Source organism: Semicossyphus pulcher, unplaced genomic scaffold, assembly GCF_022749685.1.
Source record: "Semicossyphus pulcher isolate SPU_LCO1_2020_fin unplaced genomic scaffold, fSemPul1.0.p SCAF_15, whole genome shotgun sequence".
Lineage (NCBI taxonomy): Eukaryota > Metazoa > Chordata > Actinopteri > Labriformes > Labridae > Semicossyphus > Semicossyphus pulcher.
Window position 1 is genome coordinate 9,731,244 of NW_027211659.1, and position 124,679 is coordinate 9,855,922.

The 124,679-nt window shown below is 43.5% G+C and overlaps 2 protein-coding genes across 2 annotated transcripts in view; both read right to left on the reverse strand.

Annotated features, from left to right (window-relative positions):
* Positions 1 to 3,905: 3,905 nt before the first annotated feature.
* Positions 3,906 to 92,707, reverse strand: myo16 (myosin XVI). Its single transcript, XM_069663175.1, has 35 exons — positions 92,621 to 92,707; positions 88,473 to 88,742; positions 75,993 to 76,063; positions 74,335 to 74,478; positions 67,551 to 67,659; positions 65,355 to 65,479; positions 65,092 to 65,217; positions 61,250 to 61,325; positions 58,021 to 58,171; positions 57,702 to 57,852; positions 56,503 to 56,613; positions 53,736 to 53,801; positions 51,620 to 51,747; positions 49,728 to 49,833; positions 48,389 to 48,506; positions 47,648 to 47,795; positions 46,952 to 47,069; positions 44,696 to 44,813; positions 43,875 to 43,946; positions 42,646 to 42,787; positions 41,872 to 41,944; positions 38,383 to 38,535; positions 38,004 to 38,204; positions 36,804 to 36,879; positions 35,585 to 35,781; positions 34,532 to 34,612; positions 32,526 to 32,731; positions 24,444 to 24,546; positions 23,653 to 23,749; positions 23,293 to 23,566; positions 20,862 to 21,244; positions 19,499 to 20,755; positions 16,966 to 17,118; positions 16,527 to 16,612; positions 3,906 to 7,070 (listed from the first exon to the last, which is right to left on the reverse strand). The coding sequence occupies exons 1-35, from the start codon at positions 92,646 to 92,648 to the stop codon at positions 6,900 to 6,902; spliced, it is 5,889 nt and encodes a 1,962-aa protein (XP_069519276.1). The 5' UTR covers positions 92,649 to 92,707; the 3' UTR covers positions 3,906 to 6,899.
* A 28,531-nt stretch (positions 92,708 to 121,238) lies between these two features.
* Positions 121,239 to 124,679, reverse strand: part of tnfsf13b (TNF superfamily member 13b) — a 4,908-nt gene continuing 1,467 nt past the window's right edge. The window contains exons 4-6 of the mRNA XM_069663250.1: positions 123,177 to 123,301; positions 122,716 to 122,872; positions 121,239 to 122,521 (exon numbers count right to left, since the gene is read on the reverse strand). Of these exons, the coding sequence (XP_069519351.1) occupies positions 122,409 to 122,521; positions 122,716 to 122,872; positions 123,177 to 123,301 (395 nt within the window). The 3' untranslated portion in view covers positions 121,239 to 122,408. The remainder of the gene's footprint in view (positions 122,522 to 122,715; positions 122,873 to 123,176; positions 123,302 to 124,679) is intronic.

Here is a 124,679-nt window from a genome sequence, read left to right on the forward strand (position 1 = left end):
TAGAAAAGATTAAAAGACAAACAGGAGTAAAAACAGAACCTCATCGATAGTTGTAATGAGAATGGATCACACTGTTCGTCCCCACAGTATTTAACTGCTTCCCACTCACCCATAAATATCCATACACATTACAGACAGCAGGTGTCTACTCGAGCTGTTCATCTGTGATTCTAATTTGAGTGCAATGTACAATAAATATTTATTCTCTCATTACGTCCTTCAGCTTGTACAGAACAAATGGCACCCGGCGAATCTCCACCCATTGAACAAATGGACTAGTTTTTGCCGCTGCGGCCTCGAGCTCGTCTTCCAGTCATGTACTGATGTTATCTCCCAAATGAAGTGAAATAAGACAAACATTTATTTTTCTCACCGCAGTGACAGAGCTAGGAGCTCCATCTTTGTCACTGGCTTTTTTTTTTCCAGTCTGGAAGCAACTATGTCAATAGGTATTTGGAGAGTGACGTATTAGCGCACATGTCACTTTCATTAGTAGTATAAATATACACAGCTTCAAAGCCCTGCTAGTGCGTATGATCCATGTGCAAATAAGCTCACGTTTGTAATGTGCGTCTATCTACGTATCATAACACATCATGCGGGTTTATTTAAGGTTAGAAGCTGCTGTTTGTTTGTTCTGATCAGCAAATGTAGAACATCTGTCACATCTTAGATTAGAACGTGTTGAAAGACTAGCTGAAGCAATAATATTGTTGTTGTATGAACAGATATACTGGAAAAACTACATCTAAAAATAATTGAATAGCACTAAAATATATATATGTATATATGGCTTTATGTTTGCAAAATTAGATTTAGTACCACCATAAAAAGGGTTCCCAAAATATAATAGAACAGACCACTTGAGTTATTATAATTGGATAAACCACAACTTACATGTAAAACTAATTTAGGAATGTGCACCATTTGTCCAAGTTAAACCTTGTTGGTCTTATTTTTCCTGCTGGGTGCCCTGGCCAGTATTACACATGGTTATAATACATTATTACACGGCTGTGTTAAATACTTGATTCTGATTGGTTAATCACGATATTCCAAGGTCTGTTATTTCTCAATAACAGACCGTTGTTATGAAGAACAGACCGTTGCTAGGGACGCGGCTCTAATCACACAATCCGGAGGACTAACTGCAATCATATCAATCTGCCGAAAGAAGTGAATTTGACGTTGGTCTGTTTACAGAGGTAAAAAATGAAAGAGGCAAAACAATGGAGAGAAAGCAGTAAAGGTTAAAGATGCAAAAACTGAAGGCTCTGACAGAGAGATCTACAAAACTGAAGACGGCGCATGAAGTGAACATTAAACAAACTACTTGAGGCTTCACCCATCAGTGGAAGAGTTTCCATTTAATGTGAGTAATATTAGCTCGGTTAGCTCATTTGAAGAAGCCGACAGAGTTAACCGTTGCTATGGACGCAGCTCTCACCGTGAGTGTAAGGGACTACTTTTAAATGGACAACGGAAAGAGTCCATTCCACAATAACAACCTGTTCACGCTACATAATCCCTTGCATGGCATGATTTCCATCCAAATATAGTGCGAATTGTAACATATTAAAAAATATATATAATGCAAATATATTCATGTATCCATCCGATACATTAATGATTATTAGTTGGATGTTTATTTCATTGAAAAAAACTGCGCGTGATGCTAATTTTACAGTTATGGGTAAAAAAAATGTGTTAATAAATTAGACGCTGGACAGTCGAAGTGTTCAAAGGTCAAAGTTCACAGTTCTCATCTCTTATCTTTACTTCATTGTAAACATGTTGTTCCTGTAAACTCGATGATCCATAATTGTCTGTCAGCTTCATACCTCCTACATTCCTTTTAATCTCACTGCACGTACTGCTCACACCTGTGTGTGTGTTTGTGTGAGTCAGCAGCCTCTGAAGCCGTTCACACTGACACATAAACTTCAAACACACGCTCCCACACTCCGATTCTTCCAGTGAATTACTGCTTTAGGGGAACATTCCTGCAAAATACTACTGCAGATTATTAATGTGGAAAGAGAATGTTTGATTGTTCCTGCTACTTGTCTTGACCTGATTCTGAACAGAAACCGCCGCAGGTAAGTAAATACCTGGCAGGGCAGTTTCATCATGGGAAATGTCACTTCACATTGACATTATATCGAGCCCTGCACACATATCAAACGTCTTAAAGGGTTCGTTCTGTCACTCACTGTTGTTTTTCCCTGTTTTTCAGATGAACATCTGTGCAGCAGAACCATCGAGTCATGCCACTCAATATTCTTGCTTGTCAAAACCTGAAGCCAGTAAAACGTTAACAACAAAGCACCAGGGTGCAAATAGTGGCCAATGTAGCCGCAGGCTGCTTGAAGACGTTGAGTCAACGTTTCTGTTTAGACCAGGTTACACCTGCTGCTGTCGCAAGATTCACCACCACCAAGATCTGGGTAGATGGTAGCTCAGTCTGTAGGGCTTGGGAACTGGAGGGTGGCTGGTTCAAATCCTGGTATGGACCACTGGAATTGGGCTGGTAGCTGGAGAGGTGCCAGCTCCTTTTCTGGGCTCCGTTGAAGTGTCCTTGAGCAAGGCACTGAATCCCCCACTGCTCGGGGCGCATGTCCATGTGCAGCCCCCCTCACTCTGGCCTATGTTTGTGTGGCATGTTTGTAAAAACAGAGGGAAAACATCGGGGATGAGTAAAGTATCGCTTCTTCTTCACACAATCACACACATATTAATGGCTATTTTTCAAGTCGCATAGCGGCTAAAATGTTTGTGTAAGTGAGCAGTGCATCACCAACAAAAACATTTTTTATAGTGTAGATGGATTTGATCTCACGAGCTCTGCATTTAAGGTAAGCGATCATCTCTGCCGGCCACCGGGGTCTTCCAAAATACCTCTTTCCGTCAGCTATTATTTAACTGCGTCAGCATCCAGGGGTTGTTGTTGGGTCTTCTCTTCCATCTCCTGTGGGGAATGTTTTAAACGGCTCCCTTTACGATGTCTCTGAACCTTCTTGTAAACATCACACAGCCCATAAAGCGCCATGTTTTTGATTTTTGTCTAAAAATAAAATGTGTTGATATTACGTCTCTGTGTAAAAAGCTGTTAAATTAGTTTGGAGAAATGCCGCTACAATCATCACTTTTGTCACCCCTTTAACACTAAAAGTAAAAAAATTGACAAAGTGATAAAACAACACGTTGATGTTGTAAACGGGGTGAAATTAGGTCTTGGATGTTCAGACCAGATTTCACCCTGTTTTCAATATTCAAATCCCGGTTGGTGCTCTCTGGGTTAGGTCGCTTCTTTTCAACAACAAACTTTTTTTTTTTAAAATTTCAAACTTGAAGTCTTTAAGCCCAAACTGACAGTGACATCACATGAGACAGTCTATAAGAGCTAACTCTTGAGTGTCTTTTTACAACTCTTTCTTTTTCAGTAGTGCGCCTCAACATCGGTAATTTGATGTGTAAAATTGACGCACTTCTTCTTTAAAGTAAAACATTTTTATATTTTATAAATATGATCCATTACCATGAATTATTTTTTGGCTTATTGGCTTTATTGGATATGTTCGCTGAAGAGAGACAAGAAATGTGCGGAGGAGAGAGTGGGGGATGACATGCACCAAATGATCAGAGGACCAGGAGTAGAGCCTGCGATCAGTGTCTTGAGGACTGTAGCCTCTAAACATGGGACGCCTGCTCTACCAGCTGAGCTAAACCAGCGCACCATTAGCATAAATTCAACCGCACAATCGTGTGTTAGCTTAGCCAGCTTCTAGGTGCCACTCCGCATAATCACACACAAAGCAAACCGACTTTTTTATTACTACATCCGGGGTCGTCATGCACTACTCTCACACACACACACAGTCACAAACAGACAAGTTATTGACACAATTGTGCTTTATTGCTGTACAGGTACAGTACTTATAAAACATTGGGAACATAATAATTATGAAATATCACATACAATCTTTTTTCTTTCCACAAACACGTATGTATGCAGGTTAAAATATACTGTATGTCATGTACAAAAGAAAGACTACAATAAAAAAAACAACATATGAAAGGCAGTGAGACACACCTGTTCAGGTGCTTAAATATTGTGTCTCTCCAGACGACTATACATGGACTGGGGACGGTAAAACAGCTGCTCTGCACTGGAGGGTAGCACCAGAGAGCTGATCTGAGAGCAGAGGATTCCTGACGGGACGACGATGAGTTTGGTGTCGGACTGAGCGAGGTCGACAGGATGGAGCTGACGTGTGTGCAGGTTGGTCCAGATAAAGGTGGATGGAAATGGATGGTTCAGATGATGTGCTGTGATTCACAGTGCAGAAGAAGCAGCTCTTCACATTAGACATCCGTTTTTTTTTTAATCTTTACAGCATGAGCATGTTATAGGGGGAGGCCCTATGTGTGGTCATGCAGGGTAAAGAGTACTTAATAAAACAATAAATACTCATCTTAGTGAATGAGTTCTGTTAACGTGGTCGTAATGCAGATGATTAAACAGAAGCTAAACGTAGAGAAGGACCAAAACAGAGACTATAAATTCTGTCTTTCGTTGGCATTAGTAAGATAAACTTCTTCCTATCACGTTTGATCAAAGATACGTTCACCGTGTGTGAATGAGCTGAATCATACGACGATGACAAGTGTCTGACATAGTTTAGCAACGCAGTACAACTCATGCAACCCCAATCATAGCGATGCACGATGGATGCAAATCAACGATGCATCAGAAACGCTGCATTGCTATTAAGTTGCTTTAAAAAAATGGAGTGCATACGTAACTTCTGAAGACAATAATCACATTAAGCAGTCGGGTTCACCGTTTAGATACAGGCGTATTAACATACACAGGGTTTCTTTGATGTGCACAGGCAGTGAAAGGAAAGTTTGCATTTATACATTCAGCCAGTCAGTCAGTCAAAAATGCAGCTCACGGATTTGCCATCTCTGTTGTGATCAGCTTTTTCGCTAATTCCTCTTGAATATTTGTGCGCCTCCACGCACACACGCCGACAGCCGGGAATCGATCCTGTGATGGTGCTGCTGATTCGTACGGCTGAATCACTCAGACACATAGCGGGTGATCAGTGGGAATGAGAAATCAATTAGGACTATCGATACTTTGCGGCTCTAACAATTCAGACCGATCTTTCGGAGATCAAACAGCTTGTCGAGACACACCCAGCCCATTACAGAAGTCAACACGACGACACCACATAAATATTGTGCAATAAAACATCCATATACAATGAAAACATCTGCCTTGCATCATAGGAACAGAACAACAGGGTCGAGAGGGGGGAATATTAAATAGAGTATAAAGAATTTCATAGCCATAGACAATCATTCTGGAAAAAAGGATATTCACATTTTAAAATAAAGTTCTTCTCTTTACCTCGGTCATTGCATCGAACCCAAGACATTCTTAAATCTCACCATCATAGACAGTATTATCTCAACCCTTTCCTCGTCCTTCAGTTCAAAATCTGTGCTTTTCTGCTCGAGTAAAAGCTAGAACATACAACACTGGTCACTATTTACAGAGAGTGGTTATCATGGAGACACCCGTAGAGCCGGTTTGATCCATTAGGAATAGGGGGAGGGGAGGGGGTCTGTTTGTCGGGGTCAAGTGGGGGAGAGGAGATGAAGGGAGGAACGTGGAAGGTTGGAGGAGCGATCTGTACAATAATCGAGTTCATCTGTGCGCGACTTCCTGAGCTCGGCGCAGTCTCGACGCAGTTGATGAGACACGATGACGGTTAGGTTTGCTACTTTTCAAGTGTAGACTCGTGTTTTTTCTTCTTTTTCACACGTTCCTTTGATCTATTACAGAAACGGTCCATTGAATCATCACTGCAGCACAGACACAGCTTTGATTTGGTCTTTTATATCAGTCTGTACACGTGAGAGTATGGAACTACTGTTTACATCTGCTTTCATACCTATGTGTGTTAGTTTAGACGCGTCTCTCTCAAGTGTTTTCACTTTGGCACAGAGTTTCATGCTCACAACATGAACTATATACCTGTCAGCTAAAGCCTCGGCTCAGCTTTATACTTTAAACCAGAGCAGGTTTGTATTGGATCTCCTCTTTGTAAAGGTTAGTGCAGTAGTTTGGCCAGAGGATTTGGTGCCTCAAAGGCTGGTGGTAACAATGGGGAAGAGAAGTGCACCTTGGGATATTATTCTGAGGTTACCCTGACCCCTGGTCGCTTGTTTCCAGGGCTGCAGTAGCACTTAGAGCCCAGAAGTGAGAGGCGAAGTGAGAGCTGTGTTTCCTGAAAAGGCCCCATGACTAAGCGAGTAGAGTGATGGTAAACACCAGAGGTGTCCGAAGGCGATGGTTGACTTGTAAACTTCAGCGAGGACTGAGACTCGGGCGCACAAGCAAGCATTCATGGGAACATCACAGGACGGCACGTCAAGGATAATCAGCACCATTTGGGGTGGAACGCTAACAGGGCCTTTTAATATGACGCCAGTCTGCACTTCACTTCAGCCTCCCATTGAGCTACCACATCATGTTCTGTCTCAGAAGAGCTGAAAATAAATAACATAATAAAATCTTTGATCACAAAAAAGGCAGCTCCCATGAGCCTCCACTGTGTCTGCTTTCCAATCATTTCCCATAGGTCACACTAATCAGTGTTACCAAGTGTTTCTTTCATGTACGTCGGGGAATCCTCCACAGTGGAGGTCAAAGGCGCAGCGACAGCACCTTCAGCCCAGGGACGAGGCTCTCGCTTTGGGGCAGCTTTAACCCCGCCCCTGGGCGATGAGGTTTTTTTGTCCACATTAAAAAAAAGAAAATGTGCCGTGTGGCTCAAAGAGAAAGAGAGGGAGGAACTTCATGTAACTGAGTCACACAACGTCTGTCACGGAGAGGCCTTCCTGTTGGTCCAGAGCAGCGTGGGGGGAAGGGGTGGGGACTGAGGTGGGCGGTGCTTCCAGTCTCCCCGCCCCTCACACTGCGCTCGCCGCCATCGCAGGAGCTCCCCGAGGGCGGCGCTCTCATCCCCGTTAGATAGACGTAGCCGCTGGAACACCTGGAGGAAAGAAGAAAGAGTGAAGCATGTTTACAGTCGTGTCACCGAGCACATCGTGAGTTACTCCTGGATGGATCCACAAGTAGATGGAAGCAGAAATGACCAGGCTGTGATTGGAGGTGGTAGGGAGAGCGTCGTGTGAATGGCAAGCAGGGGGGTTTATGAGAAAAAAAATATCACTGCAAAAAACAAATCAAATCGTGTCCCCATTAGAGATTACCGCCTACAGAGCAAGAAAAACACGACACTTCTGTCTGATCCATCATCCTGAAGGAGGCAGTGGGTTTCTCTCCGCAAAGTAGGACAGTCGCTCTCATGAATCATTCTAATAAACAACACAGAGATGAATCTGGGGCTGGCACGGAGCCATCTCAGGAGACAGGAGTAACAGAGGGGGGCAGAGGGGGGGAATCCCCTCTCTGACTGACAGCTGAAACAGCGACACATTTGCATGTTCTGTCTCTGGACGTTCTGCAGCGGCTCAGAGGAGAGCTGCCGAATTACCTCGGGGATCTTTGTGCAGCCAGCACCTCGAGTGGCTTTTGTTCTTTCTCACAGACACTCACACAAACACACAACATACACACACACACACCATTCTGTAAGGAGCACATCATCAGTCATCTGCCAGTCAATACCCAGGTAAATCAATCAGACAGGAATTCCAATCATCCCCCAATCAGTAATACCAGCAACAGATGATCCACCCCAGATTACAACTGGTGGTTATAATGGCGACATTGATGAGTTCTGAAAGGGCAAAAAATGGTATCAGTATTGTACATTTTTCTAACTGTCAACAAATCAAATAAAAACACCAAAAGCTAATATATTTTATTCTGTCTTTTTCTTTCCTTCCCCGCCATAGCACTCGGCCAGAGGCCCATCGGTTCATACAGAAGATGTGAAGCTTATGGAGGACACATTCTAGCTCTGCAATCAATTTTCTATTCTTCTAATGTGTTTTTGAATCATGTTGGTAAAGTTTGTTTCCTTTTAAAAATTGTATACATATTTTAACATGCTGTTTGGCATTCAAAGGTCAGAGGTTATAGATAACATGGCGGCTCCAGGATCGGTTATTCGGCCTTATATGTACGAGCCAGAATCGCCAGTAGGTATCGGAATGGTAAGCTGAAATCTTGACAACAACTTGACTACAAGCTCGTGCAAAGAAGGCAGCCTGAGGTGAATAACGGTGAATGACGATTGGTTGATTTCAGTGAAAGCAAGGTTCCTACGTAGAAACCTGCAGCTGTTCTGAACGGCCCATTTCAGAGGCGACCTTTTTAAAAATTCTGGAAAGAATTACACAGTTTTTACTTTTCACTGTGACAATAAACTAAAGTAAAATGTAATGTTAAAGCCATGCAAAATATGAGAATATCCATGGCTCATTACTTTGCTAAAACACATGTGCACTGTGGTTTTCATAAGCATTACTCATAAAGGAGTGCAGCATCTGCTCGGGACTAGTTCCAACTGCGAATTCATTTGCATTTGGTGCTCTAGTGACAGAATAAACAACTGACTGAAAATAAACTACATTGCCCATGTTGATCATATTTTTGTGCAAGGATGGAGATCAGTGGAACGGAGGAATTGACGGTTTCAGGATTTGGCTTTATAAGTTTTTCTTGCAGGACTCCTTCATTGCTGGTTTTGGTTGTCGGTCTGCTGGAGGTGGAGCTGGGAGCTAAATCAACTCATTAATAACACTTATAACGCAACATTTTCTCTTGCCATGCATCCAGTATATGTAGTGACACATTCCACACAAGCACATGAACACATTCAGCACACACACACTCGCCAATAAATGCACACTGCACACATTACATACCGTGACATATATAGATAGCCAGCATCATGCACATATCTGAAGAACCACACACCTGTGAGTGTCCATATGGTCACGCACACACACACACAAACACACACACATTGATTGCCTGCACAAGCACAATACTCAACGACCTAATCCATAATTTACACCTCCCTGCCAGGCTATTCTCTGCTCTGGCGCCAGCCAGGAACACCAGCTACTGGAACAGTAGACAAGCAGGAACACCATGTCCTTCTGCAATGCATGACTGTACATGGGGACACACGCACACACACGCACATCAGCGTCTGATATCATTTCGACTAACCCTTAATTCTAAGAGATTTCAGACATATAGTTTGTGGCCTTGAAGGCTGAACATACACATTTTTTTAATGCTCATCTTCAAACTGTGCGAGCACAACACTGCTGCATGTAAAAACTACACTCATCTCAGGCTTCAAACTCTCTCATGGCGAGTACACGGACACTTGAACATCACACTTATGTGACTGCTGAACATCTCATTCCGAAACCTTGAGCCGTAATATGCTGCTCTAACAACATCGGAGCTTTGTGCAGGACTTTGTAATCTGGCTGCAGAGATTTGCTTACTTATTTACTTTGAATCATAAAGAGTAGCTTCTAATTCACAAAGGGTGTTCCTTTCATGTTTTAATTGATGACTTTTGTAGAGAGAGCACGGAAATGCATGAAAGGGAGCGCTGTTATCTGTCCTTTTTGTATTCCATAATGAATTTTCAGCCACACCCTCGCTCACAAGGACATGATGGAGAGAGTCAATATCCAAATCAACATGTTAATAGATTGCTAATGTTATGGTAATGGTATGGTAATGTAGGACGACCAGTGGTCAATCCAAACTCTCACAGAGCGGATATCCTGAGGCCACAGCGAGTCATAATAACCTTTGACCTTCTCTCCATGTGACACACACATTGTGCTGACAAACACGATCTAAAGCCTTTTTTACACTGCGGTTCCGCCTCAGCGTCGTAACGAAGCTCTGCCTGCATGCAGCCTTTGCCATTTTACAAAAAGGAAGCAAAACACGCAAACAGTGCGTGATGGTGCTGTTCTGCCCTGCTGGCTCCGCTGGTTACACTGACGCCCTTTCGCCTCTGTTACTACCTACGATGCCGGGTCAGAGGCGGAATGACTTCGCCCCACCATTACGCCTCTGAGCGACTCACACTAAAGGCAAAATGTAACGGAGGTGTAATAATCCCGCCTTGAACTGGCAGTGTAAAAGGGGCTTATGTTTTTCTCACTTATCCCATTTAATGCTTATTACATACCAGGACTGCACCATTTGGGAAAAAACATTTTTAAATTTTTGGTCGGCGATATTTATTGCAATTTTAAAAAATACAGGAAGTGATACCACATAAACGCAGTGTGTTTTCATGTTACAATTAACAATCATACTTTTTATTATTTAGGACTTTTAAGATTATTTTCCTTGAACAAAACACCCAACCTACTTTTATCACACTTGATTCAGACTCTGACACCCACATGAAAGAGTAGAGAGTGTTCAGGTGGAGCGACACGTATCTTTAAATAACCTCCACAACCTCACGCCGTGTGTGCTGCAGGTGTAGCCGCTAAAAATAAAGAGCACGTCCAGAGCAGAGCAGCTGCCGTCACAGATAATGTCGGCGAGATGATGGAGGCTCCGTTAAGCGAGGTGGCTTTTCTTTTAATGTGATATCAGACGGACTTTTCTGTGGATTAGTCATTAAAAACGAGAGACTAGCGAGTTTTCACTTTGCACCGAGCAACTAAAAGTAGCAGCATGAGATAATTCACTTAACTTGCCTCATTATCGCACGTCCCGCGATGTGACTATTGCACATGCACACATTGCAATTGCTAAACGATATATCGTGCAGCCCGATGACATAGACACCCTCAGCACAGAATTCAACTACAATAAAGTAGTGACTCCATAAACTTGGTGCTAAAGCTTCAATCAGTTGCACAACTCTAACACAAGCAGCAGAGAGGTCGCAAAATAGCGTCTATTTCTAGAACTGGCTGATGGGAAGCGAGAGCACAATGGGTGGAAAAAGAGAGGGACTGATTTGAGCGAGCGATATTAGTGGACACTGATGACCTATGTGTGAGGTCCTTCCTGGAAAATCTCACTGCATAGGTCAGGTGATGAGGGCATTTCAGAGAAATAAGCACGATACCTTAACTGACACGTATGCCGGCTGGAAAACAGCAGACTCACACCGAGACATCACGGCTCTATCTGTGCTCCTCAGCGTTAAAGTGTTGTTATTCTGAACAGCCCTTCTCCCACTCTAAATCTCATTATTTCTGCTTATGTGAAGGAGAAAAAGAATATTAATGTCTGAACCATCCCATCATTTATCTGACACAACAGACGCTGCGTCTATTCTTTACATGATTAGTCTAGACTGCTGTTGACTGCTAACTACAGGAACCAAAACAAGCCAGTCCATTCATTCCTAACAGAGTTATCCGTCCCCCTCTTCTTCCTTCATCCTTTCCCTTTCATTTATCCCATTAGATCTGCTAATCCTACATAAACACAGTCAGGAATGCAGCTAATTGAAAGGCATTCTGGGTCACGGAGTTGTTCCCATCTCTTGAATGAACTCATGGTAATGAACCTGTCCCAGACGACACGCCAGATAAATGAAGCGAGGAAACAAGAGGAAAGTGTCCGTTGTTAAAAGTTCAGTTCATGAGCAGAGATAACATAAGACAGCTGAGGTGAAGATCTGGAGTGACTTCATTGGTTAAACCGCTCTTGGATGATGCAACAACAGAGAGAAATGTTTTCAGATAGGTTTAAAAAGGGGGTCGTGTGATGGATTCAGCAACATAAAATCTCAGCAGATGAAAAAGCAACAATAAAAACTGCAGCTCTTTTTTCTAACAGACTTACTCGACAGCTGACACTCAATAAGCAGTTAAAGCCGAGTGTATCCATGTTGGTATGCATGCTCATTTACATGTGTATGAGCATGTGCTAAGGACATGATTTTTCTTAACATTGAGCAACACTGATCACGTCTTATCTTTCTTCAAATCAGGAATGCACAATATAGATTTTTTTTTTTGAACTAATATCCAAGAAATTTGATGATTTGCCATTTTGACCAAAAGCAATTAGACTGAAATGAAAGACATTTTTGACATTTTCAAAACTCTCATCTCTTTTTTCTCTTCATTTTTCTTTGACAAGCACGTGCAGCCTTGAAACCTTCATATAGGAAAACGACTGAACCGCTGCTGACACTGATGGAAAAATAGTTCATAAAACATGAAATCAAGTCGGAGAAACCGGCTCCCTGTAAAGAAATATCAAGAAGTGACAGGAGGGACTAACCTCATCTACTTCAAAAGAAGAGCTATCGCAATTAATTATAGATACATCTTTTTTTAGAAGAATCTAACAACAAGAAACTAACAAGAATCCACATCGCTGTACAGAGCTGATCTGACATTTTCTGAATTGAAGATATAATCTCGCAGATTTCAATTTAAATAAATGTCTGTTAAGTCTCTATCTATCGCCGAATGAGGTAACACAATGGTGATCGAGCCTATGGCCCACTGATTAGAGCTTTTGCATTTGCAGTATATAGTATTATTATGGACTTGGTGTCTATGGCGACATTTGCGGAAAAAAATCACAAGCGGCGCCCAGTTAGTGACGCATTTTCCATCACCCAGCAGTGGTTGGTCTGCCAGAGAGGGTAGGCGGAGCTAAGCGGCTGCTTCTCCGCTCTCTGCAAATGTTGTGAGTAAACAGTAATCTACTATGGCTGAACAAACAAAGAAAAGATCAACGACTACAGATACAACTTCAACAATAAGTGAAAGAGAACAAAACTTCAAGATCATCACTTTAAGCATCTTACTGATCATCTCAATGTAGAAACCACAAATGTTATATTACGATTAAAATATATTTTGTTTTATAACATTAGAATAAATTATGTGGAAGCATACAGATACATAGAGAGTCGAGATGAACCCAAAAGCTGCAGTTTCCTTTAAGCAATGAGGGATTAAAAAAAGGGGGTGTGGAAGGCAGCATCGTCACAGATGACAGGATCTGTTCAGCATGAATTCCAGAGCAGTATTCAAAGGACAAAGGAAGTGAACAAGGGCAGCAGGTAGCGCTAAATGATGTTCTTCAAAGCAGTGGTTTTCAAGATTTCATCTGAGGGCCACATTTTCAGAAAATTTGACTTCTTGACAATTTGGAGGATCTGCCAGGAATTTGGATCAAAACATCGTAATTTTTCTTCCATAACTACTGGATGACCACAGCCTCCATTCTCCATGGTGGAGCAGGCTCAAAAATTCTTTAGAATCCAAAATAGCTTTTGGATGGATTAGTATTATTCAAACTGAGACAAACCTTGTGAGGCCCTGTTTTTCCTCTTCTACTAAATAGCGATCATTACTGTCATGATCTCACACTGGGTCCATGAAAAACACTGCTATTAAGGGATGGAGAGCAGCGGAGGATGACATAAACTCACCGCATCCCCACATGTGAACAGGGCTTCAAGTGAGCCCCCCCCCCTACAACCCCCTCGCTGTATTAGAGGGCGGCCCCCGCACCGAACGGAGAAAAGTTGAGATGACCTCTCTGGAAGATAAAGGAGGGAGTGAGAGAAACAGCCATCGATTCAGAGAGAGAGGAACAGTCATTCAGATATCACAGAAGAGCCCAATAGTTCCCTTACGCAGATAAAAACCTTGAATATTTGATCAGCTGCAGGAATGAACTCCACACTTTTGATTCAGGCTGAAAGAAAGCAGCCTTACACAGGATGTGCTGGAACATCAGTATTATTCCACACGCACAGACAAACTTCAAAAAGAAGCTTCAGGTAAGTTGACATTTAGTCCACCTGAGGATTGTGAAGTGGGAACACGGTGTGCCTTCACATCTCTAGTGGCAGTGTCTTATGAATGGCATGTCCTTAGCCTCTCTGAAAGTGGGACACTGCGTGCTTTCCTCATTCTCGTGCTTTACGCACCGCTGACACTGACACTCCATCACTGACTGATGCAATGAATCAGTTTCCCTGTGCTGAAACTTTTTAAATGTGAAGCAGGAAGACACTGTGATGCACGCTGCAGTGAAAATTTATATGGTGGACGCAGTGTAAGTACCTGACCTGCATTATAATGAAATGACTTCCAGATGAAACTAATGTGCAGAACAGGCTACAAAGGCAGCATGTGTACTACAATTACACTAACCTCTTGTTCAGAGTTTGCAGGATCACTTCCCCTGCAGGGTCTTTTTGTTTGTGTGCATTTGGGTTTGTGTGTTTTGCTAGAGATACACCGATTCCGGCAGCGTCACATTTTAATATGTTCTAGTTGTTGTGCTCACATTTGTGATGTTTTTCAAGCATAAACACACATTTACATGTGAATGGAAACCTTTTCTTCTTTCTACGCGAGTGAAATTAGGGTTCTTCTACAGAAACAAGCTGTTTTTCTTTTGTTGCAAGAAAAAAACTAATTCACGCAACGTTTATGGTGATATTCTTTATATGCATGCTACCTCATCGTCACTGAAAATGCTGGACTCAGTGTACCATGCGGTGTCGTGATTTGTGTATAGTCTGGGTTTACACACTCATCTTGTCTTCACTATATAATCATAGGATCGAACATTGGTACATCTCTCTTTACAAGGCAATGCTAAATGTTGTCTACTGACTCCTAAAGCTTTCAGTGGCTGCAGCCTTCGGTCACATGGACACATTATGTTTGCCACTCCTCAAACTCAATCTGTCTTTTTGTTGAAGAGCTTTTTATGTTTTTGCTCCTTCATCTTGGTCTGAGCTGCAGGGTCAATTTAAACTGGAGCGATTTATTAGCCTGGAAGATCATAAAAGCAGAATTAAGGATTAGTGAATGCACCTCTTACTGCTGAATGCTGTCAAAGTTATTGTTGTCTGTTCTGTATGTGAAACTTTGTATGCTGCTGTCTTGGCCAGGACTCCCTTGTGAAAGAGATTTTGTATCTCAATGGGATTATTTCCTGGTAAAATAAATGGTTAAAAAAAAAGATTGTGTGAATAACACTGATGTCACAGCACACAGTAGTGACATTAACCTGTACCTTGGCTCATTCTGTGTGATGCTTTTGTGGTTATAAAATATTGACTGATGACACATCGGCTTAAATGCCACCTTCGTACATCAGCCGTTCAGGAGATGTGAGGGGTTATTTTGAACCACAATATTTATTATAATAGTTGAATACAGGATGAACTCCAATGTAATTCAGTTGTTTAAAGTGGATATTATATATAGTGTAAGTCTGATACAGAATTATTTGTCCACCAAGGTAATTCTTCATGGTGGGTATATATGACTTTGTTGCTGGATTAAAAGGACTAAGATCTGTGTTTTTAAGAGTGCTGTGGCTCTATAGTAGCGACAGGGCCTGTGTCCACATGCTTCTCACACCAGTGCTCACTGTTGCTAGGTAACAAAAGTTGTCTGGCGGCACTGGCAGTGACTGTTAAGTCTGTTGTAAATGCTTCGTGATTTTCTTCTATTGAAGGAGAAATTTTACAAAGACCTAAAAACAATGTTAAGAAACCGTGTCCTGGCGTTAGCAGCAGCTCTACACCTGGAAATTGTACCCTCGAAAAAAACGAATGGATTAGCTTCACCTCCGGCATCGTTGTTGACAAAGAAGTCCTTTCCTGATTTTGATGTGTCGTGAGGGAGAAGTAACATTGACAAGCGCAGCTGAAAAAGCTGAACTGCACTGGCTTTGGAAAGAAAATTGGCGCAAAAAAACCGCCGGTCGTGGACACAGGCCCAGAATGTGTTAAATCTGTCTGTTAATCACATGACCTTTAATGACACAGAGAATCTGGTCTCTTTTGATAGAAGACATCTCCTATTGAGTGTGGGTTTTGCCTGAGGTGAAGGTATCTGCAGAAAGTCATCATCAGAGTGTTTCTCTGTGCTGTCAGGTGAACGTGATGAAGCTGGTGAGCTTCTATAGCTTCACAAATAACATTCGTTTTTGGTCTGTATGTTTTCAATAGTTTCTTTCAATCAAGATCGCTTCCAATTGACTCTGATCAAAATCATATATCAGAAGCTGTGTGTGTGTGTGTGTGTGTGTGTGTGTGTGTTCCTGCATGCGTGCGAGCTTCTGTGCAGGACATTTAATTCAATCCTGTAACCGTACACCTGTCTGCAGAGCCAGAGAAAGCTCCCATGTCATGAGTGATACATGTTGTTCAAAGGAGGCCACTTTCCTGTCCACTCAAAATGTCAACAAACCCAAAACAAAATACAGGCCTGATAAAGTTGTGTTGTCACTGTGCGCGTTAGTGTGGTTGGATGTGCGTAAGCAGGTGTACATGCGTAAGCAGGTGTACGAGCGTGTCAGTCGCAGGTTTGAACAGGCAGGTAGATCTGCCATTTAGGATCCGGGTGTTAGAAAATAAGGTTGCAACAAAAAGAAATGTCACCTGACAGTCACACATTTAATTAACAATAGATAATAGTTAATTCATATAATGTATCTGTCTGTGTCCTCACTGTGATAGTGCCTGTCTGCGTGTGTTTACCTGAGTGTGATGGCTGTCCATGTGTCTGTGCAGAGAGGTGGAGCTGGTCGTGTTTGACTTGCTGTGACTCTCGTCCTCCAGCGACCCTGAACGCACAATATCAAAAGACACTTTTTACAAAGCACAAACATCTGAGGGAAAATTCTCCCACGCACAAGAACAGACGTTACATCACACAAGCGATTGGCAGATGGTTCAAAAGATTTCCTCATGAAAAGAGGCTGTTTGTTATTTCTGTGAGAATTTAAAGAACATAATGTTATCGCTCTGTGGCTGCAGCTGAAAAATATAAAAAGGCTTTTATGCTATCTGCAGCCTCCTGTCCTCATTGCTCAGGTCACATTATGTCATAATGTTGTTCATTTGTATTTAATTTGTGTTAAAGGAGGAAAGAGGGATCACAATAACCAATGCAGATGAACAATATTCAGATTGTTACCGTTGGAGATCTGGTTGCCGTTCTCTACGGGGGCGGGGTTCGAGGAGTGAGGAGTGTGGTTGTTGGCGTTCTTGTCCTGAAGCTGCAGAGATGGTGAGGTGGGGGCGGAGCCAGAATCTTCCCTCCCTGGCAGATTGATGTTAGAATTGAATCCTGGGAGGAAAATAAACCAAGAGGAAACACATATCAGAGCCATATACAGTACACGTCAGACATGGGACATATTCAGATTCCATTATGCAAATGTTTAAGGTTTATAAAAAAGTCCTGGTAATACAGCAGAATATCATAATTCTGCTGATAGACGAGAGTTGTATAATTCAGGTGATTCTTTCCCCACTTAGTCAGACCCCTCCTTGAGTCTCTCTCCCAGCCTTGACCTGCCTCTGACCCTGCTGCTGCTCCTCGGGGCTCACATGCTCTCACACACTGAATGAGTAAGGGACTGTGGGTTCATGTATGGTAGCTTGAATGGGAATTCGTCAGCTGCTGTCCCACATTGAGAATATGTGCCTCCTTGTCTGCCCATGGTCACAAGGTGCCTAAATATAAAACTCTACTACAGGTCCCATGGGTTAGTCGCATGTTTCTGAGTGATAAAAGCCAAGGGAGACCATGTGAGGGCTGCAGACCTGTGCAGAGATGAGTCACAGTGAGTATCTTAATTTGTAGAATGAAGACAATAATGAGGAGGAATTAGACTTTTATCCAGTTTCTGGAAGTTGCCGGTAAGGCATGAGGTGTCTTGTGACAGTGATTTCCTAAAGCCTGCCAAGACCACCTGCCCTCTTCCCCTGGCATTCCTGTGGTTGTCTCATTCCCTGAGGATGAGGAGGGGGAGGAGGAGGAGGGGAGAGGCAGCTGCTCTTCACAGAGATGTCTGGGATAGCAACTGTAACCCCTGGCCCCTCCCACAGCGTCAGGTATCACACTCTGGTCATTTAACAGCCGAGGGGGGAACGGAAGTAGGCCATCCTGTTAAGCCCATCGGCATCCCTGCGCTCTCTGATCTAAGCGGACCGCCTGGCTTTGCCCACTCAAAATAACAGAAAGGTTGTGATCCCCAGTGCCAGGTTCCTCTGTCACACACACCGTTTCCATGACGCAAGCGCTTTTCCTGCGTAGGTCCAGGTGCTGACGAAGCGCGAGGCGTCACGTGAGGCAAATGCGTCATAGTGTGCACTTGCTCTCATACCGTCTCTTATAAGGACTTCAGCTCCCTGACCCTTGAACTTATTACAATAATAGAAGTATGACACAACTGTCTGACACAAACCCCGCGGCTCCACGATAACATGAGCCGCTAGCAACTGACACAGAAAGCTAATACTTTCACTTAATTGTCATTTTCCTAACTGTTCAGGATGTCCTGTTTACTGCTGCTGGGAGGGTCACGCTGCCTTCAGTAGAACATGAGTGAGCTGTTAAATATTTGATGCCCATCCTCATCATCCTGCTGCTCATGTATTATTAAACCAGCCACAACTAATACACTTGGAAGAAAGAGAGAGTCTGATAAAAACACAGTGGGACAAGGCCGCTTGGAACTTTCTTAGGAAATAGGAAGTTCCCTTTCATAATAGCAGCACAACGTAATCTCATTATGCGTTTCAAACCTCTGACCCCAGGACCCTCCCCCTTTTCATTGACCATTTGTGACAAATATGTTTGGCCCCGTTTTGAAAAGGTCAACCTTTGCATCAGTGTCACAGCCTGTATGTGCTCTGCATGTAGCGCACTAAGCTAAAATACAAGGCAACGCAGCTACAACATACTTACAGTGCAGTCAGTGTGGTGCTAAGTGGGCTACACGAGCTAGCTCATTAGGCAACATGTTAGGAGGCAGCTGCTGCAGCCAAAGGGCATCGCACTGGAGACTGTAACAAATGGGCTTCCTCCAGTGGGCCAGAGAAGGTGTCTGGCTGCACCTGAATTGATGTAAGGAGTTTATAAATGTAGAAAAAGGGGGATTTGTGGGATACTTTCCTACCACTCAAACACGGAGCATGAGTGTAAACCCTCACACACATCGACCCCCACACAGAAAAGCAGGTGGTTATTACTTACCTACAAGCTCACTACTACTACTCCTGTTGTACAGAAGGTAATCACCCAGTACCCAATAAATCATGCGGCACAGAGCGGGCTCAGACTCTGATCATGAACTCATCACAGTAGATAGAACACATAATGGACACATGCACAGTCCTGCACAAATGTGTGCACGTACACACACACACGCACACACACAAAAGTACCAACATTCATGTTCGCTGAAAGGGACACTGAAAAATTACAACACAGCAAAGGTTAACTCCCATTCCAGCCCACATTATGGAGGTTAGGCGTATCCTGGCCTGAGCTATGTGTTAGTTAAATGTAGATGCATTATAAAAATGATCATGTTTTTCCCAGGGAATTTTAATCCCAGCTGGTTTAAATAAACTGTAAACACACTGTGATCTCTTCTCTGCTTGTGTTTTATGTGTGTGTTTCTGTGTGTGCGGGTGAGGTTGCATGTGTACTGACAGACCTCCATCCCTCATCTTGCGGCCAGATGTGGACTTCCTCAGCAGGCTCCGTCCAGAGCTAAACAGGGTGTTGAGCTCATCCAGTGGGCTGGTTAGAGGTCTGCCATTGGCTGGGTTGAACAGCAGGGGAGAAGAGGAACACGAGTGTGCTCTCCGAGGCTCAGGGCGAGACATCTTCACCGGGGAGTAGGGAGGTGGCTTCCCCAGCGGCTCCCCGACCGCCCTTTGAGAGGAGGCGGTTTTGGGCGAGTCCGAACCTCCTGTGACAGATGCTGCTCGAGTCAGAGCCAGGAAGCTGGCCTCAGGCGGGAAGGGGAAGTGTGAAGGGGGTCTGTAGGGGGGAGGTGGGTTATTAGGGGGAGGAGGTGGAGGTGGAGGGGTGAGGGGGGGAGGTGTGGGCTTCTTCTCTGGCATGAGGACAGTGAGGCTTGGGGAGGAGTCGGCCCTCTGGCGGGCGTACTGAGGGGACAAGGGGCTATCGGGCGTAGCGTAGTTCAGGTTTGTCTCGAACACTGGTAGCTTCTTGACCTCCAGCGGGGTGAGGGGGGACTCGTCTGAAGCAGGGGAGCAGGTGACAGGGGACGGGGGAAACACCAGGAGAGGAGGACGGTGGGGGAGCAGGTTGGGGAAGGGAGCGGGGATGTCACAGCTGCCATCTTTGCCGTGCGGGGTTTTAGGAGTGCTGCTATTGAACGTGCTCTGTGAGTGACTGATGTCCATGGCAGTGTTCGCGCCTGCTGACACCCGTTTGCTCTCCCCGCTCTGAGGAGGTGACGTCCCTAATCCCACCAGGCCCAAACCGAGAGCCTCCCGTTTGGCTGCCCTGGTCGCCACAGCTGCAGGAACTCCGGCATCATCATGAGGGAAATACTTCATCTCCTCATAGACGGCCTCTGAGTCAGTGAGCTCGGGGCTATCAGGGGGCTCCTGGAGGCTCCGAGCCCGTTGCTGGGAGCCCAACATTTCTATGTACACGTCCTCCTCGTCGTGGCCCTGGAACAGACTCAGTCCTACTCCATGTGGGGCATCTATAGAGGCTGCTTTCTGCAGCAAACCACCAAACCCTCCAAATCCGCCGGCACGGGACAGCAGCGCCAGCTTTACATCTGCAGGACGCAGCTGGTGGAGCTGGGGGGCTACAGCGTTGATCTCCTCATACGAGCCTGACAGTTTTGTGTTGGGACTGCGCTTAGGTTTGGGAGGTGGCACCTTCCTCATGGTTGTGTAGTCGTCACTGTGGGGACGGGGCTTAGACAAGGCTGAAGAAGCAATTAGATACAGAGAAAGTCGAAGCATTAGGAAACAGCACTGACACCAAAAAAACACCATCTGTTGTGTCTTCAAAGAGCAGTGGAGGTGATTTACCTGCTGGGTCTGTGGGGGACAGCTGGGATTTAGGAGGGCTTCCAGCTGGCGAACCATAACCCTCAGGAGTGGGGCACTCTTTAGCTGCCATCACCAACCCTGCACTAACTGCTTCATAGGATGCACTCAGGCGAGTGTTGGGGTCCCTCTTTGGTTTGGGAGGAGGCTGCTTCCGAGGGGAGGAGAGGCTTCCCCCGCCTGCCCCGTCGTCGTTGGTATGAGCTACCTGCTGCAGGGCTGGTTTGATGGATGTACCGACAGAGGAGAGGACCATGTTCTCCATGGCGAGGGGGGTTGGCACTGAGCTAGAGCGAAAGTGGCGAATAACTCGACAGCCCCCGTTAACAGGACCGTCGTAGACTTTCCCACTTTTCTCCAGAACCCTAGAATCGGGAAGAATTACAGAATAAATATTAAAATGAAAACAATAGGTTCTTTTTTTATTATCGACATCACTTGTACTTCATTTTTACTTTTCACAAAACACGCATAAAAGGCAAAACTTTTTCCCATTCAATAACTCCCTGATCCAGATCCACTTAATTGCTATAAATACTCTAATTCAATGTATGCCTGCTTCAACTGTCATGCCACAAATATGAGCTAAGGAGGCCAATTGAAGGATAAAGACCAAAGAGATTATGCTTTAAATCTAATCTCCTTGCAGTAATTTGATAACATCCAGTTTGATATTTCCTTTGCTAATCTGCGTGAGCCATCTGTTCCATGATGCAGGCTGGGGGTGGCCAAGCGAGCGACTGTGTAGGTGATGGGAGACGACATTTTAAAAACCTGCAGAGAAATTAGGTGAGTTTGGCTGAGTGGGTGCATGTGATGTGGATGTGCAGAGGTGTGTGTGTGTGTGTGTGCTTTTTAATCCCCTCTACAACACAGCAACCACGACTCTTCTCCCAGTCTGTCTGCTGACGTCCCTCCTACGGCTTGAAGCCCCCCTGTGCTTGCGTCCCAGCAGCAGATGTTACGGGCACAAGGACACACAGAGGAGACAGGAAGCATGGCCGGGTATCTTTCTTCTCATCTTTTAGGGTGTTTTTCTTTTGTAATCAAACATATAACAGTGTGGTAAAGATTTACAGGCTTATTTGTGCTTTAATGCATCGGCCACGTCCAAGGCTGGGGTTTTTCTAAGATTACAAAAGTGATTTTTCAAAATAAAGGTTGTTCATTTGGCATTTACTCTAATGAGCTTCTTATTACCTTTTTACCCGTTTCTCCCTCAGCCCTCAGGGGTAATTCCATATTCTCCAGGCATCGCATGTTATATTAGAACGAGGTGAGATGGAGATAAGGATAGCGTTCCATAGGCGCAACACTACACTAATACCATCTGATAACGCAGCTCATTATCCGACTATCCATCATGAAACTAACAATTAAAAGCCCGCTGCGTAAAGGGATACAATGACATCATTAATCACAAAACGCACACACACAAGCAGTCACGCAAAACACAGGCACACACATGCAGACACATATACACGCAAATAAAACACACACACATTTATTAAGGCACATGATTGCTTCTACAGTCATAAATCCTGTGAATGACAGCGACTGCAGCTTGTTTACTCTCTAGGTTTAATAATCCTGCAGTCACTATGAGGTATTCACCTTTTTTATTTTGAATTACACTGTAGTAAGTAATCAAAGTTCTATTTAAGTGAGAATATAGTCTTGATTTTCAGCAAGCAGCAATTCGCCCCTGGAAAAAGCCGCTGTCAGTCAAAGCTGGTGTTCTCTGTCATCCATAGAAGCAATAGTATTTGAAATTGGCGCCATAGCTGTGGAGAAAGTTGTACAAACAGCTCGTGGTTTCGCCCATTCTACATTCCTACAACACCCAGCGTGCATTGCGCCCGTCCCTCTGAAAGGAACAGCCCAGCGAGAGACGCTGGAGTGAAATACTACCGTTTCGCTGCAGACAATGGATCAGAGCTAAAGAATCTGAAATACGACGAGAATATACCGGTGGATCGTCTTAAACATCTTCAGGTCTGCAGTCTACATTTCAAACCTGATGATTTTGAACGAGACATGACATGGGAGGCGGGCGTCCTAGATTGAGGAAGTGTAGTTTAGCAAGCTCCCTGGCCTCCGACAGATGACGCTTTCTACATAGTCTGGTGGAGGTTTTCCAGGGCCCATTGGAGAAGTGGATAGCGTCCTCCAAAGGCACAGAGACAATTGCATTTTGTCCTGCCATAATGGCATTAGCCCTCTATAATAGCATGAGAGGACTCAGGTGAAAAATTGGCAAACTGGCCCTTTAAGTAGCATGGTATATCATCCAGACAATACTTTTTGATCAACTGCAACAAAACAACATCAAAGTATACATAAGAAATATGGACAGACAAAATGACCATGTACTTTTACTTTCAGATCTAACTGAAGGTGTTTTCTTATTTACCTCCTGACTGGCTGATCCTCCTCCTTGCCCACCGGTTCAGGCCTCTCACCAAGTGGCGGGCTGTTGCAAATTGTGTTAAGGATGCTGCTGCCATGGCAGCGCAGGCGGTCGCTCTCTCGCGCGATGTCGGATGCATTTTGGATGACCAACTGGTCGTAAGTTCGCAGCCCCATGTCTTCCGCCCCCTGCAGGAAACGCTGCAAACTGCACTCCTCTTTCTGCTGTAGCGAGAGCCTGCGATGAACGCGCTGTCGGGCCAGCCAGCCACGCACCACTGAGACAAGAGGAAGAGGACAGGAAGAGCAACATTAGAGGTGTTGTTGACAAAAAGACAATTTATTTTGTTGTTTTGGATGTTACCTTTTTGACAGGTGATGATCTTTTTATGGAGCTGGTAGCAGCGGTCGTTAAGCTGGTCTGCCTGCCAGTACCTCAGAAACACTTTACTGCTGCCCATCTACACACACAACAACAAATCTGATCAAACATACATATCGCAGCATTGCTGCACACTATCATGCCATCATCTTTATCTTCTGGGAGTTGCCAGCAGGCCCAGTGAAGCTGTCCTCTCTTGGAAATCTCAGAAGAGTGTGAATTGCTGGTTGAGGGATGGGAGATCTATGGTAATAAGTGGGTGTGGAGTGTGGGCAGGGTGTGGGGTTTGGTTGTTGACAATGCACTCACTTCCTGAGCTTATGGGGTGTTCGGAGGGTTGACTGAGGTCACTTTGTACCAGGTGCACTGAACTGTGGGGGCGACATACTTTCACAAACACAATTCATTCCAACACTCGCTACTTGTAGGAGTGGTTTGTGTTTGTGTGTGTTTAAAGAAGGGCCGTATGGAAAAGGTGTCTGCTGGGCATTGTGGAGGAGTGTGTGTGCGTGTGCGAGGCGGAGCTGATGTGACCTGTAGGGTCACACACTCAGACACAACAGCAGTCTGGCAGACAGGACATAGAGGGGGGCGGAGGGGTCCTTGCTCTTGTGTGTGCGTGTGTGAGGTGAATGATGATGAGGTGAGACAGCTGGAACGAGTTGTCAAAGATTCCATGGGATCTTTCAGATGGAGGGTCAGGGATTAAGTCATTTGGCAAATCTTTTGTTATTGATGGAGACACAGAAACACACACACACACACACACACACCTGCCATCCCTGGAGTTTGGACTGCTGCAGAACCGAGCGACATTTCTCCTCTGGTGACAGTTTCTTCTTGTCTCCCAAAGTTGGGACCACGAGGTCTTTATATCTGAGACACAGAAAAAGAACCAGAGGACATTAGAGCTGCAAAGACAAAACACTTTGCAGTCTGAACTTAAAAATCTAGACGAGACGTAGTGAAACCCCCTCGTTTGAGAAACAATGGGTGCAGAGGTCAGTGGGGTCATATGGCAGCCGAGCCAAACAGCATCTGTTCCTATTGGTGTTGCCCTGGGCAACCGTTTCTATGAATGGTCAGCTGGACAGTGGTTTGTTTGTGCCTGGGATGAGGGGGTGCGAAAGGGAAAGTGAGCAAGAGACATGTTGACACAGAATTGAATGACAGAAAACATATAGCTCTTTATATGGACATACCTGCAGAGTGTTATGTTGTATGTATGAAAACCTATGATTTTCAGTGTTGAACAGCTACAACAGAAAGTATGTTACGATACAAAATTTCAAATTTAAACAGTAAAAGTGGAGTCAAAAGGTATATTGAAATATAACAGGCTTTTTATCAGAGACCACAGGGAATGTGTGCTCTTCCTTTTGACACTAGTCTGTTGTTTTTTATGTTAAATTACACAGAAATAATACGACAATAAAACAACCAGCTGCAGCCCAGTGGTAGAGTGGGTCGTCTTTCAATTGGAAGGTTGGTGGTTCGATCCCCAGCTCCCTCAGTCTACATGTCGAAGTGTCCTTGGGCAAGACACTGAACCCCAAATTGCTCCTGGTGGCAGAGCCATCAGTGTGTGAATGTGTGTGTGAAAGGGTGAATGTAACATGTAGTGTAAAAGCAGCTCTGAGTGGTCGCAAGACTTGAAAGGTGCTATATAAGTACAGTCCATTAACCACTTAACAGCCAAGTTAGGCAAAAAAATGTTTAAAATTATGAATCATAAGTTGGAGTCATATTTAAATCATTTTGTCATGTTGAGTTATAGAATGGAACCTCTGCTGCTTTCATGAAGTATGTATTAATAGGCAAAATTGAGCACAAATGTCCCATTCAGTTGTTATTCTGCATGCAAGAGAACTTATCATACAGTATGTTAATTAAGATTTGAGTTTTGGCTCAGAAGATTGATCATGTATGCTTGTTTTCTGTCCAGGAGCTGCTTAGGTAACTGTGATTCGTGTGCATTAACATATATTAACTGATGGATCTCCTTCGTACCCTGAAATTACACACAAATATAGCTAAGCTTAAATGATGACATCCTGTAACTAGAGACCCTTTTCTATAATCTTTTAAATCCATGGTTCTCAACTGGTGGGTTAGGACCCAAAAGTGGGTCGCAGAGCTGTTTTCAGCGGATGTGTGCTTGAAATTAAAAAAAGGTTGTGGCAGTTTCTGTTGAAAAAAGGCTGAGAATTGAATAATTTGTAGAGGGAATATGTTAATATATGTTTGTAATATGTTTTGTGAAGTTGCCACACTGTGATATTTGTTTCTGTCTCAGGTCCAAACTGCGACATTTTTCATTGAAGAAATGTGAAATTTGGGTCGTGATTTGTCATTAAGGAGGTGGTGGTGGTGCGTCCTGAGGCTAGACCAGTTGAGAACCACTGTTTTAGATGACAGTTTACTAACTATACTTATGTGAGTATATACAGTCATACATATATAAGTCAGAATAGTGACATTTGCTGAATAAAACAAGAATATCAGTAGTGAGTCACAAAACCCCCGAACTTTAAATCCATTGGTCAGTACATTTTGTCAGTCCGTGTCTGTCTCTTCTGTCATCAATGACAGAAGAGGCCAACTGATGATGTCACAACTCTTATGAGGAAACTATAAGAAGCAGATGGCTGGAGGCATTAACCACTTGTGTTGTCAATAGAGAGTAAGTGAGGGCATGTGAATGTAGGATATGTTTGATTTGCAGGAGTGGCGTCCGTCTGAACTCTCCCTAACCCTCTCTCTGTATGGAAATAGCAGTCCTGCAGACAGCACACGCTGTCCCACTGGGCCCATAAAACACAAAGGAACTCTGTAAACCCATGACCTCCCCTATGAGGATATGAAAACCATCGATGGTCCCGGCTTTAACAAGACCCAAGGGGGCTTCATGTGGACTCAGAGAAGTGAAATAAGGCTTTTGATAAGAGTTTAAATGGAAGGCTACAGGACGCTAATGCTGCTCTCTGTGACCAGAGGGCCATCAGTGACGACTGTTATTGAGCATCACAGGGGCTGTAATGGCAACGCAGCTGGTATTTAAACCACTCACTTCCTGTCTGAAGCTGCTCATATCCATCACGCAAACTACGGTTTCCACATCCTAAAAGCATATTGGATTCTTTAGTTATGGACATTCATTGTTGTCAGTCTGTAGCTGTAGCTAACTCAATAACCGACAAATGTGTGTGTTTATCCATCACTGTGGCGTAACGAGGACCCACTTACAGAAAACTTGACGTGTGTGCCTTTGAGCTGCAATTGTGACATTCTCTATGAACACTGATGCCTCCTTCTCATCCACTTTGTAACAATGAAAACCTGATGAAAACAACACATGGAGGGCTGCGATTTACAGTATCAAGGTTCAAACGGCAGCGTTTGACCTTACACATGAGCAGAAAATAAACCCGGCCACAAAACACATAGCCTATCATAAAAGCCAAATAAAAGCAACAGTAAAATAGATTTCCTCATAAATCACTCTTGTTACCAGGACACTTATGTAATTTGCTCTGGGCGACCACTAGGACTTAGTGAAGTGGCCTGTACGGTACCAGTGTGCAACCGTGTGTTTGTGATCAGGAGAATATAGCAACCTGGAGATTAACGGCTGATTTATTGGCCTGTCATTTTGATTAGTCAAGGGCCGGGGCCGGTTTTGAAAGAATGACAAATGGAAAGAGAAAAAGGAATAAGGGACAGGACAAATTGAGATAGTCTGTTTGCACATTAGAGAAACAGGAGAGATAACAACTGAAATTAGGAAACTGAGGGCAGGAAATAAATAATGCTGGGAACAGGAGGAAAGTAGACAAAGGAAGATGAAAGAAAATGATGGTTCAGAAGCGAGAGCACGCTGCAGGGAAAGAATGAGAAATTGTGTGAAAAGAGCTCTGTGATGCAGCAGTGTTATACACCCCCACCCTGCAGCAGCTCCCTTCTTGGCCAAGGCTGTGTTCATTCATTGGGCCCGTCTGTGTTAAACCAATGGAAGCGAGAGAGATATGAATGGCACTCGCGCTGAGCTGACTGGTGTCTTTGTGAGTGGCGGCCACTTAAATGGAGCCGAGCCTTAATGTATAAACAGCAGAACAGAGACACACGACAGACAAAGACGCACTTAAAATGTCAATTTGTAAGCACAGAAAACACTAATCCACAATTCAAACAAACCAAAGCTGGGCAGTAAAACATAGGTAATGCATTACTGTGTTTAGCATATCACTACTTTCTCTGTGACTAGTTTGTAATTAATATTTGTTTCACAAAAACAAGGACTGGTCTGGTGCATGTTAGCTCGATGCAGAGACAGGAAGGATTCTGCCTTTCATTTAATCAAAATCAGGCTTATGTACATGTTGCGCACCCACATTCAGGACTCAGTCATCTGGGCTATTTGAAGATGGTCAGTCAATACTTCCAAACTGTTGCCTTGTTAATGTTAATCGGAATGTTTCTTTTAATAAACCATTGTTAAATTGGGGAGACACAACATGTTGCAAGTGCAGCAGCTGCAGAGTTGCTGGAGGGAACCTTTGATGGAGCAGGGTCCAGAGACAGAGCTTTCTCCCTCTTCCTGTCACACCCGCTGTCCAGAGTGCTGATCTGGTCATTTTCCTTGATGGGTTAGACTCTTATGGACAGTAGTTTGCCATGTTTCATCAGCCAGTTATTGTCATCAATTTATATTAGTTTACTGAAAATACCGTGTTCCCAATCTAGTTTACCGATTTAGATTTACTGGCAGAGCCAACCCATCGGCTATCGACTGATGACAATATAGCGTCTGGGAGTGACGGCCAACTTTCCAGGGCTTCCGATGTATGCAGCAGTTAATGATTAAGGACTCTTGGGCAAGGCGTTCTCGTCCGTGCACTGGTCATTGTTTACAATCCGACTAGCAACCTGGAAAAGCGTAAAGGGATTTGGAGTTTAGAGACAAAGTCTAAGAGTGGACCGTTTGCTGCATGTCTATTTATAAAGACAAATAAAAGGTAAATCGTCATCAGATGATAGCGGATGTGATTCAGGGTTACATTACTGCCGACTGCGTTCCACCTCTTTCACCCTAAACAAAGACTGTTTTACCGCATACAGCCAATGCCTGCAGAATACCAGAATCAAATTGTTTGACTTGCCTACAAATTCTCTTTTCATATGCACAATCTGTTTATGGCGATTAGATTTTTCTAGATTAAGTAGCCAAGCATTGCTGTTTTTTAAGTTTACCTCTGTCCACATGCTGTAGACTCTCTTGTTTTTCAATGTCAGTATAACCTAATTTCAGTAACACCATGGGTATAGCATAGAAGGGCCGTATTCAGGCGGCAATCGGGATGCACCAATCACAGAGCCAAACAGGACTATTAGGAGGGAAGCCTGAATCCAGTTTGACACACCAGAAAGGTTGCCTCTTGTGCTTCAGCGATTAGTGGCTGATTGACAACAACCACCACACTCCATGGAAGCTCAGCTATCCGAATGTATCAATGAGAGGATGAAAGTCTCATTCACGATCTCCTCACTCAACAGGCTTTCCCGACAACAGCTTTTTTTCTCTGGTACCACATTATGGGAGCAATGAGCATCCTTCTGCCTCCAGCATGTCTACAGTATATCACAACTCCAGTTAAAGAACAAAGGAAAGGAAGCATCAATATTCTTTACAACAATATCTGTGTCAGGGAGTGGATGGAGCGCTGCTTCTCTTTCCAATACTTCTCTGGAACACCTGGAGAATCTGGAGATGGAATATTTGCCCATGTATATGCACACAAATTGACCCCCTGACAGACAAAGAGGGAGTTAAATATGCAGCTCGACTGTCAGATACTGGGCTGTGTTTGTTTCCCAGTAATCCTCTGGATGTGGAGGAGCCTATGTAGATTGGACTGAACCTGCTTAAGCACAAACAGTGTGCTGGCCAGGAGTATGAGTCTGCCCTTCTTGCCAACTGTACAAAGCATTCAACTAAGACTAGACTAGGACTTAAAGGTTACTTTACCTGCCTTGTCAACCTGTCTAATGCTACAGCTCACTGTGGCAGCCATGAAGCAGGAAGTACTGCAAAGGGATGCAACCACCCTGCCATCACAGATTCAGTTTGACAATAGCCAACAGGCTTTCCTACTAGTCCATCACCGTTTGTTCTCCGTCAGACTGAGCTGACAGGGAGAGCGACATCAAGGAAACGCAGGTTCCTTCTGTGTTTGTAATAAATGTTGGTTCTCTGTATGATATTACTGAGCTAATGTTAGCCTCAGGTTATGAACACCTTGATACTGACAATGCCGATGATTGGCAAAAGCTCAAAGTAATGTGTCAGTGATGTGAATGAAGCTGAAGTTCAGCTTTTTGGGGTGCCTTAATAGCTTAATGTACATAGATGCATGTACACAGAAAATTTACATAGATACAAAAAGATGCAACATCCAAGCTTTTTGTTGCATGTCATACCCCTCTCTGGTTTCATATCTGCCTCTTTACTATTCTGTTAGATATAAGCAACAATGACAAAAAATCCAAAAAACCAACAACAACAACAACAACAAACTCCGGCAAACTTTCTGGTTTATGTGCAGCAACATGAATGCTGAAAAAACTCCTGTTGGTGTTGCTGAAGTGATCCAACTTGTTAAACAACAGAGCATTTCTACATGTTTCATTTGATCCTCATAATACTCTTCTCAGGCATTTATCCTGGAGGTGGACATGTCAGACGTGGGTATTGAACTGTTCGGTCTCTCTGCTCTTCCAACGACAATAAGCTCTTTCAATGCATGATTCAAATGAACGGCTTAAACTTCCATCCGTCCATCCATCCATCAATTATCTATACCGCTTATCCTGTTCAGGGTCACGGGGGCTGGAGCCTATCCCAGCTGTCATTGAGCGAGAGTTTGTGTACACCCTGATCTGGTCGCCAGTCAATCACAGGGCTGACACACAGAGACAGACAACCTTTCACGCTCACATTCAAACCTTTTTTAGAGTCACCAATGAACATGTCTTTGGACTGTGGGAGGAAGCAGGAGTACCTGGAGGAAACCCACTCATGCACGGGGAGAACATGCAAACTCAGAACACAGAAAGGCCCTCTTCACAACTAGGAACCTTGTAGCTGTGAGGCGACAGCACTAACCTAAACTTTACAATTAAAATTTAAAGCAAACTGGAAACAAGCCTGCGTCTACTTGGTGGTTATATTACAACCAAATCACCTCAGCTGACCCAACCACTGGACATTCACACATTACTTCCCTCAAACTCTTTTTTATATTTCTTTATTATATCTGCTGACCAGCAGGCCCTGATGATGCTCAGTTATCTACCCTTCACAGCCATTGCTAACACATTATCATACAGCACATGGCAGCCTATGATACTCCCTCATACACATGCACTCCCTTTCCTCACACATATGGCTTACCAAACAGCCTTCACAAAACCCTCCCTAGGAATCTTTCAATTACAGCCTGAACAAGGGGGGCTACCGGCTCTATGCGGTACATCCATCAAAAACACAAAGAAGCCGGTGGCAGCTTATGCTTCGGCAATACTCCAATCTATATTGGATTCACTTCATCATTTGACATGGGCCTCGAGTCAATTCCATGTTCACGTTCTCCTTCATGAAAACCTATTATATCAGTTTCACTTATCTATTTCTATGGCTGAATGTTTGATGAAAAAAATATGAAGTGTCAGAATGTTCAGTACTGTCTATCAGTGCAGCACACTTCAAACATTCACACAATACAGCACAGTGTGGGTGAATGCGTTCTCCTTATATTGTGTGTACCTTTCCTGGTCAAGTGTTGCTTTGAAGTATTCAAATAAGAGTGTTTCTCTTTCAAACTAAATGTCCTTTGCTTTTATTTTTCTTTAAAGGATTCAGTATGAGTGATAATAGTTAGAAACAGGATATTTATTAACTTTATATTCTCGCATTCAAAGTTTGAAAGCACAACTACAGTGTATACGTGTGTGTGTGTGTGTGGGGTGATGTTTACAGCAGGGTAGTGGAAACTTTTGGGGAGGTCATGTGACCAGCTTTGTCCTCTCTTATTATCTGGCAGGAATGTACATGTTAATCCCTTTATCCTCAAAAAAGGAGAGAGAGACAGACAGAGGGAGAGAGGGAGGCCAGGAGGCTGACTGAGGATGGGAGAGAAAGAGAGAAAGACAGACTTAGAGCTAAATCCTCCGAGTATTCCTCTGGTTCTCCGAATCAGAGCAACAGGAAGAGAGGGATTGAGACAAACAGCCCGACTGAGAGGGACAGAACGTGAGATAAACACATGAAAGAAAGGTGATGTGACAGAAACAGTTTTCTTTCGGCCTCTCAGAGAGTAACAGAGCAAAAACATTACGGACAGTTAAGTGCGGAACAAGGAGACCTTACACACCGGTTGATGCGTGTGTGTCGGGCTGACATGAGAAATGTGATAGCGGCATTCATCAGCCGCATTAGACTCCAATTATTCTCTTTAAAAGCCATTCAAGGTCATTTTGTGCTTCTAACAGGGAGGGTTGCTGCGACTTGCTAATGTGTCAGTCTGCATGTGAGCGGGTGATCCTGCACGGTATATACCGGGGCGTTCATTTGCAGATGTAAGACAGGCATATGATGTTGAGCTTTCAGCTTACTCTGACCTGCTCGCCCTGTCTTACATAAACTGAAAGAGATCACAGTGACCTGCCGGGAGAGTAATGTATCTAAGGCGCAGAGGAATCCATCATTTTAAAGACCTTTTCTTTTAGAGAGTCTGTGAAGTGATGGAGGAAACATAGCAGGACGGGAGGTTAATTATGCAACACGCTCGGCCACTGACCTGCTGAGGAAGCCCGGGAAGGACAGGCGGACGGGGTATCCATAACGGATCATGCGCACCATCTCCAGCACCCCGATGTATTGCAGCTGGGTGGACACATGGAAGCTGTCAAAACTGTCTGGTTGACCACTGGTGTTGGGGCGTACACACTCCACAAAGTGAGGAGTGCAGGCCTGCAGCTTACTGATTAGCTCTGACAGGGAGTTCTGAAAGAAGCGAGAAAGACAGAAGATATGAATATAAATATGCATTAGTGTTTGGGTTGTTTGCACAATAACAGAAGTAAAAGGAAGGGCTCTCTGTCTTCTTCCTTTTGATGTTGTAACGGGAGTGAGATCACTGTGCTTGAAACAAAGTGGTCAGATTTTTGGGGTGTGTGTTTTGCCTCGGGAGGAAGCAACAGCACAAAGACGTCTTTGCTCTTTCTTAGGGTGTGTGAGCGTGAGAGAGCTTTTCTTCAAGCCCTGAATTCATTGATGCTGCATCCAAGGTCACGCACACACACACACACGCACACACATAACCACACATCCAGATGCGCGTAAACACTTACATCTGCGTTTTTGCCACTCCTCAAACTGACGTCAGTCTTTGCTCGGCATACCTTTAGGTACAATGCTCACCATCTCATCCTGCGTCTATGAACGTCACCAACAGATTTCTCACACACAAATAAGTGCGTACGGCACACAGTGGTTGTTGTTCATTGTTCATTCATTCATGGGGAGGGCTTCATGCTTGGCTTGGTACAGCATCATTCTTCAGCCCACTCTCTCCTTCTCTGCCATTCCCCGAGGGACTCGTCGACCACAAGCCCACAACTCAGATTGTGCAACACACTGGATTCATTCAAACCAAAAGGTGCCGTTTCTCTGGGCCACATTTCAGCCTCCTTGCGTCACCAGCAGACACTGACATGCTTACCTCTGACTGAATATTATATATTGCTTTATATAGTTATGAAATCAAAGTACTCTACTCTTAAGGCTGCATTGTTGCAAAGGCTGTGTATTGTGCACATGTTAGAAAGATGTGAAGTGTTTTGAGGACTTTTGAGTGACTAAATGAAAACAAAATCATCCGGTTGATTAAGAAACTCCTTCAGTAATTTGAGGTAATTTTGATAAATTGCATTTTGGCAGTACATGATCATTATGACACGAGAAATTCAAAGTAATGCTGTTAGGTTGGATCTTGAAGAGGGACTAAATGTCCTAACTCCAAAACCCTATTTTGGAAATTGCTTACTAAAAAAAAGGAGCTGAAGCCTGCCCCAGCATGCATTGGGACAGAGGCAGGGTACACTGTGAACTGTACAGTCCATAACAACACAAACACACATTCACATCTATGAACAATCTGGAGTCCAATCTAGAGTCCAAGCTGCAGTCTGAGCCTTTGGACTGCTGGAGGAAACTAGTGTGGACGAAAAGCACTGGAGAGAAAATGCAAACTCCACCCAGCAAGAGTCTTGTGACTGGCAGAATGGGACCATCTAGCTGTGGGGCACAAGTGCTATCTAAAGAGTGACTCTCATCATTATTGACTATTACGGGTAAGGGAACTAAAGCCGTTTTCCCACTGGTCAAAAAACCTGCTAACACCTGGCTTTTTTTGCTTAATGGGAAAGGCTACAATCGGCACTCTGTCCGAGCAGCGCTCAGACATCGTTCCAAATTTGTCGGCACCGAGTTTGATAAACAGACTGAATAAGTAATAGATACAATAAAGACCTAACCACCGTAACATTTTCACTGTTTACTAACCCTGTTTCGGGCAAGTTTGTAACGTCAGACGGTGACGCAGCACTGACGCAGAACAGAGAAAATCGGCATCTGTAAGCCGGTGTTCCCGGGACTAAAAAACCCTGAGTCAACATGCAAATTTTAGATGGGAAAGGGGTATTCGTATCATGGTTTATGACCCTCTTTAGGGTCTGGAACAAGGCCTTACCTTGTTTTGAACAAACTACACGAGGGTGCAGAGTGGAGGGAAGTGTCTCTTACCCGCAGCTGGACAGCCACCGTGTTGGGCCCACAGCGCTCTAGCCTTTGGAGGAAGGAGCTGGAACCTTTCTTCTTCAAGATCTGACAATTGAAAGAGATAATAGAGAGAATAATAGCGGTGCAACTTCCTTTAACTGACAACTGACAAATATGGAGTCATTACAGCATCAAATATTAACATTAAATCAGAGAGCGTGGCTTTCACTAGGGATAAAAACACGAGTTAAAAAAAATCCTTTGGTCTTTGGTGCTGTTGCTGATTGCATCGCACACTAAACAGTCCCGTTAGACCACTTTTCTGTCACTCCCAATTATTCTGTTTCATATACTTTACAGCTGAACTCGACCCATGGCATTTATTGTCTTATTTATTGTCCCGTGCTCAGTGTGGTGCTGCAATATTACCTAATGTTACCGTAAAAGGCTGCTGGGACACGTCGGGGAGGTGAAAGGGGTCTTATGTAAGCCTGCTCTCTGGATGGCTAATGAGCCACAGAGACACCAGGCAGAAACCTCTGGGTTACACAACCAGCAAGTCTTTTCGGTCACACATGTGCACCAGCACAATAAGCTTCCCAAAGCATTAAGAAACTCAAAAGCAAAGGAATGGGGAGGATGATGAAAAACAAGACTTGAAAAGAGAACAGTTTAATCAGGGGTTTGATTTGAAGGCATGTGATGAGAAAAGTGTATTATGAAATGAATGCATGTGAATGCATGCCTGCAGAGTTTCTATCTCAAACTAATTCACTTCCCAGATGTTTATAAATAGCTCTGTAGTGGGAAGTTGTTTTTTCTAAAAATAGTATTCCTGATTTTCCATTGATCGGCTCAGCAGTGAGTTGTCAACAAACAGCTTCTGACTGGTTCCTTCAATTTATTCGTTATCTAGTTGCAGAAGCTAGCGCTGCACCTTTGAGTGTATTTGTAAATGTATTTTGCAGCCAGAAAATAATCATGTTCTTTAACATTCATTGATGTGCATTTGGCTAAAATGGACTGCATGTGTGGTTCATGCACTAGCCACTCTGTGAACAGTGTTTTGTACTCTACCTTGGTCAGGTCATGGTACCGCCGGGGCTGTTGAGAGACAGTGTTGGCAGTGACAAGGGAGGCTGATGGCATCCTGTGGAGCAACAAGGCAGCTTTAGGCCCTCTCAGCCCAGCGCGGCCCTGGGCAGCTGGCACCAGAGAACCAGTCTGAGTCAGCTTGGACTGGAAGAGCTGCTGCAGTAACACGCTCTCGCTGGCTGCAAGGCACAAAGCACATACACACAGAGTGAGGGAGGGGAAAAAAAAGGGTGAAAAGAAGCAACAGCATTGGTGGAAATAAGGGGGTGGCAGAGAATAATAAGAGGTAGGATGAACAGATTGAGAGAAAGAACGGAGAAAGGGAGGAAAATAACAGTGAAGACGATAAAAACAAGGAAGGAAAGAGGGGTCAGAGGAGGAGCGAGGGTGGGGAGGCATAAAGTTCGGCTCCATGTAAACAATCAGTCCGACAACAAGAGGGGGTGGACCATGCCACTCGACAACACGTGGAGCGGTCCACCACAACAATGAGCTCATTCAGAAAGCCAAACAACATGTGTGTGCGAGCGTGGGCGTGTGGCTCTCATCTACAATGCAGAGAGATAGAGAGAGGGGGGGAAGGATGATGGCAGGTAGGCGTACTAAAGGAAAACAAACACGAGTCCTGGACTCATTTAAGGACATAATTACACACGGCTCCAGGAGTAATTGTCTTTTCATTTAAAGCAATCATTGCCAGCACCTGAACATATAGACTTACATGGATCCCTCTGCCCTCTTCCAGCTTTAAGGCTTAAACTTTAAAGTCAGGAGGGGATGAAATCCATAAGTGGAAACAAAGTACGTGTGTCAATGTGTGCTGATGAATGGCAGTGACACATCGGGCAGACGGAGGGACAACAGCCAAGTGTGAGTGAAGGGCTCGCCTTTAGAAGATTAACCTCATCATGGGAATTATAGCAATTAGGCTGCTGGACGTTACGCTAGCCTGGCAGTCACACAACGGCTGCCTGTGTGCCGCTAACCACAACACCCCACATCTGGCACCTTCTATAGACAATATACACACAGACGGGGCTGTCTGCTGCATATGTGATGAAACACACACATACAAACAGAACCACACTTAGACAAAGAGCGGTTTTGTGCACTGTTGGTTTAGACAAGAGTGCATCTTTGTGATCAAGTGTGCTCTGACGCCACAATGTGCTCATACGGGTGTTATTCATGGGGTACTTACACTTCATCGTAAACAAGAGATTCTGAGGAAGGGAGTCCTTGTTTCTTGTGAGGGATCCGGTGAGGTCATAAGAAATCTGGTGGAAAAACAAATCATAGTCAGTGTGTAAACAAAGTTTGCAACTTTCCCCTGCAAAAAGCATGCTTTCACCAGACACATGAACTTTTACAATGTTTTTCCTCTTGATCAGGAGTAGACTATTGATTTCACATGAATATAAACCTGTTTTTGTCACGTTTGTGTTCACCAACAGAAGTGTCCTTAAAGGGGCCGTATCTTTTAAATGGATATTCTCATATTTTGCATGGGAGTAGGAGTATATTGTTCACAGTGAAAAATTGAAAACTGCATAATTGCGTGTTCTTCCAGAATGAATAATTCAAAAAGGTCGCCTCTGAAATGGGCTGTTAAGAACAGCTGCAGGTTTCTACATAGAACCTTGCTTTAGCTGAAATCGACCAATCGTCATTCACCGTCATTCACCTCAGGCTGCCTTCTTGCCCTAGCTTGTAGTCCAGTCGTTGTCATGATTTCAGCTCACATTCTGATACCTCTTAGCGATTAGCTCGCACATATAAGGCCGAATAACCGATCCTAGAGCAGCCATATTTTTGTACAACTTTGGAGAGACAGTGGGACCGCACACATGGGGGAGGGGCTACGCTCCAAATACTGTCAGCCAATCTTGGCTAAGGTCTGACCTTTGAATGGCAGAACGGCTTCGATTCAGGAGGAAGGAAAGGCTCTGGAGAATAATTTAAAACATGTATGTAATTTTTAAAACGAAACAAACTTTACCAACGTGATTCAAAAACACATTAGAATGATAGAAAATTGATTGCAGAGCTGAAATATGTCCCCTTTAAAAAATGCAAGAGGTTTCCAATGTAGAGAAAAGAGAGCTTTCTTACATGCCTACATTCACATGGCCAAATCTTAGATATAATAATAATTTCTTACTGGTAAGACAATTAAATTTAGGAATTGATAATTGATTGATTGCATAATCCTGTTAACCCTAACCCTGTTTGTCTCTTGCATCATCAGGCTGTATGCTTGTTGATGAGACCGTTATGAATTATAGGTGTGGTGCAAAACGTGGTGAAAAGACAAGCACTCAGCAGAGGGTGATAGATTTCATGTTATACTGTTCGCCCCTGTTGCCTCTATGTGCTGTATAAACACCTAATACAGACAGACCTGTCCGGCATAGTGGCTGACGGTGAAGGCTGGGCCTTGGTCTTTGGGTGGGGGGTTTCCGTTGCCGTCTTTAGTTGTTAGAGAGAGGCCGTGAGTGGGAATGGAGTCGAGCTGGGTTGACAGCCTCTTGTACAGGTTCTGCTCTGCTGGCCGCAGACTCTGGCTCTCCTCGTCTAACACGCACAGCAGCCCCTGAGGCTTCTGGAGGGAGAACAAACACAAACATTTTCTTTTACATTATTGAAAGAAATGATAGAGACAGACAGGAAGCAGAGGGGAAAAGTGTTTTTATGCAACATGGGTTCATTGCACAAAATAACCACTGGGCTACCACCAGTCCTCCTAGTAAAAGTTAGATTAAACCAGCAGCGCACAGCACCTGAAGAAAGAAGTCCAAAACGGTTGGCTGGTTGCAGTGGGAGCGCGGGGTCTCCATGGCGATGCCCTCCTGCAGACACTCGGCCTGCTCCTGCTGGAATAGCACCTCAGAGACGAACTGCCTCAGCCGCTCGTTGGTCATGTTCACGCACAGCTGGAATGCAAACAGCACACACACTTAGACACAAACATCAAGCTGTAAACACACACTTCAGCGCACACGGCATGAAGCTCCTCTTTAGAGGCATAGTGGTGTACGTTCGTTTTTCACACACACAAAGGTGACCTCAAACACACCCGCTGTGGGCACCGACAGGGGAGTCAATGGGGCATGAATGAAGTGACTACTCATATAAGACGCCTGACCCGGAAATCAAGAGAAGAGTCAATAGGGATGCCTCATGCATGATACAAAGTAATGCATGTCCCTATGTGGTGCCTTTTTTCTGATCCTGCTATAATATGGACAAAGTGTTCCTGCTGAGACACATGAACTCTTCCTAACCCAGCAGTCGTCCAATCACAGCACAGGGAGGAGACGATAAAAATGGGTTTGTTTGTCTGCTGCTTTAGTGTGTGTGGAGCGATGGAGGGAAGCCTCAAGTGTGACTTGTCACATTGATGTAATGAGCAGAAACGTAGAAGATGAGGTGAAACAACACAGGACATCAGAGTGAAGCAGCGAGGCCTGTTTAAACTTCTCCTGAACTCAAGTGTGTCACAAAGCGCAAAACAAAAAAAAAGTCTTACAGTGCTGTAGTCGAGGGATGAACCTGTCACACTTGTACTTGTGAGGGGTGTCCCTGTTTTCAACCCAGGATCTGAAGCCTCTAGTCTTTGTACTCTAAGTTCATGTATTGCATCTTACATGAACATTTTCAGTGCTCAAATAAAGCCTTACAGTCGCTCGCTTTGGGGTAATGATATTCAAAAGATTTAACCAGTTACTGAATGTTCATATAAAATGGGTTGTCGTGTTATTGTGACCCATATTCCTCTGATTGAGAAACCCTGATCATAATGTGTGTTGTTCTGTCTCGGCTGCAGTCCTGTTTTTCTTTCCTAAGTGTTTGTCTGTTCATCGTCTTCAAGCTTGTCTAGTACATTAAAGGCTTAGTCCCAGCAGGTGGTTGATTGAGTTAGCTCATTAGCAAAGCGCTGAGCAGGTACAACACACCCCTGACAAACACAGCTCTAATTAACAAGCGCTAATGACCCCGATCACGCTGCGCATGTGAGGTGTGTCTGTGAGCGTGTCTGCGTGTATGTGTGTGTATCCATGTGTGTACAAACATGTCAAGAGTGTGAGGGCTTGTTTTTTCACAGATGTGGCACATATACTGTAAGAGAATATCATGTTTGTCAAACGCTCTTCAACTTCTTTTTGCTGTGGGTGGTAGGACAACGGAGAGGATGTCTGAAGGGAGAGAGACGAGCGATGCCGCCGCCCGTCTCCACTTTCCCCCCCCCGTCTTGTTGGCCCCCCTGCTTTCTTTTGCTCTCACACTTGCTTTTGTCCTTTCTGTGACCTCAAGAGGAAAGGTCATAAAATCCTTCGCTTCCACCACACATGCAGACTTAAGTCAGACACTTGCACGACAAGCAGAGACAAACACACAGTGGCCTTATAAAAGCTAGGAGGGGATCGGGAGCTCCACAGGGAGGGAACGTGAGCTCTGAGTCGAAGGAGTAAGTGCTTAGCCCCTTGAGTACTATGAATTACACCCTAAGACACCTAACACACACACAAACACACACACATTGTAATATACAGACTTGTCTGCCTGATCCCTTCTGGTACTACAATGGTATAGTCTATTAAGAGTGCATGCTTGATGAGCACATGACAGATTTACAGGCAATAACAGGTGAGCTCTGTGGAGCGGCACATGTTGTACCCTGTACACTGTGCGATGTAATAAACACATACTGACAAAGTGAAAACAGCAAAGCATTACAGACACTCTGATCCATCTGTGTAAACATTAAAAGACACAAGGAGGGGAAACAAACTAAATCAAGGCTCCTGCTCTACTTCATTGCAATGCGGTCACATGCAGCAGTTGTGTGATGCTATGAAGGTTAAACTGCATCAAACTGTCCGATCTTCATTCGAAGCAGGGTTTCAAAACATCTCTAAGAGGAAGGAGCTTTTGGTGTGCTGATCCAAGGAATCTCTATTTACAGATCCTACATACACATGTAGAATCCGTAGGCAGGGAAGTGGATTTTAAAGATGGCAAGTGTTCTGGTTTCTGTTTGTACTGCCCTTGTAGTTCAAGTAATATTGACCAATCACGTATCAGCAGGCTGCGGCGTATGCAGGAAAAACAGTCCGCGTGGAGAGCAAAAGCAGGTGGAACACAATCCGCCGTAATGACATCCCGGCTCCCATCAGCGTGATCTGATGATGATTTAGCTTCTTATTAATCTCTATAAACAGACATCTGCATGCTAACAGCTAACAATCTGCTCCAGATCTAAAAATGAAACTTGAGACAAATTCCTTTGCTGCTGTGTCACGAAAGCCATTCAGCGTTCAGATTTCCCGACTTCATCGAATGCGTCAGAAATGATTGATCTGACCTTCGTTCAACAAACGAGCATTTTAAAGGTAGATTTCTTCTCCTCTTGAGGACAAACCTGACAAAGCTTCCTTTTTAATTTTACTAATCAGCATCATGATGTTATTTCAGCAAAGCTAAGACCCGTTAATTAAAGTAAATCACAAGAAAAACAGTTTCTTTTTCTGGAAACAATGCAGCACGCGGAAAAGGAAGTCCTGACTGGAAGTTGTTTATCGCTAACCGCTGGCTACACGCCCGGCACGTTCATCGTTGTCTCCAGAGGCTAAATCGTTGTAGAGTGTTGCGTATTGAGCACTATTACATGCTTGTTATTGAGATTGTGTCAACAGTGCTGCCATTACACAAAAACAAACTGACATTTGGGGGCAACTTCAGAACTTTGATTTGATCTTGAACAAAGAATCGATAATGACTTGTAATGTGACCTCTGGAACCAAAATTAAATCATACTGCCAATTAAAATCATTTTGTAAAAATAAGACAAACAAACAGAAACACACGCACACACACGCGCGCGCTGGATTGAAGCTAGACTCTGGCTTCTCACACACAGGCAGTCATTGTGTCAGTTCATTCGAGGACAGCTGAGAGTCACGCCACAGTCAGCCGCAGACCTCACCTCATTCATTACAATTACAGACGAAAATATCTGCTCTAAAATAGAAAACAGTCCCAAATATTTTAGCAATTAGATTAAGATGTGTTTGAAACTACATTACTGCGTGCTATTCAGAGAGATTTGGGCCCTCTGAGCCAATAACCTTAATTAGAGGAAGTCATAAATGTATTTGGCGAGAAAAATCGTCAGCTGGAAGGGAAGTGGAAAACAGCATTCATGTGGTTTTCCTTTCTTGTTAGAGGGAAAGGCTGACTGATACTAATAACAGTAAGTCATCTCCCACCTGCTCGTAGCCATTCCTCTGAAATTCTTCGAACCCAAAGATGTCCAAGATCCCAATTTCCAAGGCAGGATCCCTGATATGAATGAACAGATTAAGAGCATATTGTTTACTTAACACCTCTTTTACTACAATATCAACATGAGATCTTGTTTTCATGCTTGCGTCACCCTAATATGTGTGTGTGTGTTTGTGTGCTTATGAGTGTGCGTGAAAGAGCAATAACACATCTGAAAGGGGGTGTGCCATGAGTAAGTAGTGTGGTTGACATATTTATTACATTCTGTGGTTGGTGTGTAAACAAGGCAAAGCACAAACACATTCCAGGAGATGGAACGTGGGTTATCTATGTGATAAGACTTCACAACATCAACAACACCAAGGATCCCGTGGCCTCCACCTACAAGTGTGTGTGTGGAAGTTTTGGCGTGAGACCTCCACATAAACCTTGGGCGTGTCCTCTATATCTCGACCCTGTTGATCAGTATGTTCTTATTCAGTGTGCATGCCTGAGTGTGAATGTCATACAATGTAAACTATTACAAACAGTAAACTGTGTGGCATGTTACATTATCAGTGTTGGCGCTCAGCAGGCACAGACACAGAGCGACTGTGTGATGACAGATATACTTCTTTGGTAGTGCTTGTGGTAACAGTTATCAACGGCCTGGACTTCCAAGGAAATCTAAATGGTGTTTCACACTAAAACGCCCCAAGGCACACACTCACACACACACACACACACACACACACACACACACACACACACACACACACCCAATGCTGTCGTCCTGTCCCTGTAGGTAGTCATTGATGTTGTTGATCAGATAGCTGAAGAGGCGTCCATAGATGGCCTTAGTGAGCTGGTCTCTGTACTGCTCTGACATCTCCACCGTGTGGCGCCGAGTGATCACATCACCTGACACAAAAAGGACATTGTAAATAAGAAAAACTTTACTCTTTAACATTTGGTTCATAGTACTGTTTTCTAATCTTTCCTGACAAACTATTTATATTGATGCACTATTTTCCCTGAGATTTCCTCCTACATTCGCCTAGAAATACAACTGATTCTTACTTTATACCCCTAGATGGAGATTTTTGTGGTAAATTAAATATAAAAGTTAAGAGAGCAGCGACACGCTAATTTTTAAGCTCTAAAAATCTTTTAAAAATCTTTCTTTGTGCATATCCTTAGTGTGATCTTTTTCCAATCCTACCGATTTGGGATGCCTTAATTCCCAAAGATAGTGCTCAAAAGTCAAGACATATAAGACGGATATAACTCTGGAGATGACAGGCTGCTTGTAAAAATGTTGCAGCACTTCATTAAAAGCTGTACATATAATGGTGTTGAGATTGTTCCCTACATGTCCTTATAAATCAGTTGAAAAGTGCTGTGACCAATGACAGTATATGTAGATGGGCAACAAATTGAAGCCAAAATAGCCCCCGTGATGGGCGCTTCCATCTCGCGATAGTGATGTCATTAGGAGCAGAGCTGCACAGTTGAGATTGGCGGGTGGAGCCGCCGTAACCACTTCCACTTTACCAAAACACACACTGCACGTCGGTGTATTTAACAGCAGAACAGCTTCTTGTGTTGGTCTAAAGCAGACGTTCATAGATATGGAAACTTCAATGACTGTAGTGATTGTTTTAGTAATGTCTCCTCTTGACGTTTCTCCTCTACTCAGCTAATCAGGAACAGATCGGCTGCAGGAGCCGTATTTGTCAACAGAGCTGTCAATCATCCTTTTTACAGCATCACATGACTAATCAAAAATAAACTTGTCAGAAAAATGAACACTTGGACATAAATGAAAAATGTATTTGGCGTGTATTTTGATTTTATAGTTTGACTCATGTCCCATCTGTTAACATGGAGGAGGCGGGCTTTATGACCTATACTGCAGCCAGTCAGCAGGGGGCGATAGAGATGTTTAGGCTATATTTGTCTATGGATGTGACAAGCTGAAAATACTACTATGTTAGGGAGTGGATACCTTTGAAGTACTGAACGTCAGAGGTGAGGGCGGTGCTTAAGTCATTGGAGCACACCTGCAGCATTCCAGCGACTGTGCAGAAGAGGAGAGAGACAGAGAGAAACAGGCAGAACAATTAGGTAATGGGATGAAAACCATCAAAGTAACAGCATAAAACATTAACTGTGATGATGCACGTCAGAAAGGTAGCGCTGATAACATCCCACCACCCCATCTGCTCTTTCCTGTTCTGACGATGATATCACGCTGCCAGCTCAACAAGCTGAGCTCCGCTGAAGATCACTCCTGCCTAATCGATCTGTGGAGCTGGCAGCAATTAGTCATCAATAGATTTCTGAGCAGAGCCCATAAACAAGCAGCAGAAGCAGGTGACAGCAACCCAGAACCCCTTTTGCTGACATCACTGGCCATGACATCACATCTCCCTGACAACGACTGGCTGTTTCCCGTTTTAGGCGCTGATGTCACTTGTTTACCACCTCATTAGGTCAGGGGTCGGAGGAGCACATGTAGGGGTTGCATAATGAGGGAGACTGAGAAAGAGAGAAAACACCGAGCGTACTGGCAGGAAAGTGTGTGTATAGGACGTTTTTTTCCATCGCCATGGTTACGTTATTGTAAAAAAAGAGACTTCTCAAACTGGTGACTGTCTGGCTTTAAGCGAATGCTGGCAAGCTGCCAAGCGGAGCGAGAAGAGGAGGAGCGATGACGATGAGGTAAACAAGATGAGTGGGTGGGATGCACCCGTCCTCCCCACCCCGTGATTGCCACCTCTACACAAGGTGGAAATGTGACCCTGGTCATGTGACACGGGCACTGACCTCTCTCCAGCAGCTGCAGGTCAGAGGGGAAGGCCGTATCGGCATCTGTCAATGCAGTAAAACGCAGGTCCCCGATATGGAGCACAGCGGATAGCAGCGTAAACACTGAGTCAACTTCCTAGAAGAGAGAGAGAGAGGGGGAAAGAGAGAGAAGGAGAAAGGGAAGACAGACATAAAAATATGAAATTACTAGCTGTTGGAAATGAGCAACAAGTCTTCTATGTATTAAAAACAAAACCCTTAAAACTGTTTATACACCATTAAGAAAATGAGACAATTTTTACAACACCGCTTCCCGCCTCCCTTCATTCACTCCTCTTCCTCCGTGTCCCCCTCTCCCTTCCTCTCTGCCCTTGACTAGAGGACGCCTAATGGAATACCCCCTCTCCCACTGCTCTGACTCTCCGAGCGTGAGCTTGTGTGTGAATATGTATGCACTCTCTCAAGGCAGGGTATTGGAGCTGATATCTGGGAGATAAACATGAGCATTAGTCTCTGTCTGACACTCTATACACAGGCAGAGTCCCCCACTTAGGAGGAAGAAGAATGGGAGAGAAAAGGAACGTCGGGGAGCGTTAATGACGATTGACCTTTGGGTCTGGACTCGGAGTCGTCCCTTGATTAGACTTAGACAGAGACCAATGGGTGGTCTATCACTTCCACTCCAACTCCCCCCCACTCCTTCCTCTGTCCCTTACATGCTCCGTGTTATCCAGTGGACACCACTGCCCTTTGATAATACCACTATCTATCTCTCTATTCCTCTGTCCCCTAAGCCCGCGTGCCTGTGTGTATTCACTGCTGCTGGATTAAAAGGTGAGATGGTGGTCACTCACTGCTGACAGATGCTGACTGGGAATCTAAGAATAGAACCTGATAATGGGCTGGGAACACAACTTATGGTGCTCGGGACAGACTGTACCAGACACTGAAACACTATGTCCTGTCCTCTGAATTAGGTCACTTAACATAATGAAAAATTAGAATGGGTGCAAATTCAGGATTTTAAGAAATCCACACACTCACTGAGAGTTGGACATTTCTAGTAGCTGTGTCATTATCAACAAGGTATTAATGAGGCAACATCCAGGTCCGATTGATGAATGATGTATTTTGTATCTCAGGGACGTTAGGATGGAAACAGTGAGTGTTCACTCTGTGTCCTTAAAGGAGCAATTCAAGGAAAAAGCCTCTATCAGTCAAAGCTGGTGTTATCTGTAATCGACAGAAGCAATAATATTTGAAATTGGCACCATAGCTGTGGAGAAAGTTGTACAAACAGCTCGTGGTTTCGCCCATTCTACAACACCCAGCATGCATTTTCACTGCAGGCAATGGCTCAGAGCGTTACGGAATCCGAAATACGACGAGAATATACCGGTTGATCGTCTAAAAAAATCTTTGGGTCTGCAGTCTACATTTCAAACCTGACGATTTTGAAAGAGACATGACATCAGAGGCGGGCGTCCAAGATTGAGGAGGGGTGGTTTAGCACGCTCCCTGGCCTCCGCCAGATGGCGCGTTTTACGTAGTCTGACGGAGGTTTTTCCAGGGCCCATTGGAGAAGCGGAGAGTGTCCTCCAAAGGCACAGAGCCAAATTGCATTTTTTTTTCCCTACCATAATGGCATTAGCTCCCCATAGTAGCATGCTAGGACTGAGGTTGAAAATCAGCACACTGGCCCTTTAAGGCCCTGTTACAGCTGTATGTGTTCCCTGTACTGTTTGTCTTATTCTCCCCTTCTGTTGTGTCTTCCCAGCTCTTCTCAGATGATTGTTCAACGAGGTGCACCTGGTCTTAGCCGCCTAAAAACCCCAGACATGACATCTGAAGAGAGATGCTTCTGGAATGTGGACTGCTGTACTGCCGGTCTGCCTTGCAGCAGGGATTTTATGTTGCACTTCGTTGGTCTTTAGTTGATGATTTGGCTGTTTGATTGTCCTTAAATAAATCCCACGTATTTGAGTGTTTTAAGGTGTTTCACACGGTTATTTTTGGCTTGAATCGTGCATAGTTGTTAGATCCATAGCGCCGCCTCAGGGTGGGGCGTAAGAGCCCTTTGAAAGACCAATTTCCATGGGCCGCATCCTTCGAGGGATCTAGCCTCTGGACACACTTACAGACGCCAGCTAGCAAAAAAAACCCCATCGATAGCCTCATAAGTGGCTATTTCAGGTTCTGTAACATCAACACTTTGAATGATCCTTGCTGTCAACAACCTTTGAATAAACAGGCTGAACAGAAGTCAATCAATACCTGCTTGTTGAAGCCCAGGGCTCGCAGGGCTTGTTTGACTGCAGCAAGGCGCTCCCTGCTTTGGGCAGAGGCTGTAGCTACTGGAGGTTTCTCCCCTGGAAGTCCTCCACTAAGATACCTGGAATAAACACAGAAAGATTAAAAGAGAGTAGAAACATGGGAGGACAGAGTGAGTCTCATGATGATCTGTTTACTAAAGCAGGTGCATTGAAACAAATAAGTGCTCAGCAGGGATTTATGTGCGTTATATCTTTAGATGGAAAAAAGCTAAAACAGGTAGGTTTTGTGCAGAATTACATAAAGACCCTTTCACTTCATGGTGAGCTGCGATCGGGAGGGAGATGAGAGGGCAAGCTAAGTTTTATATCTGCAACAAAGACACACAGAGACACAATGGGTTGGTGTGAAGCCGGGGGTGCTCGCGTGCTTCTGGAGCTCCAAACAGACCGATTCAGGTCAGTGGTTATCACACTGGTGGCATAAAGTGGCTAACAGTACAGTCAGAGTAACTCACAGTCACTCTAGTAGGAACACGCATGAGTAGAGAAGAGCAACACAAAAACAAATCAGATCCAAGTAAGGGACTCAGGTTCACAGATGCACAAACAAAGGTAATAATTAGCATTTAGCTATACTCTACTTTCACCAGTGATTTTCTGACCGATGCATTTACATACAGGAGCTGACTGCACGTACCTATGAGCCAGGACATTGTTAAGGTAAAGTGCGCTGAGCTCCTCAGCCGACATGCCTTCAGCCATCAGATAGAAGATGCTGAAGCTGTGTTGCTGAGGAGGCAGGTGGACCAGATGAGACTTCTCCAGCATGTACGTGTACAGACGGGCTGAAACATCAGATTTGTTTTATGCTTCAATAAAAGGTGTGTAAATGACATTTCAACAGTGCTGATGGTAGCAGAACTAAACACTCAATCTGTTGAGTCTGTTTATTGGTCAGCGCTGAGGGATCAAATGAACTGGGGTGAAATGAGGTGAGCAGGCTTGTAGCAGATAGATGCACTGTAAGAGGAGATTCATGGGCTTTTACTGCCCCCTGCTGGTGTGTCAGTACAGTGCACCTGAGCTCTATCATTGAATAGAACTGGGCCTTAAATGTATTGTGAATTTTATGTTGATTGTCCCAGCACTACAATAACGAAATAAGCAACTGAGACTGTGAAAACAATGACTATTTGCACAGTTACATTATCTATAAATATTGTGGAATAAACATATGTGGAATTAAGAAAAAAAATAAGGAAATGTTTTATTACAGTACAGAAAAACTGAAGCACAATATCAACATTATGAGGAATCAAGTACTTTATATCCTGCTGCTGTCTTTTTTGTTGAATAAAGACAACACAAAGTGAAAGTAAATTCTACTACCAAACACACAGCTCACACTGATTGCTGTATTGGCAGAAGCGTGGGTTACCTCTGAGCAGTGTCCTCCTCTTCTCACAGTATTGGACGGTCAACAGCTTGATAAAGCGGCTTGAGTTGTTGTTCCTCGTGGTCTTCGCGTGTCCGAAGGCCTCCAGAATACAGTTAACCTGCGTCATTTATCAAACAAAAGCAACCAGTTAATTTGGATCTCTTTGAGGCTTGCTTTCTTTCAGACTATATGTGCCTTTCTTTATAACCCCCCCCCCCCCCCCCCCCCCAGTGTTTCTTCTATACAGATTTCTAACAAACTCACATTCTCACATTCCACTGTCAACCACTAGATGTCAATATGCATCCATTATGTGGATAGTAAGTGTCCTAGGATGATCAGAGAGGGTGCTGACCCAGTTATCGACTACATAACGATGACTTCATCAGAGCAGCGCTCTTTTACTACGAGGCTACGCACCGCTTTGTTAACCGACTGATAGACTGAGCATAGGGCAGGGGAGCCATGTGTAGAGCACCAGGAACATGTCACAATGTGAGACACCACTACAGGAACAGGAACAATACAACAAGAGGAAGTAAGATAATTGATGACCTAAATGACAGATTTTCTTTACTTTCTATCTCTTTTATTTGAACAGCACGAGGGAGGACACTGAATCCTGACCTTTGTTTAAACATGGATTGTGTCAGTTTGTGCTTCTACATAATGTTTTATGGATAATCTAATCTATTATTGTAGCCTCTCCTGGCTTACTGGACATTTACGATAATGTGGATTTTTTGAAACAGTGTTTTTTTTCATCAATGCTTCTTCATTAGACTATAAAATATGAGAAAGAAAAAGCCCTCGTTCAAAACAATCTTCTCTTTTGAAATGGTTCTGTCCGAATAAAACAGCATCATGAGAGAAAGAGTCACCTAAATGGATCTGATAAGCAAACACAGTGCATGAGTGCTTGAATGATGCCTTTGACAAATAACCAGCTACTGAGGAGAGGGAAGACCAGCAGTAAAGGCCCCTTACTTTGATTTCCTAATCCATACGTCTATTCTCTCCCCCAGCAGAGAAACAGCAGGGTACATTCACACAGCTACGAACACTTTCAGTACACTGTGTGCTATCTGATTTTTTGATCATGGATATCAGAACAATATGCACAGGGGATTCAGTATTTGACTTGCTTTGAAGAACACAAGGCTTCCTGTGTATGTCTCGATGAGGACTGATTGGGTAGAGCATGGAAATTAAGAATGAAAAACAGCTGGAAATACTATAACATTTGTTTCTAGCATTTAGCCTTCCTAAGGGCATGAGAATGTCAGATGCTCCTTAGTGATATAAGCTTCCAGGACATCCTATCCAACGGCCGACTTACGTGTTTCATTCTGGACTCCAACGCGAATCCTTTGGGGCTGGAGCGGGCTGTCAGGTGTCTCACTATGTGCTTGCAGGCCTCTGTTTTCCCAGAACCACTTTCACCACTAGAGAGACAGAAAAATAAAGATTTAAGACGAGGCTATTGTTTGACATGCTGTTATTGTCTCTAACTTTCTATATCTTAAACATATAGGATGTCACAATTTGTCGAGTATGTTCTAAAACAATATCCATCCATCCATCCATCCACTATACAGCTTCTCCTGTTCAGCGTCCTGGGGGGGCTGGAGCTGATCTCAGCTGTACACCCTGGACTGATCGCCAGTCATTCATTTACACATACGGGCAATTTAGAGTCACCAGTTAACCTAACAAGCATGCCTTTGGACTGTGGGAGAAAGCTGGAATACCATGCCCGGGGAAAACATGCAAACTCCACGCAGAAAGGCCCCCTTCCTCTAAACCGGGGTTCGAATTGGGAACCTTCTAGCTGTGAGACAACAGTGCTTACCACTGCACCACCGTGCAGCCCTCTAAAACAACTGCCCATTTGAAACAGGTGTTGCGTGCTGTAATCATTCCACTTGTGCAATGGCCTGGAGTAAGACACAACGGGGGTTGTCATACTAATGACTGTAACTTTGAAAATGCCTACTTGATCCGTCTGAACACAGCCGGGGGCTCCAGACTATCGTCTGGCTATTAAATCTTAAAAGACTGCAGAGCTAAAATTGCAAAAAATAAAGTTGACAAAAATCCAGCGTCTGTGTGGGTAATGTCTCTCTGGATGTGTCACAGAGGAACTGCAGTTATGCATTAGTCATCAGGGTGTTTCCCCACATCTGTCACCCCAGCTACATGCCTCCACCCACCCCCCCCTCGCCACAAACGAGACCTTCTTTGTAATAAAAGTAATGTTCTTCAATTGACCACCGTTTTCCACACGCTGTTACTGTGACAACTTCTCTGGCACCGGAGGCCTGTTTTTTAATTTGCCGTTGTGTTGATATTAAATCTGACATAAGGTTTCTCTACAGTGCACGCTCCGACACTCACCGACATGCAGAGAGTTGAGAACAGAATAGTAACACCAAGCAGATGGCTTCAGAAGGTCAGAAGCCCTTACTAATGACCGCAGTGTGCTGTGCCGCGTTTGTCTGCGTGTATGTGTGCTGCTGTATTTCCTACAGCCTTGCTGAGTGTGAAGTCCAATGCTTTTCATTTACCAGTTTTATTAGATTTCAAGGGCATTTTGTTAGAGCACTGGCCTCGGGGGATGATGGCCTCTGATTGCCTGTAAACGTGAAGGAGTGTTTGAGTGCATGTGTTTGTGCATGTGTGTGGAGATATGAAGAGGAACAGGAAGCCTGAGCGAAAGAAAAACAAGAAAAGGCAAGATAAAGTGCAGAAGGGGAAGAATACATGAAGGAGGAGAGAGCGTGTGTTTACATGAGAATGCATATTACATCCCCGCCTGTGCATGTGTGTTTGTTTGTGTGTGTATGTGAGGGAGATGGATAGCCTGTGGCCGGGTAGCATTTACTCTCTGCCAGATTGGTTACAACTCAGCAGGAATGTCACCGGAGAGCCGGAACGGGATTTAATTGCAATCAGGGAGCTGCCTCCGTCCAGCCGAGGACAAAGAGCGAGACGCTGCAGCGCTCCCACCGCACCTCCATCTCTGTGTGAACGCTCAGGTCTACAGCCCAGCTCAGGCTGAGAGCTATTAATCTCTCAGGGAGTGCTGAACAGGTGCGTGGAAGAGGGGTGCGAACGAACCAGGTGGCCAGCCGAACCATTTTTTATTCACACATTTTTTCCGCTCAGTTGATATTTTTGTCTAAGAGTTCAGTGTTTGTGAGAGCGAGCGTGTGAAGGAGGAGGCTGCACCTTAAGATGAAACACTGCGGGCGTCTCTCCTGCAGCATCATGTGGTACGCTCGCTCCGCCGAGGAGAAGATGTGAGGCGGTAGAGAGGAGCACAGACGACCCGTGGAGCTCAGGTACAGCTGACTCACCTGTGAGAAAAAAAGGCAGGTAGAGTTTGGTTATGTAACATGGACACGCAGACTGGCTGAGCAACACAGAGGATAAAGTTTCAACAAAGCTGTGACACAATGCTGGCTGGGTATAACTTTCCTTAACTGTGTTAGTTTGTGTGTCCAGCTCACGAACAAGGTGTGCTTTACCTCTCAGTCCAAGCATGTAACCCAAAGTGACAAAGAAACCTTTAAAGTGATAACAGAAGCTGTCATCTTTTGGATTTAGCTCAGTACTAGACCATGCCAGAGTAAAACCGAAATACAGAAACCCAGAATCTCTCTAGGTGCATCCTTACAGGGCTGTGGGATCGGCATTTCAAGCAAACATACTGTTCACTGGGAACTATTTGACAATTCTTCAAAGATCGCACGTACGTAGCTTTAATTATTTGTGTGGCATGAAACCATGGTTACGCAAATTTCTGGTCTCCGTCGGAATTAAGGGAATTTGACTCAAAGCTCTGCGCTGTATTTCATCCCTTCACCTTAACGAAGGGTGCTCCATTCAGCTGAGACAGGCCGCATATTTCTCCGGTGCTAGACCTCACAGCGCCACACTCACTTTACCAGCCCCGTATACTTTTTTCTTCCTTTGTTACTTCATGGCGGCTTTCAGATGCGCTACAGCCACCGTCTGGAGGTAGTACTGCATCACAACAAGGCAGCGGTAACAATGGAACACTATATATTTATAAGATGAGACGATAGTCACTTGAACTTTGCATTTTTTAAAATAAATTAATGACTATTCAAATATTCTAAATTAATGACCCATCCCTAGTTCGACATGCGACAAATAGATAAAGTGGCACATTGTACTGCAACACAAAACAGCCAACAGGGAACATGCAGCTTAATAGGGAAGAACTGAACTTTTAACTAACGGAGATGTCTGGAGGATGTTACTCAGACAGATCCCTGCTTCCATATCTTTATAAAAAAGGCATTTTATGTCTCAATTTAATATGAAATAAATAAAGATGTGCTTGTCAAAGAACCGTTTGCACTAAAACCTTACAAGAATTTTTTTTTTTTTTTAAAGAATGAACGAAGAAAGTTAAAAAGGGATTCTGAAGACACAGTTGTTAAAACATTTATGCCAGAGGAGGAATGAAAAGGAAATTTTAAACAGCCAAGTTTAAACTCATAGCCAGCGTATCAGACAGTGAACCCCCAACTGAACTATGAGATGACTGAGGTGTCTCAGCTCTCTCTGTAACCAGTCCAGCAGGTGTGTGTCAGTGCTGTATTTGTGGCTGTGAAAAAAAGAGGGAGGATAGGTTGTGGCCCACCAGACCAGAGGGGGGTGACAGACGGCCAGCAGATCACACATGTTGTGACATATGTCCTTCACACACTTGGCTCCTCCCTGCTCCTCCACACACTCTCTCAGCTGGGTGTGGATGCCTGGAGTGCATCCAGACTCAGGCGGGACTGGAACAGCCAGAGGGGGTTTGGCTTCATTCTGTCATGGCAGGAGAAGACGTCTCCTCATCCATCCAACCCCTCCTGGGTCCACACGGGCAAGCGCTAAGCTGGCATTAAATCAGCTATTTCAAAATGACTATTAAAATGAGGTGACAGGCGCACACAGGCATGTGAGTCTGTCACTGACAGGCTCGTTTAGCTGCTGCTTTTTCACCAATAAAGGTCATGTTTTTACACTTAAATTCTTTATAGAAGAGATAAAGTCTGTGTGAGTGTGTGTGTGTGTGTGTGTGTGTGTGCTAACTAAACTGGATCCCTCTCCTCCCTTCCTGATGCAGAGTCAGCCTTGTGCAATGTATCACTGACAGGAAGACTGCATTATTTATCAACCACAAGGTCCATTTCATCTGTTCATGCACGCCTTTTTTATTGTATGATTTTGTATGTAAAGAAAATACATGATACATGTTACAAGCTTGGATCACAGGCACATTGATAGCCTACATTAAAGAGTGGAAACTGAGATACATGCTTACCAAAGTGGAGTAGATGGGCAGTTCTTTGTTTGGATTAACCAGCAGAAGGATGTGTCCGATGTAAGTCTAGAAAACAGAAGGAGAAAACACACCTGAATGAACTAATGCTCTCTAACTGGGTTGAGAGAAGTTCTGCTGCGATGGACCGTTTTGACACACAAACATGCTGAAGCTGGGTTAATTACTTACAAATTGCCTCAAGCTAACATTGACCTGAAACTGCAAATGCTGCCATGCACTTTTCCTTGACATCAGTATTCATGGTGGTGGCAATCTCCATTACCATAAGAACATGGTAATCTCATGGTAGATAAAGGTCAAGAAGGCACCTCCAAAGATAACCTCAGTAATGACCTTTCTCCAATAAGAACACCAGATCTGCCCTCCTACACACAAACCCCCCCGAGGCCACTTAGGTAAAAATAACCAATTTCTGACCCTTTCCACTAAACTGCTAGTTCCTCACAAAGAGTCCCGGAGGCTGTTTGAAGCTAACACAGCGTCCCCCTGGGAGAGCGCAGACATTGCTAACATTCTCTAACACGCTGCTCTGTCCTCGGGCCCCGGCGCAAGGTTAATGACTTGAACAAATTCCCACTGCTTGAGGACACAGAGGAAAAATCACACGATAAGTTTTGTGTTTTAGCTGAGTGTGCCACCTCCCCGATAACGGTTGTTTAATCCTGTGATATGCTCGCTCCTTGCCACTCTCCTCGGGGGTTTAGCGGTACACTGGTCCTTCTCTCCTGGCAGAAGGCGGCAGACCACTCATCAAAGCCCCGTCTCTGACCACCCTGCTGGGAGCATATGGAGCGTTCGCTGCCTTTGTCCTCCCCCAATTACTGTCCTTCACCATATCGCTGCCTTTTTCACCTCTTTCTTGAAATGGCCTTTATTCTGTACATTTGGTCAGGCACTTACCGTAAAATCTGGTGTATAAGACGCACTATTGATACATTTATTTTCATCAAAAAAGTGGGCTGTGTTCTATATACCGGTGCGACCAGTATAAAATGCAAACACATACAGTACGTTATTGTGTTATGGTATTTTACACAGATGATGGTGCTATAATCTAGCTACAGTTGTTGGTTGTTATGTGGTGATGTCACACCTCTGCATGTCTCAAACTGTTTCAGGGTCCACGCTACGATGTCTCTTATTTACAATATGCCGCAGTGCTGTTTCATGTTTTCCTCGCTGTTTTAAGCGAGGAAAACTAACATGACTGTTGCTAACGCTTCTTCACGGACATGCACCTTCATGACCGCCATTGCAGGCGCCACCCTCACAGCAATCAACGTTACCGTAGGCTGCCAGCTGCCGCTAGCTACAGCACAGGTAGCTAGCAGGATTGCAAACTCGGCATGGAGAAAACAGATGGTAGGCTGTAATTTGTGTGTGTTTTGAATGCGTTTTAAATGAAAATAAACTGAAGTACTGTTGAAATATCTTGTGTACACTTTTTTTAATTCATAAATAGCTTTCGAAAACCTTTTTCCCTCTGTGATACCCCCAAAAACGGCCTACGTCTTTAATTCCAGTGCAACTTATATTCCAGATTTATGGTAGGTATTGGAAGAAGAAGGTGAATAAGTAAATACAATCATTTGGTAACATTTTCTTACTTTTTATGGGATGTTTCTAAGTGTTTTTTTGGAGAGATCATACTATGTTATAACATGTACATATAAAGCCTTTTTTATGCTTACCTGGCTTTATTTTGAAATGCTACACACAGAATAGAGTAAAAAGCATGACTGTATCAGGCGCAACTTCATGACAGAGAACTTATACAAAATGAGATGAGATCCTCATGATAACTGTACTTTTCTCACATATCGTCCTTTCTTTTCATCACTTCGTCGTCCAAATGGACTGTACCTCAAACCCGCCTCTCATTATTCTGAAGTCTAACCATCCCTCTTTTCTTCATCCACCGATCTACTTCCTTTCATTGTCATCCCCTTATCTGTGTCCCCCCCCCGCTGTGGCTAACCCTACTGTCTGTCGCCCATCTGGGCTTCCATAATAACCGACTATTACTGCCTCTTACAGAGAAGTGAGTGCAGATAGCTCCACATTGATCTGGTTCCAGTCTTTATAGAGCTCGGTCCCCATGGAGAGGAACGGGCCAGGCTACAGTTTTAGAGGAAAGGAGCAAATGACAGGAGAATAAAATGGACCCATTGTTAGAGATGAGGGTATTTCACTCCTGAATATAGGTATAGATTTATCTTTCCAATCGATCTAAATGGTATTGATTTTGCGATTGTCACCAGTGTAAGTATGTACGTTTAAGAGCTACCACTCTTAGACAAGCCAGCTGCAGCAGTCAGAATGCAAGACAGGAAGGGATTAAGCTCACAAACACACATTGGACTACTGAGACTAACACCGACTATTCACCACCAGCCATTCCATGTAAAAGCAGTCAGTAGTCGAGAGATCAAAAGATATACGGTGAATAGTAATAGCACAACAGTATTCAGGAGGTACAGTATTTGTGATGCACCGTTTGTGATGTTTACACTGGAGGAACATTAAATGTATGCTGGAAGGAAACCCACTGCAGCGCTTGTGGGTTAAAAGAACGTGTGATGTGACCATAAACAACACCCCTCTACAAACAAAGCACTGCAGTGGCCCAGTTATGCCCCAAAGAGAACAAGTGTTTGTATTTCTCTGTGTTTGGTGTGTGTTTTGGGATGTTGTGCCTGTTTGATGGAATCTCTTTTTTAGTGTCACAAGGGCGCTTGAGTCTTACGTAGATTTGGTCGTTGCCGAAGCGCTTTTGCATCTCGTACAGCAGGCTGCTGTCTGTCAGCTCGCTGAGGGATGCCAGGTCGTCGTTGGGAGCCGGAGGCATCAGCTTGACCTGAGGGAAATGCAAGATACAGGTTTAACTAAAGGGGCCGTATCTTTTAAATGGATATTCTCATATTTGGCATGGGTTTCACATTTTTTGGTGTTTATTGTTCACAGTGAAGAATTTAGAACTGCACTATTTTTTCCAGAATGACACTTTTAAAAAGGTAGCCTCCGAAATGGGCCGTTCAGAACAGCTGCAGGTTTCTACGTAAGAACCTTGCTTTCGCTGAAATCGACCAATCGCCATTCACTGTCATTCACCTCAGGCTGCCTTCTTGCACTAGCTTGTAGTCGAGTCGTCAAGATTTCAGCATACCATTCCGATACCTCCTGGCGATTCTGGCCGAATAACCGATCCTAGAGCAGCCATGTTTTCTACAACTTGGAATGACGTCCCCACGTGGGATCGCACAGGGGTGGGAGGGGCTATGCGGTCACTCCAAATACTGTCAGCCAATCGTTGCTAAGGTCTGACCTTAGAAAACGGCTTGTTTGTTTCAGGAGGAAGGAGAGGCTCCCAAAAATATGTATACAATTTTTAAAACGAAACAAACTTCACCAACATGATTCAGAAACACATTTGAATAACAGAAAATTGATTGCATAGCTAAATTATGTCCCCTTTAACATGCAAGCACTAAGATCTGAAGCTTGATGCAGATGGAATTTCACATTATAAACTCAAAGTCCGGCACGTTGTTCTCCGGTTATACACAGACTTAATGATTTCTGCTATTAGTTTCACCTTCCAGGATTAAAACTTCATGACTCTAATTCTGTGGACCTTCATGGTTTGATTGCTTTAGCCAGATTCCCTGCCCCGCCAGTTGAGAAAGGCTTTAGGCTAATGAAACTCCTTCCAAAGTAATTAACAGGGCCCGATGCTCAAGATAAGAACAAGGTCAGCCGGATGAAGCAGATGTGAAACGTGATGCCTGCTCGGCCACTCAAAGATAAAAATGCACACGTAAATATCTGATTACATGACGCACAGGATGGACTAATCAGCACAAGAAATTCCTCTTCTCCTTGTGTAATCCCCCCGCCTCTGTTCTATCCTTTTTGTAGAACGATGCTGTAAAAAGGGCACCATACCTGCTCCAGTTTGCTGGCTCCAGAGCTAAAGGGGCCATCTAGGCCGTTGTCCTGCGAGGGTTGTCGGCTCAGTGCTCCACCTGCATCTCTGAACATGGCACACTTCTCCAGCAGACTGTCTCGCTTAGAGATAGAGAGGCCCAGGGGGTTTCTGAGTGATAAGTGGATGGGCAAGGAGTTGGAAAAGGCGCAGTGGATGGAGGTACAGGAAGTGGATTTGGGGCAAGGTCGAGGATGAGAGAATGGAAAAGAAAAAACATGATTTATAATCTGTGTTTTAAAGTAACCATTTATTGTGTAGGGGAAAGTGTTAACCTACAAGTTCTTAACAGGAGTGTTGAGGTCGTGTGAACCGCCATCGTAGCGTTGGTCAGTGGATGGTAGAGGAGCAGAGGGGTCCTTCAGTCTCTGCAGCCAGCTCTCCTCTGCTTTCAGCAGCAAATCAGCTATGGGCTCTGACGCAGCAATGTCTGTTGATGCAGAAGACGGGACAATGTTTGTTATACAAATCTGAAATTCATATCCACAAGTTTATTTTTATATCAACTGAAATAAATCCAATATACCCAGTGCAAATGCTGAAAGACAATGAGAATGTAGTATTCCTGTTCCCCAAACACAATCAAGTTCACCTCTCCCAGCACACCAGCCCTCCTTCACAATCTGTGAGGATGAGCCTGCGCTGGTGTAGAATGTGAACCCCACTGTGGATCAATGCAACTGTGCTTAAGAGGAAGGGGGAGTTAAGATCCCCCTCCGTCTGTAATGAGGTCTAACAGGGCACAAGGGAGGGGAATGGCTTCATCCCGTCTTTTTATTTCCGTGTGACTGACAACCCCCTACACTCCCATCTCTTGCTCTGGCTTTCTTTTTGTCATGTGGAGGCTGAGGGAGGGGTGTGAAAGAGTGGGGGGGATGCCTCGGTCTCTGAGGGCCTGTCTCACATCTTTTCCAAGCCTACATGCTGGAAGGGGCTATTGATTAAGGCTGGAGCGAGGCGGTCAGAGGTGTGATGAAGCCATGGGAGTAAATGGTTGGAGGCAGCTTTGATATTCTATATCCCCCAGCCCCTGAGTATGACACATTAAGTCACTATCACACCAGACACACGCTTACAGTTACAGTTACTGCACTACATTCATCAGCAGCCTGGTTCGATGGCTGGTTTTATTATGGGTCTGTGCAGGAGTGAGATGCGAGAAGTTTTCCAATATTTTTTCAGATTTCCAATAACGCCGTTCACTCCAACATTAATTTCATCTCAATAAATACAAAATGATTAATTAACACACTGTTAAACCCACAGAGAGACTGAGCAACTCACAAAGACGCAGAGTTCTTTTTAGTTAAATTACACTTACATGAGATGTCAAAGACTTGAGGGTGTCTTTGTGCACATTAACGTTACCAAGAAAGCTCTGCATTTTCTTCAAAATGCATTATGTGTATATCTGTGGGCCTATGAATGTCTTATAGACCAGCTCCTGTCATGTCTTAAAACATATAAAAATGCTCTGCTTGAAATAATGAATTGTGTCTGATAAGTTTTTTTCCAGCAAAATACGTTTAATTCCCTATAATAATCCTCCCAAGGCATCTCCTCCTTCTCCCTCATTAAAAATTCCTGAATATGCACAGTCCCCGCCCACTGTGCAGATCCAAACTGGTTCTGGAGTGTTCAGTTTCTACTCTCGTAAAATTACAGCGATGACGGTTACAGCTGGCTTGACCATCGCCCAAGTGGTTCATATAATGATTTGCATAGCGTCACCCCGTCCATTAACAGGATTGGCTCCTTAGGTTTGTGATGTCTCAAACCTGCCAATCTGAAAAGGTGTTGTTCAGCCTGTCCTTGGTACGCTGCAGTTTAAAAGCAGACAGGCCCAGCCATGGAGATGACTGCTTACGTTGTCCCTGATATGTCTTGTAGCACATGAAAAACACCCCATGGAGATGTTTACAAGGTTAAACACTTTTCACGGGAGGGTTTCTTTAATGCACTGTCGGAAAAACATTTACAGAAACAGATATTCTTTTAACCACAGAGTGTACATTTATGTTTACATTAGTCTTATTCATCCCAGCCTTTGTTGGAGCACTGCCATGTTTCTTGGAGGGACATCACCTCCGACTGCTGAACGTTACAGGGCAGAGCAGCATGAGAGGAAGTAAAGTCAGCCCTGACAGGGCTTATCTTTGACGTAAATGCCAAATTCATTTACCATCACATAATGGTATCTGTCATACAAGCCTGGCTTACAACTGATGTTTACAGTTACATGTCAGCTGATTGACTTGTTTCATATGTGCGTCCTTGTTTATATCCTGCATGTGCAGCAAGTTGCACTAATATTCCTTATTAGGGGTGGGACAAAATATCGATACAACAATACATTGTGCAGTAAACCGATCTCCCTGTGAGACTCACCGCGTCACAACTCCATGACTCCTCGCTATGAATGAGCTTAACGTGAACAGAAATGAATTGGCCAAAGAAGTTCATTAGATATCGTGATGTATGATTGTCTTGCAATATATCAATTATGGCAGAATTGCTGTATCGTGATATTATCGTTATCATGAGATCTCGTATAGCGTATCATATCGTGAGTTACCCTGCGATTCCCAACCCTGTCCCTTATATTTGGGAGCAATATGTGCATCCTTGTGTGCACGGCAGCAGAAAATGAGATTAGGGCTGTACCATGATCATGATATCAGTCGCTAGTTAAGTCTGCTTATTCGACTTGCAACAGCTTTGCTAACACTTTGCCCCAAAGCTGAGAGCGTTGGAGCAGCAAACAGAAGTTAATTGTGCTGCATTGCCCTCCGTTTCCATCATCCCTCCTGCAACACTGCTCCACAGCATCGGTAGTGGTCAAAAATATTACAGCGGCCCTTTAATGCCACTTAAATGTAGGAGGGTGGGATTTAAAAGGGATCTAACATTACATTATCAGTGTTAGAGTGGCTGGCATTTATCAGATGGTAGAATTTTCTTCTTCGACATATTTCATCTTTACAACCCGTCTGCGTTGAGATCTCATCTGTGGATCCTTTATGCTCCATTATTAAAATAAGCAATATGTGTCCCTGGGTAATAACATGATATTTATGTTCATAAGATAATTAATAACACCAGCGCCTTTTGATTAGGACTAACCCAAATGTAATCAGTGCGTGTGCGTATGAGTGCGGGCGTGAGTCAGGTGTTAATGTTTCCTTTCATTAATAAATGAGCTCTCTCTTGCAGATACACTGAAATGAGCAGAGACAGGCTCAACAGAGACTGATTATGACAAAGCCTCATTTGCTGTGTTCACTCTGTGTGTGTGTGCGTGAGTGTGTGTGAGTCTGTGTTTTATGTTATCACACTGATTATTAATGCATTTGCACAGTCTCAGCTGAATAAGTGAAAATCCATCTCTCCGCTGCTTTGCTTCATTACCTCTCGCTTGCAATACCACGTTATCCCATTTCAGCAGCGGTATGTGTGTGTGTGTGTGTGTGTGTGCACGTGTGTGTGCGTGAATGCCTAAATGTGTTACCTGAGGGCTTGTCTTGGTTGCAGTTCAACAGAGTCGGGTTCGCTCGGTGCCGCAGGAGCTGGCTAACGATGCTTGTCTGTAAGAGATGGGAGAAACACCCACATCCATTTTCATTAGATCCTAGAGAGATTCAAACATTTCGAGGGCACTATTAACTTCATCTTCTTTCAAACCATCAGAACATGAATAAAAAAACATTTTACTGCTGTTTTTAATGTGTTTTTTGAAGATCCTCCTATTAAAAGTCAAAGTAGATATGTAAATGTAGGACATGGTGTAACACAGACCTACCCTTTAAGCACTGAGTAGATGATACATAGTGTCGCCCCTGACTGAGAGGATCCTTTCATATTTCCCTCCATCACATGTCACAGCTGCAGAACACCTCCCTCATATCTCCACACAGTGACTTGCTGGCTGTCACCTCTGTCCTCCATTGTTCTGTCTGGGTTTGTCTTTTAAACAAAGCTCCTGCAGGCTCTGACTTCTTCCTCTCTCCCTCTTGTTACTCCTTCTTTAATACAGTCTGTATTCATTCTCTCTTTCAACACCCCTTTTTGCCTCCTTGGAGTATCAGCTGTATTGAATGCAGGAAGATCTCTGACTTGTGATTAATGCATGTGATGGGTTGAAGTATCTGCAGTGTGACTGAATTTATTGATTATAGTAGATAAGGATCTTTTTCATCATTTCTGGGTAATGTACGAACAATGGCATGGCCCAGAAAGTGTCTCAGCAGCTCAGTCAACATAAAGGCATCCTTTTCAGATGAGATGAGTGTGTCTGATAATTTAACAAGAGACTCTTTCAACCAGAGAAGTTTCTTAGAAAAAAAATCAGAAAATGAATGAATGAAATACATCATTTCCTACTGTTCAGTTTCAGACTACAATTAGCTGCAATTCAACATGTAAGACGGAATGTTATATGAGCAATCGCTACCAAGAAAATCCAGATCTTCTGCCAGATTTCCATTTCAGTTTAATATCAGATATATTTCACTTTTTGGTAATCAACTGGTGAATGAAGCAATATCACATGAGAGGGAGTGATGGACTGAATATCAGCACGGCTGTGATTGTACTGATATTCAGTACAACATCACTGATCAACAGATTCTTTTTTGCTCCACCAAATCAACTAGTTCCACAATGTAACTGAAACTGGACTGTTGTTGCCAAGCAACCCAAACATTCTCCTGCACTCTGTGTCTACAGGTTACCACAGATCAGCTGTTTTTATCATGTACATTCATTTGTATGTTCTTATGTATCATCAACCAGTGAAGTAAGAGTCTGCTGTGTGATTCAGAGGAACCAGCTTGATTCACATAGACACACACGGTCTTCTGTTAAGTTATCAGTATTCAGAACACCTGGCTGAGGCAGAGTGATACACACAGTGAAAAGTGCCAGTGAGGTTGTTCTCTATATCAGCACTCATGGAATGCCTCTAGTCCAATCAGATTACTTGGTCGGAACTAACTGTTGTATAATATGAAAATATCATATAGCAAATAACCTGATTATTATGCTTGAGCTTAGTTAACAGCTGGTGAAACAAACTACAAATGGAAACAACTTATTAACCTATTACTGATTTCAGAGACTTCATAAAAAAGACTTCAGAGAAGTTCCGGAAAAATCAATAAATATATTTTACACTTCTAGATGAATTTATTCATCATAGGGAGTACAACCCTGCCAGTGAAAACAGTTGTGTCTGTCTTGTGTGGCTCTTGAGGAGCTTTACAAAATCTCAATCAAGTAGCCTTATATCAATTTGGTTATAAGGATTTCTTAAATTAAGCCTGCTTAACAAAGTGTAAGTATGGTAATATATAGTTACAATCCTGCCTCCCAGGAATGAAAGAATACAGAGTTTTTGGTCTGTCACATAGCAGGGACTTAAAGTCTGTGGGAATGTTAATAATAACTGCTGCAGAGTCATAAATATACAGTCTCCTGTGACTCCCCAACTTTATAACTTTTTTCTCATAGCTGTTCAAAACAGTTGAGAACTCCTTTGTGCTGTAGCAGAGTAATAAATCACAATCTGCAGTATGATACAGAGTGATTCAGCACATTCAGCAGACTGGCTCTGACCCTCGTCAGCAGCTGTTGGGCTATGAGTCTACAGTATCTCTACTGCCCACAGACCCTGTCAGCTGCACTCACACCCTATAAATACTGACAGCACGTCAGTGGCACCACAGGTTTTGAACTCTTTAATGGGTCAAAGTTTGCAGGAGGACCAGGAAAAGGTCATCAGTACACTGGGACAAAGAAACCTAAAGACTGATTCAGAGTGAGATAGGCGGTTTTTAATAATGGCCACAATGAACTTTCAATTATTTTTATTAGACCTTGAAAAAAATCTGAGATTAACATGAGGGTACTTTAGAAAATTAAACTTGCCTATGAATCAGATGGTGGCTACATTACCACAGCTTTAAGCATCTACCTTCATTAAAATACTGAATTAATTAAGCCAATCCCAGCAGGCCTGCAGTTTAACATCACGTCATTTTTGTTTAAAAATCCAACACAGAACCATTTTAAATTCTTCCCTCCTGAGAACACAACTTGAAAAAGCCTTACATCAAACCGAGGAAGCTGAGAGCCAAGGTCTAACTTATCACACGGCTGAGAGAGGGAGGCTTAATTAGCTGCGGTAATAGGGTCATACATCTTCTTAAAGGGTCAGTGTTGTACAAATGCCACACTGCAGAAGGGGTCTTTGGGTTTAACGTACCAGCTTGTGTTACAGTTGTCAGCAAGCGTTACAAGGCAACAGTTTGCTTCTGCCTCATATCAGCTAAACCCCTTATTAGTGGTTTTCTTAGCTAGATACAAACACACATCTTGAACCTATAATATCCTGCATTACGGACATGTCACTATCAGAATGCCTATAAGGGAATGGTAACAGGAAGTGAGTGTTCATACGACTCACACGGTGGTTGGTATGCATGAGGCAAAGCAGGGGCACCAGTATAGTGCCGATAGCTGAGGTGATTTAGCACTGCGAGGGAAACCTAATCGATTCTCCAACCCCATACACTGCCACTCTTAAGTCCAATGCACTTAGGTATTACACACAAACACATACAGAGTAATCGTCTCTACGCAGAAAGTCTGGAAAACAGAGACACCAGGTGGTTATTATTCCATTTAGAAGACTGCTGTCTGGAAGAGGACGTGAGAGAACCGTGTAAGAGGAAAGGAAGAGAAGAAAGGCAGCAGATATGTATGAATGAATCAAAGAAACGCTGTGAGGTAGAAGGGATGAAGAAAGAATTCAGAGTGGGGGGTAAAAGCATTCCTTGAGGGTAGACGAACCATAAAAGAAGAGAGCAACTCTAAATACCAAATGATTTTTTTCCCCGTCAGCAGCCGAGCACACAGCTCAGAAATGTAATTAAATATGCAGTTGGGTCAGCAAGATCTGACTGTGATCACTTCCCCTCTTTCATACTTGGACCCCCGCCCAAACCACCAGACCCCATCGCTTACCTCCTCCGCCCTGTCTGGAAATCAATCTCGTTTCCTCTAAGAGAGACCATTAAACTCCTAATCTAAAATTCTCTAACAAAAGCTTATCCAGTGCTGCTCTGTACCCACACTCTGACCGTCTGATCAATAGGCCCAAAAAGAGCCGTTTATCAGAGTGTGTGCAGAGTGACTGCAGGCAAAGTCTGCAGAGGAACGACCCGTCCATCAATAACTCGTCATTATTTCATTAATGACTCTAATCACATTGGATCGATGCAAGGAGATGAGTTGACATTAGGTGACTTGTTCATTAAACATTCTCACATTTTCTTGAGCAGCTGTAATTACCTGTCCATATTTAGCAGCCAGGTGGAGAGGGGTCCAAAAGTTGTTGTCAGCTGGATGGGGGTCCGTCCCACTCGCTAGCAGCACAGACACTACCTCTCTGTAGCCGCTGGCACAGGCTATGTGGAGCTGCAGAGGAAGAGAGGTAGAGGTTATTATTAAAGTAAAAAAAGAAGAATTGAAGAAAGAGAAAAATATATGGACGGGGGAGAGGAGAGAAGACGAAAGGTCAGCTCTCACACACGAACACATGTGACCTTACATACCAGAGTGACCCCGTCATCATTGGGCTGGTTGAGGCTTCCCCCTGAGGCTACGAGATGTCTGACATCAGACAGCATCGTGTTGGATCTCTGCATCTTCATTGTGTGCATGGACGACACATCCACACCTAAAAAAGGGAAACAAACTCGATTGACACACAAATGTGACAGTAAGTGTGCCATTTTATAATGCTAAAATATATTTATTTTCACATTTTGGGACTGACTTTTATTTAATTTTTTGGCCAGAATTAGATTAGCCTAGCTTAGCATACGACTTGAAATAGACAAAACAGCTAGCTAGCTAAAATTGCCCTACACCGCTCATTTCTTGGCTCGGAGCTGTGACTGCCTGCTTCCAAGAGTATCAATGTTTTGATCTGACTCTCAGTAAAATTCAACTGTTTAGAACAAAGCTGTTAGTTTACTGGCTTTACAAATAGACTTGTGTGCTGCAGTTCCTTTACTTATATGTTGTTATCTACCATTTCTAACAGTGTTCAAATGTATGTTTAATCAGCGTGATAAGCCCAGTGACATAACTTCATCCTTCATCATCTTCATCATTTTGCGTGCTTGTTTACGGTTTACAGGCAGGTGACACACAGACTCTGCAGCTCAGCGGGCTGCACTAATGTGATGTCAGACGGACTTTTGTTGTAGATTAGTGTTGGAAGACGAGAAAATGGTGAGCACTCCTTTTGCACCAAGCGACAATAAAGTAGCAGCTCTACTTTCAGTTAATTTGCCTCACAATCACACGTCCTGCGATGTGACTATTGCACATGCGCGCATCGCAATTGCATCCAAAAAGTCATCCAATAGTCATACAGAGCTCCAGTCCCTGATCTGAATGATTCAGGTCCACTGTAGCTCGTCTCTCCAATATTGAAGCGGACAAGAAGAGGTCAACAAGGGCGTTCATTTAAAACTACGAAGCTCAGCGCACTGTTCCACAGTCACATGCACACATTGACCCGACTTGGTGGCTGTAATAGCGTGGATTGATTATCAATCAATCTATAAGTCACTTGGATAAGCTCTAGGCCACAAAACTAATGGGACTTTTCCAGGTAGACTGGTTGGATTAGCTGATCAATAAGTTTGTCTATGCAGATGGATGACTTGAGAGCCACAGCACGTGTAGCTTTATGAGACACGCTCAGAGGAACATGACAGCAACAGGAGAGAGTTCTTGTCCTCTGCAGTGCTACTTCAGTTTTACATTAAGCACTAGTGAGGACAAGAAGAGAATCTTTCATTTCTCCCTGATGCAGAGCCACATGGACAGTCTGTCTTTTTTTCCCACAACCACACAAACTTCGTGGGGATAAGAGTACATGCCGCCAAGTTGCTATAGCAACAGAGGCAGAGTGAGCCTGTGTGAGTAAGAGTGTGTTTCATGGTGGCAAAGCCCAGAGCGATGGGGGGGTATCTGGGGAGCTGAAGGTAGGCAGGAGGGAAGAGATCACCACGGGGGCTGGCAGACAGACGCAGAGAGGAGTCGGAAAGAAATCAGTGGCTGCGAAGTTAGAGAGCGAGTCTGTTGTGTGTGTGTGTGTGTGTGTGTGTTGGGTGGTCAAAGCTTTGATGAGTTAGCTGTCTGCAGTCAGAAGCTTGCGTTTGTCATGTGATCCCATGGTCAGCGGCAGATGGATGAGGGAAAGCCCTCCATCTTTGTCAGTATCTGTTTCTGTCTCGATTTGTCAGCACGGCTCCCCACTCTCCTCTTTCTGTGCGACTTCCTGTAGTTCTCCGGCACTTTCCCCTCCTCCTCCTCCTCCTCCTCCTCCCTCTGTCACTCTACGTCAGTGCCTCTACCACCTTCAACACTGCGCGCCTCCAAATCTCCAATGCTATTATCTCGGTTATTTGCAGCTCCTGTGTTGACCTTCTCCTTTCTCTGTGGGAGACAAGTGCCCCAATCGAAATCCACCATCATTAGGCCTGTGGGTGTACTTCACCTTCACATCCACACAGGACCAGAACGGTTTCACTGTGGGTGGGATATATTAAGCATTCACACTCTAGCAGTAGTTCCTAAATGAAAGAAATTTAATTTAAGTTTTTCATAATTAATTTTCTGCTGTGAAAACGGTGGAATCAAACTGTTATCACTGATAGAAAACTAGGCATGAAGTGCCAGAGATGCCTCCCTGCATTTCTCTCACTGTGCAATGCAAACAAAATTAGTTTTACCATTCTCCTCTAGGTGTTTTCTGAGGATATAGCTGGTCTCGGTGCCCTCGGAGGCGTAGTCAAGAGGAATGTTTCCGTTGACGTCCTGCAGCAGAACATTCACCCCGGCCTTTGGGATGCAGATAAGAAAGAAAGCAGAGAAGACACAAACAAACAGAGTTTTAGCGTGGGTCATTCATCAGACGTGAATCGATGATAAAGTGGGCTCAATTATCTCGACTACCCAGAGGCGTCTACCTGAGCAGAAGCATGGCGGCGTTAACAGACAAAACACTGAATTAAAGAACTCATTAAGAAGGCGCCTGGAGGGGGCGGGGCAGTGAAGAGCGAAGGCGTTGGTTACCGTTAACTAGGATCACTGAGGTGAGCGTGTGTGTGCGTATGACAAGATTAATGTGTGTTTACTCAACAAGGACCCTGCCAGAGTAGTTTTCTATTATAGCATGAGATAACATGGGAGACCTTCCCTCCGGCTCCTTTAATGACTACAGCACAGTGGCTGGTCACAATATGGTTATGATTGATTGCGTCTCTTTAGAGGAACTCTGCCGCACTCGTTATTTGTGAAAATGCTGCAATGCTTCAGCAGCAGAGCAGAAAGGCGCACATGCAGAATGGACTCATGTGTCCTCTCCAGTTTTATCATCATCTCCTTGGGGTTAGGCACTAAAAGTAACATGCATCCTTTCAAGTGGCGGTTGTCAGCATCCAGCCATAAATCGCTTGCTGTTGTTTGACTAAACCGTAAAAGACAAGACAGTGTAACGATCCTGTCTGGCCCCGGTCTGATAACGGGGACAGGGGACTCTAAGTGAGCGTCCTTATTGAATATTTACAGCTAATAGAATTCTAACGACCCAGTTGCAGTGCGGCAATGAGATTTATGACCTGGTCCTCAGGTAGACGGAGAGAGAAGGGGTGAGGACAGCGAAGAATGGGCTGAAAACAAGGAGAGGGAGGCTGCTGACAGAACAACACAAGAGCTGTTAACCTCAGTGATCCGAAAAACTGCACAAGCACAAGGACACAGAGCCTGAGCCCCCCACTGCAACCTTGCTTTTTAATTGATTTCTAAATCCGACCACAGCTTTTTAAATTAAGAATAAAGTTGCAGATATTCAGAGGAAAGGTTTTTCATTCATAAACGCCATGCAATTACAGTGCGATAAAGGCAGCACAATGCTGTCACTTCCTGTTATCAGAGGATCTCTTCTGGTGAGCTCTGCAGTTTCATTGTGCACCCATCTGTGTTGCCTTGTGGGAGCTGTTTAGCTCACATGTGAGGGTTAGTTAGGGGTTAACAAAGGGAATTAATTAACATTAACAGCTATCAGCCGCTGCCTTGTGACTATTCATGAGAAAACAAGAAACCTTATCGCAAAGTGGAGCCCAGCTTGAAGAGCGAGAGATGAGATGAGGAGTGCGTCAGAGAGGGAGCATAATATTATGCCCCCTCCGCCCACCACCACCACCACACACACACACACCCACACACTCACAGCATCCTTTCTTTACCTTCTAATGTCAAACACAGACTGCATCGTCTTTACTCCTTAGATTTGTGCTGTGACCCCGAACGGTGATCAACTTCCTCATAAACTCCACTCAGACTGCCTCACATGTGGGTGTGCTGTGCGTGTGTGTGTGTGTGTGTGTGTGTACACTGCATATGGAGTAGTAAAGAGGTTTGCGCTAAATCAGACACTTCACTTCAAGGTTCAGTAAAAGTCAACAGGGGTCTGGCTGGATGAGGTTATCAGCTGACAGACAGACAGTGAGACAGACAGACGGTCTTGCTCTCTGTCTGTCGGAGAGCAACACAGACAACCTTTGCTCGCTGCTATCCAAAAAACAGCGGGAACATCCTTGAAATGGAGACGATGCGCTCTATAAAAATCCAAAATATAGTGACATTTTATATTTTATCCCAGGACAAAATCCTAATAGAGGACACTGTTCCTTTAAATCAATCATAAGCGTATAAAAACCATCTCAAACAGAGCTATAAAACTAAATTAAATGCTTTACCTGCCCTCCTGAGCCTAATTAATCCCCACTTTGACAATATAAAACTCTAAAGAAATAACTCTTCCCCTCTCTGACACAAACCTCCAACACCAACAGACACAGATGATGTCAAAGGGAGCCTGATGTGTTGGTCATTGATCCACAGGCATTAATCATGTGTCTGAGCTAACATGATAAGTGCTGACAGATATAAATGAGTCGGTGGCGGTCGGCGTCCGCGCAGGCTCCAGGGGGTTAACAAGTTGACTTCTGACCCCGTCACGCTCCCCCCGTCACAATATGATGAATCTGTCTCGGACGTCATGGAGATGGAGATCTGTTCATATTATGCTGCCCGTGGTTTATAATGGAAGTTGTTACATGGAGTGACTGCCACAGAATCAATAAGGACTAGTAGAGGTGTCCCCGGGGCGGTCACGGCTGAGTTGGACCGTCATAGCCCAGTGGATATCATGCAAACAGTTCCCTATATACATTTGCTGTTATATATACAGTATATAGACTATTATACAGATAGGTGGAATGTACTCACGCTACTGTAATTAAGTAGCTTTTTCGTGTAATTGTACTTTTACTTATGTATTGGGCTACATTTGTACATCAGTCCATTACTGAGTAAAACATTTATCTACAGATATTAAGAGCTAGAAAGAAAACTGACTTGGACCAGACACCAATCAAATGCATCGCATCAAAAACAGGCCAATCACATCAAAGTGTCATGCATCGCGAAAAAACAGCGATGAGCGTAGAGCTGGGCTGCAACTACGTGACGCATAACGCGAGTCAACCATGAACGGGACAGAAGAGAGTTAGGATGACACATCACCTTTGACACAAACTGAAGGAAGTGTTTTGTTAAACCAGAGACAGCCGTTAGGTTGCTCTCTTTGAAGCCACCAGAGTCCATTAACAAAACAGTCATTTTACCTCGCAGAACACGGGACCTGCTGGTCCACCGCCGCCTCATTACACGCGGTAACACCCCCTTTAAAACACCACCAACAGCGGTAGACCATCAGCGACTCCCGTGTTCTGTGAGGTAAAATTACTGTTTTTGTGAATGGAGTCTGGTGGCTATGAAGAGAGCTATTGTATATAACTGCCGTTTCTGGTTCAACAAAGGATCTTACTCTTTGACAAAAGGTCCATCTCTCATCATTTTGACACCAATACATGTAAACATAGGGCCCAGGTTTGAAAATAACAGTTTCATTTTATTTAATTTGCAAAGGATGCATGTGTGAGGTCACTTTGGCAGATTTGTTGATTATATATATCAGCGGGGTGGGAAAGTACCTTTTACTTTAAGTACTTTAAGTGAGTTACTTTTTAGTTTTACTTGAGTACAATTTCAGTCAAGTTACAGTATGAGATATAGGTATATTGTATGAATTTATGTGCGTATTTAGATGAATGTATTTTGCATAATGCACAATGAAGTGTAGATGTTAATTCTGCTCCTATTCATGCCTATAATTCCAAACCAATACGATGGATGTGTTTTGTCGATTACCAAACTTCTAACGTTTCCTCATTTCTTTAATTTCTTCTAAACAATGTATCCAGTTTCACGGATCCCTCAAACTTCAAAGATTTGCGACAAAGAAATATACCACAAGCAGAATGTGTTTCAATCAAGCGATGGCCTCATTATTCCCAACTGATTGCACACAACATCTGCTCAGCTTGATGTGCCGTGCTGCAGCGATGCTACACCGAAAACAACAGAGTCTGCTGGAAAAGCTGGAATGATCACGCTTTTTAAAAAATCACAATAAATCATTTTTAGTCAGTTCTGTTTTTGCACGGGCGCATAATGCAGACACTGGTGCTAGGATAAGAACAAACTGTATTGTTAACAGACATAAAACCACATCATAAAATATTAACTCTCATGTGCGTATAGATCTCGATTCTGTAAGTCCTAACATTATAAACTATGCATTAAAAATATATAAAAATTGATAGACTTTGACAGTTTGTGACTTAAATTGGAGCAGATAGTAGACTGAATGAATGAGCAACAATTGTCTGATGTTTGGAGGAGGCAGAGCTACGTTATCAAAACTCAACTGGTGATAAGTGGAGTTCGGGGCAGCCGGGGGCTTGCTGATAATCGTCTGACTTCAAAGCAGTCAGAGTTGAGAAGTTTTCATCATTTACAAACATGAAAAGTGGGTCAACCCTACAACTGTAGCCCTGCTGGGTTTCCAGCGACGAGATGAGGAATAACATTTTGGTGCTGAACCTTTCCCCCGTGGATCACATGATCGCATTGCATCTTCCTCTGCACTACACTAGAAGCTAGTATTTCACACTGAACAGTGATATTTTAGAGATTCAAAGGAAAGATTTGGCAGAGCATTGCTGTTTAACAGTTTAAGACAGCTGAACCAATTTTCATGTTCTTCAAGAGTCCTTGTTTTGCACCGCCTCAATAGGAAGGCGCTGATGCAGAATTAGACTGTGCAATTAACTCTAATCGCTTCCCACATCTTTTCAGTCCCAGTTCAGTCACTTTCCAGTTCGGAGTTTCAGAAGGAATGAAATCAGGAGGACATAATTGAGCCAGGAGAAGAAGAAAGATTTGATTAGTATCTTGTGGTCTGCGGCTTTCAATAGGACAGCTAAGATGTAACATATGGAGCCTCTGTTGAGTCATCCTGATACATTCATAAGAGCCAAGTCTAATTCTGTTCTGTTGAATGTTACATCAGTATAACAAAGTGGAAGTTCAGTCAGGTTTTGTTAAATAACCGCACTGTTATATTTTTTGTGGAATCATTCATAAACGCTACACAAATATGTTTTCAGTTGCTAGGAGACACTCCACAATGTCTCTGAAGTGCCGGTTAGTCCTGCCCGGGTCTCAATGACAAACATTAACCAGAGCTGGAGCTGGAAATAGGTTTGGGAATCCATCTGGAAATGGGTTGGGAATGAGATAGTTTAGAAACAGCTTACTCCCTCCCCTGCTGTTTGGAGGCAGGAGATAAGAGAATTAACATTAGTGCCAATCCGGACACAGCGACAATGCGCCCAGATTTCTCATCACCCCCCCTTCTTTCCCCATGAGGCAAGCTTGGTAACATCTCTGTCAGCAAAAAATCTCTCCCTTTCTCTGTGGAGGAGCTGGAGACAGGAAATCAAGGACGGAGACGCAGAGGACGAGGGGAGGGGGAATGGAGAGAGAGATAGAGTAGGACACAATAGATTAGTACATATTAGCAGTGCTATTCCTTCCTGTGCCAATCAGCGATAAAGCTGCCAGTCAAGCTCTTCTAGCGAGACCACTGTTCCACTTCTTATTAAAATGTAAACCTGTTATATTCAGAGGGAAGATCGCCCATTTACAGGTCTGATAAGGCAGCAGAGCAGAATGACTGGGCACTGGCAGGCTCGGTGGTGGAGGGGATGGGTGTCAGAATGAATGAATAGAAGGAAGAGGATATAACATCTCTATCGGAAATATGGCTCGATGGAAGCCATTTTTGGACAGGAAGAGCCTTGGGCTCCCCTTTCAGAAATCTTCTGACTGATTATACCAGGAAGAAACTCAAGTGCTTATCTTACACTGAAGAAAAAAAGGCAAACCATGCACGATTTTGGAAATGAAGACGTTTCAAGTCCCTTTTATGACATGCATATCACACAAATAACTAAGCACTTTGTGTCCAAGGACATTCAGGCTGAGAAAAATGTTTGGTGTTGCAGAGTAAAATGGAACATGCTTGCGCTTTACAGTGTTGACTCTGATTTCTGAATTTCTAAGAAATGTTTTGCCCTCTTTCTTACCCCCTCTCTTCCAGCAGGGCTGTGTAAATATGACCTAATATACAAGAAACGAGTTCTGTCTTGGTAGGAAATGGGAGAACTTCAGTTACTGCCTCCCAGGGAGCGGCTTTAAATCTCTCTTATGGTATTGCCTATCATGAAAGCATAAGTCACTGCATGAATTGCATATGCCGTATCTATATCACACCCCGCTCTACAAACCAGGCAGCCTGCGTGAATCTTTGCTAGAGGGAAATGAAACACATGCAAATACGCCAACACGCAACAGTCATACAGTCAGTGCAGGCTGAGAGAGCCACTCTGCACACCCTTTTGCCTGGCACCGCTTCAAACATATCCGTTCCTCTCTGAGCGTCTTGTTCCTGCCCCGCAGACCGACAGTCGGCAATCACTCAGGACCCAATCAGCAGAACCCGACTGTACTGGATTGTACAGAGCTCCGACTGTAGTTAACCCTCCGCGGGTCTAATCAACTCATGCAGAAAAGACCCAGTCGGCTGAGTAACTGGGCATGCCCTCCCCTGCAGCTGGCCCTGCTCTCGTTGCAGGGCCTAATCAGTACAACCAAAGCTCTTGTCAAGACAGAGCCGACAAGAGCTTGAAACACCCCCCCACCCCAAAGAACAGGCTCTCGCTTTGATATCATGCTAATGTCTGAATATTCTCATTTTCAGTGATTCAGCTGGGTTTGGGAGAGAATGAGTCGTGTTTTAGAGGCTTTGGTAATCCAAACCCCCTCATCAACTAAAGACGCTCCATTTGGTGAGAACATTGTGGATGACTAAGCCACTGGTTCAAAGCTAATTCGAAACATGAAGTTAGTACGTCGACCCATTTCATAACACTAATCTAATTGTTGGCTGACACGCTTGGAAATGCAAGAATCAACAAGATAATGACTTAAAATGCTAGAAAATACTTCTACATGCATGTCTGTCTTTGTCTATGTGTTTCTTACCAGCAGCAGCAGCAGCACCACATCTGCATGGTCACACACACACGCTACATGCAGCGCCGTCCACAGGTCTTCGTCCTGCAGGTTGACATTCAGGCCGCGCTCGATCAGAAGCTCCGCCGCAAACACGTTGTCATGGCGAGCACACTGCAAAACGCAAAGGACATTCATTATTATCAATCTGCAGAAACTCGTATTCCCTAAAGCACTGCAAAATATAAACGGTACACATGACTGGTTCAGCTATTACTGTATGTGAAGGAAGTGTTGTTCGGCATTGTAATAATTACAGTACATGCTGTATTGCCACAGGGGTGACCTAGTATGGTGGCTGACAAGGGGAAACACGCTGCAACAGCCAATTTCTCTTTTCTTTTAATGCTTTTGTTTTGGATATTTCCAAATGTGTGGGCAGTGCCGATTTGTTGAGCACAGTTCGGTTGTTGTTTCTTTGTTTTTTGGGGGGCAGTTTCAGCATGTTTGCCCTTGTCGGTCACAATAGATACCTATGTGTGCAAATTTGCAAACTGCTAGAAAAGACGGCATGGGGCAGTGAGGTGAGACAACACCTTCTCCTTCTCCTGGGGGGTACACCACGAAGCAGGATTTGCTGGTATAGAGGTAAGTTATCGAGGGTGGTTCTCTTGTTACCAGGGTAGATTACCGTGGTAACTTATGCTGAACACCTAACCTGCTCCGGAGCAGGTTATAACCAAAATAAGAGATCAACCTGAACTAAACACCACCCACTGACCAATCAGGTCTCTTGATTCAGGAGCTCTGTGAGCTGATCGTGGGAGGGAGGAGGGAGAGAGAGCGATTAAACACTTCCTCTTATACCGTCTGATTTTAGAAAATAAATTCATGAAAGATATTCATCGTGCTTTACTGATAAACATCTAAAACAGAGACTGATCACAGCACTGAAGCCTGAAGTACTTTTGTACTTATAAGATATAAAAGTAAGCATTCGTACTGCTTTAAATTGTGGTTTAATATTCATTTGTATTTGCTCCATAGTTTGATACGGCTTCACAGAGAGAATAAGTCTAAATTTGTCATTAATACAACACAAATACATCTGTGCAACGTATTAATCTGATGCAACACACAAGAGTGTTATAATACATATATCGTTCTCTAATGATGGAGCAGTGATTTTACACAGCCTGTGTTTTTTTGCTACTTGTCCTTTCTGTATTTGGCCGCTGCAGCTGAGTGGAGTCTGGTTTATGTCTAACTTTTCTAAAATCATAGTTTGCTCTGAGTTTGTAAAATATGCCGATCAGCTGACGGCAGACTTGCCGGTGTTTCGATTGGTCATAAGCTGTAGACTCCGCTCATTTACGTGAACGCGCTCACAGAAACCCTCGGTTGACTTATCGAGCTGATAACCAGCATCGTGTGCCCGCTTAGCGCGATTGCCTTTGTCAGGTTAAGTAAAGCCAGATCAGGAAAAGATACCCTGGGTATGTTGAACTCATAGTTTAGGCCCCTGTCTGTAGAATGATATAAGCATCCTCCTTTATGTTGTTTTGTCACAGTAAAGGAAAAAAAGAGTAGAGCAGTCACAGGAGTTCACTCCACAGAATCTCCTAATGTAAGTAAAATGTCTCTGTTGTCAAAAACCTTGTGTGTTATTCTGTGTTCGTGTATCTTACCAGGTGTAGCAAGGATCCCCCAGAAGCGATGGGAGTGTTTGGGTCTGCTCCCTCCTTCAGGAGACGCATCACTGCAACACAACAAAGCACCCATATGTTAACACCTGCTGTTTGTGAAGACAGGCCGGGTGCTGAGGGCATGTAAAGTAGAAACATGCACACCCAGACACACACAAACACACACTGATCTCTGCCACCCACCATCAGGACCAGTATGCTTCAAGTGTCCTCTGACTGTCCTTGACACGCCAGCGTGGATCAGTCTTAAGGCTGTGAGTGTGTGTGTGTGTGTGTGTGTGTGTGTGTGGTAACGTCTTGTTTCAGCAGCAAGTCAAAGAGCCTCTGGGTTACACACTTTCACATCACATACTGTAAGCTCCAGTGGGCCGCACAACCCACTCACACACTGACACAGATCTACTGGAGAAAACACGAAGTATTACATGCAAGTTCACGCAGTCAGCCATTAACAAATCAGCAGAAAGTAGTAAGCCAAACAAGGTCAGTGAGTTTACTGTAGCACTGATTTATCTTTTATTTAACATGTGCAAAATATGAATGAGAGCGCAGCAGGGAACAAGAGAGAGAGAGCACTTGAGTGTGTGACAGATAAATAGAGCAGGTTGGACAAACAGGGGCGGGTGAGGAGGGAGGAGAGGTGGAGTGCTGTGGTTTGGACATATGTGATTTCACAGACACTGACAGCACGAGATGGACACTGACTAAACCCTGGAAGACCTTATACCAGCAAAACAGCCGGCCCTGTCACGCAACCCTGCCACACAAACAGACTCCGGTATTTGTGTGTGTGTGTTTTAAGCAGAGCCAATAGCTCTGACTGAGGTAAGTAACCATGGCAATTACGGTGGAGATAATTCCCACTAATGAAGCCTGTTGATGACCCCCATGAGGTCATTTCACTTAAAAGGGTCATTATCTAGGCAGAGGTGCTTAAGTAACCTCATCTAATCCACACACAGCCAAACACACAGTATGTGCAGGTTAACACTCCTGTGCTTAACTGTACACACTCATAAATAGGAATATTTGGAGTCCATATAATTATAGATGTATGGGTGTTGTGCTGTATACAGGAGTGAAGACAGGAGCACATTACATTATAATGCAGTGAAATAAACCTACACTCAAAATTGCCTCAAACCATAGAAATAAAAGTTGGCCCGTTTTATCAGTCTCTGTGTTTAACCCTGTCCTCTATTAATGACTCGTTAACCTTCATTAACAAGCTACAGCTGTTACACTCACCTCTGCCTGCAACGGCTCCATAAGCAGTTTCTTAGGTACACCATGGTAAACTTAAAGTACATTTTAACTAAATAAGTTAGTTAAAATACCTTATAAAGGTGATGGTTAAATATTAAGGTCATAAAATTCAACAGCACCACCACATGGGTAGCATACGCCAAATAACCAGACGTCTACAGTTGGCTCCCTTTGTAACGGTTGTAACTCTTCATTTTCCTCGCCGACGGTCGCTTTCCTTTTTAGACTGTCTTCCTTCATCTGAGCGTCAAATTGGTTTCATTTTCTTTGGATTTTCACTTATTTTTGAAGTTGTATCCGTAGTTGTCGATCTTTTCTTTGTTTGTTCAGCCATAGTAGATTACTGTTTACTCCAACACTTGCAGAGACTGGAAAAGCAGCCGCTTAGCTCCGCCTACCCTCTCTGGCAGACCAACCACTGCTGGGTGATGGAAAACGCGTCACTAACTGGGCGCCACTTTTTCCGTGTTGCACCAGACACCCAGTCCATAATACTGCAAATGCAAAGGCTTTCATCAGTGGGCCATAGGCTCAATCACCATTGTGTTACCTCATTAGGAGATAGATAGACTTAACAGACATTAATTTACATAAAATATTTGAGATTATATCTTTAATAAAAAAAAACCTTATAATTGTCCATAATATAAGTTCAGTCAGACAACTCACGTTTGTAATAGTTTGAAATGTTAATTGCAGCAGCAGAACATAGCTTGTGTTTGGCTTCTATGCTCCAACCTCATCACTCCTCGCAGATTTATTTTACCAGCAGAAACTTGAGGAGTGATGAGATAATATCTTAAACCCCCCTAGCCGGAGCCAGTTGGAGGATGGAGAAGGATCGAGGATGCTGGTGTGGTGGTGGGGCTGAAAGTATGAGTGCAGTACTGGTGCAGGGAAGCAATGGCAACGACAGAGCAGAGGGAGAGATGGGGAATCTTGCTGCTTGAATAGACACCAAATTGGGTTTATCAGGTGACTGTGGGGAGTGACACATGTCAGGTGTGAAATCAGTGCAGCTGCAGATGCCTACCTGGCAGGCGTCTCCCCATTAAATGTGATGATCTATGTTGTCTGGCGAACTATTTCAGAAACAGCTTAATACTGAAGGTATTCCATTAGCAAAAGAAGGCTGAACAAAATAAATTGAAACACCTGTAACCAGCAAATGTGTAGTATTCTTAATTAAGAAATTACTTACATGTTCATCAATTATTAATATTGCCATCACTTAATTTTCTGTCAGCTGACTAATCAGTTAATTACTCATCATTTCAGACGCACATGCACACATACCTAACAGGTCAAACACACACTGTACACAGACATTTCCTCACTCTTCTAATGGCCTTCACTGCTTAATGGACTTTAAATGGTTGATGAGAAACAAGCTGGACAACCTTGGAGTCAATCAGAACAATTATCTCCCGTCTCCTGTACGCACTGCGGAGGCTCAAGACTGTAAACCACCAATTAAGACTCATCTCGCACTAAAGTCGTTACAAGGGAATAGATTATGCTCTCGCTTTCCTGTCTATCACACAGCATTTCACCGGGCTGCTCATTTATGAATGTGGAGCAGTAATATTAAACATGCAAGTATCACATGATGTGCTTCTTAATAACGAAATTTATTGAGTGGCAGATGTCTGGGCGCTCTCTGGTCTGTAAATCTCATCTGTCAGAGTCAGTTAGTCTTTGATAGAACAACCTATCAGAGTTTTATGGCACTTTATTGAGTGTGGCTAAAGAGAGATCAGAGGTCAAGAGCTACATATTGACCCTCAGGCAGTTAAAGAAAAAACAACAAAGTGTATGTCTGACATTATGGCCACTAGAAATCAATAGCGCTGTTGTACCCTCGGGAGAATCATCTAGACCAACCACAGTCTGGTGTTTGTGGGAAGCCCAGGTACTCACCGTGTCCTGGGATTATTACATGCAGTGAGTTCCTCAGTAATATAAAGCAAACATTTCCATCTGTCATGTGAGATCTGTGCAGCTGTAAGGATTAGTTCACAAATGTTTGTCTTGTTATTAGTCTTAAATCAATATGCAGGTATCAATTTGAACATTAAAACCGGTTTTGCTTGCCGTTATCATTCCTCTTACTTATGAGGCTATCAAGGGATCACTTTCTAAGGTACTTAGTTTCGAAGAGATGGAAGACAAAATCCACAGTCTCTGTTTGGAGAAATGACTTACAGGGTTCATAGAGAGCTTATATGAGACTTCAGCAACTTGTGTTACATAAATCGTGCTTGTTTCCTCCAAAGTTGCAGTCATTCATTTCGGCCATCACAGCCCAGTCTTCATCATCACTTTCATCATCAGCCAGTGGACTCCATGGGGGTATATATCTTGCAGCTCCTCGGTGCCGACACCCTGCGAGCACCAAATCTCCCAGTAAAGTCAAAGGGCCAAAGACTTCTGACAATGTTCTCCCTTACTTCATTTACTTGTCTCTTCCGATTGAAATGCAGTGAACACGTGGGAAGCACCTTGGTAAGGGATCTCTTAAAGGGCCAATTCACAGATTTTCCAACTCAGTCCTATCAAGCTATTATGAGAAGCTAATGCCATTATGGTAGAAAAAAATAGCAATTTTGCTCTGTGCCTTTGGAGGACGCTATCCGCTTCTCCAATGGGCCCGAGAAAACCTCCGCCAGAATACGTAAAACGTGTCATCTGGCGGAGGCCAGGGAGCTCGCTAAACTACACTTCCTCAATCTAGGACGCCCGCCTTTGATGTCATGTTTCGTTCAAAATCGTCAGGTTTGAAATGTAGACTGCGGAGCTGACGATTTTTCCGATGATTCACCGGTATATTCTCGTTGTATTTCGGAATCTGTAGCGCTCTGAGCCGTTGCCTGCAGTGAAACGGTAGCATTTCACTCCAGCGTCTCTCGCTGGGCCGTTCCTCACTGATGGAGGGGCGCAATGCATGCTGGGTGGAAACCACAAGCTGTTTGTACAACTCTCTCCACAGCTATGGCGCCAATTTCAAATATTCTATCGATTACCGAGAACACCAGCTTTGACTCATAGTGGCTTTTTCCAGGGGAGAATTGCTCCTTAAATGGCATATAAGAACAGGTGTTATGATTACAGCATATGGGCACATATGTTTTATGTATTACTATGTATTATAACAACCACAAACATACAGCAAAAGAGCTGCAGAAAATGTATCTGATTGGGAGCAACATTACAGTGGTCAGAGTATATAAGAGGTTATACAGGTGAAGAATGATACTGTTTATCGCTAAGAGATTTAAATCCATTGATTTAAAACAGCTTTATGTTCTGCCCACAGAAACACAGTCATTTCCTCTCTCTGTTAAACCTTTATATGTCAGTAGGTGTTTGATTATATGCTGATCTCAAGCTGTATGAGTGTGTGTGTGTGCGCGTGCGTGTGTGTGTGTGTTACCCCTCTATTAGGAGGCGGCTGATAGGGAGAGTGGGCGCAGAGCAAAGTCGGCTGTCATTTTGTGGAAAATTGCAAAACAGCTGTTCGAGACATAGTTGGAGTTTCCATGGCAACCAGATAGGAACTGGTGGCAGGAAGGAAAGGGGGTAAAGAGAGGAAGAGGGGACGTTTGTGTGTGTGAGAGAGAGAGAGTCATGTATGCATTGATAGAACGACATGTGTAAGGACCTGCAGCTAACAGCACTTACAAAAAGTTAATTAGTACTTCTCAGATTCCTGACGACTCTCCTGCGCGTCTCGAGAGCTTTTCTGTCGTTTCGATTGACAGCGATCCGGTCCTTAACCTGTCTTTGAGTTTGTGTTAAGCATGAACACAGCTCTTCAGGTCTCTTCCCTACACAGACAATTACAAGTATGTACACTTACTCAATAAAGAAAACCACATCAGCACTTCTCTTCTCATGAAAAGGCCATTTAGATTGTCGCCTTTTGATAATAAAGGATGTCACAAACCTCTACAGGCAGCCATGTTAGTTCTTGAAATTGATATGATGCCCATGCTGTCAGAGCATGTTCTGTAAATACAGTACAAGATTAAATCTAAAGCTTCAGCCTCTCTTCTCCATTCATGGCCTCCTCTCATCTCACTGGACCGTGATATTCTATGAATTTGATCAAATCCCTGTAATGTATCCTACATATATGCCATTTACAGCAGTATTGCCAATTTTCTTCATCTAGCGACCAGAGGTATTCCCCACATGTGCATCAGTCATTGGCAGCCCCACATGAGCTCCTGTTTAAATCCCTCATGCTTATAAATGCCTGTGTCTCTTTGCTCCTTATCACACAGTCATAGTCACGAGAGGCAGCGTCTCGCCTCACTGCCCCATGTTTCTGAAATGAGCTTTGATATTTCTCCTTTGTTTCCATCCTGATGAAAAAAGATACTGTAGAGTTTTCCAATAATGCTTAACTCTAAATGCAGATTATCTTATGATGAGTTCTATAGGATGGAACAGGCATCTTCTGCACACTTGATACATGATTCTGTGGATTTCAGGCACTGAAAGTCTATGCAACAATGTATTTTTACGAGAGTTACAACTAAATTCCTTCAAATAAAAGCCGGGAGTTGAATAAAAGCCAGATGTCGAGCAATGCCTGGGGATGTAGATGACATAAAAATAAATGAGGTCCCAAAAAAGAAGTTTGGAGAAACACAGAGAGAGGTCCACTGACTGTTTTATCATAATAAAAGCTGCAATTAAAGTGCTGTAATTGAACTGTGAAAACATCTCACAATAAATGCCCTATTATAAAATAAATGGATTACGTCCAGTGAATCACTAGAGAGCTTTTCATTCGAAACACTTTGAAACAGATGCAGGAAGATTTGAGTTTGTGTTAAAAGCATAATTCATTAACTTAAACAGAGCAAACAGGAGCAGATGGGGAAATATATAGGCATTGCAAAAAAAGAAAAAGATTAATTAGGCTGACAGGGAAATACAAACTAGGCGCTAGGGATGGGCATTTCCAGTAATCTCAATATTTGAGAAATCTAATTACCTTACGAACAAGTATTCGAGTACTCGCAAATTATATATTTTTTGACCGTTAAAAAAAACATTTGTCGGACACGGACCTCCCGGCCTGGAAATAGTAGGCTATATGCCTGTAAGAGAACATTACTCTCTAACACTTTTACATTAATGTAAATAAAAAGCCAACAATGAAAAGCAAGTGCAATTTCAAATGCACAGAACAACCTTAACAGGCCCTTCGATTAACGTTGTTGTAACATTCACTCTCGTAGCCGTTGTCCGGCGGGATGGTGGCTCCGGCTCAGCCTTCTCCTTCCACAACACTGGGATTGGGAGCATATCTCCAGTCACCATTTTCGTTATGAGCAGGCTAATTTTCTCTGCTCTGGCATCATCAGAACGACGTGTGCGAACAGGGCTAGCAAATTATGTTTAATGTGCATTGTACTATTGTACTGTAGCGCTACTTTCCAATTGGTAATCTGTGTGTAATTTAATGGATATCTCATTGCTGGAATGAAACTCTGCGTTTTTGCTAATAAGTACTTGTGAAGTCTCCTCAGGAAATGCAGCTTACAGTCCAACAAGGCAAAGGCAATTGCTTGTTTGTGAGCAGTGGAGGGAAGAACTCGGGGGAGAGTAAATAAGTGAATGTGTTTTAATTCATTATCTGTAGTCGCTGGAAAGTGTCATTACACACTCTTCTTCCCCCTTGGTTTAAATGTTAATTGAAATACTCAAACACGGAGGAAGAATATCTGAACTGAATTCCAACTTTAAAATGAGCAGTGTAGACCTTGTGTTTGTTATCTTTGTGCTCTCTAACATCACTTCATATTAACCTTTACTGCTGGACCGCTAAAGGACCATTGATGCGTCATCAAGTGAATCAGAAGTTTAATATTAGAAGCTCAGAAAATAAACGAGTGCTGCAAGTGAAAAGTTTCAATATCCTGCCTGATGATGCCTCTGACATTAAAGGGATCCCTGCTGGATCAGAGTGAGAGCCGTGAGGTTTTAAATTAGATTCTAGAGAAAGATATCATGACAACTTCCTCTACCGCCTCTGAGGGCCCAGGCCCCGTTCTGTCAGGAACATGACAGGTGCTTGACACGCCTTTAATCCCAGCATGCTCTGTTGCAGTCAAATATCAATGTATTCCTCAGTGAATTATATTCACCCTTTCTCCACCTTTTTCTCCCCTCTTCCATTTCTGCTTTATATTTTCATCTGGGGGGATTATATACATATATACAGGATATGTAAGTATATACAGAGAACGACAGAGAGAGGACAGCTTGCAGTAACAATGTGACATGTTTTCTCCGATGAACAGGACAGCAGAGTGTCCGATCGATGTGAGACAGTAATTCCAAGCCGACTGAATAATAATCAAAAGACAACTAAATGTTTGGAGGATCACATTACAGTACAGGACATCACTTCCACTGAGTGCTGCATTGATTTTCAGCTTCAGCTGCCACTCCAGCACATTCATTACAATTTCCACATGTGTCTACAGAGTATAATTGACTTTGAAAATCACTCAACATGTAACAAAATATAGAGATAGACACAGCATAATCATTTAAGGGCATGAGCACGTCTTTCAACTAGTTTGTTATAAATAAAGTTATGAATCTTTGAAGTGTTGTGGAGCTATGAGCACCAGAGCTACCTTGAAGCAGAATTCCTCTGAGTTGAGACATTATTTAGGGGCTAGAAAAACAGAGACAAAGGCCTGTTTCAACTTCCAGAAAATTGGCCGCTCTGTTTGTTAAGAAGCTTTGCTGCACTGATCTGGAGGCGGGGACTGCATCAATATAAATGGCTTGTATAACAGTGGACACGGTGCACATGGTGTTATTATTTTTAGCCGAGGTATGATTCAGTTTTATTAACTGTGTCTAACGCACTGCTCCACAACACCATGAGAGACTGGAAGCTATTACTGTTACCTCTGCAGGTCTCACTTCTTCAACTGATTGGACTCGTGTTAGTCCCTCTGCTGGGCCTGCAGGATGGATCTATGCACTGATCAATACATGCTTATATATGTGTGCACACATACACAGTAAATGTATCACAAGTTAAGTAATTACACTTCCATAAAAGTACAAAATGCCTCAAGCACTTAAAGCATTAACACAAATACATGAACAAACAACAGCACTCGCCCATTAATGCAGGGACCCCGGTGTAATTCCCACCAGTGCTGCCTCTCAGTTTGGTCCCCTTTGCAGAGAACATAAGAGAGACATTAATATTCATTCTTCCAGGGAACATGATTGTCTATCTATGGTAATTCATTCAAAAACTGTAAAGATATTTTTAACTCTCAACCAGAGTACCAACATACTGTCTTGGGATGGATGTGTGCTGCTGATGTGTGACCTATAAAGCTGTTACAAGGTGTGTTTTCAAACCCTACAAGTGGCATCACAAGTGATTCCCAGATGTTAACAGTCCACGTAATCTGAACTCTTACTAACAGGTGCTTTATCACTGTCAGATGAAAAAACTCTCCATAAAAAAAAGTTATCTTAAATTCACCTGAACTGTTGCTCACCCTTCATAAGACTCAAGATTTCTTACATTGAACTGAAGAACTGACACCAATATGCCATGTTTAATAAGATTATACAAAAGGGGAGGGGCATAATAACAACTGATTGTAGGTTCATTGGCTACGAGGACAACAGCTGCTGCCGTCCCACTTGTGTTTCGCTTTGATGAAGTAAGGAGATTGCTTTGGGAAAAGCAATTTCACCAAATGTCAGAACCCAAGCGAGCGATATGTTTGCATATGACAGATAGGAATGAAGAATGGGTATGAGGTATACAGTGTGCTGCTATCTAACTGTGCTATTGGTATTTTTATACCCTAACCCTACGCGTCCTCCCTAACCTGATGCTTCTTTCCCGCTGCCTTTCAATTTCTTTCGCTTTCCAATTTTCCATTTCCGCATCGTGTTCACCCCTTCATCTTTTCCTGCACCCTGCCTGTCTTTATCTGATTTTCTTTTATCTTTTTTTTCCTACACAAGACGACTGATAAGAAAATAAATCCTTGTCTGACTGTGTGATGCATCTGTGATTACCTGGCCGCCTTGTCAGCAGACTCTGCACTATGAATGAATCTAATTCTCAGGCCAGCTCTCAAGAAACGGGCTTTAATTAGGACATAACTTGTGTTATCTCAATCTCTCCGCGTCTTTGTTTCTTTTGCCCTCTCCTCTCCGAGTCTTACTTGGATAATCGTTCTCCGTCTTTCTTGCACATTCACAAGTTCTGTAAAACTATGAGTCACCAAAACATATTTCCATCCATCTTTCTCATTAATCATTGAAATCCAGCGGGCACGGTGCAGGAAAACGGAAACTGATAAAGTTCAGACATGCACAATTCATATGAGATGAGAGCCTTGTTAAAGAAATCTTCAGCTAACAGGCGTTCATGTTCCGACATTCTTATTTCATACTTCATCCCTTTAGTAATGATAAAATAATCAAGATATTGGCGTATTTGATATCAATATGACGAAACTACTTGCATCATCAAGAGGAATCCTTCGTAACTTACATATCCTGTTCAATATTTCTACAGAAGTCTACTTCCAAGGCAAGAAACTGGGTTATCTGGGCATCATCAATGATTCAAATGAAAAATCATCATTCTTTTACCTCTATCCACTACATTAACCCCAAGGCTTTCATAAAACAAGTACGTTTACACAAGCCTTTTCCTCCTAAAACACTTTGGTAGAAAACTTTGGGGAGATTCCAAGCCCGAGGCAAGAGCGCTAACTCAGTGGCGACGGTGAGGAAAAAAATGTATCACTCATCTCAGCAGCGCCAGTGAGGGATGCTCGAGAAACCATTGTCTAGATGTAGCAAGTTGTGATCCACCCAACCAAGTGTTACCTCAAGGAGACAGACTGCAATACAGACGGAACAACGAGACACAAAGTAACAGACGTATTACTGTTAGAAGTTCGTCTGTACCTATTTTGTTTAAGCTAGGTCGCGCTCAGGCCTTGAGCGACAGCAGAAGGTCAGGAGGCCTTTCCGGAGCAAAACAGAAAGCTAACCTGGTTCTAGTTTAGTGCCATTGTGCCTCGGTTGTATATGAAGGCATTAGAATGAGGGGCAGATCTGATTCATGCCAAGCCAAGGAACCCCGGTTTCAGTCGGGCTGTTGCATTGGAACACCAGCTGCTCCCACAGACCCCAGCTGAACCTCATTGGCAGCCAGAGAGCAGAGATTAACACAGTGACCTGCAAAGACTGCTTGTAGGACTGACACAGATACACCCGGACAGCTGGGTAAATGACTGGCATGGACGAAAAGAAAGACAGCGTGTTGGGGAGAAAAATCAATGCCCTTTACAGATAAGAATGAGGACCTCTTGAATTCTAGGAGAGCATAGATGATTTGATCTCAGAAAATAGCCGGAGTACATGAGTGTGTTTTTACTGGGAACCAGGAGGGCTGCTTAGAGCCGGGGCCTGAGGGCAAACATGATTTACCGTGAAAGATCTCATAGTCCGACTGACAGAGGATAAAAGCACCACCATAGACTCTTCTCTTCTCAGACACAGAAAGGTGCACAATGACTGTTTACTAAAAGCTGCAAAAATAACACAACGGTTCCAAACTAATTATGAAAGTTCAGCAACACCTCTTTTGAATTATTATTAAATGCTCTAGTTATTATTATTATCTTCAATTATATTTATAGACAACAAAATCCTTCAAGTACATGCAGAATTAGCAAGCTCTTATTTGTTTAAGACAAAACACTGACAAGGTTGAAAAAATTCCCAGCATTCATTGTGCCTGGGCTAATGTTATAACATGCAGATGTTTGTTTTGATGCAGTGTCATTTTACCGGACTTAACAATATCAAACACGTCGAAAATACACTCGCCGCCAAAGCAATGCTAACAGAGTGTAACATAAACATCAGTGCAAAACTATCTTCCATATTCATGGACGCACACACGATAAAAAGAGTCCGTCGGCGATCACTGATGTCTCCGTAGTAGGTGCAGTAAAGAAGTCCGTGCATGTCTCCCTCACTGCCGTGTTTCGGGGGATGCTGCCTTCAGGTGCGCTCAGAAACGTGAGGGATCAGACACACGACCTTTTGTACAACGCCTCTTCCGTCAAGCATGAAGAATGGTGCAAGATGTATGGCAGTTTTTGGCCACTACAATAAGAGTAGGCATGATATCAGTTCCACTACAGGGGAGACTTGACCGTCCCCCCTTTCCGGCTTCCATTGTACACACTTCCAGCAATGAGTGTGCCCGTCCAGGCTAGACAGTCGCGCTGCTAACGTTAGCTAGCTCTTTGCATCTGTAATGTACGGGGAAAGCTTTGACCAACGCCCACAGAATAGCTCTTACCTGCCATGCGTGGACCTCTTCAGCCACCAAGACATTCTTGACATTCACTGCTCACTACATCACGGATGCCTGGCAGCTCGAGTCTCATAGACAAGCGAGATTGACGCACGAAAGCCACATGGCTGTGAATGTGAATCTGCAGAATTGTATTACTGTATCAAATATAAAAGATGCATAATCTTGAACACATTTTACTGTGCTTTAATGGCATAAAATAATGTGCCACTGCAGTTTTAGTAAATCCTTAAATAAGCACCTCTTTGTAACAAATAGGGAATTGATTGTGAATCGAGAATCGATTTTGGATCGAATTGTGAGATATTGAAAGATTCACACCCCTACCCTGCAGTGTTTGCCAGGTCAAGTGACCTAGCAAGAAGTTTTGGCATGTGTTTATCTACAAAATATTTATAGCCACTCGTCAGTGCCACTGAAAGCAGGTGACAGAACACAGAAGTGAATCGAGTTCTTTTAACTGGAGTCCAACAAAAAGTGACGGCCATTCAGTGGAATACTGTTGGCTCTGAACAGCAGACATTATCATCTCTGCTATGGTATTTTTGTCCTTGGGAGCTGTTTGTATCAGGATAAAAGCTCCACTCTGTTCTCCTCAGTCAAGTGGACAGCTTCCAATAGAACAAGTTGTTTATGTGTGTATGAGTGTGCGTCAAACGTCAATTTAAGCAAGCCAGCACTGAAAATCTAGCAGTCAGTCCTGACCTTCAAATGTTTACTCTGTACACACTTAACTCCATTCTTTCAATCAACCGTATAGAGACATAACCGTGCACCTCCACACGCACCTTCTTTGTCGTCATGGCGAATTATTGCATCCTGTATGACATCTGTCTGGCTGAAGCGGACGCGGTGCTTCTTGCGGTGGGTGGATGGAGGCCGAACCTTGATTCCACCTTGCTGGCGCTGAAGGCTCTTTTCCCTTTCGTAGTACGCCCTTATTTGGTCACAGCGCATCCTCCTGACCAGCCGCTGGCGCTGGCCGATGGGGAGAGACTCCAGCAGACACTGGTCTATCTCCATGTTCTGACGAAACACATTACATAGCTGGAAACAACCTGGTGAGAAAGCAAGACAATGAAAGGGATGTTTAGTGTCAGCTTTTAATACGGCAGCATTAAAAGTCAATGTAATTCGTTAGTTCCAAGAGTTAGGAATCAATGGCAACACTGCAGTTCATACTATGTACTCTAAAAGAGGTCAATACAAGCTAATGAGACGTGGACCAGCTGAAAATAACAAACAGAAAGCCTGTCAGTTTCATCTCAAGGCAGATCTGTGTTTAGATGTGTTACAGTTTTTATGCATGTATGCTTTCATGTCTGCACCCGCGGTTTTCCCACCTGCGTGTGCATGTGTGGGCAGTCATTTAGCATATTTACTGTAAAGGATGAGTTTGATTAGCCGTGGGGCGAGCTGAGAAAAGCATTGCAGTATTTTCTGTGTTGTCTCTATTGTCCCAACAGTGTGAAGTGATTCTCCTGACTCTGCATAATCTCTCTGCCTCTCAGTGGAACTTTGCCAAACCGATCTCATCACAAGGCTGCTGCTGAATCCATTACAATTTGCGTGCATGATTAGGATGTACAGTGCTGGTGCAGTGGCGGATAATCCAGAGGGACGCACGATTATTCGTAAATCATATAAGGTAAGGTTTCTCATGTAAAAGTATGTAAATCAATTTGGCTGTGATAGCATTGATAATTCGACAAATTCAGGTCACAGCTCCTGAAAGACAAGCCGAAAATGAAGAGGAGGATCCCTTCACAGGAATGGCAGGTTACGTGTTTGCGTTCTGACTCACCAACTCCTCTTTGGCCTCCGCTGTCTCTATTTTTTCTTCCTCCTTTAATCAAACTCAACTTTGCTGTTCCTATTGTTGCTGCGGTGCTTTGGAGCCCATTTTGTTTTAAGTATCCTCTCCTTGGAGCATCTTTGTCTTTCCTTTCACCTCCAGTGATTTTCGATGTCTCTATTTCATCTCTCTCCTTCTCAATCCTTTGTCATGAGGGACACCTTTAAAAGGTACTTCATGTTGTCCCCACAGCAAACGCCTGTCTCTTCATCTTTTTTATATCCACAGAGTTACATGTTAGAGTCTTTGAACAGCAGTTACACCCAGGAGGGAAAGCAAAATAACAATAAAACATGGCCTTGACAGTCCAACAACATGACTGTTGCTCCTTTGTGTCTACTTTATACAGAAAAGTGCAGCCTGTCTGAAGGTGTGTGTAAAACGGATCTTTATCAGGTAAAGACAAAGACATGCGGCCAGAGAAATGGGGCTATTGTGTCTTTATTTACTGTTCGTTATAAATCGACACATTCATTCAAACACCTGCCCCATCTCTCTCCCTCTCTCTCTCACACACCCTGCACAACACACAGGGGCCATCTGCTCTGATTAGACATGTAAAAAGCTTCTTTTGTGTTCAGGTTCCAGACAAGGGGGGGTCATTACTTTACTGTTCATGCCAGGTGTCTGCTTCAACTGTTATTTTAGCTAACCTGGCCTCAAGTTAAGCAGGCAAAAACACACTCATATACTGCCTTTACCAATATCAAGCCACTCCATCTCTGCACAGTCCAGCGTCCGCAGTCCCCATTTATTGCACCCTTATTTCTTTCACTCTCACACACTTCTCCCCCTCTCTTCTCCTCTATGCAGCGATTTGCAGTGGTAGCTGTGGTGTTGTTATAGTCTGTGCCCATAGTGAACACCTAATAAAGTTGGTGAGATATGTATCTGCATACTACAGATCAGGGCACTTAATATCAGTGCACCGAGTGCTAAAAAAACAGCATCAAGACCAGAACTCATAAGCACAGCAAACTGTTGAATACATTGTGAGGGGAAGTGAGCAAAAGGTAAAGATTGGGACTGTAACTTATGATACCTTTCACTTCCATCATTTCCATCTTTAAGTCTACAATATGTTACCAAATAGAGAAAGATTTCACCTCCACAAATCCCCCAAATATTTAGTTTGTTTGAAGTTGAGAAGCTGGAGCGAGACATCGATCAAACTAACTCATTCTTTGTTCTTTCTTCAAAACTTTGGTTGTTGTATGAGCAACAGTAAAACATGAAGATCATGCAGCACACACTCCAAGTCAATTTGAACACACGACATGTGGATGCGGCGTCTACCGTCCGTCTTAATCTCTGCCGTGACTCTGTCACTGTCAGCTTCCCCTTGGTTTGGCCACTCATATCCTTCACATTCACTGTCAGCCTTATACATCATCTAATAAACATGCATTCAAGGTTGCAGTCACGTCAAACCATGCAGGCACATGACAGACGTCACTTATAGCGGTTTATCATTGCAGACAAGACTCGAACAGAACACTTGAAGGAACATACAGTGTGCAGCTCATGGATATCCATTAGAATGAGCTGAAGTAATATAACATTTTTAGAAAGATATTTACATTAAGTGATACAAATGCACTTGTATTAATAAATGATGATGTTGCTAAAAGGTTCTTTTACTGCACATGTGGCTCTTAATGTTCTGCCATGTTGTGACTATAAAATCTTCCCCTCTTCAAGTGTCTTGACTTGATTTGTGTTGCTCTATGTAATGGGGCTAAATATGTTGCTATTATAAAATCACTGGTCTGTGTATCAGGACATTCCCATGAGCTTTTCTTTGTTTCCCGTGTTGGATGAAAACATCAAATATGGCCGGCACTGACAGCAAAGATCAATGAGAATTATCCCAAGATCGATAAATGCTAGAATTTCCATTTTTTTCACACAGGAACAGGATGTAAATCTGCACAGAAAATTAACTCAGTTTGATTGGAAAAACTATGACGTAATGTCTATTCTGATCATACAACATTCAGTGGCGTGTCCTTCTGTGTGATGAATGGCTCTGAACAAGATGGAATGTGAATGAGAGCAGGGAAGGACAGTAGGACTGAGAGTGATGGGAAACAGGGCTGAATGAATCCAGCAGAGATGGAGACAGAAAGAGAGAGAGAGAGAGAGAGAGAGAGAGAGACAGGGATAAAAAGCCGGAGCTTTCTTCTCCTGCCATCCCGTCTCCAGGCTATCAGTTATTGATTGAATGTGGAACATCCCATGCCGGCTCCAGCTAATAACACTGAGTGCACTGCAGGAGACTGTAAATTAGAAAATAGCAAGCAAACATGTGCACAAACACACACACAGGCTGCAGACTGCAGACGCCATAAATGTGCAGGGGACACAAGTGTGTAAAGAGAGATTTAGAGACGAGACAGGTAAGGTTATTTGAGTCAAGGTGAGACTTTATCCTCTTAAGAATCACAGAATTCACTTATTCCTATAATTCTCCCTCTTTTCAGCATCTTTTGCCATAAACCCCTCAGATATCAGCATCCCTCTCTTTAATCCTCCCTCAGTCCATCCATCATTCTTTATGCCACTCATCCGGTCCTCAGCTCCTTTTCTTTTCCCAATCTTTCCATTCCCTCCCTGTCTCCAACACTCCTCTAAATCACCCCAGTTTCTCTCCATCTGTCCTTCTCTCTCTGAAATCACTTTCTCTCTCCGTCAGTCTGTCACTGTGTTAAAATTATACCAGACGCTCATGGGAATCTGCATCTTTGTGGCTCTAATTCATCCCTCTCTTTTTCCTCCATCCCTCTGCCGCTACCTGCCGCATTCACCGGTCAACTTCACACATCTGCAGCGGCTCTCTGCAGCAAGCTCACACGCCCACTTACAGCACGCACAGACACACACACACACACACACAGGGACACAAATAACCATTTGAAGTTTAGATTGTGCTGCTGTGTCGGCAGCTGGTGACCAGAATTCTTAACTCATACAGTATATGACACCCTGCATATATAGAAAGTGCTAACAGGCACACACCCATGACTGAGGCATACACTTGCTAACACACTTACATGCACATATAGAGAGATGGCTACTCACAGCATTTGATGAAATGGTAGTGAGACATTTTCTGGATAGTCAGACAGTCCGCCAGTCAGGTAGAAAGGCAGGCAGGCAGGTGGAAAGGTAGGCAGGGAGTGAGGAAGTCAGGCAATCAGGCAGACAGTAGGCAGCTACAGGTTCCAGCAAAACTAACTAATGCAGAGCTCGTAACCCGGCAGGATGCATTATTAATCTGTCTCCCTGCATGCTATCTAAACTCTGTTCCCCTGTCTGCATAATTCACCAGCAGCAGCTCCGGTTGCAGCCCATGCAGCATCAACATGCACACACACACACACACATCCGCACACACACACTCACGCAGACATTCACTCCCTCGATCAGCCCGTCAGCAAGAGGAGCTGCGGCTGTTTCTAGCTCTCCTCGCCTACAGCCAGATAACCAGCGCACAGCGTCTCCCCAGCCATGACCGACGCACGTGCTCCGCTCGCGTCACTGACTGACAGCCGGCTCTGCCCACCTCCTGCTCAACACACCCCCGATGACGCAATGCTCTTCACCTCCTTACAATCCTCCTTTCTATCACACACACACACACACACATATGCAGTGAGTCATAAGGATGCCCACATCTTTGGACTTTTCTCTACCTTCTCAGCGAAAAGAAGAAAGGGGTGAGGGGGTAGGGTGTGGGGATTAATTATACCTACACTGTAGATATAACAGAGAGAGGGGGGGATTAAGAACGAGAGAGACAGCAATGGAGGTCATTGGAGAAAACAGGAGGATGGAGATAGGAAAGGAAAATGCAGATACAGCAGGGGGAGCAAGAGGAAGAAAAATAAGCAAGAGATGGCAAGAGACAGGGAGAGAGGGGGAGCGTTAAATTGGATAGAAGAGAGCTAAAGAGAGGACGAGAGAGAGAGAGAGAGAGAGAGAGAGAGAGAGAGAGAGAGAGAGAGAGAGAGAGAGAGAGAGAGAGAGAGAGAGAGAGAGAGAGAGAGAAGCTGCTGCAGTGCGGCTTTTGGTGCGACGATGGGTTAAGTGCTCATCAACGGTCTTAAACTGGCCACAAATTAGTGACAGATAAGTATAGTTCACTAGAATGGTGGGGCTCCAGACTATTAAGACACACTCTATAATATGCTTATCATGCTCCAACACACACAGAGTGTTAAGTGACGCAACTTGAACTATATGCTGACGGTGTCAGTGTGTCTGTAGGGCAGCAGTCTCTCTGACTTTGCGCTCCGATGCTGATTTGCATTTATACTACAGCTTTGCGTTAAGGAGAGGATTTGCAGGATGAGGTTGAGGATAAACGAGAGGAGAGCAGAAGATAGATGTGAGGGAAAAGTGGGGACAACAGCAGAGTAAAGACAAAGAGTGAGACACAGAGGAAGACTCTCCAACACATACACAATATGGATGAGCGTAAAACAGCCTAACGAGGTGTGCGACTTAAGCAGAATCGTGACACACATTTTTAGAAATCTGTGCCACGGTGCTCCCACATCTGCAGCGTATATAGTATGCTGCATTTTCTGTGGGAGGTTTGGAGCTGTTGTCTCCCATAGCTGTCAAACATGGGTGTGTGGAGCTGAGATAAAAGAACGTGAGAAGCAGGTGAGATCACTTTGTGAGGGTACTGAATGGAGAGGAGCTGCAGAGGAAGCTTGAAAGAGAACATGAGGAAGGTAGAGACGGGGAGACGTGTGTGTGTGTGTGTGTGTGCGTCAGACTGAATGCTCGAGTAACTCCTGTCACAGGAAATCAGGTCACAGAAGCAGCCTGCTGCATCTTCTGCAACACACTGCCAGAACAACTGCTTCAACATCTACCTGGGCAAAATAAGCCGCTGAGTGTTTGCAAAGATTGCACTCCAGCCTACTAAATAAATCATCAAACACCACTTCGAGCTTGAACGCACAGACAACATACACATTCACACCTCTGCTGCCCTCGCTAGCCGTGGTGTGTGTTATTTTTGGTGAAGGATAACACAATGGCTATCCCATTAACACTTTACCCATGACATGCAGACCTCACAGCAGGAGATCTGACAAGGAAATGTCATGCTTCCCATCCAAAAGTCACAAGGCATTAATGGCTCCTGCGAAATCTTGCTATCTGTGCCTGCCAGCGACAGACATGTAACATGCTGTCTGCTGTGTCAGGCAGTGGTGATGTGTTGGGACATTGGGGCAAAAGGTAACACAAGGCCTCGATGTGAGACATCTAGCTGGAAGGCGAGTGGACTCATCTCTGGCGGAACAAGAGGCAGGATAATGGGTTGGAGACGCATCCTGATAATTTAGACCACTCCGAGATAGAGTGAGGAAAAAAAAGAGAGATAATAATAGAGAGAGGAATCTTCAGCAACCACTGGTAAAACAGAACATAAATACTTCTTATAGAAATAGTGTGTAATTCAAAAAATCACACATCAATTCAACTGTCATTGTGTGTCACACTCTTCAAACTGTGACACAAGAAACATCTAGGACCAGAATTGCTACGAATCTTAGCACACACTGTATCAAATGCTGTATTTGGTGGTGTGCCAACTGTTTCTGCACGGCAGTGTCAAACTAATTGAAGCAGCTTTTGTCTCAGAGGAGATGACAAACGTCATTCTCTTTGACAAAGCTGTCAATCAGCCATCCGCACCCTCAGGTGTCAATCAATGCTACAACTCTGTCCCCACTATGATTCCTATGGTTACCACCCTGGAGTGTGTGCATATGCTTGCATGCAAGCTCTTTAACTGACACTAATAACGTGGGATGTCTGATGCAGGAAATGTTCCCAATTACGGCAAAGCCAAAGGCAGTTGGTGAGTTTGGGGTTGATGCATTATAAATGAAAAGAGATCTCTTTGGATTAATAATTCATCACATGAGATATATTTACACAAATAAATATTTACCAGCAATATTTAAAAATTGGAATACTATTAGCATGTATTATGTATTACTTAATATTGCATCTGCATCCACCCACACACACACACACACATACACAGAGCACCTTGCAGGTTAATCCAGTGCCTCTCCATTTATGGGATTACTGCTTTTAAAAGGAGCACAAAACTACTTTATGTTGCATCATTTTTTTGCACAAAGTTCTCCTTTAAATACATAATAAACTGTAGAATGTATCATCTGCATTGTTTAAAATCTGTTGCCAACCCAGTGCGTGTGTTGTTTGTCACCATTGTGTTTTATTGTTACACTGCCAACTTCTGTTGTTGTGTTAGTTAATTATGCTACAGACGAAACACTCCTGAAATTGTCCTTTGGTTGTTTTTTTAACTAATTGGAAATGAACCCGTAAGGCACACTCTAAGGCAATACATTTATTCATGACACCACCTTAATTTGCGGTTTCAAAATGACTATTTTTGAGCCCTGAGCCGAGTATTTTCAGATTAAAAACTGTTATCATGATTATCATGGCCCGCTGCTTCTGTAAGCTCACCCTCATGCACACAAAAGCATCATTAGCATTTGCTGTTAAAACATTTCTCTAGTCGCATGATTAGTGTTTTGGAGGATTGGTTCAAACAAATGTTAGAATGTGTAATAACTAGGTTTTAAAATGAGCTGCCATGCAGTAATGAGGGTGTTGACAGACGGTCTATTTGATGAGAAACACCCTGGTGTATTTTGTGCTTGCTACTGAGAAAGGCACAGATGAAATATGTGCAAGAACTAAATGTAAGAATAAAATATTTATGATCAATGCAGCTGAAGTGGTGGTCTGAAAAACTGAACATCAAGTGGCGATGCAAACACAGAGAACTTTTGGATGGTGGCTGACTTATAGTTGTGTCTCTTTTAACTGTTCAAGTGTGCAATGTTTTTAATCCGATGTCTGTTCTGTCCGGAGAGGACTGATTGGCACTGCCTTGACACATGATTTAATGTAATGCACAGCAATGGTGGGCCCAAACTAGCAACTCTTTTTACGAAGGAACAGTTCAGGATATGAGTTAATATGCCCAAAATTGAACCTAGCATACACACAGGGACAAATTACTGCAGAGGACAGTCTCTTGACTTTCTCCATGATAAGGGCCCGATCAGACAGGACGCGTTTTAGCAGCTGGGGCGGCTTTTTTGTAATTGTTTTCAATGTGAGGGACGCGTTTTGCGCGCTGCTTTTGCTTTGCAGAGCGCCTTGCTTTTTTCCGCTCTGTGTGCCTCGCGTTTTTGAGGAAACGCCTCGAGTTGAAAAAAACTTCAACTCAAAGCAGAAAAGCGCCCGACGTCATGGGCGTTTTTTCTCATTGTCCAATCGGATGAAGGGAGAGGCGAGCCTTCTGTCAGTTTACAATGTAACGGCTAGGTTAATGACAGCTAATGATTCGGTGGTTGCCTTAACAACAGTAGGAAAAAGGCCGCCCCCAGCTGCTAAAACGCGTCTGATTGGGTGTTTACTTCCACAAAAAAGGCAGTGCGGTGCGCCTCGCGTTTTACAGCCTGCAAAGCGCATTCTGTCTGATCGGGCCCTAAGATTGTAAACCGCATCACTTGAATGTTTAAGAGGAATTTTATAATCATAGTAATCAAAATGATAGTTTAATATGGGGTTTTCATAAATCTATTAGCATGGTCTTTCAGTTTGAGAGCACGGATTATTGATTTCATGTGCAGATTTTGAAAGCAAGAGAAGAAGATATAATAAAGCTGTGGAGGCAGAAGTGGATGTACCTTGTAAAAGAGCAATTGCACATTTGGGACTTTCTAAAAGAATGCACCCATAACGAGGCAGGGATAAATATATTGTTAAACACTGGTCAGAAGCAGCCTGAGTGGAAGAAGAAGGGTTGAAGTTGGAGCACAGGAAATCTGTGGAAGCAACATTGTATCTGGTGCAAGCCGTGTTTGAGCACAGGAAGAGCAAATCGGAGCACAAGCAGTGGCTATTGGAGTGCGATGTTAAAAGGAAAGCATGAAAAATGATGAAAATGAAATCAATATGTCATGCCCTCAAACTGAAAGACCACACTTTTGAATTGAGATAGGAGGGGGAAAAAAGAGAAATGAAAACAGAAAGGCTGTTTTCTAAGTAGCAGCGCTCTGTGTGCATGTGTGAAAGCTCTTTATAATCTGGGAATTACTCTTCAAAATGGATTATATTGTAATCCAACCACTTTTTCATCTACACAGCAGATCACTTCTGGTTTAAAGTGAACCGTAGAGATTACTATTTAATAGGGCTGGGCGATATGACGATATATCTCGTCAAAACGATGTCAATCGTATGTGTTTTTCTATTTCGTTTCGATCGGAGCGTGACTGCTAGGTGCATGTCGACTGTGTGCGGCTGCTGAGTCAGCCGGGCTGATCCTGCCAGTCCCGTCTTTCTACATGAGTTTAACCTTAATAAAGGCCATAAACTATTTGAATATGTTTGCTTTATAAAAGTTATTTAGATTTATTACACAGGAAAGAACTAAGGGACGTCTGCTCAACTGTAAATAATATTTTATACACGTAAATACATTCATCACTCTTTAGTTTACCTGGCTGTATGCCATAACCAGGGGTAGTTTTGGCTCTTTGTTTTACAGGTAAAGGGTGTGGTCTTAACAGAAAAAGATCTTATTTGAATTAGAAACATGACCTTAATTAACACACAGCGAAAACAACCGCATGAGCCGAGACAGGGAGAGAGAGAGGGAGGGAGAGAGGGAGAGAGAGAGAGAGAGAGAGAGAGAGAGAGAGAGAGAGAGAGAGAGGGAGAGGGAGAGGGAGAGAGAGAGAGAGAGAGAGAGAGGGAGAGGGAGAGAGAGTGGGAGAGAGAGAGGGAGAGGGAGAGAGAGAGGGAGAGGGAGAGAGAGAGGGAGAGAGAGAGTTATGTCCGCAGCCTGTTGTTATTAATTCATTCTCTGTATGTGCTACTGACCACTATGATCTCCACTGAAGCCAGAACACCTTATAGCAAAAAGTCTTGACACAATATAAGTTTATAAAGTTCTTAAGAAACAACTGCCGAAGGAGTTATGAGAATTTTGTCAGTGTGGTTTGGTTGCAGCTGTTTACAAGCCAAGTGTTGCTTTCAACAGCTTACAGGAAGTGATCGAACAGACATGGCTGCAGAGTGACACTTTTCCTCCCCTAGAACAAGGCAGGCGGTGTCTTCTTTGCCTCATTTAATTTAAATGAAATAAGATAGTCTTGAATGCTATTCCTGCCAAGTGACACAATGTTCAGTATTCAGTCAGCAGGAATGTAAATAAACCTCATTACTACTGCCAGAATTTTCTCTGTACAGTGAATCGTTATCTTGTTTACTTTTCTCTTTTCAGTTTTCAATCAAAAAAATCCTTACCATACTTTCAGTAATGTCTCTTTGTTTATTGAAAAGCGATCGTTAAGGAAAGCTTTGTTAAGTTGTGTTAAAATGCTATCTCTGTTTAGTTTTAACATTCATTTGGGCTTGGTGGCTCGTGGGTCCAGTGCTTGAAAACATTAGCACGCATCCCTAATAGTAAATAATATTTTGAGCAGAATCCTTACAGAGACTTGTTTTTTTCCAGAGAAATTTTCATCCACAAGGTGTGACGAAACCAGCTATCTGCTTTGACACTGCCTACCCAGAAAGGTGAGTCATGCCCATTAGTCTGTCACTCAGCCACAGAAGTGTCAAACATTGCCATCGACTTAGAGCGACAACAAACTAAATTCTGTAATTCCTCAGTTCAGGACTTTACAGAAGAAAAGAGGAGGTGAGGGGAAGGACAGAGAGGGAACATGTGTAGCATCTTTAAGAGGGTAGATTACTACAAATTAAACCAGCCGCAGACTGATTCACTCATTAGCACGGCTGGCTATGGGGAGTAAGAAAAGGACACTACGGAATCATGAGCGAGGAGAAGAGCCACGAGACAATTTGAAAGACAAATGAACTAAATTAGTATACGAAAGAGGCAGTACGAGTCTGAAGAGAGCTATAACAATTAATAACTTATGAGCCACTTTCTCTCCTCTTACACCGACTTGAGCTGAATCCCACTCTTTCCATATAATTATGTTTCCGCTTCTCTCTCTAAATCACATCGCCTCCAATCCTCAACCCCAAAATCACCAACACTAAAAGCAGTGCATCTCTCTCTGCCTTTGTCTCCCCTCTACTACCCTCTCCCTTAGCTCCAAGCTCCAAGCAGCTGGCACAATGGACAACATGGGAACATAAAGAATAGCTGCAATCAATAAGCAGACAAACAAAAGAGCAGCACAGTCCTGCATGTGAGCAAGCTCTCAACTAAAGAAGCACTCGGCACAGATGAAGCGTCCGCCTGTTTCCTTGTTCTGCTCTCCGCTGACTAAGAGTGAAAACCATGACCACCGCCTGACACAAACTGTATAAGTGACTCACGGTGAGCTAACAGACACACGCACAGTTGGATCTAACTCCAACCCTTCATAACCATTCTGCTTATGTTATCATGCTATGCTCACAGCTGCTCAAATTCAAGCACCAATGTTCCCTTAAGTGCCTGCTGTGTATGTGAGCAAGAGTACAAAAACACAGACAGCAGCTGGAGATCAGACAGTGAAAAGAGAGGAGGAATATGATAATAATTAAGGTTGAGTGTTTAGATTTGAAGAAAACAACGTTAAAGCAAAGTCTGTATCATATGCAAGCTGGGACTACTTTGAAATTGTTGAGGAGCAAAGAAAAAGTTTCCTATCTTGTTTTAATTTCCACATTTGAACTCATCTGGTCCTAATTATCAATAAACAAACATATCAAGTCAGCAACAGCAAATATACAGATAATTACTTGCAGTCTCATAAGCGATAGTTCAATTTCATGCAAGATCAGTTTTATTTGGCCGTCCTGCAGCCTACTGGAAAAGGACCCAATAAAATAAAACTGGACAAACCACTTCCAAACTGAAACAGGAATGTAAACACAGAGAGATCAGTGACAGAAGCCCTTTTTACACTGCCAGTTCAAGGCGGGATTATTACGTTTCTGTCAAGTTTAGTCTCCATGTAGAACGCACAGAGGCAGAATGGTGGGGCAAAGTCGTTCCGCCTTTGAGCCAGCATCGGAGGTAGTAACAGTAACAGGTAGATCACTCTGTCTGTCACTGTAAACAAGGACTCCCGTCTATAGTTCACAGGGGCCGAGTGCACCAGCTGGGCGTAAAAAAAAAAAAGGGCTTATCTCTTACGTCCGACTTAGCTATGACCGACTTCTTGATTGGAATCTATACTGAGTGCAGCAACTCTAACTGACACTGGTCGTAGCTGCGCCCGGTCTCATGATGCGCGTCAACAGGAACACTCTAAAAGCGGTGACTGTTACCAAGCAATGAGGATGAGGAAACAGAAATAAACAAGCATGCCGTTGTCAGATGTACATTTTTCATGTCTCCCTCTGTCTGTTCTGAAAGGCCCTACTGGCACAAAATTTGAGCTCAATCAGCACCTGCAGGGCGGGGACAGCGCTGCGTTTCTGTCCGACACATGTCAGAGCTCAGGGGAGAGCTCTTTAAGTAGTTCAAACAGGAAAACAAAAACGAAACCTTTCTATCAACTTACTGTCCAATCACGGATAGCTCTCTCTCGTTTTAATGCCCTTTTATCTAAGTCTAACTGATGCACAGGGCATAATCTAAAGTCTGTAGTAACCTTCAGCTCTAAGTCGGACATACCATTACACCCAGGAGTACGCCCAGCTGGTGCACTCTGCTTCAATAACTTCTCTGAAAACTCAACTGAAATTTATAGGCTACCCGTTGCTTGGTCCAATGTCAAATGACAAAGGTATCATGAGGACAGAGCTTCGGCTACAGCACTGAGGCGGAACCGCAGTGTAAAAAAGGCTGGAGTTAAAAGAGAAGAGTAACAATGCGAAAAAGTGAAGTGACCATTTGGACCACACAGTCTCATGAACTAACTTAGAGGAGCAGTATTAAGCCAATACAAGATTGTACAAGACCAGACAACAGCACAGTCATTTAAGGTTCTTCATAATTCAATCTGTGTGACTGCACGGTATCATGAATTTTGTTCGAACGCTGCTGTGCAGAAATGAAAACTATAGAGACCAAAAGGCTTGACATCTCTCTCTGATGTACTGCAGATTTGCTTAGTGTTTTTCTTCTTCAGTAAAGGGTTGTCAACCAAACTGAGATATGATTTTGTTCAAAGTGAAGCATCGTAATGGACAATGATAAAATCTATACTTTTTTTAGGGGGTGGGCAGCAGCTGTGCACTTTTTTTGGCTGTGTAATTGCTCACAGAGTAACGTTTTAATACATATGAGTTTTTTTATGGGAGCCCATGAACAACTTTATAGTGCTGACCTGAGGTTATTACAGTAAACAGTGGCTGGAGGGGAAAACCATTGTATTTTTTAAGGGTTGCTTCTGTGCTTTAAGGGATGGCAGCTCTACCAATTAAATATGTCTGTGCACTCTGCTTGAAGATGGCGGCCTGCCTGTCTGTTTAAGGCAATTGCTTACTAACAATACAGTGGTCAATATGTAGTTGAACCTTTAGACGTTAATGCATGAAAAGTGACAAAAAAGTATTTTTCGACCTGTCTAAAAACTTGCTTTCAACTAGTATAATATTTTTCAAAACATAAAAGCCTCTGTATAAATCTTAATAGACCTACATGACATAACCCTCCACACAGTCTGTGTACGTGTACACATTGTAACGTGTTTGTGTACAGGTCCTGTCACCATTTCTGACCACAGCTTTGCCAAACAACTGACACCACTCATACAGTAAGCTGACATCAGCATGGTGTAAATTCAGCCTTTGGTATAAACACAACTCATAATGTCGCTAAGCAACCTCCTTGAAACGCCTCCTCCTTAGCAGCAGTCATGAACAGTGAACACGGGAGGCACAGAGTGAACTGAAAGATGAAGAATAAAACCCACTCCGTGTTTAACTGAATCACATAAAACAGCATGAAGTACCAGAGGCCAACTTCAGATTATTTACTTACAACGTTAAAAAAAACTAAACAGTTGAGTGGAGACAAAGAGCGATCAGGGCTTGCGTGGCTCTACACTGCTGACCCACTTGTGCCCCCAACCATGCCATCCAAAAAACTGGCAGACTCTAAGCCATTCACTCAACTGACTTCCAAAACATGCCAGCACTGTTTACTTATTGTCTGAAATAAGCCCTGTAACATTAAAACAATAGTTTTAATGTTACAAAACAACCCACATTTACAGTACAGTCACCTACACCTACCAGTGACATTTTTCCTCAGTTTCCCATTACACAGTCTGAAATAGCCTCATGTATATTCAACCAATACCTATTCATAATTGATGCCCTGAGCCTTCTCACAGGTCTGAAGCCGACCACATTGACTTCTGGCATCTCACTCTTTCTCAAAGACACCGTTACAGCATCACCTGCCTGAATTTAAACTTCTCCTTGAAATAACACATCAAAGAGTGATACATGCACACTATGAGTTTATGATTATTTTTGAAGTACACCAGTTACGTGTTGCAGGATAAAAATCATATGAGGAGCCTGAATAAGCTTGGTTTTTAGAAACCTCGATATGCTACCTGGAGTACTCCGAAAGAAACAAAAAAAAATGTTGCATATAAACATCTTATCCAGGTTTATGAACGTTTTGTGTTTAATCGAAATCGCAATATGGACTACTGCAATTTTCACATCACAGGAGGAGCAATACTTTTTTAAGGGTGAAATGTGTTAAAATACCATTTTTATTTAAATATTGTGTTGCAGAGATGCTCTGGCTAAACATCATACACAAACAAAAGTATCAAACATATTCGCTTGGTACAGATCCCTGCAAAAATCACACCATAAATCACTCATTTATATTTTTCAATGAAAATGAGAATAATTATGTTAAAACTACCATTCCCTTTAATATCGCATAACATATTGAAATCGCAATTTAAGTCAAAATAATCACAATTCAAAATTGTTCAGCCCTAGTACAGAACACAGTGACTGAGATGGTAAGAAATAATGACAACTGCACACATAGTGAACAAACTTGCATTCTGTCATGATCATATATATCGTGGTACTACCAAAACCTGGATACTAGGAAACATTTAAACACACTCAATATGGACTAAACAACTTAAGGTTTATGCCAACAAAAGGAATTGTGACATCTCCTTAAACTTAACAGCAATAAAACCTCTTCCGTTCCTTTTTGAACTAAACTTTCTGCCTTTTCATTTCCATGTCATTTCTCAGTCACAAACGTTCAGGTACATTGTCATGGTCTGTGCCTTTAACAACCTTTAATGCAAATTGTAATGTTAACGTATCTCTTTACACGTCCCCTGAGAACCCAAGAACAGCAATGTTTACATATTACACCTGTCACCAAAGGCAAAAATACCTGATTGCCTGCAGTACGGTGTCCTTGTACCTTGAATGCTCTGAAAGTGGCCTTGATGAAACACACTAAAAAGATGTGCCACCATCCTGGAATCACCCCCACACTGTGAGACCGGGTGCAGTCAAGAAGATATGTAAACCAGTTGATAGCCCTCGTAATGGATTATGATGTCCAAATCTAGCCAAAATGTTGATCCTTTGATCCCTCATGTAATCTGTTTCTACGTTTTGGATGATGGCCAAAGGAAAAGACACTGAGCTAAAGATTTGGATAGGCTTTCCTGTGACCTCTCGCCCCTTCTCTTCAGCTCAGTTTTTTTGTCTCTCGGGGGTCATCAGAGGTCAACTTCATCATTAATCACACAGTCAGATGAATGGCACGAGCTTTAGCAATGAACTAACAGCAGGGTGGTGCAGCGCGAAGGAAGACCACCCTTAAATCAGAAGAGCCAGGTTCGCACTTGTATGTTGGAAAAACAGCCTCTCTGCTGAAGTGATCTTTAACAAGACTTTACCAGCTCAAAAGGGAGCTGTTCAGCGGCTGACCCTGTGCTTTGACATTTTCCCTAAGGAACCAGAACATTATCACATGACAACTGAAAGCTTCAGCACATGTTGCTTGACATCAACACAGCAACAAGATAGCGCTTCTCTCTCTTTAACACACATAATCACAACAAATTCACATCGCAGTACAGCTTTAAACAACCTACACACTGATATTAACTCCCATCATAGTGACGATACCTCACTACACACTGAAAACATTCCTCCACAATCAGCTGTTCATTCCCAGCCAGAAACACACACATTCTTCCACACTAAGCATCTCACGGTATATTTAGCCCCCGCGACAACTGCACGGCACATCTGCCTTTCCTTTCATTCCCTGTGACACACGAGGAGCTCTACATGCACAGTAAAACACATGTCCTCTCACTCCGTCTCACATGTTGTCAAGAAGAATGAAAACAAGTACTACACTAGCCTTCATCCTGAAAAGCAGCGTTCACTCTAACGAGAAGGGAAAAAAGAGCAGAGTCTTACCAGTGAGAGCCCGTCCACAGGAGACAACCAGGCTACGAGCAGAGAGAAATGTGTCTGCCAGACGAAAACCCAACGAGGGACGCCTCCCCGTGCTCCGCCACCAAATCAATTTCACACTCTCTCACCTCCCCGCCACTGTGATGTCATTCATTCATCCGTTTCCCCGTCGCCATGGCAACTCTGCCGCTTGGAGCAGTTAATTCTTTTACATCTGTCTTTCTCTCTCTATGATTCTACGTCCCTCCCCCTCTTCAGACCCCAGTGAACCCAGCCCACTTACTCCATATGAGGGGGTACAGTAACACCCCCAGCCTCCTAAGTACCCACCCCCTCTTTACTACTATCACATCCTAGAACTGGTGTAAAAAACGAGTAGGAGGGTGCAAAACAAAAAAAGGGGAGGCGCTTGGGTTCACCTCATGTAGCGTGTACGCCCTGAAGAGTTTGTGGTCAAACAGGCAGACTTTTGTCAAGACAGACAAAGAGGACTGGCAGACGAGGGAGACATAACAGAGCCTGAATAGGTGCACCTGAAAAGTCTCTTGCTTAGACGTTCGCCACCTGTTTCTTTTCAAGCACACACACAGAAAAACACCACACATACGGAGCCAAAATGCTGATGCACAGATGTGTTAAACTCACACATACGGCCAAACACTTGTCCCTACGGTGTAGCGTGAGGTGATGAATAGTTAATGACCACCATCATTACTACGCTGCCTCGCTTCTAATAATCCTCATGTTGACCTTGGAAAGGGGGGGAGGAAAATCTGGTCACTAAGGGACGAATCAAACAAAGACACACACTTACACACACCATCACCCTGTCTGGAGCTGCCTCCTTTATTCAATCAGGAGCCGCCTTCTCCCCCCGACAGTCCACATTTCATTTCCCAGCAAGCCTTCTCCTCTCCACTTCCACAGGCTTAAGATGTTCATCACTGCCTTTTTTTAAACCATTACACCCTGCAATATCCTACCACTCAACACCCCACTGTTGTCATATTTAAAATCTCCCTTCTGGATCTCCCCTCCCACCTACATTCCTGTTTACCTGCAGGACTGAGAGAGCCACTGAACCATATTCACTTGGAGCAGATCTAAAAATGGCAATAAGATGTCACATCAAGGTTATAAAGAAACATTTACACAGGAAAAGGCTAACTAACTAATGAAGAAATTACCTAATAAATCAAGAAGCCGGAATAAAGAAAACTACAGGGGAGTATCTCTGGAAAAGACAGGGATCTCCTCTCTGTCACACCTCTTCACACATCATCTGGTTTTTAATTAGCTTCCAGCGCTTTCTCCTGGAAAATCTCTCCATCTGTCTGCATCAATCCCACGCCTGTCATTCCTAATCTCTCTGTTGCTTCTGGTCTAGGCTAATTAATGGTGGGCTCACCCAACCACCAATAAAGTAACAGGTTTTTGCTCCCAATCCTAATTTCCATATGTAGTATGTCAGGAGGACGTATCCTGACATCACAGACTACAAAGAGAAGCTGTGTTTAAACTATAATATGGTCGTCAATCATCACTAGATTTAAAAAGATTTTGGACACCCAAAAAAACTTGTACTGTATATAACAAATGCTGGTCTGAATCTGTCCTCTGCTGATGTCGCCACTAACTACAACGCTTACCTATAATTGTGACGTCAGAACCTCACACTCTGATTCGATTACATAGCATTCCATATGTAAATACATCATACAAAATTATATTCCAATAACACCAATTATTCACCTCTTGAAACGCCCGACCCGGTGCGAAACCAAGCTTTACAGTCATTCAAGCAGAGTAATAAAGGCGCAGCACGGAGTAAAAGTAAAATTTTTGCAGCTAAAAGGCTGCTTGGAACTTAAGACGCCGAGTTTAACATCGAAAAACCACAACACAAGCCAATACAGTTAAACACGAACACCCCATATAATTTTACTGACCTTATTATGGTCCTGCAGTTGCCTTCCACTTCCAGTTTTTCAAAGTGGACAAGGAGTATAGCTATCATTAGCATCTTGATGGCGTACTTCCGTTAGCATAACTGCGGTCTTAATTAGTGGTCTTTTAAGTTGTACCACGGTGACAATTACATATTCTTCGGGACTCCAGGTCGCTTTTGTGCTGGCAGAAAGGAGTACTTTCAATAAATAAACTTGCTGCGTTGTAAAAGTTACCATGCCCAATTTAACCTTATCTTTACCTTCCCTGCTGCTCATTATTTGCTTGATATCTGGCGCGTGCCAAGTATCGTTACCTAAACGTCACGCCGATGCTGAACTTCTCTACACAGGATGTATGTGCCAGGGACGCAGCTGGCACAAGCTCTTTGAACATTGACAGGAACAACTGAGTTGGTTAGAATATGTTTCTATTACCCTACCATACGTTATCCCCGGTGCTCATTTGCCCTATGCCTGTGCTTTAATACAGGTGCAGTGGTACCAACCGTCGTCACCTCCCTCCAATCTCTAAAAATGGTTCAGTCCATTAATGGTCGAAATCAAGCGGGAAATAATCAAAACAAATACAGGAAGGAGAGGATTACGGGTGGAAAAAACGAAAAGGTGACGCGAAAATATTTCAGAGAAACAGTCTCAAAGCTGATACCCCATAATGTTTGTGATATTACATATTTCTCAATAAAAACATTATCAATGTACAAGATTGTTGTCGATGATGCCACCATACAAAATCTACAGTGGTAATAACCTAAAAACATTCGGATAGCGATCATTGAAGAGGAGGAAAGACCAGCTTAAAATTCCGGATGATCATCAGCAGGCCGGTTCCAGCTAACCAGTAAGGTACAGCTGTTCCACTAAGGTGGTTTACTTATCTAATACTTATTTTTGTTTGAGAATGTTTTATTTGTGTATGTGCTGTTGCTCCTTAGTTAACATGTCAGAGCTTTAGCTGCCAACTAGTTAACTAGTGAGGCTTTCAGCGTTCACTTAGTTAACTAGTGCTGTCAAAGACTGAACTAGTATAAGAGACTGATGCTTGATATCAAGGACATTGAATGACTGCTCAAAGGGTTTTCCATAGTGTTGGCTTGATTAAGCGTACCTGTGCTGTAGAGCCCGCATGTGCATGAGAGATACAGGTGAATGTATGTCTCAATTAATACTGTGATGTATGTATAGGCTGTGAATTTTGAATTACTGGTTAATTAAGTGCTGTTGGTTGTTACAGGTCAACAGTGGGCAAATGTAGTTAATTTCTATAATATTTCTAATGGGCTGCAAAACTGAGCAGACCAGAAATCCACACATAGAGAGCAACAATTTTCTCCTCTCTGTCTGTTGGTGACTGTGTTTTTGTGTCAACAGAAACACTGTCCTGATTTTGCAAGAGTCAGACTGAAGACAACTTGTACAGATTCAAAGTAGTAGTCATCGGGCCTCTACTGAAGCTCTTTGTGTTATATGCAGGGCACATGATACTGGCCTACATTTTCTGCTTGGACTTGAAAGTTGTTTTCTGATGCATTCCCCACAATACACTTGTGGCGAATAGTCCATTTCTTCTTGTATGGTTAGTTTGTTGGATTTGCAATGGTTGTTATTCTTATTGCGTCACACTTATCTATTTCTCAGCAGCCTCTTACACTGACGCATGTTCGCCGGCGTACTCTAGCTTAGCTGAACTCTTTCAACTCTGGAATCAGGTCAATTGGCAAATGTTAGAAGAGTGGAGGTGGAAGACGGGAGACTTAGTCAGAACACAGACAGAGAGATGGTGAGAGACTCAGGGGTGAGTGCGTATTTGATCTTGGAATTGAGGTAGCAGGGGCATAAAATTACCACACTCTGGTTCAAATCACGTATACACACGCACACATGAGGAGGGAAACCTGTAATCCAAAGCAATTTCCTCCACAGTATAGTTTGAGATGATGCTCTACCTCGACATTATCCCTCTCTTCAGAAGTCTTATCTGCACAGAAATGAGCAGAGAATGTGATGAGACTGACTGACAGTCGTTCATCTCCTCATCCTCCTCTCCATCCCCTTCGCCCCCCTCACATTACCCCTCAACCTGATTTCTCTCTCCTCCTATTTTCCACCTATGCTGTTTCCTAATCCTTTTCTCAACGATTGCCTCAACCTTTCCTCCATCTCTCTCACTGACAGTGATCCGTCGGAGTTTAGCATTGTCGTAGCACGTGGGAGAGTATCATAGCGTTGTCGGGGGGGGCATCATGCCTCATTAACTTTTGGCCTAATTTGATTAGGGTTGAATGTGAGTGATGACATGTTAGAAATCAAGCACACAAACATCACAGCTCGACGTTATCTTTCATCTCAGCGTAAACTCCCCCCACGGCATCTCACATAGATCAAAGCAATGTTTTTTAAAGGGAATGCTTAACCACTCCTGTTCAAATCATTTGCATTACTCTGCAGATGGGCTCATACTCAGCACTCTAATATACACTATCTAGCTGCAGGCAAGAGAACCTGGTAGGTGGACGAGTGTTTATGTGCAAGTGGGTGTGTGTGTGAGGCTTGATAGTAATGGGAGCGGTGAAGCGGTTACATTTGATGCACCTGCCCTCACACACATTCCAGAAAGGGGAGAGCACCATCTGCTTCATGAGCTGCTCTCTCTGTCCCTCTTTTATATCTCTTTTTCTTCCATCTTCTGTCTTAGGAAGACCTTTACCATCTCCCCCATCACCATCCTCGCCATGTCCCACAACCTTATCATTTTCGCTCCCGCTCCTGCACACTAAATTACCCCCACAATGTTCAAGTGCCTCTACATATGGAGGTTTTTTTTCCCTCTGTAAGCACAAATTCCAGCACTGTTCTGTTTTTGCATAATGTAACACTCTGCCATCCAAGTTCAGGGTGACAGGCGACACAACATACATGTTTAAACCCACATACACACACATGTTTCAGAGGCAAGTCCTGGCAAGCCCAGACGCTGACCCTGACATTGATGTCCCTCACAGACATGGTGTCCAATAATAGCTCTGGAAGGGAAACAAAGTCTGCAAGGCCACCAGTCACATGCCAGCGGCGGCAAGCCTGCATTAATGTGAGGAAGTCTTCTATAGAAAGATGAGGATCACATGAGGAACAGCTTCCCCCCCTCCTCCAACAAAGGCTACTATCATATAGGGCTTGGCAGACCTTTGTGTCAGCCGGTGCACCTGTTTAGTATTGAACCTGTGCAGTCTGCCCCGCTTTGATGATATTGTTTCATCAGATGGAGGAAAATCTCAGAGCAAAGGTTTGGGTTTAATCTTAGCCTGCTGGAAGTGTTCCACTCCCAAATAACATGCTGCTGCTGCTGCCAGCAGTGCTGCCCACCACCTGTCATTAGCTTTAGCTGCTGTTTGAGTCGGCAAACTGCCCGCTGGTTCCCCCGGGCCGGACTTATAAGAATAGTGTGGGATTTCATCTTCATCTCAGGGTCAGTTTACAGCTCATGTGGACACATGAGACATATAGGAAGAGGGAAAATGCTGGCTGATGACGGATTACACTTCCTGTTAATTTAGTATTCAATTGTTACATTTTGATTTGATTTCCAGCATTGGGTATACCGTAATTAATTGACTGTATATATAAAGAGACTCTTACTATAGTAATTCAATCAAAACAAATTTAAAGACCTTTGATTTAATTAAGTAATTAAGCACAGCCAACATTTTCTTCAACTCCACTTATTTTACATATGTGTACATGTTTACAGGATTACCACTGCAAATAAAAATTGCAAGGTATTGTGGGTAATATAGGAACCCAGTTTTGACACTTAATAAGAGCATGTGAAAGAAGTGCAACAGTAAAACAGTTTACAGAAAGGCTCAATTTCCTTAATTTATATGGAAGCAAATCTATGTCACCAGATTTAGACATTTTAAAGCCTTCTAATTTCTAGCACCAAATTATTTTGCGTTGAAATTATGTATCTGAATTTTTGCGTGCAGGTGGGCAGCTGACCGTGGGAGGATGAAGAGGGAGCTGAGACACAGAGGATGGAGGAAAGGTGATGGTGGGAGCAGCCAGAGGGGACAGTCCTCTGTGTCTGGGGAGGGAGGGTCTCCTCGTTTGTGTACAAGGGACTGACGAATCGTCGTCACATGACCAACAGAGCGGAACTTGACTGGCGGTTCGTTTTGAGACCCGTTGAATCCTAAATTTTTAACTCGTATTTTGGGATCTGAATTTGGCCTGTTGAATTTGACCAACTTGAATTTATATTGTTTGGATTTTTTTATAGCTTGAATTTTTAATTCTGAATTTGTGAGCATGAAAATGAGAAATTAAAAGTGGAATTTCGATGCAAAAAAATCAGTGCTAGAAAATGTCTAAATCTGGTGAGACAGATTTGCTTCCTCGTTTAACACTAAATAATCCTTAATTAAAAAATGGTCCAATGAATCAACATAAAATTAATATATAGCCTTAAGCCCAGTGCCCATCTCTTTTCTTCAAATCCAAGCCACTCATAGAAATTGTGCTCATTTCCAGTCTTAATTGACGGACATCTGTCTCATATTCACCAATTACAGACGGCACATATTGGTGTGGATTTGTGTGTGGCTTCTCCAGATGAGCGGTAACCCACTTAATCCCGTCCCACCCCCACTTCTGTCTGCGCAGTCAGCTGTCTGCCCTCTGACGTCAGGCCCGTGAAATGCATCCATCTACTCACTGTGTGTGTGTGGATGCATTGGCTTTTTCGGGGGGGTGGGGGTCTGCGCATTTAACCAGCTGCAGAGGAAATCCAGTAAGTGTGGTGACTGTCTAGTGCCTTGAGTTAGTGCATCTAAGAATAGATCAGTCGGTTGACTGATCAACTGTTAGGCTTGAGAAACGTAGACGTAGGCTTGGAGGACCATAGCTGGAGGGGTTAGCAAACTGGAGTTGTTGAGCAGTTTGATCATAATATTAATTTAATATTCCAGGTAACAGGTGGTCTACTGTATGCCCTTTCCTCTCTTTTATGCAGCTGTGACTTTTACGACCACACAGCACTTCCTCACCCTCCTCTGGGAGTTTCCCCCTCCTTAATCATGCATAAAAGGAGTCATTTAAATCTTGCTAAAGCCGCGGGAACTCGGCGTTCTAACACAGCCGGCGGCCTGCTTTACATGAGTGAAACAGTAGGAGGGGGGCTGTAGATTCCTTGAACACCTCTGGAGCTCCGACAGCAGCAGATTCATCAATAAGATTTCTTGCAGGGAAAAAAGTCTTTGCGCACCCCTCCTCCTCCCGCTCCTCTACATCGTCCTCTTTGGTTCATAAATCAACCCATAATTATCAGGGCGGGTGGCGACTTAAGTCTTGGACCATTTGGCTCAACAGCTGACCACAGCACAGGGGACAGGGCTGAATCCTGACACAGACCGACAAACTACAGCTTTAAGACATTAGCCTCTCGCCGGCTACACCCACGGACCATCGCAGCACCGCTTCGCCGTGCTCCAAAGAAGAGAAATATGAAAGAAGAAACACAAAGCCAGAGGGGAACTGCTGGAAAATGGCACTACTGAAGCGTGTGGTTAAGATAATCTTTCAGTTTAAAGAGAGAGTGATACCTCCACGCAGTGCTGGCAGACACGGAGGCCCGCAATCTGGCCGAGCAGGAGGACAGATGGGTGTAGCACACACACACACACACACACACACATTTTGTTAAAGTGACTGAAATGGCTGTTGCTCCTTGGACAACAGATTAGCATCATTGATTTTCTTACAGTGTTTAACAGTTATCATATCACCCCAAGGGTTTAACACCAACAAGTCCAGCCCACACACACACACACACACACACACACACTTGGGTGAGTAGACTCCTAGCCGTCTGAATGAGCCCATCTGTGAGCCCCTGTGAGACAAAAGCAGAGTTTGTGGGGTGACACAGGCAGAGTTATGTTCCTGCTCTGTCACATCAAGCAGAAAGCGGCTTTACAGACTGTAAAATCTGCTCTCTCCTGTCTGACCATGATAATACTTCAAAGTTTCTATTTTCTTTTACTCCCCCCCCCTTCTCTGTCTCACTCACTCTCCTTACACACAGGCGCACGGCGTACACATCACCCAAACACGCCGTGTTTTGGTGAAAGCCGCCCCAAAGGTCCTCTGAAACTGGGACGATTCCCAGCTGACACCCAGCGCGCCAGAGGCTTTATTTTGCAGGAGTGTGTGTGTTTGCGTGAGCGGCAAACAAGCCAACAAACCTGTTTTCCCTTTTTTCGGCGCTGCCAGCCGGCACACATGCAACGTCTCGGGGCAAACAACAGCATGCAAGACGGGGAAAAAAGAGGCAGAAACAAAGACCAGGCTGAAGACAGCGAAGAAAGACAGAGGCCATTTAGGAGAGCAGAAAGAGGCAGATATTAGATATGTTTTCTACTATGGAAAAAGAGCGTTAAAAAGCAGAGCGGTAACAAATAGCCAGTGCTCAAACATTGTGCCATCAGGCCTCATGTGAGCGAGTACACACGGAGAAGCTCACTTCACTTCACACACACTTTTACAGACAAACAGGAGACAAGTGGCACCGTACCTCACTGTAACATCTCCCCCGTAGTTCTTGATGCTTTCTTGCCAGCTGCAAAATAACATCCAGAGACAATCTGGGCTCAGCTGCAAAGATCTGAAACACTCAAAGAGAGAGAGAGAGAGAGAGAGCGAGAGAGAAATCAACTCCCAGGTCTCTCTGCATCTACACCCATAGGCTGAAATCCTCCACTGACATCCCATCACAGAGAGCGAGAGAGGCAGAGAGGGGAGTGAGCCAGTTTGGGTGAATGAAGGGGGAGTAGTTGAAGGGGGAGAGAGCATGAGTCAGTGAGGGAGAGAGAGAGATTTAGGAGTTACTTGGTGAGTGAGCGTGTGTTTGTGAGAGAAAAAAAAGTGAGAGAGAGAGAGAGGCAGGAGTTTAAATCTCTAATTACGACTGTTTATCACAAGCCCAGAAGCAGCTGGTGGGACTGGGTGACACAGGAGTGCACTGCACACTGCCTGTGTGGTGTGTGTGTGAGTGTGTGTGTGTGTGTTAGGGGGAGGGCAACAAAACACTTCAACAAAGGGCTGAAAGTGAAACCATATAGTGCAAACAGGAGGACAAAAAAGCGTTGTGAAGCAGATGTGCCGAGTAAGAAGCAGCTCCCGCGTACAGCACGCCCTCTCTCTCTCCCCTCTCCTCTTTATCCCTTTAACTCCTCTCACGCTGCTCTGCTGGTGCGCCCCTTCTCTGTTCCTCATCAGCATGACACAGAGTGGCTAGTGTTGAACATGCACATAGACAGACATATTTATAGTATCACAGTTGTATATTGTTGGTCATATTTATAAGTTTTTATTGCTGTTCGCGAGCAGCAGAGCTCTGGGGACGGCAATAACAGCTGGTCGGTTGGACTTAATTTGATTGACTGTCAGGAAACGTACAGACATTCGAGGTCCCCAGAGGCTGAATCCAAGGATTTTTGATGATCCCCTTACGTTTCCTTTCGCATCATTATGAGGTTGACATGTTTCATTTTCAAGGAAAATGTTTCAGCAATTTTGTACCGCTGTTCGTGGTCTCCAAAAGAAGACCCCAATTTCTGATGATCCCCTCGCCTGTCCTCTTGTGCTAGTCACAGGTCCCCTTCACGAAAAATCCTTACATTATTCATCTAGTTAGTTCAAATTTAAAAGTCCAATAGTTTGGTTAAGACCAAATGCATGGAAAACTTAAGGCATTCCCAACCTCAGCTGTACATGTGGTTTAGCGCTAATTCAGTCAGTAGAGACAAGTAAAGGAAGTACATTTATTTTACAACGATGATGTGGTTATGAATCATGGTCAGTAGGTCAGAAGGTTGGCGGTTCGATCCCCAGCTCCCTCAGTCTACATGTCGAATTGTCCTTCAAGACGCTGAACCCCAAATTGCTTAGTGTGTGAATGTCATGAATGATTGACAGTTGGGCACTCAACATATCAGCCTCTGCCATCAGTGTGTGAATGTGACATGCAGTGTAAAAGTGGTCGCAAGCTATATAAGTAGAGTCCATTTACTATTTGCTGCTTGGACTCTACGGGGAAATCTGGTGATCGAAGGGATATATCCCCCCACTGTTGGTGGAGGTGTTAGCTGATGTCATCTGAGTCTGATGAGATGATGAAGGTGATGGTGATGGAGGGTTGCACATAAGGATGGCATGAATGGATGAACTGGAGGCAGAGAGAAGCCATGTAAAAGATGTGGACAGATATTTGACAGATGTGACCAGCTCAGCATAGGTATGTTAGCATGCTCATGTTAGCATGGTTTCCTAAACAAGGTGAAATATTTTGTTACTGAAATATTGGATATTAACAACATAACAGCATATATCATGTGTTAAGATAAACAAAAGAAAAAACAAACAACAAGAATGGAGGAATAGATGAAAAGGGCTGCACGGCTCGGACAAAGTGGACCTTTCTGTGTGGAGTTTGCATGTTCTCCCTGTACATGTGTCGGTTCCCTCCGGTACTCCGGCTTCCTCCCACAGTCCAAAGACATGCTTGTTAGGTTCATTGGTGACTCCAAATTGCCTGTAGGTGTGAATGTGAGTGTGAAAGGTCGTCTGTCTCTATGTGTCAGCCCTGTGACTGACTGCCGATCAGTCCAGAGTGTACCCCGACTCTCGCCCAATGACGGCTGGGATAGGCTCCAGCCACCCGTCATCCTGAACAGGATAAGCGGTATAGATAATGAATGGATGAAATAGATGAAAAATCCTAAATATCCCATTCCTCTTCCAATAGTCAGAGGTGTTCGTGTACAGTTTATTGTTATGTTCGTGGTTTTGCACGCACAGTGTTTGTGGTGTTGGAATTTGTGTTTTTTAAACAAACTGGAGGACAGATCAGGGTACAGCTGGCAAAATGAGAGAACACACAGTTAATATTTACAGTGTATACAAACTGCAGTTAGTCCTGTGGCCCCTATATCCGTGTGTGTGTATGGGGGGGGGCAATTTAGCACAACTCAAAAACACACTCGTACAGATCTTGGAACCCTGAAGCAGATCAGAGTGTGGGAGTCAGGAGAAGGAGAGAGGGAGGGGGGTAGTAGAGTTGTGGCAAACCAAAATCTCTCCTTCCTCTCACCCATTTGATGTTCCGTCTCTCTTCTGTAATAGAGGCTGACGTCCTTGAGAAGAAGGGCGAGTGAAAAAAGATTTATCAAGATGTGCTTAAACAGAGACAACTTTCCAATCTGCTCTTACTTTTCTCGCTCACATGTAGATTGCTCGCCCGCTGTTTCATCATGGTTTTGATTCCCGGCAGAGGCAGAACCGTATGAATTATAGATCAGCTTATGTTCCAGCAGATCCCGGGTTGTCAGGAGAGAAAAAAAGACCAAAACCAAATCTACTTTAAGCGTTAATGCTGTTATAAACAAATAAACCTCTCCGTCTGCTGGGTCGGTCACGTTTTTCAGATCAAAAACAATTAGTGTCGTCTCAAGCCGAATCGATTAAAAACCTACAGCCTGGCAAGCAGGAGCAAAACATGGTGTTTAGACTTTGGAGTAACGGATGGCACAATCCAGTTTGTTGATAGACCAAATCCTCACTTAAATGAGAAATCCGCGCGGTGCTGCTGCCAGTTCAGCTGCAGGGCTCTGGATCAGCCTGATTACTTTGGGCTGACTGCAGCAGATCAAAGTAATCCCCAAATACGAGAGGAGAACGTACACAGAACAACCTTGTAGTACACCGAAGCACAGCGACTGACTGCTGTACATTTTTACAGTATTTAGGAGAGGCACTGAGAGTGCTTGTGTGCATATTTATGTGTGTCTGTGGGGAAGTCTGTACCTTCTTGTAAAAGCTGCAGTGTGAGTCTGGAGTGTCTGTCTGCAGATAGGAGCATGCTGGGTTTTATAATCAGGATTCAGGGATCACCTTTAGCCACTGTCATCAGTCAAACCTGTCCTAAAGCTCCCAGACAGGGAGAGAGGGAGGAGGGAGGAAAGGAAAGGACAGATGGGGACACAGGGAAGCTAATATCCTCGTTTAACACGAGTGCCGCAGTCTGACAAACGGGAGAAAAAAAGGATACTCGGAGGGACCGGGACGGATGATTCTAGCATGTGTACTCCTCCCTGCTACAAGCAGGAAACATGTTCTGTAATCTTGAGGAGTGTAGTAATATGAAATCTGGATTTTTAATCCAAAAAGGAGGTCATCCTGTTTACCTCCAATGGACATTATATAAATTTTTTTTGCAGTGAAGACTGAGCCTATAGAAAGAGATATAGCCTGTTGTGTTAGCCTAGCCTGGTTGTTATGCCTAAAAGCGTGGATAGTCCTGAGGCAATGTGTTATGGCTTTTCCATCCATTGATCTCATTCTGGTGAAAGCGTTATCACAGAGTGCCTGGAGGGGAAATGTACAAAATCTGGCAAAAATGTATGACCCTATTTCTCAAAGGTCAAAGGTCACTGTGACCTTTTCAAAAATGTTTTTGCCTGTAATTCAAGGATTCAAATGCGAAACATGACATTTTTTAAACACATGGATAAAAATGACAAAGTAGTGACTTTTTCCCCCACAGGGTCAAAGGTCAACTTCACTATGACATCATAATGTTCTAGAAAAACGCTTTTCTGGCCATTATTTTCTTTACATTCTTGTGAATGTGATATCACACACACACACCTGGAGGGGATATTTTCATATGCGGCATAAACATACTAACTCATTCTGGTGTTCAAAGGTCAAAGGTCACTGTGACCTCTGGAAAATATTTTTGGCCGTAATTCAAGAATTTATAGGTATTGTGTAATGTAATTTCTCAAAAATGTCGTATAAGATCGAAATAATAAAGTGATGATTTTTTGTTTTACCAAAAGGGTCAAAGGTCAACTTCAATGTGATATCATTATGTCCTGAATAAACACAGGTCTGGTCATTATTCCAGCCCCATTCTATCATTCTCTGTGATATCACAGAAACGCCTGTAGGGGATCATTTTCAAATTTGGCACAAACTTGTTCTTGGAAGGATGAACTGATGAAATTTTGGGGGTCAAAGGTCAAGGTCACTGTGACTTTTCCGGTTTTGTTTGTTAAATATGTCACGATATGTAATTTTAAATATGTTAAATATTGTTATTCAAAAACACTGAACAAAAATATAAACACAACACTTTTGTTTTTGCTCCCATTTTTCTATGTACACAAAAGGCCTATTTCTCCCAAATATTGTTCACAAATTTGTCTAAATCTGTGTTAGTGAGCACTTCTCCTTTGCCGAGATAATCCATCCACCTCACAGGTGTGGCATATCAAGATGCTGATTAGACAGCATGATTATTGCACAGGTGTGCCTTAGGCTGGCCACAGGGCAGATGGCAGACAGCGTGTATGGCGTTATGTGGGTGAGTGGTTTGCTGATGTCAATGTTGTGAATCAAGTGGCCCATGGTGGCGGTGGGGTTACGGTATGGGCAGGTGTATGTTATGGACAATGAACACAGGTGCATTTTATTGATGACATTTTGAATGCACAGAGACACCGTGACGAGATCCTGAGGCCCATTGTTGCGCCATTCATCCACGACCATCACCTCATGTTGCAGCATGATAATGCACGGCCCAATGTTGCAAGGATCTGTACACAATTCCTGGAAGCTGAAAACATCCCAGTTCTTGCATGGCCAGCATACTCATCGGACATGTCACCCATTGAGCATATTTGGGATGCTCTGGAACAACAATACGACAGCGTGAGACAAATTTGTGAACAATATCTGAGAGAAATAGGCCTTTTGTGTTCATAGAAAAAGTCAGCTCATGAAAAATGGGAGCAAAAAAGTGTTGCGTTTATATTTTTGTTCAGTAAAAAAAAGGAAACCAAAGCACTGTAACTTGTATGACTTTTTTAACAGCATACATTTGATATCCATCAGCCTGCGTTTAATAATATGCGTGTGCATACTCGTATCATGTGTGTGAGTGTGTGAACTCCACACAGTGCCAGCATGTGTACACAGCAGGTCTCATTTCCTGATTCTCCGGTCAGACGCTGGTTTCTCTTTTGAGAGGCGAGCCCACAATGACATCAGCTTCCGCCAACACACCAGCCGTCGCCATGGCACCACACAAAGACATTTCTGGCGCGGAGGGAGGAGGGGGAGCATCATGCTTGACACATTTATAGGAGAGGTCTGTGCTCCCCTCTTCTCTCTTACCCTCCTCCTCCTCCTCGTCCTTCTTTTTCTCGAATGGTGTTTGTACAGCCGCCTGCTCTGTTTGCCAGATCATCAAAGAGCTCCTCTGACTTCCATTGGCTGTAGTACTCTAAGCTCGCTCTCTCTCCATTTCACCCTCTCTCTACTCTTCCGCTTGCTCTTCCCCTAATGGCAACTTCTTTCCATTAAGTCCATTTGAAATCTTTCTTTCTCTGCTTTCTATTTTAGACTCTCTCCCTCCCTCCCCCTGTGTGGGTCTCTCTTCTTGTCAAATGGAGCCATGACTCTGAGGGCAAAATGCCTGCTGAAGTAGTGACCACCCACTGGGCTTTGTCTAACTCTTTGGCCCAAGCGACAGAAGGCCTGTGTGTGTTTTTGTGTGTGTAAGAGTTAGACAGAGGGGGGAGGAACAGAAGAGACAGAGCAGCAGGTACGGGAGAAACCCAACGCCAAAATATATAAAAGTCATTTTCTTCAAAATTGTAAGTTCTGGCTGCAAAAATATCCAAATATTTCTCCCTATCTGGGTCAACATAGGGAGGCATTATGATACAGATGATGTAGTGAACAACATCCCTTTTAAAGGCCAAGTTGATTTAGATAATGCTGTTTTGCTTATGAGGCGTTAGGCCTGAGGAAAAAAACAAAACATTTTATTATTTCAAAGGGCAGTTTATGAGTCATAGTTTAAAATATAAATGTGTTTATCTGAATATTAATCATTGTTATACAACAGTTCCAACCAACTACTCTGATTGGATAAGAGGGATTCCATGAGTGGTGACGTAGAGAACAACATCACTGGGACTTTTCACTCTGTGTATCACTCCGCCTCAGCCAGGTGTTGTGAATACTGTTGATTAACATTACAGCAGACCGTCACTGCGTCCAAAACAGCATACTAACGTACTGCCTACTACATACTCAAACAGTATGTACTGCATACTGCTTACTAACCTGACTATCAGGATGCCGGTGGCATCATACTCAGAGCCGCCTTCTCCGTATCACATGACTTAATCGTCTACGTATGTCCCGTCTGATCTCCGGTCCATCTCCGCCATAGTAGAAGCCGAATAGCCGCAATGCATTTTGGGGCGGTTGAGTACAACCAGTGAGCTCCCGTTTCATACTCAAATATCCGGGCCGACAGTCTAGTATACATCCGGGTATTTCTCGCATACACAAAATTGCATACTATGACATGGGAACGCACGACATGCTCAATTTTACGTCACGGTTAGTATGATTTGTATGATTAGTATGCGGTTTCGGACACACCGCGTGTATGTCTACACTGATCAAGCTGGTACCTCTGAATCACACAGCAGACTCTTATTTCACTGGTTGAAACATACAGATACATGAAAACAGCTGATCTGTGGTAACCTGTATACAGAGTGCAGGAGAATGTTTGGGTTGCTTGGCAACAACAGTCCAGTTTCAGCTAAATTGTGGAACTAGTCGAGTTGGTGGAGCAAAAAATAATCTGTTGTTTTTTTCCTGTTTACTTCTGTTTGCCGCGTTTGTAACTATTGTAAAAAAGCAATACCACATGAGAGGGAGTGATGGTGTGACATTCAATTATCATCATCATCATGGCTGTGATTATCTGCGCTATGACCAAATCACAGCCGTGATGATATTCAGTACGTCACTCCCTCTCATGTGATATTGCTTAATTAGCGGTTTGGTTTTGCTCTTAGCCAACAGGCTAGTAAAGACTGAGTCGATTTCATGTCTTTGTACTGAAACATGACACACAGAAACCTGTAGTGAAAGATATTTCATGACTTTAATAAGCATTTGTGTAGAGAGATAAATATCACTTTATTCATATTATCCCATTATCTATGTTAATCTCATATGCCAAATGCATGCTAAATAATGTGACATAATTAAACTGGTTTTCATAGCAGTAAACTGTGTTCTAGTATAATGCTTTTCATCAGGAAATGTTTTAAAGTGTCAAACAAAAATAAAAAAACTTTTTCATAAAACAATTACCTTTAATTTTTCAGCAGAAGTTAAAAAACAACATAACATGACCATAGCATCATATAAACTCCATTGCAGATAACAGCAGCTGCCGTGTCATGCCTACTCGCTTCTATTCTAATATTCATTACTCCAGTTAAAGATCGTAGGTCTGCTATTTACATGGGATGTGATCTAATACAGTCTGGCGTGTTTAATGCCGACACACAACTGTGTAAAATGCGCAAAAGTGATGAATACATCATGCAGTCTTCTTTCTCAATGCCAACCTTTCAGCACCAGTCTCTTCGGCGACATCTCTTTGGCACATGATCAGCTCCCTGAAGATATCTATAATTCGTTAAGCACAGTAGTTGCCATTGTTGTGTTGCTCTTTATCAAGCTTACAAGTATGTAGATTCTCAACAGCAACTCCAACTGTACAATGATCATTTTGGCACCACATATTCCATGTAGGAGCCAAGATGTGTTTGTGTCAGCCCCAGGTGTACCTCTCCCTCTGCCTCCAGCTCAATGTAATATAAACTGAAGAATCATCAATTGAAGATATTACACAGTTTTCTCCAGGGACTTCAGGCATTACAAATTCATTGAGCAACGGCTCCTTTGAACGTGCACGTTGTTTTCTGCTTTTATCTAAAAATAGGAACTTTTCCCTGATTGCCACTGCTGCTGCTCAACCCTGGCACCATTTCTTTCTCTCTCTCTCATCGCACGCACAACCGCTTCCTTCTTGTGGCCAATAACGGAACGACAACCTCCCAGATTCCAGATGATGTCATCTCGTGCAAGACCTGTCACCTTGTTGCATGTGAATTTTCAATCGGTATGTATATAGGTTAAGTTAAATCTTTGCTTTAATCTATAAATCAGAACACTAGGGTTTATACTTCTGGAAATATTAGCACATATAGCTAGTGGAATCGTTCTGAATAATGCAACATGACAGAGAAGTGATCAAAGCTGTATAAAAATGACTTCAGTCACATCAGTAACCCATCTCCTCCGAGGCAGACCTCATCTTGTGTCTGTGATGATGTGAAGTCATGCCTCTTGAAGTAGGGTAGAAATGGACATGAAACAGCTGTAGCTATGAGGTGCATTTATTTAAAAGAGTAATGGCAGAACTGTCTTTGCTCCGTCCACTCCAACCACAAAAGCTTCCCTCTGGTGCAGAATCTGGCGATACATTAAGCCAGCTTGACGGCACCCAGGAAGGTATCTTCGCCGTCCATGGACACATTGGCTGTGGGACGAGGGATCAGCAACTCCAAGTGGTCTCCGACCTCCAGCTTTGCGATACCTGAGGGATGCACCATTCAGAAGTTTAGCTGCCATTTCCTGCCACAAACGGCCATCACACATACCAAACTAGCGACACACATATGCAGCCATTTCACACACACACTCTTGCTGTGGAGCTTGACTAAAGAGGTCTGACCTTTTGTTGTAAAAAGGGGTGAACATAGCTGGACATGAACACTGACACAGCCTCACCTCCTGTGTAGCAGGTGTTAAACGGGTCGTCCTCGTTCATATTCTGGATGCAGCGGAACAGGACCACATACTGAGGCTCGTCTCCCACCACATTCCTCTTCCTGCGGATCACCACGTGACCCATTGCCTGGCCCAAGTAGCTGTCCATGTAGAAGACCTGGGCGCATCAGAGACACTGACTTAGATCTATGACGTGTGGCACAGGCATGCGTTTCATCATGTATAAACAGTCTAAGCATTTGCTGCTTCATTTATTACGCATGCAACATTTGCATTTCCTCTTCTTTATCTGACCTTTCTTCAAGGTCTGTTAACCAACTGCCTGCATTGATGAAGCACAACCTCTTTTTTCAGCTATGTATGTAGACCTGCTCCCCTCCTGTGTGAAATGTGGTGATTTGCAAACAGACTAGCAGCGCCCTCCTGTGGCAAAAAGATTAAATGACAGCAAAGCGACCAACCTGACTGTACACAAAGTAGAAGCCCTCCTCTCTGACTATCATGCTGTCTCCGTCTGCCTCCAGGGCTGCTCCTCTCCTCAGCCCAGTCCGCCAGGGAATGCCTGTGTGCGGCTCTGAGGTAAATTCTGATTCAGGAGACAAGAATGTTTTAGAAGACATGTTGAAACATAAGCAAGGAAACTACCCACTACTGTTGGGGAAAATTCAATTTTGTATATACAACAATAAAACAACAGTTAGTTCTGACCAAGTCATCTGATTGGATAAGAGGCATTCCATTGTGCTGATTTAGAGAACTGGGACTTTTCACTCTGTGTATCGCTCCGCCTCGTCCAGGTGTTCTGAATACTGTTTATAAACATTACAGCGGACTGTGTATGTCTACATGGATCAAGCTGCTCTGAATCACACAGCAGACTCTTATTTCACTGGTTGAAACATACAGATGCATGATAAAAAAAAACAGCTGATCTGTGGTAACCTGTAGACACAGCCTGTAGTAGGTTGCTTGGCCCTCCAGTTTCAGTTAAGTTGTGGAGCTAGCAAAAAGTAATCTGCTGTTGATTTTTACTACTATTTACTTGTATAACTGTTGTATGAAAGCATGACCACACGAGGGAGTGATGTTATACTGAATGTCAGCACTGCTGTGATTCGATCGTAGCGGCCTCGTGCTGCTGATAATAAGTTCAAACCAAGTAGTTTGATTAGTCGAGAAGCATTCCATGAGGGCTGCTATAGAGTACAACAGCACTGGAACTTTAACTACAGGTATAACTTTCTGGTACTAACTGTCAGGTTTTCTGAATGCTGTTAATTAATGTTACATGGTTAGCAGTACAGATAACTGTCATTGTCTAGATTGTTGCAAACTTTTCACTGCAAAGGAATTGTCGCATTTAGACATACAAATAGCAACTATGCAGGAGAATGTTTATATGTTGAAAAGAGCCCAGTTTCAGCCTTGTTATATTTGCAGAGCCAAAATCTCTGTCTCTATATAAGTAAAAAAACTAGTAGTACGATTGTATAAAAGCAATATCACACTCGATGTCATGCTGTTATGCCAAATCTTTGGCATATAACAGCACTCCCTCTTGTGTGTTATTCCTTGTATATACATTTTGGTGCAAAATATATTTAGACCTTTAAAGTTGACATTAAAGTGATAATCTCGAATTTCTCAGTTTCGTTCTATTTGGCGGCCCCTAATGGCGATGAAAGGCAATTATGGCCGCATACGTCCCAGATAACCAGACGTCCACGGTTGGCTCCGGTTGTAACTCTTGATTTTCCTCGCTGACGGTCGCTTTCCTTTTTAGACTGTTTGCCTCCATCTGAGCGTCGAATTTGTTTCTTTTTCTTTGGATTTTCACTTATTTCTGAAGTTGTATCTGTAGTCATCGATCTTTCTTTGTTTGTTCAGCCATAGTAGATTACTGTTTACTCGCAACCCTTGCAGAGACCGGAAAAGCAGCCGCTTAGCTCCGCCTACCCTCTCTG

Excerpts from the sequence above, each read along its gene's own strand:
- myo16 (XM_069663175.1), bottom strand. The coding sequence starts at position 92,648 with ATGTCTCACTACCATTTCATCAAATGCT. Across the intron at positions 67,660-74,334 it reads TGGTGCTGCTGCTGCTGCTG|GCCGGGGTGAATGTTCTGCT; the intron begins GTAAGAAACACA and ends TGCATCCCAAAG. Across the intron at positions 65,480-67,550 it reads AAAACACCTAGAGGAGAATG|GTGTGGATGTGTCGTCCATG; the intron begins GTAAAACTAATT and ends TCCCTTTTTTAG.